General features: G+C 33.7%; 3 protein-coding genes and 8 pseudogenes across 3 annotated transcripts; 4 read left to right on the top strand and 7 right to left on the bottom strand.

The window, feature by feature from the left end:
• Positions 1-15,584: 15,584 nt before the first annotated feature.
• Positions 15,585-16,521, bottom strand: LOC106026572 (olfactory receptor 52J3-like; annotated as a pseudogene).
• An 8,663-nt stretch (positions 16,522-25,184) lies between these two features.
• LOC100725989 (olfactory receptor 52E4-like) lies at positions 25,185-36,460 on the bottom strand (annotated as a pseudogene).
• A 3,593-nt stretch (positions 36,461-40,053) lies between these two features.
• LOC106026573 (olfactory receptor 52E4-like) lies at positions 40,054-43,060 on the bottom strand (annotated as a pseudogene).
• Positions 43,061-46,506: 3,446 nt separating this feature from the next.
• LOC134477577 (olfactory receptor 52E1-like) lies at positions 46,507-47,445 on the bottom strand. Its single transcript, XM_063255676.1, has one exon. It carries the CDS (start codon positions 47,443-47,445, stop codon positions 46,507-46,509), a length of 939 nt encoding a protein of 312 aa, XP_063111746.1.
• Positions 47,446-55,443: 7,998 nt separating this feature from the next.
• LOC111755524 (olfactory receptor 52A5-like) lies at positions 55,444-56,098 on the top strand (annotated as a pseudogene).
• Positions 56,099-75,350: 19,252 nt separating this feature from the next.
• On the bottom strand, positions 75,351-76,286 carry LOC100726818 (olfactory receptor 52J3-like; annotated as a pseudogene).
• An 11,271-nt stretch (positions 76,287-87,557) lies between these two features.
• LOC100721493 (olfactory receptor 52D1-like) lies at positions 87,558-88,995 on the top strand (annotated as a pseudogene).
• Positions 88,996-96,425: 7,430 nt separating this feature from the next.
• On the bottom strand, positions 96,426-97,409 carry LOC134477501 (olfactory receptor 52E2-like). Its single transcript, XM_063255629.1, has one exon. The coding sequence runs from the start codon at positions 97,407-97,409 to the stop codon at positions 96,426-96,428; it is 984 nt and encodes a 327-aa protein (XP_063111699.1).
• A 3,937-nt stretch (positions 97,410-101,346) lies between these two features.
• On the top strand, positions 101,347-107,616 carry LOC106026574 (olfactory receptor 52A1-like; annotated as a pseudogene).
• Positions 107,617-116,860: 9,244 nt separating this feature from the next.
• On the top strand, positions 116,861-117,811 carry LOC100727372 (olfactory receptor 52A5-like). Its single transcript, XM_003465357.4, has one exon. It carries the CDS (start codon positions 116,861-116,863, stop codon positions 117,809-117,811), a length of 951 nt encoding a protein of 316 aa, XP_003465405.3.
• Positions 117,812-125,079: 7,268 nt separating this feature from the next.
• On the bottom strand, positions 125,080-126,008 carry LOC106026575 (olfactory receptor 52B2-like; annotated as a pseudogene).
• Positions 126,009-144,179: the final 18,171 nt, after the last annotated feature.

Here is a 144,179-nt window from a genome sequence, read left to right as displayed (position 1 = left end):
TGAAACTCATTCCTGCATGAAACTTATCTAAGTTGTTTCATGAATGGAACACAAAACAATTCTTGGTCATTTTAGACATTTCTCAACACCTCAATACTACACTTATGAGCCACTTTGAATAAGGCGAATATTATGAAAGAGATGGAGAAATAGAGACATACACCACGGAAGAGACAGTAAAATGGATACTTGTTTTGGAGAGCTGAAAGTGTAAGTCAGAACTTCCTCTTGTTTGACCTCTTCTGGGAACGTGAAAGTTAGGAAGTTCAGATTCCTGGTAGTTTTTGCATGTTGCAAATGCCACTGAATGATCATGAATATTAATCTGAATGTGCAAATAATGTCAGAGATAAAAATTCATAATTTGAAATTATGCAAATCAATTGTATACATGCAGTTTATATAAAACGCATACCTGAAATACATAATTTTGAACACTTAGAATGGAGAATGTAATTATGCATAATTTTAAAATGTGAATTTTTATAATTAAATAAATTGTGTGATTCACACAGAACAGTTATAGAAAACTATTTAAAGACCTAAAGGTGACTAAAATACATTCAAAACTAGCAGTATGCATATCTAGTTAAAAATATTAAATGACTAACAGTAACAATTTTATATGTTAATATTTAGATACAATAAAATTCTCCTCAAAATTCCATCCTTATTGTATCTGAATATTTTTATAAATTTTCTTTTTTATAAACCACGACAGGAATAAGGGATATATAACCAAAAATTTTGATAGGATATAAAATGTAAATTCTGATATGATGTAAATATTCAAAATCATGTAATTTCAAAATATAAAACTAAGCCAAATAACAAGATAACACGAAAGATGTCTGTTTTGATATTTTAATGTTAAACCTAAAAAAGAGTATGTGAAACAATAAGATTATGTGACCAACAAGTGTAAGATATAGTTGTTCTGCTGAAAGGCAGACTGCAGAGATAGCTGAGAACGCACACTCCACCCGATGTGATTTTGAGGTAATAGACGTTGTCTTCTAAATCAAAATCTTAACCTACAAATGCTTCTTTTCCTTACATCACAGGGAATCTATCACAATCCCTGTCAACAGGAAACTGGGGCACCTAGAAACAGTCTTTAACTGGGCTCCTTTGGGCAAGTATATGTCATGAGAGAAAGGAAGACTTGTTTAGGAAAAAGAGATGCTCATTTTGATCCCCACATATCCTACGGAGGTAAAGCAGTACACACTGGTTTTTCTTATGCCAATAACTGTCTGCTCAGCAGTCACATGAAGGATTTCATGGCTCTCCTTAAAGCAGCCGCACTCTGAAATACAGGCCATGGCAACCTTTAGCTACTTTTTACTGGTAGTGAACCTCTCTACTCCTCTATCAAATTATGACATTCTCTTCTGGTTTCATTGAGCTATCACTGACACCTCCCTTTGTTGTCTCTATCCAGAGCTTTCATCAATCTGTCGGGTTGCACTGACAGTTCCTGGGAAAATGTATTTATATTTGCTTAGAAAGAAAAGTTTGAAAGACAGATGGTTACTGTGTATAAGAAATACAAGAATGTAAAAAGATCCACAACTATGGTTAATTGAGGTAAAGATTCATTTTAGGGCAAAATGTGTAAAATATGTAAAATCAGAAGTTCAAATAATATCACCATAAATTTAATTACAGAGCAATATATAAATGTTATAGCTAAAATTCTTAGTTATGTTAAAATTCCTTTTCAGATGTTTTGGGAAATGACTAGTGAGGGAAAGAAAGGCATAGATCTAGAATAAATTCTTTAAGGAATATGAAAAGGGATTTCCATTTCCATTATTAATAATCAACTTATTGAAAGAAACTTTATTTTTGGTTACATACAACACACCCTTTCTACAGTTACCCACATAGACCTTCACATAATTAGGGAAAATGATCACTACAATGAAATGTGAGGCATCTTTAATCAGCATGTGTGCTAAAAACTAAGTCTCTCACTAACCAGTTGTTTAAATTTATGCAGATTACTAAACATTCCTGAGTCAATAGTAAGGATGAAATTTATATGTATTAATATTTGAATTGTTCTGAGGAAATCAACTGATTCATTTCAGGGTGTGTCAGCTTTAGAAATGTTAATTGTTATCTCTTCACACACTTTCTAGTAACCTAGTTTCCTGAAAATCTCTTACTGTCCAATAAGAGTTCTGATTCAGAAATTCTCATTCTTTCCAAAGCTACTTTGATTTATGTAGCCTGTTATTTTTATGCTCAAATGAGAGTATCCATCCCTTGAGACTCTGAAGTTGAAACAGTGAAACTAAGCAGCACTTTTGTGGGTGAACATCAAAGATAAGTTAAGATGTATAAGGCTTTAGACAATTACAACTGAGTACTGAGGTCCAGTGTGCTATACATGGCTCAGTCCTACTTCATTGGACACTGACTTAAGCCTTATTTTTCATGATCATAAAACTGTGTAATCTTTGACTATGTCTGTAACATTAAACAAAGTGTCTCAGAAATTGTGCCTATTCTGTTAAGATAAAAAAGTGAATAAAAAATGAAGACGAAGAAAGGGAACCTGCATGAGTATCAAAATGCTGTTAAAATAATCTTCAAGGGAGGGAGTAAAATGAGCAAATTTCAATATGGCAGTGAGGTTGAGGATCAGGTGATATAAATTTATGAGAAAAAATGGCAAGTTATGAACTGCATTTGAATGAGTAAAGGCTTTATAGGGAAGTCACTCAAAGCCAGTGTTTGACTAATTATAATAAGGTAAGGAAGTGGTGGAGCTTATGTGACAGGTTAGAATGAGATTGTTGAGTCAATGGCTCCAAGACATCCAGAGTAGATGCAAATTCTGTGGCCAAAAGGAAACATCAATGGCCCATTGATTAATTTCCTAACACACTATCCTCAGCACATCTTTGTTGTCATGCTTAAATATGTCCTCCGAAGATGAGAGTAAGGTTTCTGACTTCACAAACATGGAACACTTCTCTGTGTTATTTTTCCTATTTCACAGTCATACCACACTGCATGATATATCTGAAATACTTTGGAGAGCTATTAAAAAATCAATTCTCTATTTAAAACTTGATTCTTTAATTTTTGATTTATATCACTTTTTTCTCAATGCAAGATAATACATTTTTCTTAAGTTTGAATGAATTTGGTATATAAATCTTAACCTCATTAACATCTATACAGTAATGTTATTACACATTAAATTTTCATAAATCAATAACATGTCAATGTTGATATAATGAGAAAATCTATAAAGATTACACGTGAGGAATAAACATGTTCATACATTCCAATGCAGCTCACAAGGAGCAAAATATTTTCGTATCTCTATATTCAGACATTCTGTGTGCTTTTATATGCTGAAATTTTTAAGGCAGAATAATACCTGTCTGCCAAATGAGACAATTTCTATCAGACATTTATATTTATTGTATTTGTCTCATAAGTCACAGTTCATTGAATTTTGAATTTCATTTTGAAAATTTCAAAACTTAGCGATTGTTCTGTGTGCTATAGTGGAAACATCCAGAAAGAGAAACTAAAACACTTGACTCTTGTGATGTGGGTCTGTAGTAAAACCGATGCCCATTCAACAATCTGCATTCTCACTGACATTCTGGAGTGGGAGGCTGCCCACATCTGGATCTCTATCCCCTTTTGTGTGGTCTACCTTTTATACCTACTGGGGAACTGTTCACTTATCGTAAAGACAGACCCCACCCTCCACAAGCCAATGTATCTGTTCCTCTGCATGCTGACAGTGGCTGACCTTGTTGTGTGCACTACAGCTGTCCCCAACCTTCTCAGCCTCTTCTGGTTTCAGGATGGAGAGATTTCTTGGAAGCCTGCCACACTCCAGTGCTCCTGATTCACTCTTGCTCCTCTATGGAGTTTGGTGTCTTCTTGGCCATAGATTTTGACCGTTATTTAGCCATTTATAATCCAATAAGACCCTCAGCTATTCTCACACACCCTGTAGTTGGAGGAATGGGACTTGCTATTGTACTCTGGGACTTTTTAGTCTTCATACTTTCCTGCTGCACTGGCTTTCCTACTGCAGAACCAACATAATTTCCAATACCTACTGCGAGTTCATGGCCCTCATCAAGCTTACCTGTGCGGATACAAAATTCTGCAGAGCCTACAACCTCTTTATTGCCTTGCTTACTGGGTCGGGGTGGACTTTGAACTGATCCTTTGTTCTTATGTGCTTGTTTTCCACACTGTCTTTCACCTCCAACGGAGGATGCCAGGTTCAAGCCTGTGGGCACCTGTGTCTTCCATGTCTGTGTCATCTTAGTGTCCTACACTCCAGCCTTCTTCTCTTTTCCCACACATAGGTTTGGCCGCCAAGTTGCTCCCGCCATGCACATATTTGTGGCCAATATCTATTTTCTTGTCCTACCTATGGTGAAACCATTATTTATGGAGTAAGAACAAAAAGAATAAGTGATAGGTTTGTTAAATTTCTCTCTTTTCCAAAACCTATAATTTAAATAATTTTTGTTGATGAGTAATAATTGACAAAACCATTATGTCATTAATTTCAGAAGATTATTTTGTGTGCTTCTTTAGTGTTTTGTTTTACTGTTAAACTGATTAAGTACTTTATGAAAAGTAACTTTTACAAAGAAAATTGTATATTTAAAACAATATTACAAGATAATATATGCATTTAAAAATATTTCTGCATCAATATTGGAATTAGTGTAAAATTAGAATTATCCTGATCACAAGTTTTCATTTCTAGACATTCATTATAACTGTTTTGTACTTTATTTATGTGTAATAATTTGCATTAATACCTGGTGTTGTCATTGTTGAACAATCTGATATGAATATAATCAGAGGTTATATTTATAATAAAAAGCAATTTAAAAACTAAATAATGTCTAATTTTATTTCCTGAATATTTTAATGCTTATTTTTGTAACTATTAGCACATATAATTTACATACATTATCATGTTCATTATGACATTTCTTTTTGTACATTCAGTGAGTTTTGACCCTAATCTCGCTTTGTATTATTACCCTTTTACTTCTTGGCTACCTGCCCCATGGACACTTTCTCCTTCCCTCCTAATTTTACTTCTACTTTCTTGTCTTTTTTCTCTTTAAATCACATATGACTGAAAATATTCAATCTTCTGTTTCATTTCTGAGTTATTTCACAAACATGATAATCTCCAATTATATTAATTTTAATTTTGTTCTTCTTTATGGCATATGAACATTTACTACCATTTCTCCTTTGGTGTGCACCCAGGCGCTAACAAAAGGTAACCAATTTCAATAGTGCTACACTTATGACTAAATAGGCATTTCAGTGATATGCTGATTGAATCCTTGAGAATATATCCAGGAGTGGTATAGCCAGATATATCATATTCTCACTCTCCTTTCTGTTTTTTGAGGAGCCCATATCATTTTATGTGGTATCTGTGATAAACATTTGTGTTCCAACCAATAGTATACTGAGGTTCATTTTTTACACATGTCCTCATCAGTATTTTTTTTTCCTCTTACAAAACCACTCTGTTTGTGGAGAGAATCTCAACACAGTTTTCATTCATACTTTCCTGGTGGCTAAATACATATTTTTCATATATTTAATGCTGATTTTTACTTTGTAAAAGAAGTTTCTGTTGAGTTCATCTACCATTTATTGACTGGATTATTTGTTATTTTAGTGTTAAATTTGTAGAGCTTTTTATGTTTTGGTTTTTTAATCTTCTGTCAGATGAATATTAAACAATTTCTTTATTCTGTAGCTTCGATTTCATTTTCCTAATCATTTCCTGAAACATGTAAATTTTAAATTTTTGTAAACTCATTTGTCATTTCTTGCTATTATATGCTGAGCTATCATTCATTTGAAGAATCATTGCCTGTGCTGGAATCTTCAAGAGTTTTCCTCTAATACTTTCAAGATTTCAGCTAATATTTAACTCATTGATCCTTTTTAAGTTGATTCATAGTAGTATAAAAAAGATCTAGTTTCAACCTTCTACAGGTAGATACTTGTTTTTCCTGGTACCAGTTGCTATACAGGCTGTCTGTTCTAGGTACATTTTTGTCTTTGTTGTATGTCTGATGGGTATAAATGCATGAGGTTATTCCTTGCTTCTGTTTTCTATTTACTTCATTATGTGTCTATTTTTCTGGCACTACCATGTTACTGTTCTCTTAGAATGGCTCTAAATACATATTTTGAAATTAAACGTCAGGGTTCCCCTAGGATTGTTCTTTTTGCTCCTGGTGGCTTTGTCAGTTTGAGGCTTTATACATGCCCATGTGAATTATGGGGCTTCCTTTCTAGTTCTTTGAAGATTATCACTGGTATTTTGATGATAATTCTATTAAATCTCCAGATAGCTTCCAGTTTGTGGGTATTTTAACAATATTATCTATCCAATCCATAAATATAAAAATATATTCTTTTTTAGTGTCTTTATTTTCTTTCTATAATATGTTATAATTTTCCTTGCAGAAGACTTTAACGTTCTTGGTTAAATTTAGCCCAGGTATTTTATTTCATTTTTTTTTTCAGAATATTATGAATGCATTTTTTTTCGTGATTTCTTTCTTTTGGGTTCCTTCTTGATGCATGCTTTCTTCTGTATATTGATTTTGCATAGTGTTACTTTATTGAATTTGCCAATTAAAAATAACTTTTTAAAGTCTTTTTTGTGTATATGGTATCATAAAATCCACAAACAGAAATAATTTGACTTCCTTCTTTCTTATGTTCTTCTTAGTTTATCTGCTAGTTGATTCCTTAGCCTAAGGTTTCCAGTACTATACTGACCAGGACTCATGAAATCGGACACCACTTTCTCATTGCTGATTGTAGGGAAAATGTGGTTAGTTTTCCTCATTCAGTATGGTATTGGCTGAGTCTGTCATATTTAACCACTGTTAGGTTGAATTGCAATTTTTCTGTCCTTAGATTTTCAGAGTTTTTTAATGAACAGGTTTTGAATTTTATTACAGTTTTATTTCTGGATCCATTGGGATCATTATGAGGGTTTTATCCTTTATTCTATTTATATGATATATTTTATTGATTCATTTGCATGTGTTAAATCATATCTGTGTTCTGATCTGAAATCAACATTTTTTTGGTGTGTGATGCTTTAATACTATAGGGAAGTAAATTTGCAACTGTTTTATTGAGAATTTGTTATTACATGTAAGCACATGTATATGGGCACATGTGCATGATAATTGTGTATATGAATTCTTACTGACTTTTGGCAGCCAGTCAATGCAGAGGAAACAAAGAAATCAGAGAAACTATGATCATATTTAACTAAATAGCTGTATCATAGAGGATTAAAAGTTTATAAACATTAATTACAAATGTAGATTCAAGTTCAATGTACTTAACCATACCAATTCAATTAAATTTCATGTTTTGTTTCAACCAACATTAAACTCTCTAATACACACTTGCTACATTCTATGCTAAGACTGACTAAAAGAGATGAACGGGAACAATTCCTTTCTTAATGAACTTAGTTGTTGAAAGTTAGTATTCGCAGCTCTAATAGCAAGTTAATGAAAATGTATTAAGCATTTTGTCTCATTGCTAGTTTAGATACATGCAAATGTCCTAAAATTAACTCATTATAGAAGACTTGTTTAGTTTAAACTTTAGACTTTATGGACAAAGAATTAGAAACATTTTAAACAGAATAGATATTGTGCTTGTACAAGTATTTCGTAAGTTAGGCAAATAAGAATTCAGTCTTCAAAGAAACTCCTAAGAATCTGAGAAATTTCTAAAACACTGTTGGTTGTTTGTGAGGACCCTGTTGTAAATTCCTCAAACCACTTCCTTTTTAGAATTCTTTGCTGACCTTTCTTTTCCATTAGCATTAACACCAGATAAGCTTGCTACCCTGAGATGCTGCTAATCCCATCACAGTAAAATTCAGCTGAAGAGTCCAGTCAGATTTTGGTCAATTGGAAATAACACCGAGATAAACGAATTTAAGGAGAAAGTATTTTTTTTCAGTTCACAGTTTCATAGTTTTCAAGCCATTCACAGCAGGCTCAGCCTGTGATGAGTCAGAATTCAGTGATGGGTGGGGACAGAGTGGGGCGAAGTCATCCACCTCATGGCAGCCACGAAGGACAGAAGAGGCAAGGTGAAGGGTTTAAGGGCAAAATGTGGCCTTCAACAGTGTGTCCAAGGTCTTGATTCATCCACATGCCACCTCCAGAAGTTTACGCCACCTCCCTTTTGCCCACTAAACTATGAATTGAGCAACAGATTAATCTAATGATATCATTAGCTTTCATGGTACAGCCATCTCTGAAATATTCTGCCTTCGCACACTGATTTATAATATGCAAGCCTTGAATTTGTGAGCTTATAAGAACATCACAATAATAGAAACAATAACACTAGGGCTATACATTTATGTTGTGACTGTTTATTAGGGAATATAAACCACCCACTTCATTACTACCCGATGATAGGCCTTTCCATTTTCCTGTCTTCCTATGGATAAAAGAGAACAAAACACAGATTTATATACATGTACACAAAAAGCATTAATAGTCATGATATCACAGGTGCAAGGTAAAGTGACATAATTTTTAGATACTAGTCTCTTTTCTACTAAAACTATCATTTGACTGTCAGGATATATCTAAAGCCAAGCACACTGTGATGCAGAACTGTTTCTCTTTCACACACATAGAAGCATGTACAGCACATGTTTCTTACATGACTTTGAAGGGTTGATTGCAGCTTATTTCCTGGCCTAATTCCTCGGGAAAAAAAATGTATGCCTGGTGGAGCAATGAGATGACACAACTCAATTACGATAATTAGTCTGTAAAACAAACTACTAGATGGAGAAACTAAAGAGGAATTCCAAAAAGAAATAATTACTTGGCAAACTCTCACTAATTTGAGGGGAACAGCTATATGCAAGCAGTGTGATTGCATTAAAGAGCAGGGGATGCGGTTGTAGTAGATCTATGTCTCTAACAAAATTTCTTCTCTGTGCCAGGTTCACATAACAGAGCTTTGTGCATGTAAATAGTGCTGTTTATAAGCAGGCATTAGTACTGAATCCAAGTTCAGCTGTTCACTGAATAGAATCTTTTTTTAGAGTGGAGTCTTGGATGGAGATGGAAGGACAATGATTTTGTTTCTCTGAACTACAATTCTGCATCTGTGAAGTGAGTTTACAAAGTGTTTACAATGGAGGCACTTTCTTACCAGGCATGTCTGATTGAAAGTAGGTCATAATAGCCTGCAGCTTAGATTTAGATTTAAATATACTTTAGATTTGGGTACTGGCTATCCTGTGCTTTAGAACATAATGAAATAGAAAGCTATGATGAACTTCATTCTGACATATCTCAAATTGTGAAGTTAGTCTTTAATCAGTGTTGTTATTCAATCCTGATCCTTATTTTATGTATAAATATTTTGATATCTTTAGAAAATTGGGTCCAACACTTAGAAACTGGCTCATTTTAAATGATTAATATGGTCTTCTACTTGGTGAAAGTAGCAAGTGGTTTCTTCAGGTTTTACTCTGCTGACTGGTAAAGGATAGTGGTTTAAGCCAAGCTCATGAATGCTCTGCCTCCATATAAACACAGGCTTGGAATGTGACTATTTAATCAGCTTAAATTACTTTAAAATAATGAAACAATTCATAAAGTGATGAATAGTGTTCAAACATGAAAAGTATAAGATGTAAATCAGAGATAAACTACAGTGCATTTCTCACAGTCAGATGATTTTTCCTTTCTCCCTTTCATGTAACTTACTGTTTACTACTTTGTGTTCAGAAAGGCACAGATAAGGGCCTATACCTGCACAATGTTACCTACCAGCTAGAGGAATCAGCATATTTCTAATATTATTCTTTGAATTCCACTTGCTTGAACTAGTGGTGCTTTGTACTGTGAAAACAATCTCCAGAGTGATTGATTCCTTTGGAATACTCTGGGGAAAGTGGTCTAAATGTTCTGAAATCAGAATTAATCTTTTCTTATTAAACAGTACAGCACATGGATAATTTATGTTACACTTTTGGTACTAGATCTTCAACTCTATGATTATCATGTTTCCAAGAGGAAATATGCTGTATTTTTAATGTACAAAGCCCATATACATTGTTCACAACAGAGGCAACTGGGATTTTTTCTGACCATATTCTGAATTTCTCAGGAAGGAATTCTGACTTGATATTCTAAATACCTCAAGGAGGCTTTGGCTAGTCCAGATCCCTTGAAATATAGATTAATGACTATTTTAAATCTTAGTAAATCATCTTACAAGTGTACACATACATCAGCTCAACATTTAGTCTAACTTTACAATTTTGTAGTAAAGAAGACATGAGTCAGTATTTAACATTATCCCAAAGCAGGCAAAATAAAAATAATTGTGCATCACATTGAGATCTATCATGTTATTTCACAGGCAGTGTTTTTTTTTTTTTGTTCAACATTGCAACTAGAGATAAAAATGCAGAGGACAGAAAGTAATCATGTTTTCATAATTTTCCAGCTGACAATTTATGAAAGTGCTTTAGCCTCTTAATTTCATAATTATGAAATGAGAAACTTCATCAAATAATTTTAATCTTCTTTAGTAATAACACCATATGTTTGAGACAGATATTGGGAAAGGAAAATAATATTACATGATGTTATAGGGCTGAGGTTTTAGGTTTCTATCTGAGAGGACTTATCCATGAGGTACCAGGCCTAATACTAGATATTCAAAGATTCAGGATTTTCATAGTTCATTCTCTTACAATTCAACAAATATACAATAATCATTTTTGTGTGAGGCATTGCTTTGCATATGATTTAGTTTTTCACAGAACCAAGGAAACATCTTTTCTATAAAGATATACAACAGACAATAAATAAGTATGTGGATGACAATACAAACTATGTTAAAACATGAAATGCAGAGCAGGGTTGAAGATGATAATGGTATCATCTAGTCTTTCTAATGAAAGACTGTGAAGGGAAATTAAATTAAGAAAATTATGTTTAAGTAAAAACTTTAAGGAGACGAGAAAGTGATACAAAAGAAGGAAACTTCCTAAGTGCTGGCTATCCATTATGAGTCTGTGTTCCCTAAAATCAAAGAATGAATTTTAGGACCAATGGAAGTTAAAAGTAGAATGTATTTATTGAGAGAAAAAAAGGTTCTGTCCAAGACAGAGACAGAATGGGTCCTAAGTGGTTTGGCAAAGACTCTGTGTTCTTTAGGGTCTTTTATAGGGAAAAAACGAGGTAAATAGGATCCAAATCAAAGGAAAATGGGAACTCAGAATGCAGGTGGCCATGAAACCGACAGAATCATTGTCAACCAGTAAGATCACAAGTATAATTGCTCTGATAAGACTGAATAAATCCAATTGAAAGTGAATCATGTAGTAAAGGATAGCAGGCCCTTTCCCTGTAGAGAGTTGGTTAGTGTCTCCTTAGGTTTGGGATTATCAGTATCATCCTCTGGAATTTTCCATTAATTCTTATGAACTGGCCATTCTCTACACCCACTAAGACTGAAATAAAACCACTAAGATTAAAAAATTCCCCAGGGTGAGATCCTTTTTAGTACAAAATCATCCCCATCCTCTGGAGTCATCCCAAGATTACCACTTGCCTGCTGGGTCATCCACCTCTGAAATGTTTTGGCAGTTTTGAACCTTCTGATGGCCCCTCCAGCCATCTCATATGCCCAGTAAATTGTTGCTGCCTTGGAGTACCTTGGTCCCTGCCCAACCTGAGCCACAGGACAACCAGCCCCACTTTGTGTATTACTAAGTTTGTCTGTGTCTTATTTCATCCTTTCGCCACACCTCTCTTACAGGCCATTGGGAATCTAGGCAAAATCCCTGATATCACAAGACAGTACTCACACCTTGCTTGTTATCACAACTCCTTTGCATCCTTTTTCTTCATTTTTTTCGATTTTAGGAATGCTTGTGATTCTATGGGCTATTGCCCAAAACGCAGGATACCTTCCCTATTTTAAAATCAGCTCATTAGCAGCTTTGATTCTACCTGTGACTTTATATCTCTTCATGATGTAACTTGACAAATACACAAATTTTGGAGTAGGATCTACACATCTTTAGGAGCTCATTATTCTGCCTAGTACAAATAAATTTCCTACATCCAAACCTCTATCTCAGAATACAGTTTAGACAAGCTTAAACAAAAGAATTTGTTGATGCAGGGACCTTATGGAGTCCAGAAAGGTATTACAAAAGCAGTTAAATCTCATAGCAAAAATCTCATAAGCAAACATTCCAAAAGTATCAAAACATTTAAAAAATTAACAGTATAACTAAAATTATAGAGAAACTGCTGAAAGTTTATAAATGCATGCATTTCTCCAGCTTCAAGTATGTGTGCATTTTGGAGAGTAACAGAGAGACAGAAAATTATAACTATGAAGGGAGCATGGGTTTTATTAATAGACCTGCACATATGAAACTTCAATATTGGAAAATAATTATGTTGTTTAACTAAGCAATATAATATAATAGGATTACAGTAATACTAATGATATTTAAAAATAACAATTGTTAAAACCACAGTTAATTGGATATAGTGATAGAAACAATTCATAAAAGACCAAAGTTTGATTTATTTTTAAATGTTAACAAAACAATACAAAAATTAGTAAAAACACAAAGTTTGACTATCAACACACAAGAGCAGATTTTAGAACATAAAGACGTACTGAATACTGAACATTATTTAAGCACACATATATTTAAGCTCAATGAAATGAAATTTCTAAAAAACAAAATAGACATTTTCTAAAGACTACAGATAGCTTATTTTAAAACAAGCACAAAACTGTAACTGATAAAATGAGCTTCATTAAGAGCACTGATTGCTAAGGACAAAAGCAGAACAATAATTTCAAAAACTGATGGAGTAGTTCTTTGTTCCAAAATTCAAAAAAAATATGTTTTTTTTCAAATATGATGAGAAATGAAATATTTTGCCAGAAAAATGAGATATTATGAAAGAGAAAGAGATGTTTGGGTCAGAAGTAGGGCCATGGTATGGAATTTTTGGTACTTGCAGTGCATATTGCTTAACCCAGAAGCAAGAAAGTAGTCAGGAAAACAAAGAAGTTTCCACATAACAGCATATTGAGAGGAATGGATGCAAAGTAGCTAAGCTCCGAAAAGAATTTGGACTTCAATCAAAGGATGATTGGATAAAGGTCATGCAATGTATCCACACTGGAGCATTACTCAGCCTTCAGGAAGAATGAATTTACATCATTTTCAGAAAAATGGATGATCTTAGTACCATAATATTAGAAGAAATATGTCAGATACAGAAAATGAAGTATTACATGAAAAACTGGATATATAAAGAAATAAAAAATTAAAATAGAGAATTGGTAGTGAAAAAAAGATAGAAATTTTGATACTAGGAAACTGACTGGGAGATGGAGAAAATGTAGCGTAAAGTTAAAAGTATTAAGAATGATCAAGATGGCTTATATACTTGAATGAGGGCCCTCAAATTACTCTTATATATTCCAGACATACACTAATAGAATAATTTTTAAACCTAAAAATTTATAGCAGCTAACATTTTTGTTTTCTTCAACACAGAGTAATAGGAAATTAGTCTTAATGGAAAAGACAAAGTCTAAAAGGAAAATAAAACACTAATAATACTGTATAGAAGAAGCATAAAATATCCAACAGTAGATGAGAAGACAATTTGGAAAATGGCGCTAAATAAAATAAATGAAATATAAAATGTAATAGAAAAAGTTATCGGGAAATGTAAATTTAAAAAGTGGTTAATTGAAAAATATCGATGAAGAAAATATTTTCATGGATGATAATTCTGTAATATAATAATTATACTTCACAAGATATAGCTTTACTCTATCACTATAAAACATAAAAACATGTTCAAAATATATCAGTAATGATTTAATGTATAAAAATATTAATTATATAAAATACACACTATTTTAATATATATGAATCGTTTACAAATAATGTAACAAAATAAAATGGATTATGGTAAAATTAAACACTTTACTCAAGTATTAAAAAAAACTAAAATTCACATTTAGAGAAATAAAAGAAAAGATATACTGGACAGTATTATAGATGACTTTAACATTAATGTTTTAATTTTCTCCAGAATTAATGAATACTTATGGTTGTTCATTCTTATATTCCAGAATGAAAATATTTGTTATATTATCCATTTCTTTTTTAGATTGAACTATTAACATAGTGAACAATATAAAGTGATATAAGTTTAGTTAAACAAAAAATTTTTGCTTAGTCTTTTGAATTTTATTGATAAATCATTTAAAAGTAATTATTCTGTCTCTTATTAAAAGTGGATACTTATAGCTTAATCTGCATTTTTTAGATTAATCTTTTGGGAGGGAATAAGAGATGTATCATGTGTCAAGAATACAAGGCGCTGAAATTTGCATAAGATATTTTAGAGTCAAATATAGAATTAAAAATATAAGTGGATAAAATGATAGGCAAAGTCCACTATAGACATGTATAGACCTTGATTGAAATATATATATATATATATATATATATATATATATATACATACACATATATATTTTTATCTTTATGTATATAATCTTATACATGTTTTATAGAACGCAGAGGATCAACCTGCATTCCACTGAAACTGTGTTTCAGTGTTAGTGTTTATGAGAAATAATATTGAAAATATGTTGGTTTTGACAATCATTATATGAACTAAAATTCCTGTGTTTCGAAGATGAATCTATCTGAAGTTAAAGATTTGGCAAGATGCTTTGAACTCGGGAACATCATTTAACAGAACAACAAAATGCAACCTATACAGAGCCAGATGCATATGTTAGCTTGGGGTCTTGATCTAGTCTCAAAACTCAGAAATATTCAAGACATATAATGGATAAAAAAAATTAGTATAAATTATGAAGATAATCAAATATTTGTTGGCACTTATAAATAAAGCAAGATATCAAAGAAGAAATGTATAGGTTTAACTTGGCAGTGTTAGCTGGGCTCAGTGGCACACAGCTGTATTCCAGCACTTGGGAGGCAGAAGCAGGAGGATCGTTGCAAGATAGAGACCAGCCTGGGTTACAAAGCGAGCGTAAGGCCAGCCTGAACTGCGTAGCAAAACCCTGTCTCAAAAAGACAAAAAATAAATAAAATAAATTGCCAATGTTGCATGTGTTTGGCAAAAGGGCACAAGAAGCCCAGTATAACATGTTTTTCCACCAGAAAAGCAACAACAGGGGTTCTTTGCATGTCATTAAAGGGGGACTACTTAGTCCCTGTCCAGGATGATAGTCCAAGAGTCTTCAAAATCTAAATACAATGGTATTTCTTTGCAGGTTTCTGAATCTTTTGGTCCACATTACATGTAGTTGTTTAGAAACAACAACTAGAACTGCAGCACAGCAGGAAGAAGGCAAAGGAATAGGATATATTCTTTAAGACAAGCATGTATGAGTCTTCTTTGAAGAATAAAAACCCTTAGAAATAGAACATTAGAGACTTATACTTCATTAAGCACACTGAGCACTCGCTCTCTTAACTGTTTGGTCCTCACTCTATAAATGATGGGGCTCAGTGAAGGTGAAATAACCACATAGAGGTTTGCAATAAGAATATTAATATAGTGTGAATGCTGTGTCCAAATCGGTGAGTGAGGAAGGAGAAGACTGATGGGATATAGAAAACACAGAGAATGGCTACGTGAGAGCCACACGTGCTGAAGGCTTTTCCCCATGTGTCCTGTGATGGGAGGTGGAAGACAGCATGGAGAATGTGCACATAGGAGAAGGCAATAAGGACAAGATTCAGAAGAAATTTTGAGACCACGAAGAGTCCATAGATAGCATTGATACGCATATTTCCGCAGGATAACTTTGCAATGCCCATATGTTCATAGTAGGAATGAGCGATAGTACGAGCATGGCAAAAGGGCAGCCTGTAGATGAGATAGATCATGGGAAGTATGCACAAAACTGGAGGAATTACAATCCAGAACCCAATGCCCACCAGCACCTGAGATGTCAGGATGGCTGTGTACTGTAGTGGAGCACAGATGGCCACATAGCAGTCAAAAGCCATGGCCTTCAGGACTTCAGCCTCCTGCCAGTGAAGGCGTGGATCAAAAACATCTGAGCCACACAACCTCCAAAGGTAATCTCGTGAGCTTCAAACCAGAAGATACCCAACGTGCGGGGCACAAAGGCAGAAGAAAGAGCCAAATCGACTGTTGCAAGGATGGCCAGAAAGTAGAACATGGGCTCTCGGAGGGACTGCTCTGTCTTGAGGACTATCAAAATCGTGGCATTCCCCACTAAGGCCACAAGGTAAATGGAACAGAAAGGCAGGGAGAGCCAGCCATGGATCTTCTCCAGATCTGGGATTACAATGAGGAAAAATGTGGCTGGGTGAAAGATGCTGCTGTTGTTGTTGTATAACATTCTGGGAAGGTTGGACTGAAGAAATGAATTTCTTCTTCCTGTAAACAAACAAACAACAACAACAACAACAACAACGACAACAACAAAAAACAGAGGGGCTTGGGCTTTGGATTCTGTTCTTTTTTACTATGAGAATAGGTAGCAGGTATTCTGTGTTCAGGACTTGGTCACATTCCGAATTTTCATTCTGTGCTTACTGATGGTTTTCTAACCCTAAACATGAACTCTTCAATGTACTCACTGAAGGCTTGTAAAATAATAACTAGCCGCTCTTTTTGGAAGACAACTTAATGGAGTTGAGCTCTGTGGATCCACTCTCTGGCAAGAGACTTTCAAACATTCTACAGCTAACCTAGTTAGAACTATTATAGGCAGGCAAGCAGGGCTAACCCTTCCAAGAAGCCAGTGCAGAGGACCAATTTTCTTGTGACCTTGGAGGCCACGTCTCAAAACAGAAGGCAAAATAAATGCAACCATACGCAAAGTATGAACATTAGGGATTAGGTATGGATTGCCTCGAGAAGCCAAGAGTTACCATCCCAGGACCCTACAGGAAGAGTCACTGAAGCTGTAAGAATGCTTGTTTGCTACATGACTTGCTTCCCCATTCAGCCCTCATCTGGTCAATTCTCCCTGAGCAATTAATCTGATTGTTTGATTGGTTGATCATAGCTCTGTCCCATCTCATGCCAATTGCTTGGTGTTTCGCAGATTTCCCCAACTTAGACCCACACCATCTCATGGTTTTACAACACAAAAATCCTAGGAAAAGTCAGAATTTTTGTCAACCCACCAGGGACCCTCTCTGTCTCTGTCTCTGTCTCTGTCTCTGTCTCTCTCTCTCTCTCTCTCTCTCTCTCTCTCTCTCTCTCTCTCTCTCCCTCTCTTTCTCTTGGACAAGAGCTTTTTTTCTCTCAATAAATGTTTCTGCTCTTAACCTCCATTGTTCCTAAAATCCATTCTTCAATTTTATAGAACACCAACTCCTGTAGGACATATAGTAGGTCCAGAAATTCGCTTCCCTATATCCACATTAATATTTTACATGAAGTAAAAAGAATAAAAAGAATGTAAGAATTGCATTCAGGGAATTCATAATGAAAATAAACTTCAAATCCTAGTTAAATGACACTCTGGCTTTTGAAATCTAAGTTATTCTGGCTCATCATTATTAAATGACACAGAGATTTATGTCAGGTCCAAACCTAGTAATGTCTCATACACATTCAAGCAGACTCTTAGCACCAAAAGTAGATATTCTTAGATAAAATTGCTGTTTTCTTGAGGTACCAGATCAGCACTGAAAATGGCCGTTTGTTCATGATTGACAGACTACAGGCAGGATCATATTTAAAAGAAGAAAAGGTGGCTTCTAATGACTCAGCCACTGTTCTTATCACATCAGAATTTCTCATAATATGCGGTCATTTTATTTTTGTCAGTTTGATCTGTAGTAGGAATTCAACACTCCTGTGATGCCTGCCTTTATCAGTTAAAGACACTACAAATGTGTGTAGAAGAAAACCTCAATAAGCTTGGAGGGTTTTGCTATTACAAGACATATGTCTTTTGCGTGTGTGTGTGTGTGTGTGTGTGTGTGTGTGTGTGTGTGTGTGTTCTTTTTTCAACAATCTCTAAAGGCACTAGGGAAAGATAATGTTTATTTCCTTCAAAATGCTATGAAGTACCAAAATATTAAGGAATTTGTCTTTTAATTTATAATACAGCAGTTATAACACTCTAAATCTTACCAGCTTTTGCTTTTCTCCTTGGCATAATGCATTTTGAAACATTTATTATCTTTTTCTCAATACACAGATCTAATAAGGTGAAAAAAATGAATCCTCCCTCTTTTAAAATTTGTTCCAAAAATTGAGAAGAAGGTACTTAATAGCACACTAAGTATTACTTGTGTTCAATGAAAATATAATTTAAACATTATCATCCACTAGAAAATGCCTAATAACCCCAGTGGTATAGAATTTCTCTTGCTGTCTTTGGAGTTAAACTTAGAACTCTGTCCTGACAGTCGTTCTGTGATAGCCTAAATTCATCATACTGTTGCTGAAATGACTTTATTTAATGCAGTTGAGACGTTATGCCTTTGTAACTTCATGAGAGATTTTATCTGAAAATTTTAACTTAGTATACACTTTTTATTTTAAAAACAAAACAAAAATAAAAACAATACAAAATTTTTAAGCAAAATTATGGGAGATTAACACTTGTTAATATATTACATATTTTTATTTTCAGTAGTACATATTTCTATTATATTCATAATAGTTTTAATATATTAAGATTGAAGGCAAAATTTATGAGGATTTAATACATAGCCTCCTTTCCCATCTGACACAATATGACCACCTAGTCCAGCTCTCAGCTGGCAATGCTCTTGAGGCTGTCTGTGTTCTGCTACCTCTACTCACCAGAAATCACAGCTGATCCACCTTAGCCTTCCAGAAACCTTCAAACAGCCCAGTGTTAGTCTCCTAAAATGTGTAGCACTTTAAGGCAGATTTAACAGGTTTCTTGTACCTCGGGAATATTTGTAAGTCTGCACCCCATTTCATCCTCAATTTTAGGTAGCACTTTGGGGCAGAGGCCTCAGAGACTACTCCACAGACTCCAAGATCTGCTCCAGAAATAGAAAAGCAAAGGAACAAAGAATAAACCAAAGTGAATGTAGGAAAACATTAAAAAACAGTACTAACATATCCAATTAAATTTGAGAAATTTTAAAATAGATGATTGTTTCACCATATAAATATGGCTCAATTCTGTGGACTTTCTACATGTAGAAAATTGGTAAATTTAATCTCATTTATCTTATTAGTATGAAATCCTTTCTGTCTAGCCTTAAATGCCCCATTGCTCCTTAGTGGTTCTGTTCTGTAGCCTGCTAGAGCTGATTTGGGCTTTTGCTAACAAAGATCACAAAGTTATGGTTTTTCATTAAAAAAAATGTTTGTTGTATGCAAATTCTCTATCTTTATCACCAAAATTGTATGTGCATAACTATAATTTTTTCTAATAATAAGTATCTAAAATTTGAATAATGAAGTCAGGCTGTTATTCAGGTAGTGGCTTTGTCACATAATACCGGAGTAATTTTTGGTAACAAATATTTCTATATCTGGATTTCTTTATAAAATAGTAAAACTAGTAGCTCTCCTATTGTTGATGGATATGAGACATACAATTCTCTAAGGCATTTAGAACAATGTCATCTACATAAAATTTGTCAAATATAGTAATGTAAAAAATTATTAGTAGTAATTTATGTTTATGCAAAAACAGATTGAAGAATCAATATATAACAAATTCTGTGGACAATTTCCTTCTCAACTCTTTGGAGTTCATCATATCCACATTGTGTGATTTCTATTAGAATGTAATTACTTGGAGCAAAAGCTACAGATCTCTTTTATGGAGTTGAGAATTCTAAGAACCTACCTAAGACAGCATAAAGTTTAAAACATAAAACATTGCACTTTAGCACAAGAAGCAAGATTCCTTATCTAGTTCCGCCTAATTTCTCCAATATGCCATACAAGTATTAAGAATATCTCTTCCAAAGTCAACACTTTCCTATTTCTGTGTACATACAATGAAATATTCCCTTGGTTCATCCAGGTTCTCACTCCTAACCTGCACATTTAAATAAAATCTTCATCGTTGTGAAAGTCCACAAAGTATTTTTAATTATTAAGACAGTTTGAAGTACCATTTTAAAAACCTGTAAAGCAAACATACACAGATTTTTTTTAAAAAATTTCTATTTAAAGGAGAGAAAAAAACAAAAGAGTATAAGGGTACAAGTAATACAGAATTTCAAAAGAAGTAAGAAATCAGTCGCTAATAGATTACATATTGTCATCTTAGAAATAATTGTTCAAGTTTCAGGGTTAAAGCATACAAAGTGGACTTTCAAACAGTGAAACTGCAAACAGTTGTGTTCAATGATCCAACAAAAACTTAGTAATATGGTCATTTATCTTAACACACCTAAACACACTTGCAGTTGTATCCTTTAGAGCACTTTTTTTCCCTCTTTTTTTTACAACAACATTTACACATTTTGGGTTTTATTACTGCCATAGTTATTATTATTTTTTGGAAAAGAATAAAACCAAATATGACAAAACCATGCTGTTAGTCAAAACAAAGGATAGAGAAAGTACATGATGTAAAAACATAATACAAGTTAATCAACAATGGTTACCATAATGCCTCTTGCTAACATACACAGATTTAATTTCTATTTCTTCTTGACTATTTCCTTCCCAGTGGCTTCAGTGTTACAGCTTTTTCCATTTCTTCATTATATTTTTCATTGGATATTACTTTAAAAGAAAGTAAGTGATCCTTGAAAAAAAGTGGGTTATTTTATTGTGATATAAGTGCCAATCCTGTGGAAAAGTAGAACAATTAAATATAGACATTGATATAGTAACAGATCAGCAAAATGTGTGAAGTAAAATCTCGAATAAATAAAAGAAAATTCAGAAGTAAGTGAAAATGTAAGTGTGCTGCTGTTAGCAGTAGATAGCACTTTTAGGCACAAATAAATGAGGAAACAGAAAGCCCAAGCAACACTTTAAGTCAATATTCTCCAAACTGAAACAATATACATTTTTCAGGTGCACGTAGAATATTCTCTAGAATAGAAAATATGCTATAACACTAAAAAAAACTTAGAACATTAAAATTATATGAATAATAAACATATTTTCTGGACCACAAGGTAATAAGACAATCAAAATACTGAAGAATTCATAGAATATTAAAAAGAAATAACACAATCTTTGATAACACATTAATCGAATATAATTAAAATATCAGGAAATTATTTGACATTGTGTTGTACTGTCATTTAATAAAAATTGCAACAAACACTAAAATTTATGGGATTCATCTAACGTAGTTTTTCACAAGAGGACTTATCACTCTAAATTTGAGCATAGATCTCATACCAACGACCTAAGCTTCAGTGTTGACATTCACAAAATGATTAACTAAACAAGTAAAAGAAGATCATTTATAAATTGCAGGCTGGTAATTAATAAAATAGAGAATGTAAAAACAAAACAGGGAAATACTTCCAGTGTACTCTAAGTTATAGAAATATTTCAAGAATGAAACAAATGCAGAATTTGAATATGAGTGTATTCTCTAAGGACAGTCACATCTTAGATGAACAATAAGAACAGCTGCTCATCATGATGTACAGTTCCAGAGTATAGTTAATGTGAGTGACAGCTCTTACGGATTGCCTCTGTGCAGCTGCCAATAATGTGAACCTGCAGTGCACATTTTCAAATGTCAGACGTTCCTGTAAGTTTCCCATTTCCTTATTTTACAGTTTTTCATGCTAAATTGTCAACCTATTTTAAACAACTTACTATGGTATCCATTTCATCTTTATATAATGTCCAGTATGGGAGGTGGAAGTTTTAGTTCTCAACACTTTATTTTATTTTTGCAACTTTGATTCCACAAAACAGTACTATCACACACTGACTTAGTGCATTAGCTCTATGTACTTAATTTGATTCCACAAAAGGGTATTGTCACACACTGACTTAGTGTATTAGCCCTATGCATATACCTAAAAACATGGAGACATCCTTCATAAATAAAGAGTTGTCCTTTTCTGCACATCTATGTTGTCAAAGTTAAAATCTGTCAGATGTCAGCTGTTTAGGAAACTGCATATGCAGTAATGACCTATCCCAGTTTTTTATTAATCCTATAAAACTCTACGTTGTCCATCATATAATGTGTGATGATTTCAATTATAAAGCAATATGCATTTAAATGTGTTTATACAATTTCATTTTCTAATCTACTTAATTATGAATGTGGTTCATTTTCTCATAACTGCTATCCTAGTATATGTCAGTAATATACTTCAGTGTTTATGCTTGCAAAAATGTATGTTATTGTTACCTATTTTCTCTGGGAAATGAAGCATGAGATTTTAAAATCATATTTTTTGTTTTTCAAATAAATCTCTACTTAAGTATCATATAGGTCTTTCAAATATAACAATTGTAATTTAAGGATTTTTATGCTTCAGAATTTCAATATTCACAATTACGGTGCTCATTACATAACCCAGAATACAGCCCAAATTCTAACGTAAATAACAGATTATTTATACATTGTGGGTACAACAGACAAAGGGATGATTCACATCCCAGGTTGGATGAAGTTAGAAAGTACACGTGGCTCATAATTTAATAATTATGAAGTATTCACTTCTGAAATTTTCCACTTAAAATACTTTTACCAATATTTTTTTTGGTCTTTTTCATTTTTATCCATACCAGGGATGGAACTCACGACTGCCTGCTTGCAAGGCAGCCGCTTATTCCACTGAGCTAAATCCCCAGCCCCTCTTTTACCAATATTGATGGTAGGTAAATGAAACCATGGAAAACAAAATGACAGATGTTATAGAATAAAAGTGTGGCTTTACAGTTGAATGTCTATTAATGTATTTCTGTACATAATTAGGTTAAAGAGCCAAGAACATGACTGCATCAATTGACATACAAAACATCATATAATTTCCACTAACCTTTCATAAAAAAAAAAAATACTTCGAAGATAGGAATACTCAACTTGGGAAAAAACTGGAGCAAAAGTAAACATGCAGCTGTCATCACATATGAAGGCAGGCAACCCTACACTCTCAAACCAAGACCATGAACAAAACATATGTTCACTCCTACTACTCCTATTCAGTATCATGCTGGAATCATAGCTAGTACAACCATACTAAAAAATTAAAAGATATTAATAATAGAAAAGAAGAAATATCTTTTTATTTGCAGATGACATAATTACCATCACAGAAAATTCCAACAAAACAAGAAGTCTGAAGCAGTAACCAATTATACTCATGATGCAGGATACAAAAATGACATAAAGTTAATCCCTTTTCCTCATACCAAAGGACAATCAAAGTATGCACTAAAACCTTACACTATTTACAATAGCACCGAAACAAATACAGTAATTCTGCTGCAGAGTCCGAGTGGGCATAGAGCCAGGATCCCTGAGGATGGAGGGCAACCCCGCCCTGCCAGGCTCTGCTTCTTGCACCAGCAAGGCGAGCATTGTGTAGTCCATCTAGAGTTTCTGCACAAGGCCTGCCACCATCACGGATTGAATGGATTATTCAAACCATTTATTAAGTTTTTAATAGAGTTACAGGGAAAAATACACTATGGCTGACAAAATTTTCCACACAAATTTGACATATATGAAGAGTCCAAAAGTTGGCAAAAGAACTGCTCTCCAAGATAAGCTGATAAGTGCAATCATAGCCCACTCGGCCAGACAGAGTTCAGAGTACACAGATAGCTTCTAATGGGATATTCTTTCCTTAGGCGAATTTTCTGACATCTCTGTAGATGAAAATTCACTCAAAAAATAAATTATTTTCATGTATCTGATGAAGAAAAGAGTTCTCCACAAGTATCTTTTTTGAAAACCAAGAAATTAAATAGGGAAAGAAGAAGGGGCAAGCCATAAATTGCCATCAAGAACCATGAAGGATAAGCATCTGATGTAGGTGAAGATACAGTTGCAAATTTCTTCTCTGAATCTCAACATAAAAATGAAGAAGTTGATAAAAGAGAACTAAAATAAAACTGAAACCCAGAATTCTTCAAATAAAAAGCACCTTTTCAGAAAATAGCAGCAGTCTTAAAGCAGATGAATGTTTTAGGCTTTCACCTCAGCCAAGGAGCTTGTTAAAAAGAGTAGCCATGTGGAGGAGAAGGAAGAACAAAGGGAAGAGAAGGGAAACTCCTTGCGAGGGCGTGGATTCTGCGGCTCCCTTACCCTCCTTCCATCATCATCTTTACTTGCTATTTGGTTTTACTAGCTATGAATGTTAGTTTTATGAAATAATTTTTTCTCATTTCATTTTTGCTTTTTCTTTGAGTTTCCTTAAGCCAGTCCATGTGGCAAGATGCTATCATAAAATAAACTGGAAATAAATAAACAAGAAATATAGGTCATGTCTCTACAACTTTTCTTAAACTTTACATGTATTGGTTTCAAGTAATATTTTTCTGTGGTAAAAAAGGGGGGTTGCGTGCTGTTTATTTCTCAGCATGACCTTGAATAAAGCATATATCTCTGCAAAATGAAGTGTTCTAATGTCTTCTCCTCATTTTTCACCTGTTAACTCATGGCTGCCCCCTCCTTTCCACACTGTATCATTGCCTAAGTTTCATCAGCAATTTGATGGGCAGTTGAATATTGCATATTTCTGACTGCAAATGAAATAACTGAGCAGTTTAACCCAGTTATTGAAACTGGCTTGTAAAATGTATGCTATTAATTCTCTCCATTATCATTGTGCTGTCAATGATTAACTTATTGAGCTTTTCCATGTCATCCTATTTTAGATACAATCTAATTGTGATATATGTTTTGTGGTTGAAACTGTTCTTGCATTGAATATGTATTGTTTTTTATTTGCATTAATATTCTCAACATTATAAATGTAACACATTTACAAAACCACACACAGGATGCCTTGTCCCCAGGTATAACAATGTTGCAATTTTGGGAGTAAAGATTAAGACACAGTTTGTTCTGTGTTTGTTTGTGTTGGCTTTGCAATCTCTGCAACCCATATTTCATAATTTATCCTTATATACTTTAATTATGCTCTCCCTGATCCGCCTAGTTCTGACCCCATAAATAACAGGGTTGAGAGCAGGTGGGATGACAACGTAAAAGTTTTCAAGAAGAATATGGATGTATTGAGGAACATTTTGGCCAAATCAGTGGGTCATAAAGGAGAAAAATGCTGGCATGTAGAAAGAGAGCATGACACACACATGAGAGCCACAGGTGCTGAGTGCCTTTAACCGGGCATCTCTAGAAGGTAGGCGAAAGACAGTTCAACACAGTTCAAAATAACCGCTCTTTGGTAGCAGCCTGTCTGCCTAAAAGCAGATGAAAGACTAAAGGAATAGATAGACAATCAGACAGATAGATAGATAGATAAATAGATAGATAGATAGATAGACAGACAGATATTCAAAGACAGAATACCAATCATAAAGAAGTATAAACTTGAGTCATTAATAGAAAAATTGATGCAAGTTGAGATCATATAGCTCTATTAAATAAGAAAGTTGATAATTAAGTGTTTTTTTCTTAAGTGAGAATCACAAAATATAAGTAATTTAAACAGAAAAATAAAAAAGAGATAACAGGAAACATGAAGTAGATCTTAAGGTGATTGGAAAAGGGAACCAGGGATGGGAGCAGGAGTGCCTCCTACTCCCTAGAGGGGAGGTAGAATCACAAATGATTAAATCCATTACTTCTTCTAAATGAGCATAGTTATTATGCATCACAATCCTATGCAGTAAAAGTTTAAATATTAAAACACAAGTGACTTGACTCAGAGAGCAGCAACATGTCCCTGTTACTAGATAACAATGAGTAGTACAAATTTCATTTTATGGCATGTTGGAAGAAATAGAACATTTTATGAAAGCAACACAAAAATAGCATTTATAAAAAGCAACAAAAATTATGAATTCTATTTCACAAGATATCTTTATACCAGTGAAGTTTTGTCAAAACCGATATAACATTTGAATTTCTATCATTATTTGTTAAGGTTTGTAACTAACGGTCCCTCAAACCCTATGTAGTGTGGGGACAGGCTTAGAGAGTTTGTGATTGATTCATGGTCCAGTGCTGGGATTATGGATCTGAGTGCTATCCTCACTCTAGGATGGGTGGCCTACATACAGAATAAGAGTTAAAGAGTCTTCTCTGACACCCCTTTTATTCTTGCTGCTTTTTTTTGTCTTCCTATCGCCATGAACTGTTGCCCCTCTGTCATGGCAACTTGCCTGGAACCAGCTGATTATGGAATAAAACCACTTCAAACTGTGAGCTAAATATACCATTCCATACCTAATTATGGGTGTCAGGTATCTTGTTTGACAACGAGAAAAGTAACCATGACACCATCCTTCAGTTAATTATGTTTGCCACTATAATACATTTCTAGCATTAGACAATTAGGTTTGGCAATATTGGAAACCTGGCAATGTGTTTCAGGTGTAATAGTCTTAAATTTGGAAACAAGGGTGCAAATTAGGTGGTTTATCTGAAAAATAATTTAGGAAATACCGTGAGAATTAACACAATATAAGAATCATTAATGTGACACTATTTTCTGAAGTTAAGTTGTGATGGTGGTTACAAAACTCTGTAGGTTTAGCAAATGTGAAGAAAAATGTTTTTAATCTGACTGAGGTAGTTTCTCCCACTCATACTGGACAGTTTAGTAGATTTGATAACTAAATTTTATCATATGTGAACATTTCATTTGATACTGTGAGAAAATATTTGATCAATTTTCAAATGCCACAAATAAGCACTTATTTGTGATCTTAAACACTTCTTGTGATCATATTAAATAGTTTATATGACATTAAATTTCTCTCAATCTTTATGAAGAAAAATAATATCCAATTTTCATTTAATACAACACATGCTTCTGGTTTTGGTGTAAGAATCGAGCTCACAAAAAGGAGTAAGTTTGAAATTTTGGAAGACATAAATGAGGAATTAAAAACATGTGGAACCTATGAATCTTTACGAAGGCATGGACTATCATATAATAAAAGGAATGTTGGCTAATAACTGCATATCAGCATTAGAAAATACAGACTCACAAATGAGAGATTGAAAAATTATGTCACCAAATTATACTTGTTTACCCAATAAATATTGTTTACTACTACTGTCAAACAAAAATTAAATTACGGAACATGAAGTACGAATATATAGGTATGAATATATTGTTTAATAATCTCTAAAATAATTTTATATGCACACTTACCAAGGTCACTTCAGGCCATCAGAGAAGTTTGTAAGTTGAAGATGAGTCTCAAGTAATTTGGATATATTTGAATGAATTCGAGTTACTCTTTCTTTACAAATATTTTCACAACTTCTTGACAAATTTGCTTTGTCCTGACCCCATAAATAATGAGATTTAAACAGGAGGAACAAACACATAAAGACTGGCCAGAAGAATGTGAATATAACGAGGATCATTTCTACCAAACCTATGTGCCATGAAGGAGAAAACTGCTGGGGTGTAAAATGCTAGGATGACACAGACATGTGAAATGCATGCCCTGAGTGCTTTGTCTCCGGTGTCCCTGGAAGGAAGGAGGAAAACAGCTTGGAGGATCCGAACATAAGAGAGTGTAATAAGGATTAAGTCCAACATGACAGCTGTGATGGAGTACAAACTATAGATGATGTTGACCCTTATGCTGGCACAAGCCAGACGAGTGATGTCCATGTGTTCACAGTAGGTGTGAGGGATAATGTAATTTCTACAAAAGGGCAGTCGTTTCAGAAGAGGACAGAAGGGCATCACGAGGAGGACTGATCTGCCCACTACAACAGAGGCCATAATGGCCACCATCTTATTGGTAAGAATACTAGTATATCTCAGGGAGTAAGAGATGGCTACAGAGCAGTCAATTGCCATGGCCACAAGCACTACTGATTCCATACCAGTGTAGGTGTGGATAAAGAACATCTGGATGGGACAACCTTCAAAGCTGATCTCCCTGATGTTGAACCAGAAGATGCCTAACATCTTGGGGATGGTAAAAGTGGAGAGGCCCAGATCAATAAAGACAGAAGAACAAGAAAGTAAAACATGGGCTGATGAAGACTCTGCTCAGTCTTGATCACATGTAAGATTGTGAAATTTCCCACAAGTGGTATCAGATAGACAACAAAGAAAGGGAAGGCATTCCAAATATGGAAAGCTTCTAGAACTGAAACACCCTGAAGAAGGAAGACAAGGGATACAATGCTGAGAACGTGTCATTTTAAGAGGCCACGATTCTGCTGTGAAGTCTTTGATGATACTCTATTGTTTTCTTCAGTATTTCTGAGGAGACATAAGCAAATGTATGATAGAGGGATATCACTATGTCTAATCATATGTCAGTTAAATTCAAGGTACAATAAAAGAAGAAAGTTGGTGAACATTACCTGAGATGCTCAAAGTATTGATTATTTAATTGTGAAAGAAAACTGTGAAAGTTTGAAACCATATTTTCCAGTGATACTGATTCACGGTTGTCTTTAGATCATTTTTTGTTAATATCCTTTAGGTAAATGAAACCTCTTTAGTAACTAGACTCACCTTACCTTGGGTATTGAGTTGAGGAGATATTTAAAGAATACCTCTTGAGTGTTACTCAATTAAAAAGGATTAGGAATGGAAACAGGAAAAATTTGGGGAATTTATGGTCCAAAAATGTGCAATGCTAATGCTGTACTTCTTTCATGTCCCTCCTCCCATGAGTCACTGCTCCTTCTCTGCCCAGCTAACATTGGGTTCATATCTTTCTACTGATGATAATTTTTCATGCTTTGGTTGATGAATCAATTGTCAGTATTTTTTTGACAATAAAAAATTTGCTTTTTCAATACAATCAAACAAAGCAAAACAATTTCAATAGAGGCAGGAAAATGTTTAATAAAATTAAGGATTCAAGTATGATATCTTGAAAATGACTTTAAGTAACAAAGATAAAAATAAAATTTCTAGGTTTGATAAACACAAATGCAGCTAATAGAATATTGAATGGTCAAACACTGATATTTTCCCCCACACAAGGGAGAATGAGGTGGCAATACCAATTAGTATTAACTGTATTTGACATTTTTTGGAAATTTCTAACAAGTTGGTATACCAAGAAAAAAGAAATAAGAGGTCAGATCAGAATAAAAAGTAAAATTTTCTATTTATGAGTAGCATGAACTTTTGCAAATATTGAGAACTAACCACTTAGCATATCATTTGGGTAGCCAAAAGAAACAATATTGACACATATTATTATTAAAAAATTAAAATTCAATGAAACTTAACAACATAATTTATGATATCATAAAATTTAAAGTGCTTAACAGCATGTATTTAGATTATGGAATCTCATAAATTAAAAACTGCTAATATAGGTATACTCATCCAATATATACATGTGTATACATATATACTTACATGCACAAACCATATTTATTTGAAAGACTGAAATATATTAGGATGTTAATTACTCCCAGTTTGATTAATATATTTATAATAATGTCAGCAGATAGCAATAAAGTTGGACATATTTTGAAATAGTCACAAGTGCATCATAAATTCATTAGAAGACTTTAAAAGTAGAGATTAGATACTAAATTATTTCAAATTTGTATAACTGAAGTACAAAATCAAGTTATTTCTACACAATTCTGAAAAGATAGTAAACAGAGCGATAAATATACATAGTTAATTTCATTTTTTCACGTTTAGATATTTAACTTAATGTTTTTTATAATTTGACTTCTGTAGTGACACAAATGATAGGACAGTCAGTGCTAAATGTCAGACAGTGAATCTATGTAAATTTCAAAAATAAACCTAATTTTAACTTAACATTACACACAAAATAATAATGAAACCATGATGTGGATCAAGAGTTTAAAACATTAAACTCAGTATTTTTATAATTTTGGTAACACTGGAAAAAAGTGATCTTTAAGGCATAAGGTTAAATAAACATAAAAATAATTTATTATGTCTTACAAATTTTAAAAATCAGTATTAAGAAGGGAAATTAGAAGATACACATGGGAGAAAATAGTCAAAATCACTATTTATAAAAATAGAATTCGCATCACAAATACCTGTGTATATATACATATATGTATACTTATAACCAAAATATAAGACAACCATACAAATAGGGAAATAATAAGAGTCCTAAAAGAGTCTTCGCTGGGTAAATGAAATATATAAATTATGTTAAAATTTGTAAAATCATCAAGTATAAGTAAGGTACATTACACAATTCATGACATAGCATTACACAGACACTACAGTGACTAAAATTAAAAAGCCTATAGTCCCAAACTTTGGCAAGGTTATTAAGCACAGAATCCTGTTCCAAACAATGTGAAATAAAAATATTGACATTTTGGCCAAATTTAATGTTTTTTTTTTACATTTATTAATACACCAAGCCAATCCTTGGGTCAATTGAATGCTAGTGGCTTGCTCAAGGGAAAGAAAAACTCAGGCCCACCAAAAGATTTATGCAGCTATGTTCGTAACAGGTTTATTCATAATTACTTCAAAGAAGCAACTGCACAGCCATCAGTAAGTGAACATATTTTAAATTCAGAATGTTTATGTAACATATATTTATTCATTAAAAGAGATGTCTTAATTGGTTAAAATATAAATACACAAATGAATCCCAAATCATTGTTCTAAGTTAATGATTGCTACTACTTAACAAAACATAGTTACTACATAATTATATTTATATTAAGTTCTAGAGGATAAAACATAATTATGAATTCAACGTGCCAGGTGAATGGCTGCCACAGATTAATTCAAGGTTTGCTAGGTAGGAACATAAGCGAGTGTGGTAAGGTAGAGGAAAGATTCCATGTCGGCATAGTGTTGTAGAATATATAGGTGCACATTTCTCAACTGTGTAAAGATCAGATTTATACTTTAAATACATGGAAATTTTCCCTTAAAAGCAAATTGAAACATGGGAAAAGGCAAGAAAGTTTGTAGTTGTTGACACTGTATGATGACAGTTCATGATATTCCATTTAATTTGTGTGTTTCAAATGCTCCATGATAAAAGGGTATAAAGCACAAATTAAACCAAAAGAAGTGAAATTACATAATATAAAATATAATTTCATAAACTACTCAATTTTAGAGCTTTTTATACAGAATATTTTATTTGAATAGAATACACATATTTTATTCAATTGAAAAAATAAGATTGAATTTCAAACTTTTATACTTGTGTTAAAAGCACAGAAAGCAAGGAACTCTAGTTAACAATAAATATATGTTTGATAAAAATACAGTAAATATTTAAATTAAAATTAAGTTATGATACAGGACATATTTCCATTAATTCTCTTCAAAATATTCCTCTTCACGTGGAACATATTAATGCTACTGTTATTGCAACTTTCTGAAGCAGTTCTGACATCTTTCCTGAGTGTCTTTGTTTATGTTCTCCTGGTTGCCTAGCAGTCCTAAAGTAAGTAAAAAATCCTAGCTCTTCATGGCCATTTTGACTTTGGAGAAGAGCCGGGAGTTAAACAGGGTCATCCAGAGAATAAGGTGTGTGAGAACACGCCACCTTTCATAAGACTGTTTTCCATTGAGTAGCGCTTGGAAGCAGCAGTGTTCACCACATTTGGCTCATATTCCATAAAGAGACTCATTCAGTGGCTTCAAAAACTGCTTCAGAAAGTTATCAGAGTGATGAGGTAAGTGTCCAAACGGTGAGGGAAGATATTTGGAGATTTAATAACATTGTGTCTTTTACTCTACTACATTTTTGCAATTTTTAATATTCCTGTATTTTGAATACATCTCATTCTACAGTGAATTAAATAAAATACATTTTTACCTTTACTCTTGATATTTTCCTTCTTATTTGTATCTCTGAACATTGTTTTACCCTACATCTATGATACTTCCATCACCAGGAAGCAACTACCGGTATTGATATTTCTATTCTGGTGAGGGTAATACTGAGCTTACACATATCTGGCATCTTTAGACATCAAAAACTGTTAGATCTATGCTTCAAAGCCAACACCTATAGTGCATAATTATATTCATTCTTGTTCAGCCTAAATAGATTCAGAAGTACAGGATCTCAGCTTAGCAATCCTGGGAGTTCTCTCCATGGGTAGATGAGGAACTAACCAATGAACTTGCCTCCATTTCCAGTATCATTTCACTGGCTTTTTCAGTAGTTTTAGAACTTTGAACTTGTGTGAAGCCTTCATGATTAATATAGTTTCAAACACACTGCAGTAGCATACTACCATGATTAACGCAATGCTCTTAGCAGTATGTGCAGTATTTGCTAAATGATATCCACTCACTGAAAAATAGATGTACCTTTCCTTTGTTAAATTGCATCTTTTTTCTAATATTATTGATTAGAAATTAGCCCACTTAAAGTTTAGGGCATTTAGAACCAGGAAATCCTGAATTCATGTCTTCATGATTCCCCTAAAATGACCTTAGATAAACGGTTCCCTGAGCTTTATTTTATTTTTCTGTAGAGGTTAAGATAGTAATAAAATCAAACTCACATGGATCTATCAAATCCAAAGAATGTGCTGCTATTATGAGGTGTCTAGTAAAATGTGTTGACAATACTGTCCCCTTGAATAATTTCTCATTTTTTTTTCTTGGCTTCTCTTTGTATTATACTTTTTGAAAAAACCCAATGTGTTATTAATATATAGAAAATATATATATTTTACTCTAGAAGCAAACACATGGACTGGCTACAATCCAATCAGTCTGAGGCTAATGGAACACTGTATCTCAAATTTTAGTCACTAAAATTAAAACAAAACAAACAAACAAAAAAAAAAACCCAATGTGTTATTAGTCTATAGAAAATATATATTTTACTCTAGAAGCAAACACATGGACTGGCTACAATCCATTCAGTCTGAGGCTAATAGAACACTGTATCTTAAATTTTAGTCACTCAAATTAAAACAAAACAAAACAAAAATCGCTCTGATTATTGAAAGCAGACCAATACATAAGTATGACAAATACCGCTATCCCTACTCACCAGCCTAGACAGCAAGGGGCATTCTTAGGCCTCTAAGCTTACAGTTAGCAGCTCTTTTCAATAACTCATTAAGGAGTCTGGAAGAACATGGCAGATAGATAGCAGCAGCCTCGGAGGCTCTCTGAGAAACCGCACTTGAAATCTAGGAATGGTGCCAGGCAGGAATCCCAGGCAAGGGGGGATATTCTTTGCTGACCCAGGAACAAACTAAATTAAGAGAAGCAAGCTGGAAATGCAATCCCAGTGATATAGCAGGCACAGATAAGGTCTCAACACAGAAGCCAGCCCCACGCCACTGGAAACTGCGACTTGAATTACCTGCAGCCGCTGTTGCATCTGGTCGGCACAGTGGGGAGAGAGGTGAGAAATCTTGGAGAGTGGGAAGCATTAAAAGGAGTTGGGAGCAGGACTGGTCAGGTGCCCTGCATCAACCCACAGTGAGTGAGCGGATCGGGACCCTTCCATAGAGAAGAAGGCTTCAGCGGAGGACATACTTGGACTGGGAACGATATGCTGCAGTCTCAAGCGGGATTTGTGGGGAGTTCCTGGCCTGCGAGATGCCACTGGCTGAGACCCAACAGGCTAGCCCAGCTCAGGTCCCAGCACCTGGAGGTGCACCCTAGCGGTGAAGCCTTTGGTAGGTTGACCTGGCTGGGTGGGCTAGGCATAGACTGCCCAGGTCTCCCTGGTGCCACTGTGGTGGGGGGAACACCTAGCAGGTGCAATTCAAACAGACTGTGGCCGACAGGGAAGGAAGTTGGGCCTCTTATACATGCTTAAATATAAGGAACAAAGAATATGGGAAGAGGGAGCAACAAGAAAGGGTCCTCGGCCCCCAGTCCTGAGAAACATGCAATAGCAGAAACGGCACCAGTAGACATAAAGCACTATCTCCAGAGCCTCATAGACAAGTTCAGGAATGAAGTTATTAATGACCTGAAGCTAGACACAAGCAGAATAGTTAGAGAAATGCTAAGCATCACCCAAGAAAAAGCAGGTGGTGGAATGCAAGAACAGAAAAAAAGGGGAGAATTGTTTGATGGAGAAGATAGAGAAAACATAGAATATATAAAGCAGGTTCAAAGAGATTACCAGGAAATTAAAAACTCTATTGAAAACTGGCATAACAGCTTGAAGGAAACTAAGGACAGATTATCTGAACTGGAAGGCAGATTTGTAATATGGGAGCATAAAATGAAAAACTTCTAAAAATAACAAAAAAAGCAGCAACAGTACAAAAACTAGAAGATGATAAGAGGATCTATAACTTAAGAATTAAGAACATAAGAGAAGAAGTGGGGACACAAAAAAATGGACTACAAAAGCTATTCACAGAAATTATCAAAAAGAATTTCCCTAATTTGGCAAATGGTAAAGATATTCAGATGTATGAGGCATACAGGACCCTAGCCACCTACAACCCAAACATACTACACGCAGGCATATAATAATCAAAATTCCACAAATCCAATATAAAAACAGAATATTAAAAGGTGTCAGAGACAAGAAACAGATCACTTACAAGGGGACACCCATCAGAATTACAGCAGACTTCTCGGCACAAACCATCAAATCACGAAGAGTGTGGGGGGAAATAATTCAAGCTTTGAAAGATAACAACCTCCAGCCAAGATTGATATATCCTGCACAACTGTCCCTAGAAATTGATGGAAAAACAAGGTGCTTCCAGGATAAGGAGGAACTAAGGGAATTTGCAACTAGCAACTCAACCCTATAGAGAATACTGCAGGATATTCTAAAAAAGGAAAATATCAAGACTTCAGAAACAGTGGCAGACAGGCCACAATGAATGGAGCAGAAAGCAAAATGAAGAAGACAAATTGACAACAAACAACAGAAAAAGAGCTCACCAGAAATGAGGAAGAAAAGATTGGATGGAAGGAATAGCTATTTTGGAGAAAACATGACATCATAATAGCTAGTGATGATTTAATATCATCTTACTTTGAAGTCCCATCAATCTTTTATTCTTCTGTCTCCATTGGTCTTAACAGGTTGTATCTTATTGGATTTTATTATATATGATAATATGAGCAAAAACTTTTATAGACAAGGAGATTACACAGAAACCATTGTTCATTTTCTGTTAATTGATTCTAAATACCTTGTAATACTGTCATTCCCTTGAACAGTTTTACATTGTTTTGATATGTTTGATGCTACAGTATATGAAGTTATACTCAAAGATTTCAAGGAAAGAGACACTATGGTAACTACTTTTATGTCGGGATTATCTTGGGGTGAGACACTATTTTGCTTAAATGGTTATTTTTTGACCTGCGCTGTTCTGTGTTATGCCCTCTTTTATCTCAATCCCCCTTTTTAAAATTATTTACTGTTTTTCTTTTTTTAATTAAGGGAAAATAAATAAAAAATAACAGATACATTATAGTAACCTACTTTGATTTCCTATTAACTTGATTTGAAATCCTGTATTGCCCTCACCATCTTGTTTTGACTGATTTTCCTCTATTCTGCTTTGCTTGATAATACCAGTTGGAAAGTATAGGCATAACTGTGAAGACAATAAGAATCATTATGACTCCCATTTTGGTTGACTATTATTTTCTTTTAAAACCTATAATGTCTCCAATGCTTTGGTTTTATTCTTTACTTAGTTCATTTTATTATAACTGCCAATTCTTCTTAAAATAGTAGGAGGCGGTATGGTAACCATTGCTGATCACCTTACACTTTGTTTTTACATTATCTAGTATGTCCATCCTTCTGATTTGACTGACTCTGTTCTGATGTGTTGCATTTGGTTTTACTCTCTTCAAAAAAAGTAATAAGAACTGTGGGAGTAATAAACCCAAAATGTGTAATTGTCATTGTACAAAAGAAAAGAAAAGAAAGGGCTCTAAAGGTTATAACTGCATATATGTTTAAGTGTATAAAATAGATAACCATATTACTGAGTGTTTTTTGGATCATTGAACAAAACTGTTTGCACTCTCACTGTTTGAAAGTCCACTTTATATGCTTCAATTTTGTAACTTGAAAAACCTATTTCTAAGATGAGAATATGTAATCTATTAACTAGTGATTTCTTACTGTTTATTTTTTTTAAATTTTGTATTACTTGTACCCTTTTTCTGTTTTTTTTCCTTTCTCTCCTTTAAAAAAAAAAAAAAAAAGAAAAGAAAAAGAAAAAGAACTCACCAAGGACGACAAATGGTTCTCAAAAGAGGGTTATTCATGCCCATATCTGTAAGGACGCTGCCAACTCAGTGGCGACTTGGGTGCTCCCTCCTGTGATGGTAGCTGAAACACAGGGAGCCTAGCATTTTCACCTAAGTTGTGTCTTTAAGAATACCTGATGAGGCTTCCGGAAAGTTTTCTCTAGGTTGGCTGCTCTGATTTGCCCCACCTCTCTGAGTCTTTATGGCAAAAAAAAAAAAAAAAAAAAAAAAAAAAAAAAAAAAAAAATCAAAGTTATGAAATATGACCTGGGCTTCCTTTCACTGAGCAGTGTCCTACCTTGTCTTGCAGTGTCAGGCTGGCCTGCCTGCTGAACATCCATGCATATGTGCGTCTCCTAAAAAATTCCTTTATGAAGAGGAGGCAGCTCCCCAGAGAAGGGTATCCCAGGTTCCTCTGCTCAGGGACTGAGATTCACTGAGTATTTAAGTAACACATTTGAAGCCTGCTGGTTGAAACCTACATCTAGTCTTCCTGAAACCCTTGAATATTTTATCTCATGAGTACACAAATTGTTTATGGGATTCATCTTTATTATCAGATTTTATACCATTTTATTATTTAAACAGAAACCTCCTTTATAAGATGAGGGAGTCAAGGGGCTAGAAGAAGTCAAATGTTAGTGCATTTAAGGTGCAAGAGAGTTTTCCTGATGTTAGACAAGTTCCCTGGTAACACATATACAGTGACCTCTGTTGTTTGAAATGATCTATTATGCACACATTCTCTATGTTACAGTAGACCCTCTATCATGGATCAGGTATTTGAAGTACTTGCTTTTTCATTTATTTTCTCTATAGAGTAGGAAAGAGCCTAGTCAAAAAAAAATGTGCATTGGACACATACACACACACGCATACACACACACACACACACACACACACACACAGAGAGAGAGAGAGAGAGAGAGAGAGAGAGAGAGATACAGACAGACAGAGAGGCAGACAAAGACAGAGAAACAGAGCAAAACAGAGACAGAAAGGTGATTTTTCTCTCATTCATATTGTTATTATTTCTCTTTAATTTTCACATTTGTTGTAAGTCATTAAACATTTTGTTTCACAGTTGGAATGAAATTTGTCCTCACTAAATATCTGCAGTAGAAGAGGTTAGCAGAAATTGTGTTAGGGATGAAAACTTTCATTACAATGAAAACAAATGTGTTTTAAGCCTCTGGCAACATCCCATCATCATGAAAACCAGACTGAAATTGTATCTTATTTCATACAGAATGGCTGTAGTCAGGAATTCAGACAATGAGGAAATGTTTGTGAGGCTGAGGGGTAGGAGAAAACACTTCTATATTGTTGATGTGAGTGTAAACTTGTACCACCACTTGGAAATCTATATAGAAAAAGCTATAAAATAGAAATTTCATTTGACCAGGTTGCATCTCTGCTGGGTGTCTCTCCAACGAATTAGTTAACATATCACACCGACACTTACATGCTCCTCTTTATAGCTGTGAATTCAAAATAACTACTATATGGAAGCAAATTATTCTGCCTGTCAGCAGACAGATGAATAAAGAAATTGATAGCAAGACAGATAGAGATAGATACTGAGAGAGTAACTAGTAAGACATAAAGAAGTATAATTGAGTCATTTTTAAGAAAGTGGAATCAATTTGAGACTGCATTGCTAAACTATGTAAATCAGAAAGTTAAAAATTAAGTGTTTTTTTCTTATGTGAGAAACACAATATACAAATAATTCAAATAGCAAAATACAAGAGAAACAGCAAAATACAAGAGAAATAACAGGAAATATGAGATAGACCTTGCGATTAGAAGGGAATTTATGGATGGTAGTAAGGGGGCCTAGACGGGGAAGGGGAAGAATAAATGATTAAGATGTTGTATGTAAATCCATGAATTCATCAACATGACCATAATTATTATGTATCACAGTCATATTCCAATAAAATTTTAAATATGAAAATCTAGATGACTTAACTCGGAAAACAGCAGCATGGTCCTGTTACAAGTTATCAATGAGTAGTACATTTTTTCATGTTATAGAATGCGGCAAGAAACAGAAAATTATATGAATGCAAGATTTAAAAAATGGTATTTATAAAGAGCATGAAAAAATTTAAAAACTGTATTTTAGAAGATTTTTTAACAGAGAAGCTCTTTCACAACAATTCATAACATTTGAATATATATATATATATATATATATATATATATATATATATATATCTCATAGTTTGAACCTCAATGTACCCAAACGTCTCATGCAGTCATGGGGCGCAAGCTTCTAAACTTTGTGATTGATTCTTGGTCCAATTAGGCTGGGATTATGGGTCTGATTGCTACACTCACCCTAGGATTGGTGGACTATACACAATGCAAAACTCAAAAAGAGTCTTCTCTGACTCCCTCCCTTTTGTCTCTTGCTGCTTTTCATGTCTTCCTACTATTATGAATTGTTTCCCTGTGGCACGGCAGCCTGTCTTGGAGCCAGCCAATTATGGACTGAAACCACTACAGGCCGTGAGCTAAATAAACTTTTCCTTTCCTAATTTTGGGTGTCAAATATTTTGTCTAAGCAATCAGAGAAAAGTAACCATCCTTCAGTTAATTATGTATGCCACTATGATAGGTTTCCAGTATTAGACAAATATTTAAAGAGTATTGGAAACTTTGCAATATGTTTCAGGTATAATACTCTTGAATCTGGATACAAGAATATGGTGGATATGGTGGCTCATCAAAAAGAAAATCTCAGGGAATTGGTAATGAGAAATTGAAAAATTGGTAATGAAAGATAGAAGAAAGACAATGAAAGATTCATTAATGTGACACTGTATTCTGAAATTAATTTTTATGATGGTTACAAAATTCTGTAAGTACAGCAAGTGTGAAGAAAAATGTTTTTAACCTGGCTTAGGTAGTTGCCCCCTCTCTTCCTCAAAATTTTAGTAGATTTGATAACTAATTTTATCATATGTGAAAATCTGATTCTGATAGTGTGAGAAAATATTTGATTGATTTTCAAATGCCATAACTAACCATATATTTGTGTCCTCAACACTTCTACTGATCATATTATCTAACTAATGTATTCAATTTTCATAGGCTCTCTCAATCTTTTAAAGAAATTAAATATCTAACTTTCTTTTCATACTATATCTGCCTCTGGGTCTGGTGCCAGTGTAGATCTGGCAGCAAGGAAAGAGTTTGAAAGTTTGAAAGACAAAAACGAGGAAGGAATAGCATGTGGTACCTACAAAACTTTATGAAAGGATGGATTATCACATAATAGAAGTGATGTTGGCTAACAGATAGTTGAATATCAGAATTAGAAAATACTATCTCACAGTTCAAAGCTGGAAGAATTATATGTCACAAAAATTTTCCTATATATGCAACAAATAGAAAAATTTACTACTGCTATCTAGAAATCATTGTCAAAATAAAAATTACATTAAGAAATTCTGGGTATGAATTTATAGATATAAACATACATTTTAAAAACGTATAAAGTAATGTTTGTGTGGTCCCTTACCAAGATCATTTCAAGTCACCAAAAATGAGTATAAATTGAAGCATAGCCATAAACAACTTGTATATTTTTTAATAAATTTGAGTTACTATTTCTTTACAAATATTTTCACAATTCCTCCATGAATTTGTTTTGTCCTGACCCCATAAATAACTGGATTTTAAAAAAGAGGGATAACCACATACTGATTGTCCAGAAGGATATGAATGTGACCAGGAACATTTCTAGCAAACCTGTGTGTCATGAAAGAGAAAAGCGAAGGTGTGTAAAATGCTAGGGTGACACAGACATGTGAAATGCATGTGCTGAGTGCTTTGCTTCTGGCGTCCCTGGAAGGGAGGCAGAAAGCAGCTTGGAGGATCTGAACATAAGAGAGTGCAATAAGCATTAAGTCAGACATGATTGCTACAATGGCGAATAAACCATACATGGTGTTGACCATTATGCTGGCACAGGCCAGACGAGCGATACCCATGTGTTAACAGTAGGTGTGAGGGATAAGGTAGTGTCCACAAAAGAGCAGTTATTTCCAAAGAGGACAGAAGGACATCACCAAGAGGGCTGTTCTGCCCACTATAACAGAGGTCATCACGGCCACCATCTTATTGGTAAGAATACTGGTATATCTCAGTGGGTAACAGATGGTCACAAAGCAATCAATTGCCATGGACAAGAGCACATCTGATTCCATACCAGTGTAGGTGTGGATAAAGAACATTTGGATGAGGCAGCCTTCAAAGCTGATCTCCCTGAGGTTGAACCCGAATATGTCTAGCATCTTGCGGATGGTAGAAGTGGAGAGGTCCAGAACAATAAAAGAGAGAAGAGCAAGAAAGTAAAACATGGGCTGATGGTCTCTGCTCAGTCTTGATCACATGTAAGATTGTGAAATTCCCCACAAGTGCTACCAGATAGACAATAAAGAAAGGGAGCGCAATCCAGATATGGAAAGCTTCTAGACCTTCTAGATCTTCTAGACCTTATGTCTTATAAGTTTAAAAATTATTATTAAGAAGGGAAATTTAAAAATAAATAATAAATGTCGAGGAAAGTATTATATTTTGCCAAAATATTGGTTTTTATTTCACATGTTTGGAATAGAATGCTGTGCTTAATAGCCTTGTCAAAATTTGGCACTATAGGCTTTATATTTTAGTCATTGCAGGTAATGGGTAGTGGTATGTCACTCAATGTTTAATATAACTTACTTATACCTAATAATGCTACAAATTTTAACATAATTTATATAACTCATTTTCCCAGTATCATTTAATCCTTTTTCTTTTACTCTGTTTCTATTCTTGTCTTATATTTTAGTTATAAGTATATATATATGTATATATATATATACATATATATACATATATATATATATGCATATATATATGTATACACACATTCTTGATTAAAAATCTATTTTTATAAAAAGTGATTTTTAAAAATTTTCCCATATCATACATGAATTGAATGCCAGTGGCTTACTCAAGAGAAAGGAAAACAAGAATCCACCTAAAGATTTGGACACTATATTGATAAGTGATTTACTCATAATTACTCCAATATAGTGAACACACCAATAGTCATTAATAAGTGAACAGACTTTCAAATTCAGAATCTTTATGTAATATATTTTTATTCATTAAAAATGTTAATTAAAATATAATACACAAATGAAACTAAAATGATTCATATGAGTTAATGATTGCTACTAGTTAATAAAATAGTAACTCTTATTCTATTTATATTAAGTTCAAGAACATAAAATGTAATCATGAATTCAACATGACACGTGGATGGCTGCCAGAGATTAATTCAGATTTTTCCTAGGAAGGAACATAAGTGAGTGTGGTAAGGTTGAGAAAAGATTCGATATTGTTATAGTGGTGTAGAATGTATCGCTGTACACACTTCCCAACTGTGTAATGATCAGATTTATACATTAAACATATATAAATTTTAATATTAAAATTCAAATTGAAACATGGGAAAAGTCAAGAAAGTTTTTGTTTGTTCAAACTGGAGGATGATAGTTCATGATATTTCATTTACTTTGTGTGTTTCAAATGCTCCATTATAAAATGGTTCAAGTATAAGCCAGGTGTGGCGGTTCATGGCTGTAATCCTAGCACTCAGGAGGCAAAGGCAGAAGGATCACTGTGAGTTTGAGAAAAGCCTGGGCTACAAAGTGAGCTCAAGGCCAGCGTGAACTGCATAGGGAGTCCCTGTCTCAAAAAGATAAAACAAAACAAAAAAATGGTTAAAGTATAAATTTAACCTAAAGAAGTGTAATTACATCATGCAAAATAAAATGCAGTTTAATAAAATATTTAAATTTAGAGCTTATTTTATACAGACTACTTTATTTGATAGGATATGGATATTTCATTCAATTGAAATAATTTTAATATTAAATTTCAAAGTTTTATAGGTGCATTAAAAGCACATGAAACAGGAAATTCTCGTTAACACTGAATAGTGTGTTTGATTTAAAAAACAGGAAATATTTAAATTTTTAAAAAGTTACCTTAAAGGACATATTTCCATTAATCCTCCTCAAAATATTCCCCTTCACTTGAAACACATTGCTTCTACTGTTCTTGCCACTTTCTGAAGTAGTTCTGGCCCCTTTGCTGGGCGTCTGTTTATGCTCTCCTGACTGCCTAGAGGTCCTAAATTAATTTACAAGTTTTTAATCTGCATGGTCATTTTTACTTTGGAGAAGAGCCAGAAGTTAACAGTCTGAGATTTGTAGAATAATGTGGGTGAGAACACACCACAATGTTTAATTAGATTGTTTTTCTTTGAGTAGTACTTTGAAGCAGCCAGTACTCACCCTATTTGTCTCAAAATTCATAACAAGATTTATTAGGCATCAAAAACTGATTCAGAAAGTCATGAGAGTAATCAGGTAAGTATACAAGAAGTGAGGAAAATATTTAGGGGGGATTTAATAACACTGTGCCTTTTATTCTAATACTTTTTATAATTTTTAATATTCTTCATATTTTGATCACATCTCATTGTATAGTCATTTATATAAAATAAATTTTTGCCTTTGCTCTTGATATTTTCCTTTTATTTGTACCTCTGAACATTGTTTTACCCTACAGTTATGATTCTTCCATCACCAGGAAACAATTCCATTATGGTGACTGTAATTTTGAGCTTACATATATTTTGCATCTTTAGCCATCATAAACTTTTAGATCTATGGTTCAAAGCAAACACCAACAATATATAATTATATTCATTCTTATTCAGCCTCAACAGATTCAGAAACAGAGCATCTCAGCAAAGCAATCCTGTGATTACTCTCCACTGGTAGATGTGGAACTGATTAATGAACTAGTCTCCATTCCCTGTATAATTTCACTGTCTTTTTCAATAGTTTAAAAGCTTGAACTTATGTGAAAGCTGCATGAATAATGTGGTTTAAAATACATTATATTAGCATATTGCTATGATAAAAGCTATGTTCTTAACAGTATGTATTTGTCAAATGATATCTGCTCGATTTGCAAAATAAATTGACTCTCCCTTTGTCAAAGTCAATCTTTAATTCTGTGATTGACTGAAATTAGTTCACTTGAGGTTTAATGATTTTAGAACCTGGAATCCTGAGTTTATGTCTCCATGGTCCCACTTACTAATGATCTTAGACAAATGGTTCCCTGAGCTTTATTTATCTGTACAGGTTGAGATAGTAATAAAATCAAACTTGCATGGATCTATCAAATAGAAATGTGTGGTGCATATACGAGGTGCCTAGTAAAATGAGTTGATGAAACTGTCACCTTAAATGATTTCTCATTACAATTATCCATAGGTAGCTTATTGTGCTTTGTAAAAACTCAACATTTTATTAATAGTATAGTATAGTATAATTAGTATAGTATAGTATAATAGTATAGTATAGTATAATTAGTATATATATATATATATTATATATATATATTATATATATAATATATATATATAAAACTCCAGAAAGGAACACATGAACTAGATACAATCCACTGAATATGTGGTGAATAGAACTTTACCTCAAATTTTATTCACTCAAATTAGAAACAAAACAAAAATCTCTCTGATTCTTGATTGCAGATCAATACACAGGTACTACAAATACTGGTGTCCCTACTCACCAGCCCAGACAGCAAGGAGCGTTTCTAGGCCTCCCAGAACACAAGAGTCAGCAGCTCTTTCCAAGAATTCACTAAGAACTGTACATGGTTCTCAAAGGATGGTTATTCATGCCCATATCTGCAGACACGCTGCCAACTCAGTGGAGACTTGGGTGCTCCCTCTCTATGATGGTAAGTGAATCACGGGGTGCATAGCATTTTCATCTAGGGTATGTCTTGAAGATTGCCTGATGTGACTTCTGGAAAGTCTCCTCCATGTTGGCTGCTCTGATTTGCTCCACCTCTCTGAACCTTTATAGGAAAAAAAATAAACCCCAAAATATGAAATGTGGCCTGGGCTTCCTACGGTGGGCAGTATCCTACCTCATCTTGCAGTGTCAGGCTTGCCTACCTGCTGAACATCCCTGCATATGTGCCTCTCCAAGAAAACTCCTCTATGAAGAAGGAGGAAGCTCCCCAGAGGTGTCCCAGGTCCCTCTGTTCAGGGACTGGTTTCAGTCACACGTTTCAAGCCTGTTGGTTGAAACCTACATTTGACAAACCAGGAACCCTTGAGTATTTTATCTCATGAATATATAAATTCTTTATCGGATTCATTTTCATTTCCAGTTTTTGCATCCATCAACTTTCCATAATGTTCTTAATTGCGGTACCTTCAAATGTGGAATATACTTTGTTTTTTCAAATATATGTTTATTCACATTTCTTTCATTTTTCTGACCAAATTGCTATATTCACTAGCTTATATAATATGGTTTTGAAGTATATAATATGAGAGCAACCAAAGTTTTCATAATATTTGACTATTTCATAGTTTTTTTTTTCTAAATTAAATCTTAACTGGTAAGTTAAGGGACTGAACTGAAACTAAATTACTAACATTTTGAGTAACACATTTAAGGGATATGACCGTGTATCCTGACTTATTATGAAGTATGAAGCCCATGAAAGTCAAACATAGTTACTAAAACATACGTGGTCAAGATATATCAAATACAATTTTGGTAGTAATAATACTATTTATTCTGTTATCATATGCTTGTTAAATGACATTATGAGATGCTTCTTATTTTTACCCTCTTTAAGTGGCCAATTTTCTTACTGATCGTACATGTATACCTATTATATATAAAGCAAAGTTTCTTCCTATAATTTTTCCATAGATATTAAATATTTTCAAATTATATATTTTATTTACTCCTGGAGAATAAGTCACTGCATTCTACTTTACAACTTATATTAATATTAATATTAACATTGCATTAAAGTTATATTATCCTTTTTTTCTGAAAAGTTTGAACCTCTTGTTCTAAAACTAATTGTATCTTTATATGTAAATAAGTGTATGCTTTTTCTCATTTGCAAGTTTATTAAATATTTTGTAACAACAGTGCTAAAGAAATATATGAGTGGGGTTGGGGATTTAGCTCAGTGCCATAAGCACCTGCCTTGCAAGCAGGCAGTCATGAGTTCGATCCCTGGTACCGATAAAAAAGAAAAAGAAAAAAAAAAAAAAAGAAAGAAAGAAAAAAGAAAAGAAATATATGAGTTTAGGTGCTTTGTTTCCCTGGAATTTTTGTTGTTGTTTTTAGTTTACTCAACATCATCATCTTTACTTGCTATTTGGTTTCATTAGCTATTAATGTTAGTTTTATGAAATAATTTTTCCTTTATTATTTTTGCTTTTTCTTTGAGACTTTAAGCCAATCCACATGGCAAGATGCTATCGTAAAATAAATTGCAAATAAATAAACAAGAAATTCAGGTCATGTCTCGACAGTTTTCTTAAAATTTACACCTATTAATTTGAAGAAATATTTTTCTCTGGTAAAAAAAAAAGGAGGGGGGTTATATGCTGTTTATGAATCAGCATGGGCCTGAATAAAGCATATGTCTCTTCAAAATGAAGTGTTATAATGTCTTCTCCTCATTTTTCACCTGTTACCTGATGGCTGTCCCCTCCATTCCACACCGTATCATTGCCTTAGTTTCCTCAGCAATTTGATGGGCAGCTGAGTAGTGCATATTACTGACTGTAAATGTAAGAACTGAGCAATTTAATGCAGTTATCGAAACGGTAACTGGCTGTAAAATGTATGCTATTAATGCTTTCCATTATCATTGTGCTGTCAATCATTAACTTCATGTGCTTTTCTATGTCATCCTATTTTAGTTATCAACTAATTGTTATATATGTTTTGTAGTTGGAACTGTACTTGCATTCAATATGTATTTTTTTATTTGCATTACTTTTCTCAATATTATAAATGTAAAACATTTACGAAACCACACACAGGATGCCTTCTTCCCCAGGTAAAACAATATTGCAGTTTGGGGAGTAAGGAGTAAGACACAGTTTGTTCTGTGTTGGCTTTGCAATCTCTGCAACCTGTATTTCATAATTTATTCTTGAACACTTTAATTACAGTCTCTCTAATCTGTTTAGTTCTGACCCCATAAATAACAGGGTTGAGAGCAGGTGGGATGACAACGTAAAAGTTGGCAAGAAGAATATGGATGTATTGAGGAACATTTTGGCCAAATCGATGGGTCATAAAGGAGAAAAATGCTGGCGTGTAGAAGGAGAGCATGACACACACATGGGAGCCACAGGTGCTGAGTGCCTTTAACCGGGCATCTCTAGAAGGTAGGCGAAATACAGCACGTAGGATCTGGACATAGGAGAGAATGATTGCTATGATATCAAATACCAGCACTGAAATGGCACATAAGCCATAGATGATGTTGACCTTGATGCTGGCACAAGACAGGCGGGCAATACCCATGTGCTCACAGTATGTGTGGGGAATGATTTGATGTCCACAGAAGGGCAGTCTCAGAATGAGCACCACAAATGGAACTGCGATGGCTAAGGGTCTCAGGAGGATGATCAAAGCTATGGCTGACACCACCTTGTTTGTCAGGACCAATGTGTAGTGCAGAGGGTTACAAATGGCCACATAGCGATCATAGGCCATGGCCACAAGTGCAGCTGATTCCATGCCAGTGCACAAGTGGATAAAGAACATCTGGGTGAGGCAACCCTCAAAGGAGATTGTTCTAGATTTGAACCAGAAGATGCCAAGCATCTTGGGGACAGTGGAAGTGGACAGACCCAAGTCAATAGAAGACAAAGTGGCCAGGAAATAGAACATGGGCTGATGGAGGCTGGGTTCAGTGTGAATCACAAAAATAATGGCAATATTTCCCAGAAGGGCAGTCAAATACACAACACAAAATGGAAATCCAATCCACATATTCAGTTCTTCAAGGCCAGGAATTCCCAGGAGAAGAAACATGTAGGGATGGAACTGTGTGTTATTAGAAAGCACCATTCTTCTATGTCTGTTGGATAGCTAGAGAGATAACAGACCCAAATCTCATTTATTAAGAGTCTTCAGCTCTTCTTTTGCAACACAGTTGATTTCCTACAAAATTATATGAAAACATACTTTTTTCATTTCTAATAACCAAGCCCATCAGAACATAATTGTATGACTTTTAAGAAAGCTATTGTTTTACTTCAAAAAAACTAATTAGATTTTTCACTTTTTTTAGGTATTAACATAGGTTAATCAAATTTTAACACCAACCAATAGAATATCAGATGAAAGATATTATGTGTTATGCAGAGAAGAATCACAGTTAACTTTATTAAACAAGTTGTATATGGGTTCAATGTTTTAAAAATCACAAACAAGATCTTGATAGGATACTAATACATATATTTTGCTTTGCATTAGGCAATAATCTCATACTGAACTGAACCACCTTGGAAGCAGAATTTACACACAATCACATGAAAAGTTTCAAGCACTTTTGGATATGTCTCTTAGTCATTAATGACATATTCCTTTTTCAGTAGATTCTATATCATAGATAACATATAATATTTTTGTATAAAATTTACACATTATACATAATATTAATATTAGTTTTTATAGTTATGAATTGAAAACAGCATAGAACAAAAAGATGCAATTATAATAAAATGTTTCATGGTACCACTAGAAATTTTGAATTCCAGATCAACTCTGGGCTATTAGAAGAAGAAATTATATGTGGTGTTAAGTATATTATGTGGTGCTAAGTATATATGGCTTAAGTTTATGTGAAAGTAGTGGAAGATTGTAAAGCATATTAAAGTTCAAAACAATTATGCTAATCATTGTCATCCTGCATTTACAAATGTGGAAAATAATATATATTCATAATCAATGTTGTATTATTACATATTTCCTAACAAAATATATGACTGTAAAATACTAACTGGCTTCAAATTTTGTTCAGGGTTACTCCTCTTCTGCATTTTTATCACAGGTTTTTACTTTTGAAGTCAGCAGATACTCCTGTTCTAGTTTTAAATAACTGAGTTCTAAGTTTCTCTCAAAGCACTCATTGCGTTTTTTCCAACCCTCTCAAGTCTTTTTGCTTTCACATCTGTTATAAGCTCCTGTCAATTCTATAACCTGCTGCACACTTTTTGGCCAAAATAATTTATTCTTTATGAGCTTTAATTTCTTCCCCTCTACATCTTTGTTTTCTACTGACTACTGTCCCATATTCTTCAATCACTCTGTCTCCACAAAACACAGTGTAGAACTTCCACATTCATTTTTCTTTCAGACTTCTGGTTTCTGAATAACAGTTATAAAATTACAGGAGTGAAATCTCTCTCAGGAAGACCATCTACATATGAACCTACTTTCCTGTGTCCTTGTAGCCTTTAACAGATATGCTAAACTTGCACTTTTTATCACACTGAAATATGTGCAAACATATCCTTTTAAACATTCAACACATTTTCATCTTGTTTCCTAAAATATGAATACAGAACAAGCAATATTTCAATTCTTTTATTTTGCAGGATTGTAAAATTTTAATTTAATACTTTACCTTTCATTCTTGTCTCCTTTTAAATCTTCAGATATTTCTATTTAATATGTCTCTCCATAGACTGATAAAGTTAGTAGATAGATACATAAATACATAGATTCTTAAATGTATTATATTTACATATACACATTCTTAAGCTTCTTTTAATCAAAAATTTTTAATACAGGTATACAATTATATACATATATTTTAACTTAATTCCGTAATTAAGAATCATAAATATTATGCACTTTTTAAATTATAAACTTTTTAAAAATTGAACATCTTTTGTCAAGAATATTAATTATGGGCTGGGGATTTAGCTCAGCAGCATTAGCGCCTGCCTTGCAAACAGGCAGTCATGAGTTTGTTCCCTGGTACCGATAAAAAGACAAAAAAAAAAAGAATATTAATTATTCTTGGTTATTCACATGGATGGGATATGTAAGTACGCCTAACAGAGATTTATCCCCTGAAAAGAAGTGAAGTGTACAATATCATGCTGTTGCTATGTGTTGTCACAGTATTTCACATTAGATCCTTAGGATTTATTCACCTTTCCTTGCTGAAACTGTTCACATTGATTTTTAATTTCTCATTTCCTTCTCTCAAGCCATTGACAATGATCATTCTATTTTTGGATCTGTTAGTCTACTTTAGACACCTTATAAAAGCAGTATCACATTCCATTTGTCTTTCTGGGACTGCTTTTTTACAACATAGTAAAGATTCACTCACATTGTTACACACTGGACAATTCTCTTCCTTTATAGTGTTGAAAAATGTGCCAATGCACGCATATGTCATGTTTCATCAGTTCACCTGCTGGTGAACTTTCAGATTGTTGATACATCTTGAATATCTTTAATGGTCCTGAAAGATTGCTAGGATTTCAATTATGTATTCTCTAACAATCGTGTTTTCAGTGTTTTTAGATAAACACCTACAAACAGAATTGCTGGATCATATGAGAACACCTTACAATTTTTCATAATTTGCTATGCCACATTCATTCTGACCATTAGGACACAGGGATTTCCCTTTCTTCACATTTTGAATCCCATTGTTATAATTTATTAAAAACAGTCCTCCAAAAGTTTGATGTATTTGAGATCACTGGCATTTTCCTGATAAATAGTAATATAATGGGATATTTCATATACCCATTGGCTTTATGTGTATCTTATATAGTAATTGTTTTGGCCCATTTTAAACCTAAATATTAGAGTTTTCTTTTACTATAGATTATAAGAAATCACTATATACTTTAGAAGTTACTGCTTCTCAAATAAATAATTCCTTCTCAATTTTTCTTGTCATATAGGATGCCTTTTCCCTTCTTTCACTCTTTTGCTTTGTGAATAGTTTTTTCAATTTGATGTGGACCCATGCCCAGTTTTTTGTATCTTTCATGTGATTTTCATATTACCTTCAATATGTCTATATATTTTTAAGTAATTTTGAGTGAATGAATTATTCTTTCTTAAGTGTTAAATCAGCTTTTTATTTTTATTATTTTCATAAAATTTATTTAGCTTAGAATTTTTTGTTTAGTGTATACTTTGAAAATGCCATTTAGTCCTTTTGCTCATGTTAAGACACTCATGAAGAATATTGTAAAATGTAGCCCATGAAGCACCATGCATTATGGGAAGATAATGAGCTGCATGCCCTTACATTGCTCCAATATGTGCACACTCATGACCAAGTAGAATTTAAAATTTCTCACATATTTTCATTTTTAAATCTGTTGTCTCACTTAAAATATATACATTGAACAACCACATACTAAAGTAAGTTTAACTGGTCATTTTGCAAATATATATGATCCTCAGAAACTTTTGATGTGACATTTATAAAAGTATTTGGGAATAGTCTCATGCCAGCTAACTTTGAAAAGCATCAGATGTAATTAATGAAAAGCTTTTATGTATTATCTTCAGAAAAACATTAATTAGTTTATTGTTTCCTAATGGCAAATTGTACAAGGCATAGATATTTTAATAGAAAAACTGAGGAGATAAATGGCATATGTAGATTTTGGTAGTGGCATAGTGTCAGATAATTTTGGAACTTAATTCATTTTTTAACTTTTTTCTAATTTTTATTAAAACTGAATGGTACCAGAAAACTTGCATATATAATATGCTGTAAAGATAGTTTCTTTTTTAATTATTACAAAGATAGACCAAGGTTAGTTGAATTACAAAGCCACTCACTAGCTTATTTAATGTGTACCACAATGAGGAAGAGAAATTCAATATTCATGTGTGTTATAACCTGTTGTGTTGATTTCTAAGCCCTGAACAAATTTATTCAAATATAGTAATGACAAAAACATGGAAATATCATTAGGGTATGATGTATTAAAGTCAGCTTGCAGAAAAGGATTCAAGACAGTAGAAATTTGAGTATGGGTATAGAAAAGTTCACATAAAAAAAGGAATACTAACTACATTTTCCAGATCACATTGAAATATGCTTTTCTTTCACTGTGTTGCTTCTATTGTGTGTTCCGCATCTGTGCTTGCACTCCAGTTCGTGTGTTTCTGTCAGGTCCTAAACACCCTGGAAAAATTGTTGTTAATCTCCAATAATTTATATCCTTGCCCTTTTTTCATATTTTCCAGCCAATGTTTGCTTAGCTCTGTAGTTGGAACTTGGGGATCAGAAGTGAAACAAGCCCTTCTCATTGCAGTGTTTGGAGCATTGCATGTTTGGAATAAACTACCAGGCTTTGATAGACACAACTGAGCTACTCTGCAAACCTGCCATGAAATAAGCTCAGTGTCACCACACTGTTCTTAGAAGAAAGCTTGGGAGAGTAGCATCCTACCTGAGGGTTTCAAACTCAGACTTTACATAATAGATGAGACAGTGTGCAGAAAATGCATGTTCTCAGTCCTGACCTGGTGATTCTGGATCTTTAAGTAGAAAAGAGTAAATAACACACATCTACAAAGCAACTGAGTTAACTTGATTCAACAATTTAATCAATTTGAACCTATAGCGTACATGAACAATTATTAATTGAAATATGTTAAATAATACAACCATGGACAATGAAGCAAAGCAGAGTTCAATAGCTCCTAATCCTGAATGTTAAGTAGAGCTCCTCTATTTAACCCTCAAGCAGATTCCCATTTGTCACATTCTGAGCTATGCTAGGAAGAGCTCGGTGTTTGCAGTGTTTACCCAAGAGTTACACGTGGGAAAAACTTGCTTCACTATCTTTTAGTCTCTACTTACTTAAAAAAATGTAGTCAGTTGTAGCTCTCAAATGTAATACATTAAAATATCATGACTTGTATATAGCAAATATAAAAATAACAGTTGGCCAATATAGTTTTCCTCAGGATTTTCTCCTGAAATTACATAATCTTAGAATGGAAAATATATGAAAAAGTTCAATAGTGTTGAATTCAGCAAAATTTACCTTTTCCTTTGTAGGCTATAGATGTTCAGAAATTCTTAGAATCCTAGTTATTCTCCATTTTACAAACTAAAGATTTCTTTGAATTTTTAACTGCTGTGGGAAACTATGAAATGATCTTTCAAAACTTAATTTTGACCCTTTCATAGCAAGAAGAGTAAGTAAAGTGACCAAAGTCTTTTTAGTTGACTAAATTATGATGGTATGGGATGAAGGCAAGCAAAAAATAAATTAATAACATCAGAAGAGGTAATATATTGTGGTAGTCATACATTCTCAGAATCGGTAATTCAGAGGCAAGATTAGATGAGGAAATTTTTTCTTCATATAATTGATTGAAAATTTATTTTGTGATTGTGATAAAGAATGACATCTAGACTTTGGATGCAAGACAGGTGCTGTGAAAATGGAAATTTCGTTTCTTCGAAGCCGACACTATTTTATAAACTTCACTAACTTAAAAAATGACTTTTTCATAAATACCATTAAATAATGCAATACACAGTTTTAATTCAGAATTATATGTGAATATGGGCAATATATTAGAAGGGCAGCATAAAACAAGAAATTTTTGTGAAATAATTGCTGAATTATTATACACACTTTCTATATTGTTATTGCACTATATGTATTCTTTTCAAAATAAGAGATAAAGAGCTTTATGAAATGATATTTAGATAAAATATTGCTTAAATGCTTCAGTTAGAAAATTCGTAATTTTTTTTAAAGATGTGTTTGTGATTACAACAAAAATTAGGGAATTTAAGGATTCTCAATCTGGTACCTAGTATCACTGTGTTCGGGGAAGGCTGTGTTATAAAACACTCATCTTGAGAGTGAACTTGAAAAAAGAAGAATACTAAGAGTTAAAGTTCTGCATGAAAGATGTGATTTGATGACATTTAAGAAAAGGCAGGGGAGTCTGGATGAAATTTAAGCTATGACTAGTGTGTAACAGAGGCAGAGAGATGACATATTAGTGAAGGGGGCCTAAAGCTCCTGCATGAGGATGGGTGGAAGGACTAACTTCCTTGATGGACAGCACAGTCGGTCTGTGCTTCTGTTACTGCGTCCATTATTATTGATAGCAATTAAGTGCATATTTCAAAATAGCTACTGTCTATAATTTGAATGGAGCCAACACAAAGAAAGAATCAGCATTCGAGGAGATGTGATGGATAATTTCATTGGCCTGATATAACCATTATAGACATATTACATATGTTGACATGCCAAACTTTATCCAGTAAGTACATGTAATTTTATGTTAATTAATGTTACATATACACATGCATATATATTTAATTAGCATAACTATGCATATGTATATATGTATATATACATACATTCTAGTGAAATGAGCAAAGGGAACTGGATGACAAGTAAATACTTTGACAAAAACAATTCAACATTACAAAGGTATTCACACACACACACACACACGCACACACACACATGCTGCACTTATCCATGTATTTAAGAATATAATTGACTAAAAGTTACTGTAGTACACACCTGAGTCTGAGTAAACTGCTACCTTGACTCACCGTGCTGTCCATGTCTATTTAGCTTTCCTTTCTTCTCTTTTCTTGTCCTTATCGCTCCTTCACTTTAATCCTCGATTAAATGGCCACAATATAAGTGACTTAAGACTGTCCTAGAGCCAAGACTACCTAGCACTAGACTGGCACCTTGTGTACCTCTTCAAAAAATTTCCACTTTCACCTCCTCTGTCTTAAGTGGGAGGTGTGCAATACAACACTGCCCCTGGGGTTTACTCACAGAGGTGCTCCCTGGGGAACAGATGGTCACAGGCACTGATCTTATGCTTCACAAATACGGAGAGCAAGGTCGTTGGTGACAAAAGTAAATGCCCTAATTCTTTACATTGATTTCCAACCTTGTGCTAATTGTGCACTGGATTAATGAGGAATGCTGGCCTCCAGTGTCTAACTTCAAGAAAACTCTACAATTAGTTTCCTTTTCTTGGGCCCGTGTAGAAGTGCAAGTGACAAAGAATCTGGGATGATTCTTACACTATAGTAATGCTCGATTTTCTTCCGCTCTAATTTCTGTCTCTGTCTTTGTTTCTGTCATTCTCTTGTTGCTCTCTGTCTCTCTCTATTGCTCTCTTTTTGTCTCTTTCTCTTCTTCTCTTTCTTCCTTTGTTTCATCCCTCCCTCTCCTTCATTCTGTCTTTTCCTATCTCCCTTTCTTCTTCCCTTCCTTCTTTCTTTCTGATATTTATTTAGCTTCTTTTTGCTTGATCAAAATTTTCAAACCTTAACTGTTATCTCTCACCTGCTCCAACCATAAAAATGTCAAACTTAATAAACCCAATTAAAAAGTTAAAGTTCTAGCCATGATCATAGCTCAAAGGCACAGTACCTGCCTGATAAGTATGAGGTCAAAAATTCAATTCCATGCAAAAAAAAAAAAAAAAAAAAAGAAAGAAAGAAAAGAAAAAGAAAAATTTAAATTCAAATATTTCATGGACTACACATTAGAGAAATCTGGTTGATATAGATTATGTATTCAAACATCAGTCTGTTACAAAACACAAATACTGTTTTGTACTGGTTCTAATTAATAATAAAACATACTGCTTTATAAATACCAAAAAATACAAAGTTCTAGAGAAAGAAATATGAGTTGCAGAAAAATGGCTAAATGGCTGAATGAGTAAACTTCAGAAAGAATACATGGCTTGGAATCTCAGCTCCCATAATTAATGAATATAGGCCTTAAGGCAAGAAATAAAGTTTCCATACATTCACTTAAAAATTTAGCATTATAAAACCTAGAATAAAACAGTTTCATGGAGATTCTAAAGGTTAACTCCTATTCAGCCCTCAATGAATTTTATGATAAATGCTAAGAATTGTATGTATTTTGTTGATAATAATCCAAACTAATATACTTTGTGGAAATTCATGTAGATTACAGTGACCATTGTGCTTTCTTCTAGAATCCAGTGTTTAAAGTAAGCTCGATCAGTTACATCCTGTGTGCTCTTTATATGGACATGGTGACAGTAGATTCCCAAGTTATTCACTTGGACTCCTGCCTTATCCAGATGTATTTTACTCACACTTTCCAGTGCATGGAGTTGGGCCTCCTCCTGGCCAGGGCCTTTGATCAATATGTTGCTACTTGTGAGCCCTTGAGGCATTCTGCTATTCTCACTAGAAAGGTGCTAATCAGCATTATCACAGTGACTGTCAGGGCATCTGTTATCATCATCATGTGTCCACTTCTATTTAAACTGTGCCTACAGCATTATAGACCATACTCATAGCTCATTCCTACTGCGAGCACGTGGCTGTGGTGAAGCTGGCTGCCAAAAACTTCAGAACAACAAAGCTTATGGACTCTTTGTGGCCTTCTCAGTCCTTGGATTTGATGTAATCTTCATTTTCTTGTCCTATGCCTTTATCTTCCAGGCTGTCTTTAAATTGCCCCAGAAGGAGGCACGCTTTAAAACACTGAACACTTGCACAGCCCATATCTTTGTGTTTCTTCAGTTTTACATCCTCACATTTTTCACATCCTTCATACACAAATTTGGCTTCAATGTTGCTCCATATGTGCACATTCTCCTGTCCAACCTTTACCTCCTAGTTCCACCCTGCTTAATCATATCGTCTGGAGTGAAAACCAAACAGATGCGAGAGGAGTAAGCAAGGTCATTTGCAAGGGCTAAATTGAATGACGTTCCTTAATAACATACCTTGAAATTCTAGTTACGCAGAATGGTAGTATAATAATTTTGAGGTTATTACTTTTTTAAATGCAACTAAATTGGTACAGTTCCATTCCCAGTTCCATAAAAAGAAAAGGTACAAAATTTCAAAATACTATTGTAGGAGAGTATCAATGATTAATGCATTGCATATTGCTATCTTCAAACTAGTTACTCATATTACAAAATATAGGCGTAGAAAATTGATCAAATAGTATAGGCACAAAACTTTCTTTTTAGTGAAGTACTAGCATTTACTTGTGTATCTATCTTAATTACTTTGTGTGCAAATATATATACATACACACACACACACACACACACATATATATATATATATATATATATATATATATAATCCACAGGATAGATAAAATTTCATTAATAAAATTGCAAGTATTTATTATCAAATTTTCATATGAAATTTTAGTTACTTTTTTCAAAGCAGATAACTTCTATTAAAATATCATTTAATTTTTATTTTATATTTACTGATATTTTCCCCCTAGGATCAGATCTATTTTATAAAATATCAGTCAAATATCTATGCTTTTTCTAGTTATTACTAGTTCAATATATTCTGTTTTTTGTTTTTTTGTTTTTTTGTTTTTTTTTTTTTTTTACAACAAGACTAATAGAAGCGTGGAAGAATGTTTATATTTTCATTATTATAAATTCTTTTCTTTCTTTCTTTCTTTCTTTCTTTCTTTCTTTCTTTCTTTCTTTCTTTATTTTTTTGTCTTTTTCATTTTTACCGGTACCGGGGATCGAACTCATGACTGCCTACTTTTAAGGCAAGCGCTTATGCTGCTGAGGTAAATTCCCAGCCCCCTATTATAAATTCTTAATTCTCTAAGTACCCATTAAATATTAAAATTCATATGTAATGTGATAAAATATGGGTTAAATTTTCCCCTCTTTGCTTCTCTTTTTTCTCCCTATCTCTCTTGTTCCTCTCTCTCTCTCTCTCTCTCTCTCTCTCTCTCTCTCTCTCTCTCTTTCTCTCTCTGTCTCTCTCTTTCTCTCTCTCTCTGTCTCTCTCTCTCTCTCTCTCTCTCTCTCTCTCTCTCTCTCTCTCTCTCTCTCTCTCTCTCTGGTTCACTGTGTGTCCCGTATCTGATTATCTTACTTGAATTAAACGGAGACACAAACTGTCATTAAATACCATTTCATCAACCTTACATTTTCTACCAGTTACTTCTTGTAGGCTTCATGAGCTTTAAAGCTAATTAAATCTTATATAATGTTTACCTATTTTTTCCTTAGTGAACTTCTGAAGAAACAAAAAACCATTTTGTGAAATAATCAGAAGAAGCAGTTGTGTACCTTCCTTGTATTTTGTCTACTAAATCGCCGAATATAAAAGGAGACTGCTTTGTCTATAAAACACTGAAGTTATGTTTCTAAATTGCTCAAAAAGCTAATCATTCTATTAGTGTGTATATTTCACAGCACCTTCAAAGATGATAACTATAAGACAATATGTTCACATTATAATGAATTGCAATAACATTTCTAAAAATCTCATCCTTGCCTATATTTACTAAACACAGTAAGCAAGTTTTTAGCAGAATTGTGACTGAGAATCACCAAACTGCAATCTCAAAATGCACATTTTGTATGTAACAAAGTTTATATGGACCCTATTTTAGTGTTGTTATTCAACTTTTCTTTTTTTTTTTTTTTTTTTTTTTTTTCTTTGTTCTGGTACCGGGGATCGAACTCACGACTGCCTGCCTGCAAGGCAGGTGCTTATGCCACTGAGCTAAATTCCCAGCCCCAATTTTTCTCTTTTCTAATTTCTTTTTGTATTTGGCACCTTATGTTACACATGAGTCTTTTCCTATTTTATGAAATAGTTTGAGGAGCATTGCAGTCTTTGAAAGATGTAATAAAACTCTAACTGGAGCTCATCTGGTCCTAGAATTCTTCTAGTTGGGAAACTTTTATAACTTCCTTTATCCTATTGCTTATTAGTGGGTTTTATATATCTTCTCAGTTTGATGTTGGTGCTTCATGTGTGTCTAGAATTTCCATTTCTCCTAGATTCTCTGATTGGTCTCCAGTAATCCTCAGAACGTCAATGTTAATCATTGTAATGTTTCTTTTTATCTTGAATTGTACCTTCTTGGTTTGAATAGTACATCTTTATTTGATTTGTTTCACTACAGTTTTATCAATTATTGTTTATGTTTTCAGAGAACAAACTTTGTCTTATTCATTGTGCATTATTCTTTTATTCTCTATTTCATTAGTTTCAACTCTGTTCTTTATTGTTTCTTTATTTGAGGTTTGGTTTCAATTGGTTCTTGTTTTTCGACAGTCCTGAAAAATATGATTAGGTCATTTATTGTGATATGTATTATTTTCATTGATGTAGGCCCTCATAGTGATAATCTTTCCTCTTACTACTGCCTTTGATATATACCAGAATTTCTGTTTTGCTTTTGTTTTCATTTTCACTAGATTATAAGAATATATTAAATTTTTATCTGATTTTTCAATGACCTACTGATTCTCCAAAATTAATTTTTTTAGTCATGTGTTTGTAGAGTTTCATTGGTTTTTTTCCCATTTTTTCATTCAGTTATGATCTGATAACAGTAATTTTTGACGTTTTGTATTTGTTGCTTTATAAACTAAAATATGATTTATTTTGCAGAATGTTAGGGAAGCTTTGTTTTGCTGCTGAATAGATTAAATACAGTTACCCTATGTGGTATTTGACTTACAAATACTTTCTTCCACTCACAGAGTTGTATTTTTCCCTTTTTGGATCATACAATCTCCAAAAGTTTACATTTACATGTATCTCATTTTCAGTATTTTATAGCATTGTTTGTGCTCTATTATATCTACCATCTTCATCTGTGGTGTCGCCTAAGGAGCCTGGCCCCTCATAGTCTGTGATAACATCAGCCCCGGCATGGGAACAGAGACTGGGTAGGAAAGCCAGCCCAAGAGAAGAAAATGTTCTTCCCTCTTGTCTCATGATGTGTGACTAGCTGTGTTTACAGAGCTAGATGGAAGTGGCCGACCCTCAGGTGCCTAGAAAGAACAAACATAATTAAAAACATTCTTGGGTTAATGGTGTTCCTCCTGGGTTAGTGGGGCAAGAAGACCTGATTTTGCTTGTTTGCTTAACTTATATAGTTTAGATAAACATTGTAGTTTGTCACAAAGCTTGTCACAAAGTGTGCTATTTCAAGATAATCATCTGTGCACTGTGAGTTGATCCGGTTCACTATATAAGAACCTAAAAATAAAGCACAGCATGCAGTTGCAATTGCTGTTTTCTCTGCTCTGCATCCCCCGTGTCCTGATTTGGTGTGTGCCTCTTCCCGGGGTCCCGAGTGCACTAGACACTCGTGACAAGTGGCGCCCCAAACAGGGACCCCGACGGTCACTCAGGAGAGGTGAATGTATATTTTTTATTATGGGGAAATGGGACAATCTTCTTCTTCGCCTTTCTTAAAAATTCTTAAGCATTCACTCTCTATGTATGGTATATCGTTAAAGTCTGTCTTTGCTTTCCCTATTATTAGGCCACAACATGCGGATGGAGTGGCACTTCCCCCTAGATGGGAAGGACTTAATATAGATGATTTAGCAAAATTAAAAAAGGCTGTGACACTCTATGGCCCTCAAGCCATTATACTAGAGAGATGTTATTAGCGGTGTCAGATCATTATAGAAATTTTGCTCCTCATGACTGGAAAACATTGGCTAAAACTCTTTTGAGAGAACCAGAATATTTACAGTGGCATATGTGGTTTACGGAAGGATGTACTGAAAAGGCACGACTTAATGTGTTAGATCAAAATCCTAACGTTAGGCTTATTACATATCCTATGCTTTCTGGCACAGGCTTTTATAAAAATGTTGATCATCAAGCCGCAGCTCCTATTGAAATTCATAATCACTTACAAAATATTGCTCTGGAGGCCTGGGATAAAATACGGCCTCAAGGATCATCTTATGTGTCTTGGGCTAAAGTTCTACAAAAGGCCAATGAGCCTTATGTTAAATTCATTGCACGCCTCCAAAATGTAATTGAAAAGACTGTTGTTGGCAAGGATTTGCAACAACATCTTTTAAGGTTGCTGGCCTTTGAAAACGCAAATGAAAAATGTAAAAAGGCTTTGCTCCCAATAAAAGATACCGGAACCATAGACAATTTTATTAAACAATGTAAGGATTTAACTTCTGAAACTAGAAAGATGCAACTTTTTGCTAAAACTATGGTAACTACATGGAATAATTTACAATCCAAAAAAGAACAATCTATCAAGTGTTTTGGCTATGGCCAGACTGGGCATGTGAAACGAGCCTGATTTTAAAGACACATGCAAGGTTATAAACAGATGCTAATGAGTCAATCAATGGGGAACGTTGTACTCTAAGAAAATAGCTTCATTATATGTGTATTATAGCAAACCTGTAAAGTGGCTTACTAAATGTGTTTGTTTTACCCTTTTTCCCTAACTGATATGTTAAGTGACCTAATTGATATGTTAAACAACACTCTCCTCTGTAAAAAATTACAAAAATCTCACCTAATTGATATGTTAACCATTGTTGTCCTCTACAAACTACAAAAGCTGTGCTAAAACAAGCTAACAAGGGCTGTTAATCACTGCTAGGCGCCTCTATTCTCCGCTAAAGAGCTAAAAACAAACAAACAAACAAACAAAAAACAAAAACAAAAACCAAAAGAAAAAAAAAAAAAAACCAAAATGACAATTAATTTACATTTGTTTAAAACAACCTGGTTGTGTACAGAGAGATTTGCGTGTGAGTTTGGCCTATCAACTTGGAATGCATTGCCATCTTAATCATAATTATCTTCCATAATTATGGATGTTTTCCACTTTTGTAGATCTTTTAAATATATTTAATAATGGTCATCACATTAAATTATTTATTGAAGTTTTTAGGGAAGTTTTGGACTAAAATATCTGATCTTTAGTGACATTTATACCATAAAATTTTAGTGCTATTTTAAATGAAATCATTTTAATATATTTAAGTTTATTCATTTTTAGAGAATTAAATATTGCTTTTAGTTATGTTCCCCCAATTTTCAAATATAATATTATTGTAAGCGTACAAAAAACATATGTCACTTTTGTTAGTTTTAAGTGTAAAATTCAGTCAATGCATTTTTCATTTCCTGAAACAGAACCAGTAAGCACTAAATCATAATTCACTCTTTGCACCTGTTCTCAAGTTCCTTTATTTCTATATTGTCTCATACAGATTTCGTTATCCCAGTTATTACATAGAAATAAGGAATTTTTATCTTTAAGTTGTGGCTTAGTTCATTAACCTGAAAGTTCAAGGTTTCCCCATGTTGTAACATATCAGAGATTTATAATTTAAATGGGTCTTGTTTCCTACTGAGTTGTGTGAATTTCTTACATAATTCATAAACTAACTTTTTATCCTATGTTGTTTCAATACTCAGAATTTTCACTTTGTTGATTGTCAAATTTCTGAAGATTTTAAATTTGATATAATTTCATTTATCTATGGTTCTATTGTGACCTTTCTTTCTAATGTCTTTTTGATGACTGTGTCAAAATTTATTTGACAATTCTGGGATTGCTATTCTGTTAAAGTGGTTCAGATTTATTTTTGCCAGTATTATTTTATTTTATCACTATAACCTTGTAATGTAGTTTGAAATCAGGAGGTATGATGCTTCCAGTTTGTGGTTGGTGGTCATTTAAAATATTTAAGAACCTTTTTAGCTATATGTCACTGCTGTTTCTTTGAAATTTGCTATTAGAATTTTAATTGAGATTTTATTAAAGCTTTAGGATATTTGGTGTAATACGGATATCTTAACAATGTGAATGCCACTTATGAATGAACCAGCTGTGATGAAACTAGAAACATTATGAAGCCAGATAGCAAGATCTGCCTTAGTACTCTCCTTTCTGTGACTTTTCACATGCAGACTATGTTCCAGATGACTAACGCTTGTTCAGCTAGAACTGCAAAATTAAACTTATGGACAACTCAACCTTATTTTCCACATCAAACAATTTCTATCACTGCACTGTACAAGAATTGAGCTACTTTTGTTTTAAACTACTCTGTGGCAAATTGTCAAAAGTCTTAGTTCAGAAAATACTAGCCAAGACAATATTCAACTACTTATGAATTATAACAAGGTAATGATATAGTGAGTATGAGGAAAGTATGCAGAAGAGTAACAATAATTACGAAAATGTTTCTAAATGCCAGTTATCAAAACTTGTACTTATTAGAAGTTTTAATACAGTTTTAATATGTTAACTTAGTGCATGTATGTGCTTGTGAGTATGCATAACAAAAAGAACAATATGATACAAAATGATCACTAACTTCTATGAACACATCAATTAAGGTTGTGATGTGCATTCACTTATGAATTATTTGTACAATAGTTAGTTGCTGCAAGTTCCCAAAAGTTACAATTCAATGATTTCACAATGATAGCTTTTAAGTAAAACAATGTTTATTGCTATACACCACAAGATCAAATAAGGACTTGTAACAGCAAATTTCACAAATATTTAACATTCATTTTAATACTGTTTAAGTTCTTCACAATTACATGTAATGCATATATTTTCTGTGGAAATCTATTCTTCAGTTCAAAGTATTTTTAGTTGATATATATGGGGAAATTGGTAGAATTTATAATAATTTTCATTGTTGCAAAATTAATGACATACATTTCTGCTCAAAATGCAATATGACTCATAGAAAGTAATAAAGGTAGTAATTCTTAGGAGTTATAAAAGATTATAGAAATTAAAATAAATGGAATATACATTTAAAGGCAGTAATTTACAAAATGTCAGAATGGCTCTGCTAAATTCATCAAAACATTGTCTCATCTATCACTGGAGTATATAAGTGAAAGTAAAAATCAATTTCAGGCTATAACAAAATGAATATTTCTAATAAAAAGAAAAATTGCTTCAGAATCTACTTGCTCATATTTTACTGGACTTACAAATCTAATCCTCTTTTTCTACATAGTCAACATAATTATGACTTGCATTAATAGAAGGGCAGAAGCTTTAAGTTGTTTTTAATGGAGCTTTACCTTTTCAGTTATTATTAAGTTTCCAATTTTTTAAGACATGTTAGGACAAGAAAATCATTGGCCTCCTTGATACTTTCAATTAACAATATTTCACTTGAGGTATGTTTTCAGAAACATTAAGCAGTATTTTCTAGAATAAAAATACCAACGTTTTCTACTTACTTTGAGAATGTATTGTGCTCTTATGTACTATAGTATACAATAATGTATTTTATTTCACTGGACAGTTTTATGTTTGTTTGTTTTTGTTTTGTTTTGTTTTGCTTTGGTACTGGGAACTGAACTCACAACCTCGCATTTCCCAGGCTGGTTCTTACACCACTGAACTAAACCCCAAGCCATGGACAATTTATTTTAAACAAATTTATCCTGTGAATTTCGCTGTTGTTTTTCAGTCATTAACTGTTTTGGTGATTAGAAATGTGTCCTTCAGAAATCAAACTTTATTTTAATTATTAAAATTATAAACATCCTTGTGGGACTTTAATAATTATTAATACCTGGGATAATTAGATATAGAAAAGTATTTCTATTATTTCTGTCAATGAAATTTACTTATCTTTTTAATATACCTATGGAAACACAAAGGAGAATTGATGCTTGAAGGAAATGAATAGGTTGAATACAAAAGACATTGGTACACAGTGAGAGTAAGACTGAATAGTTTTAGCAGTGAAAAAATCTTTGAAGACAAAAATATTTGAGTCCTGTCATACCAATGAAAAAGACACATAAATTTATCTCTAAAGATAAGGCACTGCGAATTTAGTTTCTTTGAGTCATGTGATATTAGGAGTGGGATGTTACATACTGGAGAAATATTTAAGATGAATTTAATAAAACTAAATAAATAATCAAAATTTCATTTTATTTGTTATTTCTAAAATATTAGAAAATGTACAGCGTACTTAACATGAGATACAGTATCCTGCTAAATAGCAACACTGTTTAAATTAAGTTAGATTTACGTTTTTTCAAAGAATAGCAAGAAGTCATTAAACACACCATGCAAATAGGAGAAATTAACACTGCCATAAAACTATAGTAAAATATTCTTCAGATAAACATGATTAGATGCCTATGTTATTATCCATTAATTCTTTCCAGAAAATTTTTACTGAAGTCTCAATTTCATGATGATTGCTGAAAAGAGAACATATTTTCTACATTACTGAACCCTGAAGATCAACTTACTGCAGGACTTAATCATGATACAAAATTCTAAAGTCATAGTACACCATCACATGAAGAACATAGTAGTGAAAAATAAACTGTTAGCCTACTGAGCAACCATTCTTTGTCTAGAATTTCATCATTTTTCTAATGTACATCACTTTTCACAATAGCAAATTGATAAACAGTACTCAAAAACTTGCCTTTGGTTCAAGATTTTTAGGGAACTTTTCAGTGGAGTTCTCCTTTATGGAGTGCCACAAAATAAAGAAAGATAAAACAGAAAATTTTGTTAAAGATTTCAAAATTTACCATGTAACAAATATTTATTCATAATCCAAAGTATCAGCCACAAATTGAGATTTTGTATATTCATCTATTTCAAAATAAAGAAGCATGATGTGTTCACATCATCTCCTTCATTAAAATTGAAAGGGCTACCGGAGCGATTATTTCCCTGCTGTAGGGACCACAGCATTAAAAACCAGTATAAGAGGAGACAAAAATATTTAAGACATGAGAGTGTTGTGTAATTTGGGATCTACAAAGTTTTGTGGTCTGAGGAATTTTAAAAGTTAATTATCTGGAAAAAAATTAAAATTGGCTACTTCAAATATGTTAAGCAACCCATTGGCGAGAAACCAGACCCCTTACTTTGACTCGAAAGCACGGACCACAAAGTCACGAATCTGCTTGGTTTTCACTCCATAGATGATAGGGTTGAGAGCAGGTGGAATGACCACATAGAGACTGGCAACAAGAATGTGGACATAATGAGGGACTTTTTTTTTCCAAATCGGTGAGTGAGGAAGGAGAAAAGTGACGATGTATAGAAAAGATCCCTGGTACTGATAAAAACGAAAACTAAAAAGATAAAAAAAAAAAAAAAAAATACACATAACCTCCACATGCGACCCATATGTGCTCAGGGCTTTATGAGGAGCATCTTGAGATGGGAGGCGGAACACTGCATGGAGAATGTAAACATAGGAGATTCCAACCAGGGACACATCCATAATGAGAAAGGAGGCCACAAAGAGGCCATATATAGCATTCATGCGAATGCTGCCACAGGCTAATTTGGCAATGCCCATGTGCTCACAGTAGGAGAGGGCAATAATTCGAGCATCACAGAAAGGCAGAGGATGAGTTAAGTACACAATGAGTAACAGCAGCAGGACTGGGCGCATTACAATACCCGCACCGATTCCAACACTCTGGGTGTCAGAATGGGTGTATAATGCAGTGGCACACAGAAGGCCACATAGCGGTCGAAGGCCATTGCCAATAGAACTGCGGACTCCATTCCTGTGAAGGTGTGTATCAGAAACATCTGAGCAATGCAGCTTTCAAAACTGATTTCAGGTGCATCAACCAGAAGATACCTCACATTCGAGGCACTGAGGATGTGGAAAGTGCTAGATCTGTAGCTGATAAGATGGCGAGAAAGCAGAACATAGGCTCCCTCAGCACAGGGTCAGAGCAGATGACCAGGAGAATTGCCCAGCAGAGCCATTATGTACACGGAGCAAAAAGGCAGGGAAATTCATCCATGGGAAGTCTCCAGCCCAGGAATGCCTACCGGGAAAAAAGTTTCTGCTGGAAAAGTGATAGGGTTGGTGTGAATCATCGTGACACTGATCAAAAGAGGAGTGGCTGACCAGCTCTAGAAGGAAAATAAAGACATAGAAATGCTTAAGTCAAAACTTCTCTGGTAAACCATACTTACCTGAAGTGCCTATAAAATCACCAAAATGTGGATACTGGTACTACACAAGGAGCTGAACAATGTACAGAGACTTAGCTTTTTTTTTTTTTTCTAGAAGTACAGAATAATGAAAAAAGCAGCAAATATGTTAAAGTTCAGTATTGAACTTAAATATTTTAGTGAAACTTTATAATTTCAGCCACAAAAAATTATTTTTTGTGTTGATCATTTTTTTCTTTTTAACTTTGTACCATTGTAGACATCCTGTATTAAACTTCAGAAATGAAAAGTCACACAAAGTTATGAAACATCACACAAAGAAAACTCCACCAATAGAAAATACATATTTTGCACCTATAATGTTGAAATTTATTAATATTGAAGTTTAACTGTTATAGCTATCCAATTCCGAGAAAAATTCCAGGATATGCAATAATTGTACCCTTCTTGAAAGGATGGGATCTGAGAGAAACATAAGCCTATATTGACAGTGAGAACTAGATTAAGCTGAAGAAATCCTTGCCCTAAATTCATATCATTTCAACTTTTTATTTTTTGCATTCACTCTTCTCCCTCTCTAGATACCTTCCTCTTAGCTTTGTTTCTATTCTTCTTCTTCTTTCCTTTCCTTCTTCCCTCCTCATCTTCAAATTTTTCAAAAAGTAAAAGAAAGACAAAGACATAGCCACAAAATAATGAGAGAGAACTGTAAAAAGATAAGGATGGATGAAAGAAAGTGAATAAAGAAAGGGAAAGAGAGAAATTAGAAGGATGAAGAGGCTTAGAGAATTGAATCAAAATCCCAAGTTTTAAAATTATTTTATTAATATAATTTTACTTTTCTATTTATTCGATGAAAAATATTTTATAACCAAACAAAGAGGATACCTACGTTGACTATAAAGTCTATCACTATCATCCAAATATTTAAAAATAACATATATTGACAAGAATATAGCAAAAGGGTTCCACTACACTGATTCTGGGAATATTGTCTAGGAAACACATCATGGAACTCATACGGAATTCCTTAAAAATTCTAACTGTAGAAGTTCCATCATATCCCCCTCTCGCCCTCTGAGGTATCTTCAGCAAAATCTTAAAATAACTGTATTACAGGAATATATGCATTAGAGCGTATGTTTATATGACCACTCCTTATAATAGACATTTTAAAAGAGATTTTCCCTGCCAATAAACTCTCCAAGTTTGTACACAGAAGTCCAACAATAATCTCCTGTTTTACCCCTCTCCATTTGTAATCAGCTTCATAGGTCTGCACTTATTTTTAGTCTTCTGATAGCCTCACCTGTTATTGTTTTTATTGAAAATTATAGACCTTTCATGCACATCTTTTTCCTTGTAGTGGAGATAACCATTTATACAACAGCTTTAATTTCCTCCTACAAATGAGTATTTTCAGAACTGAATTGTGACAACCTAACACAATAAAAATTTTGTGTAAGGATATCTTTCTGTGGTAGTGAAATAGAATATACCACCTTATTAAATACCATTGTAGCCTGTTACTAAGTGTTAGATGAATGTCTCTGTTCACGGTCCATTGCCCCACACATTTAATGGGAAATATCTCCTCCGACAGGGGCAGAGAAGACCCCTTGTCTGCCTCTGAAAGAAAAGAGTTTTATAATGTGAGGACACAAGTCAGAGCCCTTGGGGATTATTTTACACTGAAGGTAGTTCAGATGTGTTGTTTGGCCCAGGCATAACATCTCAGAGTGTCTGGAGAAAGCTCCCATTTTCAGAACTGGGTAGCGAGGTCCTGACATTGTGGCCAACACCTGTTGCCTTCCACTGTCCTCTAGAAACACATGTTGTCAATTAAAATTCAGAAATACAAAACTATTACTAACCAAATAAGACCCACATTGATAGTGCTGGCATATTGGGTGAATGAAGCAAGAAAACTACAAGTTCTAGTCCTTCCTGGGAAATGTAGCAAGACATTCTCTTAAAACAACAAACAAAAGAGTGCTGGGGACACAGTCAGCATGAAGGGTCTGGATTCAGTCCTCTGTGCCAAAATGATAATATTATTATAATAATAACAATAACAAAAAACACACATAAGGTAAACAAATCTCTTTATAGGTATATTTTATATTGTGCTTTTCTGGGATGTTATAATAATTCAAATTTAGAATATTTATTATCAATGTGCATATCTCTCTTCCTTCGCTTTGTTATATAGTAACCCAAACTGTACTAAATCATCACAAGTACCACGTAGAATATAACCTCTCTTCTGTGAAGTGTTTATCATAGTGGCCTTCAGGAAATAATAGTTAAATTTAAAAATCTAATAAAATAACATGATTTCCATTTGTGAAGAAATAAAAATGTGCTAATGCCAAAAAGTAAAGTAATAAATATTCCAATATAATGTTTTAAAATTAAAATAAACTGACACTATTTCATTGTAGAAAATAGAAATTGGTGTATGTATTTAAAATATATTCACATGCATTTATATTTAGAAAAGGAAACAAGAATGAGTAAATCTGGGTCAATATCATTAACATAAATCTTCAGTATGTAGTAAAATACCAATGTATCAAATTTAAAAATACTGAAACTGCCAAAATGCAATTAAAATAAAGTGCAAAATAAAAAAAATAGGTGATAGAGAATAGGGAGATAGATCTTTTGCAAATGGTAAGAGATGAAGTGATTTAGAGAAGAAGCGTGGGAAAAGTGGAAAGCAAAAGAACAAGATGTGTCACTCATGCGGAACAACTGTCCATAATGAATGTGCATCCAAATATGTATTCATAAAAATAAAAATAAAAAAAATGAATCACCAGAATTTTAAATTAACTCACTTGAAGTGTTGTGACATTGAATGCAATAATATATACCTAGAAGCTATGTAAGCAGGTGCCTCAAGAAAATAGCAAGTGAAGTTAATTGAGATTAAAAACGATGAACATCCATTGTCCTCCTCAGAGGGAGACTGTTAATAAAGATGGACACTCACTGTACTCCATCAGAGTGATACCATTAAATATTATTTATGAAGTGCTGCTATCAAAATCTTGAAGCATAAAAAGCTTTCTGAAGCAATTCAAAAATATGTATTCCTAGAAGAAAGGAAAATTTGTTGGAAATGTATTTTTTATGTTTCACAAGAAAAACTAGCTGCCCTTCTTTATTTTTACTGATAAACAGAATGCATATATTAATGGTGTAACCTGATGCTTCAACACATGGACACATTGGTAATGTTCATATGGGAATAAATCTGTCTCTTCAATATTTGTCACTCATGATGAAGTCAGATCAAGTTATTATCTATGTATGTTCAAGAAAATTCCAAAAAGACTTCCTCCCAACCAGCTATAGCTTAGTAGCTTTGTAGCCATCAGTCATCCTCTCCTCAATTCTCTTTAACTCCAACTTTTCTCAGCCTGTGACAACTATCATTCTACATTTATCTGTCATGAGATCTTCCAAGCAGTAATATCATGCAGAACTTCACATTTCAAGTCTCCAGTCCACCAGTGCAACAGAAACACTATTGGTCACTTTAGATTCTCATCTATTTCTTGACATTTCCTCTTAACCCCCTCTGTAAGTTTGACAGTTATGAAAATTTCCCTTAACTACTTCATTTTGCAAACCCTGATCCTGTGGAGTTGCTGTTTATCGTTTTCTTATTCTGCTTAGTGATGTCTTCAGTGCTTCAGTGCACTGATGCTTCTTCCCTCTTCTCCCATACTGAGCACACTCACCTTTTACTGGTCTATGTTACTCTGAGACTCTCAAAAGACTAAGACTTCAATTAATGTTTCAAAACCTCATAATTCTTTTGTACTTTTCTGGCACTAATTTGTACAATATGTTGTTGTGTGTTGTTGTAATTGTAACATATCAATTAACAGAAGCAATTCTGCATGGCTAATTCAGACTCTGTTCACACGAATGCCAATGACCAGATTTTACAATTTATCAAAGTATGATTTGAATGGAAATCTGGTTGTCTCACTTCCTAAAGTCTCATAGTAAAATTCAGACTTACTGCCACCTAACAACATATCTTGAAACAAGGAGCATATAATTAAGCAGATTACATTATCATTTAAATTATCTCATACTCCTTCTAAGTCTCTATTCTCACCTCATCAGTCTATTCAGCGGTACCACTGGTAGTAGCAAGTTTGAAAGGAAAATTTACTTAATGTTGGAGAATTACTCAAGAATGCTCGCTTGCGCTAGGATTTAGAATAATCTAAATTTTCTATTGTGCTATCTGTTTTGTCCTTATTGTGTCATGTAACTATATGCATATAGTCACGTAATATTTCTGTGCTGAAAATTGCATATAGCACATTTATATGTATTATACATACGTAACACCTAAATATGAAATTCAGAGTGCTAAGTTTTAATTTCAGTGTATTTAACAAAGTTATGCAACCATCACCATATCTAAGACTTTCCCTTCACCCAAGCAGAAGTTCTATAATATAATTTGCCATTTCTCTCTTCTCCCAACTCCTTATGACTCTATTTTGTCTTCCATAATGTGCCTTTTCTAGATTTTCATACGAATGGAATCATACACTATTTATCCTTTTGTGTCTGGATTACTTTGTGCATAGTATTCTCAAGATTATCCAATTACATTGCAGCATGTTAAAGAAACTCACTTTTAAAAGTGTTTTTATATTAAGTTGAATGAATTCCTTACATACTTGGATATGAACCTCTTATCAGATATATTTTTCATTTATGCAATTTTTTATTTTGTTGAACGCTATGCAAAAGCTTTGGGGTTTATTGTAGTCTCATTTCTTCACTTATAGTTTTGTTACAGTGCTTTTCCCCTTTCATTCAAGAAATTATTTTCAAGATGTTTCAAGCAAGTGTATTTTGTGCTTATCTACAAGTTTCATTCATAATTTTAAGACTTATGTGATTCTTTAATACATTTTGAGGTAATTCTCTTTTAGTAATATTAATTCAGAATCCTATTTCATAATGGTCTTTTGTGGATATACAAGTTTCCTAACACAGTTTATTGAAATGATTGTGAATTTAACCAAGTGTTTCTTTTTGGTTGCTTCATCAAACTTAGTTAATTATTTCTGGGGATCTACTGTGTTAGAGTGGTCTAGGTATCAGTTTTTACAGAGACCATTTTGTGTGTGTGTGTGTGTGTGTGTGTGTGTGTGTGTGTGTGTGTGTGTGAGGAATTGAAATCAGAATCTTCACAAAGAACTACACATTAGAACTTTTTATTCCTTTAACTTTTTAATTTTCAAAATTTTGAGACATTAAACAGATAGATGAGGCTCAAACTTGGGATCTTCCTGCCCCAGCTAAGATTCATATGTTTGGATATGCCATTCTATTTTGATTAATACAGTTTTGTAGCAATTGAAATAAGGAAGTGTGACACCTAGAACACTGTGACTTTCTAGTTTGCTTTAGCTACTAGGGTTCATTCATAGTTTTATATGCCTGTTGGCATTGTTTTCACTATTTCTACAAAAACTGCCATTAGAAGTTTGTTCAGGATTGCACTGAATCTATACATCATTTTAGCAAATCTGGAGATGTTAAAGATGTTTATTCCCTTTATCAATAGAATTCCTGTTGGCTTTTTATCACTGGGATGCAATACCTGACATCCACAATTTAAAGGCAGAGTGACTTAGTGTGGCTCACGTTTTCATGGCCATCAGTGTGAACTAGCCTAGCTCCAATGAAGGAAAATCATGGAAGAGGGGTTTGGCAGAGGAAAGCTGTTTCCTTCACGTTACCCTTGAAGGACAGTGGGGCATCAGTAGCCAGGGATCAGATATAGCACCCAAGGTCATACTCCCATTACTCACCCAGAAACACTCTGAAGTCTGCTGCAATTGTCCTGTCAGCAGTTGCTCAGCCAATCAACCTAAAGCAATTAAGCTTAATCTCTATTCAGTCTTAGTAGATGTGGAAGATAAAGATGTACATAGGTCTGATAGTGAATTTCCTGAGTGTCCTTTTCGCTATGGATTTTCAGGTGAAGACTGTATCCTATGTAGCAATTGTTACTTCAGCCAAGCCCCATAAAGAATTACATGGACATTTGAGTCTGACCTACTTTCTCCAGCACAACGGCTCGTAGTACTTCACTGCACAAGATGCCATTCGCTTTTTTTTCCCCCTCAGGCACTCTGCTGGGAATGGTTAACTAACATCTTTTTCCCAGAAATTATTTGTGAAAACAGCATTTACTCACTTATGAGATGGTGATGATGCAGTGAGCATAAACAAAATCCTCAGCAATTTAACAAGACAATAGAAAATATTTCCAAGTAGCAACTATGAAAATCTTTATACTTCAGAAACTGTAATATTATTTCTATTTGAATTTATTGTTTGTGTGTTATAAGGAGGCCAGGGTGGAAGTACATGCATGACAAGACAATGAGTCCATAAGAAAGGTCACGTTCTTCACAACTGATCGAAATGAACTTTGGTAGAATCTGGTAATGAGAGCATAATCAGACTGTCAAAAGTCAGCACCTGTTATCAGGATATTATCAATGCACTTTTTGAAATTGTATGTTCCCTGGTATGAAAAACTGAGATAGTAAATAAGTTCTAATATCTACAATAGATATTGTGAAATGGGAAGAAATTTTTCAAAGGGAGAAAGGAGTTAGAATTGGGAAAGGGGGAAAGAAGGAAGGCAAAAGGAAAAACATCAAATTATAGTATCTCTTAGTTCATTAAAAAGAAGATTTTGTGCTAATATCATTTGAAGAATTTTTTATGCCCATGTCTCATACTCTGTGTAAGTACTTTAAAGATAATAAACAAGGAATTAACTATTGCTATTGTCCTTTTATTCTGTTATGAATTCTTTTTACATTTTTCCCATAAAATAAAAAATATAAAATTGTTAAAATTATATCTCAAATCTTCAGAAATAAAACCAATGTTATTCATTTCACTTGTCCTCAAGTTCCATGGTTACATTATATCATTACCCTAGTAAATGAATTTGGTTTTTATTGAACCAATGAAGCCTTCTATGAAGATTTACTGCAACATCTTTCATAAAGTCTTCCCAGAAATCATACAAAGAAACTTTCACCTGCATAAATAAATGATTTTAAGATTGTGGCTTTCTTGGAAGGAATTATTTCCTTGGCAGTTGGTTTCAAAATCTTCAAAATGTTATAATACAGTGATTTCACAATGATAATGTTTATGAAAACTGAAATGTACTTTGGTGTTCTTCAAACCAATTCAACGTGGATAATTTAGAAAATCTGAAAGACACCTCTCAGTGTTCTTTAATAGTGCTCTAAAATCTCATAGTTACTGGGAATCATCGTGGAGTTTGTGCCAATTTAATATCCAGTCAAAATGTTGGTTAATAGGTTACACAGTGCGGCAGATATCAATATACACTTTGGTACACTTAATTGAAATAATTTTCATTATACTAAAAAAGATGTCATGATTTTCTCCCCCAAAACTTCTAAACAAACAAGACTTTTAAAAAATTATAAATGTAATTATGTATCTCCTAGCAACTGGAATGCATCTAATACACACGTACTAACTACAATACTTATGAAATGTTATATAGAGTCTGTAAGGTTTATTAACACATTATCTTGCTAATACTGCAGCATGTAACATAAGTAAAAGTAAGAAACTATTTCAAAGGTAATGTACTGTAAAATGTGTATTTCATATAACTCAAATCATACTGCTCATTCTTCCATTTCTGAAGTCGTGATATATGAGTTTTTTTCATAATAAGAGAAGGAGCTTTGAGTTGTCACTGACAGAATTATAAGTTTTCAACAGTTGAGCTTTAACAGGTTATCAGGACAAGAGAGCTATTCTCCAGTCTCATGCACTCTAGCTCCCAAAGCAGGATTTCTACATGAGAATGTATGTGTTTCCTAAAACACTATAGAACAACTTTTTGGGTTATTATAACCAAATTTCTACATTTAACTTACAATTTCTCTATGAGATACTATATTGGACTACTTCATTTTTATATTAAACAACTATCTATTTTATTGCCTGAATGTCAAAAGTTCAATTCCAAAAAGACAATTTTATCATGTGAATGAAAATAGTTTGTATAAATGTTTTGGTTTAGAAATCTATCATTATCTTTATTATTAAAAGTCTAAATTTTCTTTTGAAGGTTTTATACATGTTAAAAGTTGGGGGAAAACTGGACTTGGAAAGGTATTGTCAATGTTTTTGCCACTGAATCTTATTTTTCTTTTTATTGCAACCTATGGAAATGTGGTACTTGGAGACGATGGGGAGTTTTGCTGCACAAGACATTGTTAGACCACTTAAACTTGGATGGAAAACTTTAGTAGGAAACATTAGTATTAAAAAATGATTGCTTAGTGTCTGGTCAAATCAGTTGGAATAATTAAACACCATTTCAAATCATACTATTAAAGCTCTATGCATTTAAACTTACAAATCACATTTTCAGTACTTTACACAAGCATTGATTTCATGCTTTTACATAAAGGGAGTGCATGGCACAGTGGGAGCACCTGGTGCCTACAGATTTTTATGAAACGTAGAGAAAAGGAAGCTAGGGGCTGGGGATTTAGCTCAGCGGCATAAACGTCTGCCTTGCAAGCAGGCAGTCATGAGTTCTATTCCAGGTACCGATAAAAAAAGAAAAAGGACAAAAAAAAAGAAAGAAAAGAAAAAGAAAAAAGAAAAGGAAGCTAAAATGGGAGAGAAAGACTATACAATTGTAGAAGTATCACATCTCAGTGATATCAACAGATAACAAAATGTTTTCAATCATATTGGAGAAATCTCTCAGAACCTTTCCCATTTTTCATTTAAATTTGGGATATTACTGTTAACAAAAAGCAAAGCAGTTGAAGTAAGAAGCTCCTGGTGAAATATGTGATTTTTAATCAGATTTATGAAGTTTGGAATTCATTGCCACAGTTAAAACAGAAGGAATTCAATGGGCAAGATTTTACACTCTGCAAAAGACTCTAACTCTCAATACTAACATGAGAGGAGATGAACAGCTTTAAGACTTGAGAGCATTCTTCAAAGCTTGTTAATTCAGAATCTATAAAATTTTTTGACCTGAGGAATATTTAAAAGATAATCTTGCAAAGATAGTTAAAATTGTTTGTATCAGATCTATTGATGCCCTTCAGAGCCAGACAAACAAGACCTTTACTTAAATGTGAAAGCACGTAGCACATAGTCACGAATCTGTTTGGTTCTCACTCCATAGATGATAGGGTTGAGGGCAGGTGGGATGACCACGTAGAGATTGGCAACAAGAATGTGGACATAATGGGGGAACTTTTTGCCAAATCGATGAGTGAGGAAGGAGAAAAGTGACGGTGTATAGAAAATACACATAACCCCCACGTGTGACCCACATGTGTTCAGAGCTTTATGATGAGCATCTTGAAATGGGAAGCGGAACACTGCATGGAGAATGTATGCATAGGAGATTCCAACCAGGGCAACATCCACAACCAGAAAACAAATGACAAACAGACATTATATAGCATTCATGCAAATGCTGGCATAGGCTAATTTGGCAATGTCCATGTGCTCACAATAGGAGTGTGCAATAACCTGAGCATCACAGAAAGGCAGAGGACAAGTTAAGTACAGAATGGGTAACATGAGCAGGACCGGGTGCTTTATAATACCCGCAGCATTCTCTGCCAGAACCCTGGGTGTCAGAATGGTTTTATAATGCAGTGGCACACAGATGGCCACATAGTGGTCGTGAGCCATGGCCAACAGGACTGTAATCTCCATTCCTGTAAAGGTATGTATCAGAAACATCTGAGCAATGAACCTTCCAAAACTGATTCCATGTGCATCAAACCAGAAGATACCTCACATTCGAGGCACTGAGGATGTAGAAAGTGCTAGATCTATAGCTGATAAAATGGTGAGAAAGCAGAACATAGGCTCCCTCAGCGCAGGGTCAGACTAGATGACCAGGACAACTGTAGCATTGCCCAGCAGAGCCATTATGTACACGGAGCAAAAAGGCAGGGAAATCCATCCATGGAAAGCCTCCATCCCAGGAATGCCTACAAGGAAAAAGGTGTCTGGGTGGAAAGTAGTAGTGTTGGTATGGATCATCCTGAAACTGATGAGAAGAGAAGTAGCTGATGAACTCTAGAAGAAATATTCAGATTTAGAAGTGTTTAGGCTCAAATTTCTACAGTTTAAACTGTAACTGAAATGTAAAACTCAATTCCAAATAAGAAATAGACAGAAATTGAACACTTCAAATGGAATGGAAATTGATTTAATAGTAGACTTTGAACACTAATATATGCATTTTCTCAATTCTCATATTGAAACTAGGATATTAAATAGCATGTCAAACATTTAAATCATATTTTCTAATGGTGTTTGATGACACTACATGCATCACTTTAGCCCTGCAGCACATAACATTACATTACAGATAAGAATGGCTACATAGAAAGCATGACCCAAGATACGTCACTCTCAGTACCCTAGATAAACAGAATGAAAGAAACAGGAACAGTTTCTTGTTTTAGTTTGGTCTGTATTCTTGTTTTTGTGTGTATTTAGGAAACCTGTCCAACAATTTAGTCTGCTGCACTAATTTCTGTTTCATATGCCCACTTTCATTCTCTTACAGATCCACTATACTAAACCTCTGATATGAAAACATTTGTTGAAAAATGTGAAATGTTGCTCACAGAAATCATCTCCAAAAGAAAGATGCACTTTTTGCTTCTGGGATTTTAACTGGAATTTAATTAATAAAGAAGTCCAAAAGTCATACTGATTAACAAATACTCAGAAGTAGCTAAGGGATAAACATGCAACAATTATACTCCTACCACAATGGGGAAAATAAGGTTTGTTAGAAGTTGGCGTCGTAAAGAAATAAAGAAAAGATCATCATGGCAGTCAACAGGCACTGGAAGAAATTCATGTTTCTGATTTATTTCATTTTATTTGTGATGCTCCTTGCATCCTTCCTGCAGTCCTTCCTTCCTTCCTCTAACTTATTCTTTCATAATTAAAAAAAGTAAAGGACTAAATGAAAAAGAAGAGCAATATATAGTGGTATAGAGTAAAATAGAATGAGGAATGAAGCGATGAGAAAGAGACAATGAGAAGATGAAGAATGATCACTGTTAACATGGCCCAAGTACTGAAGACAAATTCCAAACACTGAAAATCATGTTATTCGCGACTATTTTAAAGAAAGGATTTCTGTATCCAATATACCCCAGAGGACTGTGCATAGTGTCCATCTCCAATGTTTTCATTTCTCTTTCTTTCATTTTTGTAACCAACTTTATAAGTCTGGACTGACCATTCATCTTCTGCTCGCCTTGTTTTATGTTATCACAGAGGACATCAATATAAATTATTGCTGTGACTACACATTAATTTTTATACCGCAACCTTAAATTACCACCAAAAATGGTTATTTCAAGTATTTAGGTGCCCTAGTCTGTAATAGTAAAGACTTTTTTGTGTGAAGAAATCTTTCTTCATTAGTGGATGAAGAATAATGGTTAATTACTAATTCAACTGCAGCACATCCCTTAACTGTCCTACAGGAATCTATATCCACTGACTGTTTTTACAAGGTTCATGGGATGGTTACCTCCAGGAGGATATTTTGAATATATTTTACAAAGGAAATGGACCTTTAAAGTCTCATCAAATGGTTGAAGTACATATGTTTACAGAGAAAGTGAAAAGTACATAGGAAAAGATTGAATGCCAGGAACAGAGTGGCAAGAACAATAAAAGCCATGATTTATTGCTGGCAGAAATAAAAACACCTCTGATGCACATTTATTCAAATATATAATCTCTTTAATATTCACATCTATCTGAATTAGATATGTCAATATGTAACACAAATTCATCATGAATTTAATAGTTCAGTAGCAAGGAATATAAATTACAAAATGTGAAAAAATAGCTAGATAAAAGGGCAATATATTCTGCATTCCAGGATATTAGAAGCAAAGAAACTTTGTCGTTTTTAAAGATACCTAAATTTATACTTTCTTAAATATTTCCATGTACTTTACTTATGACACTGTAATGGGTGCATTCTCAAGGTAATCTGTGTTTTATTGCCTATAACTGTTTCGTGGTTAAAAGTCTCCTTTGATTGTTTGTATCATTAGAGGCGTAATAGTGATTATGTATCATTAGAGGCGTAATAGTGATTACAACACTTTGAGTAAAACTGTCAAGCTATTATCTAAATATTGGTGTGCAAGAGGAACAAGGCCAAAACAAAGAAGTTTACGAGATATACTGACAGTGAACAGAGAAGTTTAAACTGGCTAAGGAAACAGGGAACTCTGAAGAGGAAATAGCAAACATTACAAAGAAAGAAAGCCAAAAACGAGAGATGTTATTTTTTAGGAGATGCGCTGTGGCGGGCTCATGATAACATTTTCTTCTTCTGTGATATCTTAGCTTAGATTAATGAATAATTTTAAAAAGATAGGACACAAGAATCTTTGGAATGAAAGTAGGATACTTTCATTCATGGAAGTAATTTCACATGATTCGTCAATGTAAATGACAATGTCAGACCTTGTATTAAACAAAATTTTCTATATTTCCAAATGACATCTGTGAAAAATCAGGAATCTTGTCAAATAGTGATATAAATAACAATAAAAATATTTTGTATTTTTGAATAAACTCAAAAGGTCTAGTCTAGGAGAAAAGAAATTGTTTAGCTTATAGCTGCATGGTTAGCAATTTTAAATTCATTTTAATTGATATATACAAACAAAAGTATACACATAAATGTAGAACTCACATTTGAGAGAAAAATGAACTGCATTTCACTTTTTATATAGAGTATATATTTTTAATTACAAATAAATTAATGGAAAAATGCATAGCTTAGATCATACAATTTTACACCAGAATAGGGCAATGTGTGCCTGGTTAGTTAAGTATATCAACAAGTATTTAGACACTGGGTAGTAATGAAAGGGACATATAAAATAATGAAATTTTGTACTTGTCAGTCAAACATAAATACCACTCTGTGACAGACTATATCAGAAATCATAACAGCATCACTGTTTTCTAGCCACAAAATTTTCAAAATATGATTAATCTTAGTTTTTAAAATCATTACACTTATCCTCACAATGAAACCCATTCAAACCATTATTAATTATTTGACTGATTTCAACCCATGTCTATGCGTTGGAGCACCACTGGCCTTATAAAGGAATGAATTTTGTCATTAAAGTTTGTAGTTTGTTAAAATGTGGCTTTGCTTAGTGATATCAAGATAAACTATCTTACCACTGAAAGACAAATACTCTACGATCTTACTTGTGCAATTTTTGAAAATGCAAATGTTCAATTCGAGATAGAAGGTCAAGAGTACTGGAGAAAAAATGACTAAGAACACAAAATTTTATTTGCCAGAGGAATGAGTTCAATTCTACATTTTGGGTGTGTGGATGCATTTTAGTGGTGCAGTGCCTGTCTGGGAAGTTCAAAGTCTTGAGTTCAATTCTAAGTACAAGAACAAACAAACAAAAAACACCAAAAACCCCTATGTTCCATAATCCCGACTGTACTTGATTCCACTCCATGATATACTTTAAAATTACTTTAGAAATAGTGTTAATTTTTTTTCTACTAATATGCAAGACCTATTTCAGTCACTGGAAAGACACTTGTAACAAGTTTTGAAAAAGTGAGCCAGAGAGTTGGACATTTTCCTTATGCTGGTCAACGTGTATGTAAATTGCTTTGGTTTCTCCTCTTTCAAATGCTCTACACTGGATTCTAATTGCATTTTATTGTCGAACATGTCATGAATACATCAATTTAGACATTTTTCATCGGCAAAACCTTTCTGAACAAATGCATTTTAATGATCTAATCAGTTTTTGTTAGTACTTCAGGAATCAAGGATAATGCTTACTGAGAACACAAGATTCTACCTTGGAGAGGACAGAACAAATGGTTCATGCACAGTAGATTAAACTTGAGCAGGGATACAGAATATCACAAAAATCATTGGCCAATTCAAGTTACTGTTCTCATGAAGTTTAAATTGAACAGGCCTTCTTACACTCATTGGCTGAGGTTAACCTCGTTCTTTCTCAATGATTGCTGATACTTTCCTAATTCTAGAGTAAATCGTTCTATCTGAAGATTTCCTATCTCTTACATGTTGATTAAACTACACTTTGCCCAAGTGTTCTGGTTTGTTAACTCCTAAGGCGGGAACTCAGTCCAAAACAAGCCACAGTCATGAATTTTAATTAGCACTTCTTTTCTATAACTATATGGAACATTACAGATAATACTGTAGCATTTTTCCTGTAAGCCTCCTGTAGAAATAGACACACTTCCTTTTCTTTCTTTCTTTTATTTATTTATTTATTTTTTGGTGGGTGCACTGTATTTACTCATTGACATTGAAGTCGTCACCAAAAGCACTAGCAAACTTGTCTGCCTGAATTTTACCAAACAGTTATTTTCCCCATAAAGCATATAACACTTGTTGGTCACTTTGAACACAGCCCTCAACACTACAGTTGAGAGCAACATTCAACAGGGATGCTGTAGGTAGGGGTTGCAAGATGAACAATTACATACAGGTGCAAAATTTATATTATTTGTAATGGTCACCCAAGGAGTCAACTGCATAGAGAGTACAGGATATGGGTCCACAACAGTGAAGACCTAGTAAATATAGCCGAGGACCTGGATCCGGTGGCAATAACTTGCATGAGTTCTGCTGAAAACCCAGAACCTGCCACAATGAGCCATGCAAGTCAGTTTCATGCATCTGTGCTGGGAAAGCTCAAAGGTCAGCGGTGGAACTACAAAGTACATGCCAGAGGGGTGAAGGATCTGTGCCAGGTGGCTGAGGGATGTCTAATGGAGCCAAGAAGGGAATTTGAAAATAAGGACCAGTGCTCCACTAAAAAGTACCACAGCCATTCTCAGCAACACTGAATTCCTGAGCAACTTTGAGTATAAAAACAGCCAAGTACATATCACCAAGCCCGCATGGCAAATTTCTCATGAAGAGTAAACTTCACACATCATCCTCTTTGGGGCCAGGAAGCAATGTTCAAAGTAAGGATCAGAGCTCTCCCAAAGTGGACAGCAGACATTCCCAGTGACAAGCTCCCAAGCTGCTCTCATGATAACAGCTGATTTCATATCAGGGAAGCCAGCAGGACAGGCTCCTCTAGAAAAAAGGAATCCAAATAACAACATTTAGGAGAACCCAGAATGCTGCTTTTTCCCATCCAGGTCTCCTTTTTATACTCCCAACAGTCCTCAGGTGGCCCATCCACACTCAGCACCATACTGATTCAGTTCAGGTGGTTTTTACGTTTACCACCAGTTACAAATCCAGTGTCCATGGGATCATTATGAAAGACAGAAAAGACAGACAGAGAGAGAGAGAGAGAGAGAGAGAGAGAGAGAGAGAGACATAGAGAGAGAGAGACAGAGAGACAGAGAGAGACAGAGACAGGGAGAGACAGAGAGACAGAGACAGGGAGAGACAGAGAGACAGAGGTGCAAAGATACAGAGACACAGGACTTAATAGAAAGCAAAATCAATATTTGTTTCTGAGAGCTGAAATGGTACCTCACAAGTTTCCTTTATCCTCTGACAACATCTAAGAAGAGCAGGTCAAGTTTTTGACAATTATTTGCATATTGCAGATGACATTAATGACCATGAATATTGATCTGGAGTTGCAAATACATTTTAAAGGTTAGCCACAGTCGCAGTTCAGAATCATGAGAATCAATTATACTTTTGCAGTTTATATTAAATATATACCTGTGATATGCAATTGTGCATAATTGAATTGAGAATGTCAATGAGAATCATTTTAAAGCTCAATGTTTTATAATTAAACTAATTTGCATTATTAACACAGAATGATTTCAAAAATAGTTAAAAGTTTTAATGGTCAGTGTGATACATTTGAAATTAACAAGCATATCTAGCTAAAAACATTGAATTATTAACATTGAATAATACTCTCTTTTAAAGGTTAGCTACAAGAAAATACTCATCGGAAGTTATAACTGGTTGTAACTAAATTTTTTTATGAATTTTTTCTGTAAATTATGACAGGAATAAAGGATATATAATAGCATAAAATAGAAGATATATTATTTAAAGTCTGATAAAATGCAAAGATTTCAAATCCCATAAATATAAGACCCATTACTAAGCCCAATAATAAGATAATATAAATTATGTTAATGCTTTAACGATATTTTAATATTAAACATAAAAGGGATTATGTGAAGCACAATCGTAAATTCCAGCAAATGTGAGACATAGTAGTTGTGCTGAAAGGCAGATTCCAGACACAGCTGGGGAACATGCACTATAGTTACCCCATCCTCCAGATTCTTTCATTAAGTGGTTGATTTTAAAATTGTACAAGTTGTGTTCTAAACCTAAATCTGAACTCCCTCATTTTTTTTTTTTCCTTACACCATGGGGATTCTATCACAATTCCTGCCCATGGGAATCTGGGATACCTGAAACTGTTTAATTGAGCTCACTTGGAAAAGCTATAAGCCATGAGAAGAAAAAATTGCTCAGGACAAGGAGGTGCTCATTTTGATCCACACAATCCTGGTCAGGTAAACAAGTACAAACTGATTGTCTCTGTGTCAAAGTCTGCCTGCTCCACAGTCACATGACAGGTTTCACGGCTCAGCGCATTTCAGCCTGGCTGTGAAAAACAGATCTGTGGAAGATTCCTTGAGACAACTGATCACATTTGGGTTTATGGCTCCTGAATACATTGCCTGCATCTTGCAAACAGTGGCATCTCTACTGCTATAGGCTAAGACTGGGCAGCAGTTTTCCTTAGGAGTAAGTTGGCACATCGTTTTGTCTTCATAACTCAGTATATCTGAGGCAGATGGATGAAGGAAAGTTTGCAATGAGGTAGACGTGCTAGTTTATAGACTAAGAAAACTTTAAAATGAATGATGTTTAAGTAATGTTTCATTGTGCTCAAAGTAGTCCATATTATAAAATTTTTACATAAGAATGGATTGTAAGACCGCGAGTCGCTAAGGAGACCCCAAGGACACGACTGAACACGACTCTCATGCAAAAGCAAAGGGGATTTTATTGTCCGTGCGCACGGGGTCCTCAGTACACGCAGGAACCGAGAACCCCGAGTAGGGGAAGGGCTGGTATTTTTAAGGGGAAAAAACCGCGAAGCAAGCGTTTATTACAAAAACCAATCATTACAGTTAGTGCGGAGTGGTTGGCATCTTATCTATCTGCTATTGGTCAGTTCATAAGGGGTGACCAGCAGGTCAGAGTTAATTAACTGTCTTTGTTCTGTACAACTTATCTTTAAGACACCTGGTTTTCGGAGTCTGACATACTTTACGACCCTGATTAGTGTAATGACAGGCCCTATCTCTGAGTTCCCTGGCACAGCACATCCCAGGGACATCACAGCCACAGATGTTTATTCTATCCTTATTCCCTAATTGATATGTTAAGTGACCTAATTGATATGTTGAGCAATACTCTCCTCTGTAAAGAATTGCAAGAATCTCACCTAATTGATTTGTTAATCATTGTTGCCCTCTCTAAACTACTTAGTTGTGTTAAAACAAGCTAACAAGGATTGTTAATCACTGTTAGGCGTCTCTATTCTCTGCTAAAAAGCCAAAGAGAACTAGAATGGCCCATCAATTTATACTTGTTTAAAGCAACCTGCCTGTGTGCAGAGAGATTTGCGTATGATTTTAACCCTTTACCCTGACCTTGACACACACATAACCGCCGTTTTCTGTTCTGTATGGCGCCTTATTGTCTCCTGGACTAAGTCATGAGGCCCAGTGCTGCTTCTAGCTGAGAAACAGCATCTTGTTCTTAACCTTTTATTCCCTGGTCTTACAGGATGGTATGTTTTGTTATAAATTTTTTATAAGAAAGGATGGTATGTTAATCCATAATTTTAAGGTACAAATGTATGATATGGTAATGTTTTGTATAAGAATGGATGGTATGTTTCATGTAACTGTTACAAATTCATATTAATTGGCTTCAATTCCTACGCCCCAGATTCACACTAGGGTAGGACTGGGCAAACTAACTGAGTATTTTAAGTTTGATTTTTCTCTGTCTCATAAACATCAGCTGCCTCAGGACTCATGAAAGGACAAAGTGGGATAATGCCCACAATGTAAACAACAGAAGAGAAGCTCAATTCTGATTGGCTTAAATTATTTAATTTTAAATGAGGGATTGCAGATGTAAAAGTCATTGAAAAGGCATTATAAACTGTTTATTTTATTGCCCAAAATGGTATGTAAAATTTTTCTTCTTGCCTCGCTTTGTCTATTACACACACAGAAAAGTAATGAGTAGAATAGAACTCATTTTTGTTGAAGACAAAACTTAAATAAAGCTAAAAATTTAACATTATTATCATGAAACTTACTGCAGTTTACATGGAAATAATTTACCAGAAAATAATCATATTACTTCTACTTGAAACATAGGAAATACATGAAAAGGAATCATTTCTATGTGGGATGAATGAGCAATAGAATAAAGAAGAAAGATAAAGAAATACAAAGTTCAAAGCACTGATGATAGGTAAGTTTTCGATAATACATAGGCACCAAAAAAGTGCCAGTGACAGTTTAATTTCACTAGCAGGAAAATGCCATAAAATTTGACAGATAAGAGATTCAGTAACAGTAAAAGTTTTTCAAAGATTGATGGGTTTTTGAAAATACCGTGAAGAATGAAGACAGCTTTCATAGATTGAGAAAGCAACCAACTTGCTAGAGCAAGAAGTGTGTAAAACATATTTCAAATGATTATAAAAGTTACTTAGTATGTATTGCATTAGAGAGCAGGATTTGCTTGTAATTTCCTAGGTTTTTCTTTTCATAGAGCTGCAACTCTGTATCATTTACTTACCTTGAATACTACAGGGAATCCATTATCATTGAATAGATCACTAATGTTAGTACAAAGTGAAGTCATAGAAATAAAGCTAAACCATATGCTGTCTGTACTCCTTCCCATCTATCCCGCACTTGGAGCTCTCTGAACCTGGTTATGTACTCTTAGTATCCTATGCATCTTAATTTTAAATTTCCACATTATAAGTAACAGAAAATTCTTTTTAGTGATTCTATATCTTCATCCACTTTAATCTTAATTTTTCTACATGTGACCTGTTCTAATAGTTTGTATTAGAGTAATATATTCATAGTTGCTGAGATAAAACGTAAACAGAAAAACAGGTGGGTAAAGTGTGAAGAATACGAGAGTGTTAAAAAGAACCATGACTTATTTAAATGATGCAAAGATTTATTTTACGAAAAGCAAGGGAAGGTTTATAAAAGACAGGAGCTCAGAGTGCTAACATAACCTTGATTACACAGAAGGGTGAGCCTGACTGAGCATTGTTATATTAATTTTCCTTCTCTGGGGCTTTTGGAATGGCTAATTATGAAGAGAAAAGCTTACATTTAAAGTAAATTTTTTTGAGATTTGAAATGGGACATTCATTCACTGATAATAATCAAACATTGGAAAAAGCATTTTTTTCCACTCTATATTAAACATACTATTATGGTCACCCACACAGACCATCACACAATTAGGGGACTTCATCACTTTAATTAATTGTGAGGGATCATCAATCAGCATCTGTGCTAAAAACTAAGTCTAACACTGGCATTTGTTTAACATTATGCAGATTACCAAACATTCCTGAATCAAAAGTAAGGGTAAAATTTATATGTGTTAGTATATAAAATGTTCATAGGAAATCAGCCAATTTAGTGAGTGTCAACTTTAGAAATATTAACTGTTATCACACAACTTTCCAGTAATCTAGTTTACCTAAATTCTCATACTGTCTGGTAAGTGTCCTGATTCATAAATGACATTCCCCAGGCCTTCAAAAGCTACTTTGATGAATATATTCAGCTATTTTCATGCTCAAGAGAGAATATCCATCCCTTGGGACTCTGTATTGAAACAATGAAACTAAGCAGAAATTTAGGTGTGAATATAAAATTAGTTTAAGAGGCTACAATGTTTTAAATAGTCACAACTTTTTCAAGGGCCAGTGTGCAATACATAGTTCAGTCCTTTCTCATTGGGCACTGACTTAAGCCTTATTATTCTTGCTCGTAAAGTTGTATAATGTACACATATTTTTCACAGTAAATAAAGTGTTTTAGAAGCAGTTTATACAATGTACTAAACGTGAAGAAAAGGTGAATAAGAAACTTTTAAGCAACCTATATGACAATCAAAATAATACTAAAGAGAGCCAGTATAACGAATAAATCGCAATAGTGGAATGAGTACAGAAATAAAACAACAGGAAATTTGAGGAACAGAGGAAAAACTATGAATTGCATTGGAAAGAGTAAATGTGTTTATAGTGAGTCAAACTAAAACCAGTGTTTTGAATAATTATAATAATTAAAAGAGGTGATGAAGCTTATATGACAACATAAAATGAGAAGGTGAAATAATGCTTGATGATATCAGGGGAAATGCAAAATTGGGGCCGCAGATATCTTTAAAAGTAAAGTGCTTTATTTATTTATTTATTTATTTATTTATTTATTTATTTTTTGTCTTTTTTCCTTTTTATTGGTACCAGGGATCGAACTCACGACTGCCTGCTTGCAAGGCAGGTGCTTATGCCGCTGAGCTTCTTAAAACACTATGCTAAGCACATCCTTGTTACCATATTAAATATGTCTTATGAAAATGTGAATAAGCCTTATGAATCCACAAACATTGAAAACTGTTATTTTCCTTGGTGAAAACCACATTCTGTTTTATAGTATATGCAAAATATATAGGCCAACCTCTAAATACATCAGTTCTCTGTGGAAAACCTGCTTCTTTAAATTCCAATTGGTATGAAAGTCTTCTCAGTGAACAATAATACATTTTTCATACCTGTGACTCTGGATGTGGTATATAAATCTTAACCTTATTTAGCAGCTATACTTTAGTGAAACTGCATATTAAAAACTCATAATCAATAAAACCTGTGAATGTTAATAAAATGAGAACACTTACTAAGAATACATTTACAGGGTTAGGAGGTTCATATAGTCCAATGCACCTAAAAAAGAACAAAATATTTTGTATCGCTTCGTTTAGACATCCTTTGTGTTTTTACATGCTGACATTTTAAAAATAGAATAACCATGTTTAAATGCTTGATGGTGAAATGATGAGACATTTTCTAAGTAGGTGTTTATATTTATTGTATTTGTCCCATGACTCACAGTTAATTATATTTTTTCTTTCATTGCTATAGAGGAAGCATCAAGAAGAGAAAACCACAACTTGTGATGTAAGTCTATAATAAAACAGATGTCCATTCAATAACCTTCATTCTCACTGGCATTCCGGGGTTGGAGGCTGCCCACATCAAGATCTGCATTCCATTTGGTGTGGTCTATCTTTTAGACTTACTGGGGAACTCTTCCCTTCTCTTTATCATCAAGACAGACTCCAACCTCCACGAGCCAATGTATCTGTTCCTCTGCATGCTGACAGTGGCTGACCTTCTTGTGTGCACTACAGCTGTCCCCAAACTACTCAGCCTCTTCTGGTTTCAGGATGGAAATATTTGCTTGGAAGCCTGCCTCACCCAAGTGTTCCTGATTCACTCTTGCTCCACCATGGAGTCTGGCTTCCTCCTGGCTATGACTTTTGACCGTTATGTAGCCATATGCAATCCATTAAGACACACAGCTATTCTCACACACCCTGTAGTTGGAGGAATGGGACTTGCTATAGTACTCCAAGGCACAGAGCTTCTCAGTCCTCATCCTTTCCTGCTGTGCTGGCTTTCCTACTGCAGAACCAACATAATTTCCCACACCTACTGCGAGTTCATGGCCCTGATCAAGCTTGCCTGTGCTGATACAAAATTCCGCAGAGCCTACAGCCTCATTGTTGCCTTCATCCCTGGCGGGGTGGACTTCATACTGATCCTTTGTTCCTATGTCCTCATTCTCCACACTGTCTTCCACCTCCCGTCCAAGGATGCTAGGCTCAAGACCTTGGGCACCTGTGTCTCCCATTTCTGTGTCATGTTAGTGTTCTACACTCCGGCCTCTTTTTCTTTTCTCACACACAGATTTGGACACCAAGTATTGGACTCCCTGTGTCCATATATTTGTGGCCAATATCTACCTTCTTGTTAAACCCATGGTGAATTCCATCAGTTATGGAATAAGGGCAAAGAGAATAAGAGACAGATTTGTTTGATTTTTGTCTTTTTCAAGTGGCTTAAGGCAAGTAAGTCAAAACCTTAGAGACATGGGGTAGGCAAAGAGATCCTTAACAAAATGCACAAAATGTACACTTCTGAGAAGTACTTCAAAAAATCAACAACTTCATCTCATCTAATTAAAAAATGTTGTGCACCAAAATAAATCACCAAGCAAGTGAAAAGAAAACCCACAGCCTGGGAAAATTTTTTCAACAACTATCCTCAGAACAAGGATTTTTGTCTGTAACATATAAAGTTATGAAAAAAAAAGATATCCCCAAAATTCAAAGTTCCAATCCAATTATGAGCATCAGAAATGAATACACACTTCTCAGTGAAGAAAACAAATGGCAAATGAATACATGAAAAATGTTCAGCATCACTGGTAATTCAATAAATGCAAAATAAAACAACACTGAGATTCTATCTCACATTAAAGAATGGCTCTTATCTAGAAATGAACCAATAACAAATGCTGATGCACTGTGGGGAAAGGGAAACCCTTTCTCCCCTGTTGTTGGAAGTGTAGACCAGTACATCCATTGTGGAAATTTGTGTGTGGGTTCCTCAAACAACTAGGATTGGAAGTCCTATTCAATCTCACTGTTCTCTTGGGTATTTTCCCAGAAGTGAAAGCATAATACCACAGCAATATTTTGCACCCATGTTTGTAGCAACAGAATTTGAAATAGCTAAATCTTGGAAACAACCCAAATGCCCATCAATCATGGCATGGATATTTTATATATGTGATATCTTTATATTATGGAGTATTACTCAACTAAAACGAAGGATAGGCTTGAGGCTTTTATAGACAAATTTATGCAACTTGAGACCGTACTCTTAAGTCAAATAAATCAGACTAGCATGTGTAAAAATCATGTTGTTTCTCTAGTGTAACTTGAGACTATACTCCTAAATGAAATAAATCAGACTAGCATGTGTAAAAATTGTATTATCTCCCTTGTGTAAATAAGTGGAAGAATAAATAAGATCCAAGAAATACATTAGATAATGTGAAAGGGAAAGGGGAAAAAAAGCTTCTGAAATGTAGAAATGTAGACAGCAACTCTAGACAGCAAATGAGAAAAGATAACACATATATACTCATAGAAGATACATAGCAACTATATATTCATACATATGCATATATATAAGAGATGGTGACTGTACTGCTAATCTCAGTTCATCAAAAAGAACAGTTTATGCTTTCATTATTCAATTAAATTCAGTATCCAAAAGGAACCTCTCATCTTTCACTGTGAGGACTCTCCACATTGAAGAAGGGTAGTTACACTAGTCTACACTCCCAACACTAGTAGAGAATTGTACTTTTTCCCCTACAGCTCCAACTAGGTTTTTCTTTTCTTTTCTTTTCTTTTCTTTTCTTTTCTTTTTTTTGGTAGATTTCTTGATAGTAGCTACTTTTCCTGGTGAAATGGAATCTCTGTGGTTTTTATGTGTATTCTTTTTTCTTTATTTTTGTACCAGAAATCAAAATCAGGACCTCTCACACTGGGATGCTGAGCTACACCACCGGCACTTCTCAGTGTTGTTTTAATTTGTGTCTCTGCAGTGACCTGTGATGTTATTTGCCATTTGTGCTTCTTCATCTGAAAAGTGTCTATTCATTTCACATGCTCATTTTTAGATCGTGTTGGATTGTCTAAGGCCTGTATAACACTTTTGGAAGGATGTCCTTTATACTGTGCTGGATCTTCCTACCTAAGAACAAGAAATACCTTTCCATTTTCTTATATTTACTTCTATTTCCTTTTTCAGAGACCTATGGTGTTCAATACTGGCATCTTTTGCTTCTTTTGTTAGATTTATTCCTACGTATTTCATACTGCACGTATTTGTGCATTTCTTTAGTTTTTTTTTAAAACAAGGTTGTCTAAGTGTTTATCAACTTATCAATTTTATTTAATCTTTCAAAAAAGCAATACTTCATTTCATTGATTTTGATTTTTGTTTTGTTTCTTTAGTCTCAATAGCATTGATTTCTGCTCTGGTATTCCTAATTTAATACCTCATTCAATTTTCCAGCTTGATTTATATTTCTAGAAGTTTTAGACTCTACATTAGGCTGTTTACTTGAACTCATATTTTATATGAGAAATCACTACCAAAAATTTTCTTCTTCTGACTGCTTTCATTGTATGTCATCAGTTCTGGTAAGTTGTATCAGCATTATAATTTAATTGTAGATACTATTTAATTTTTCCCATAATTCTATCTATGTCACATTGTTTATACAAAATGGTATTATTCAGTTTATTTGGATTTACGGGGTTTGTGGTTTCTTTGGATTGCTTTTTAATTTCTTTGCACTATCATCAAATAAAATACATGGAATAATTTAAATAGCCTTATAATTACTTAAGCACATTATATGGAATTTATATGGTCTCTTTTGGAAAACATCCCATCTGCTACTGAGAATTTGTGTTCTGATGTTGTGAGTGGAACTCTGCAGACATCTACTAAATCAATGTGTTCACAGATTTGGTTCAGTTGTGAAATTTCTTTGTTGAGGTTTTTGTGGTGTTGATCCATCTATTTGTGACAATGGGGGAATAGTTTCCCCCATTACAACAGTGTTACTGCTTGTTTTCCATGTCCATTAATATTTGAGTTATACAATGGGCATAAATCTATTTGGTGAATGTATATGTTTATCATTGTTATAACTTTTCAGAATTTTCTTAACTAATATTAAGTGACTTTCTTTATGTTTTTTGATATGTCTTGGCTCAATTTCATATTATCTGAAAATAGAGTACCTACCCCAGCATTTTATGGATTCCTGTCACGTCTAGTATTGTTTTCCATGCTTTGAATTTCAGTCTATGAATTCCTTTTGAGTTAAATGTGCATCTTGTTTTAAATGTGCAGCATAATGTTTCATCTTGTTTCTTGACCAAATCTACCAGTTTGTTTCTTCAACTGGTGACTGACATCATTTGATTTGATGGTTATAACTGACATGTATTCACTCGTCCTTCTCATATTATCCTCTTAGTGATTCCTTGCATGTCTCTTTTAAAAAAAAAATACTTACAATTCTTGGTGGTTTGCTTCTAATGCTACTCTTGGAATTATGTTTCTTACATCCTTCTATAATATCTTTCAGAGCATTTTGTGTAGCTGGTTTCGTCGTCATGAATTTGTTCAGCTCTTCCTTACTGAAATATTTTATTTCTCATTCGTCCTGAAAGATAAATTTTCAGGATGCCAGTCTGGCTTGGATGTTGTTTTCATTTAGGTTTCGAAATACTTTACTCCATGCTCTCCCTGACTTAATGTGTGTCTTAAGAAGTAGGCTGTAGGTGATTTGTTTCTTCTCAACAAGATGTTTTAATATTCTATTTGATGTTTAGTTACTGTAATCTTGATTATTAAATGATTTGTTGTAGATTTATTGGGGTCATAACTAATACAAGTGCTATATATCTCACTTATCTGGGTGTCAAATTCTTTATTCCTTTCAGGAAAGTTTTCTGCTATTGTTTCCGTGAAGAAATTTTTTTATTTCATTGATGCTAACTCTTGTTTTTTCATTGACTCCAATTTTTCTTATGTTGCTCTTTGAATCATTTCAGTTGTTTTTCATGGTCATTCAATATTTTTAAGAGCTCTTTTTTTTGTGTGACTGCTAGTTAATCCTGTCTTCTAGGTCTCATATTCTAACTTCACTTTCTTTCATTTTATTTAGCAAACTATTATTGGAATTTTAACTTTCTAATATTTCATAGATAAATCCATGAATCTATTCCGTGGATTCCACATCTTTTATATGTTGGGCACACATATTTTGCATTATTTTCCTATGAATATCTATTTTTCTCTTAGTTTACACTTATTTTGCTAATCATGTACTTAATTATGATTGGTATTCCTGTATTTCACCTAGAAAATTATTTCCTATCTGATTTCCTCAATAGCCTTATATTTATGCTTTTTTAAAATTTCTGCTGCAGTGTCCCAGAAAACTTTGATGGGTAGGTTCTGGTTTCCTGTCTCATTGTCCCCTGGATTTGTCCTGCATGGCCTGGAAGTATAGGGATGCATTTTGCTTCTATTTTTGTCATTTTATATTTTTCATTGTATTTTTTTCTACTTTGTTCATTGTATTTTCTTATGAAATCTTTGGCTTTAGTATCGAGCCATCCCTAGGAATGACTGATTCCTCTGAGATCTCTTCTCGGCCTTAACTCACTGCTGTTATTTGTGTCTGTGCCAAGATCTTATTTTTCCACTATATTAGGGATGAGGAGTTGGTTCTGTTTGGTTCAGCACATAGTTCTTTGGTGCTAGATGAGGTAGATAATTATGACCCTGGATTATCACAATGTTGTCACACAAGGATGAAAAGTTAATTACAAGGAATTGTATCCTCGTGAAGGTAGTAGTTAACAGAACAATACCCCAAAGCACAGGCTAAAACCTGACATGTGATAATGGCTAATCTGATTTCTCTAATTATAGGAACAAGATCTATATCTGTACCACAACATCCAACATAAACCAGGAACTTGTGCATAGTGAGTTTCCCCTTGGTAAAGAGGGGGAAGGGGGATTTAACAGGGACAGCGGATAAAACAGAGCAATAATTGAAGAGAAACATATAAAAGCAAGGCTGAAGGACACAGGATGTTTACCCAAACTTTGGGAAATTTCATAAGAGGCCAGGAGACAAAAGATTGAAAGAGAAAGTAAAAGGATATTAAAGTAAACCAGAAGGACTGAGAGGATGTCCATTCACATGAAAATATCAGAGAATGAAGAAAATTCACTGAGGAAAGAGAGAGAGAAAAGACCCTGAAAACAAGCCAAACAATAAAAGTCAAAGCCTAAAAAAACACCCTACATAAAACAAATGAAATTTTTAAAAAATGAATGCAAATTTCAAAAAAGAAAGAAATAATAAAAAACACATTTCCAGTTCTATATTAATTCCCTAATAAGAGCTGGCATCTGGACCAAGTAACTCTATCAACTCTGCAGTAAGGTTACTGTTGGGCAAAATGCTGATTTTGGCCACACCACTGAATATTGTCATGAATTGTTTCCAGGACAAGGGCAATGCTTTTGGCCCAAGGCCAACTGAGGGTTTTTGATCTCTTGTCCAACAGCAGAGGTCTACTTACAATTCTTTTTAGCTGGGGCCAATAACGGCTTTTGGTGGCCACCAGAACCCCATCTGCATGGTAGCAGCTTCTAATCATCAGCAAAATTCCCCTGAGTCTTCTGTCCAAACTCATCCCCCCCCCTTTATTTTTTTTTTCAGTACTGGGGATCAAACTCATGACCTTGTGCTTGCCATGCAGGCACGTATACCACTACGCTAAATCCCTAGCCCTACTGTTCAAGTCCTGACAATCTACTAGGATGACAAAAAAAAAAAAAAAATAGCTATGTAAATAAATATGCATCAATTTAAAATTTATGTTTTTTTTCGGTTGTCATTATTTTTAAATTTATTTTACAGTTATTAAGAAAAAAAAACAGACATAGCAGAGCAGATCAGAACATAACAATGTAAGCAACACAGTATTTTACCTGAAGGCAAACCCATAATTAACAGTAACTACCATGATATCTCTTTCTTTGAAACAGTTGAGAATAAATTCATACACAATTGTATCAAACATAACAAAATAGTATAAAAACATTCAAGAGCATGAAAGTATTACAGGGCTTTCAGAACCAAATAACAGAAAACAAACAATGACTACTGTATTATCTCATTTTCCATAGGAAATTTGTTTACAATTTTACACGTAATACAATCCAATAAGGAACAACATGATAGAGCCAATGGAAACAGAAGAGCAAGAGCATGGTAGGAATTCAGAGAAAGATGATATTAAATCAATACTGCCTATTATAATTACTAGTTTCCTTCAAATTAGCTGTTCATACCAACACAGATAATTTAATTAAAAAAAAAGCCAGGACAAACACATTACAACTGTGATCATTATAAGGCTTCAAAACAATGTAATGAGGAAACATGATTACTTTAAATCTATTATCTACTATTACTAAATAGTAAGTGTACATGAAATTTATGTTTTAAAGAATAAAGATAACATTGTACAACATTATATATAGTTAGAATATATATATATATGTGTGTGTGTGTGTGTGTGTGTAAGTACACATATCTACATATGTATTTTTATATATATATTTGTGTGTGTGTAAGTACACATATCTACATATGTATTTATATATATATATGTGTGTGTGTGTGTGTGTGTGTGTGTATGTGAGTGCATATGTGTGTGTGTGTGTGTGTGTGTGTGTGTGTGTGTGTGTGCATGCGTGTGTTTGGAAAAGATAACTATCAGTGAAACAGGATGCTGATAAAAAGTAAGACTACTTTCCATTTCCTATGAGTAATGACTTCAAGTCAGTCACATTACTTTCCTAAAATTGTAAAGAATTTGTTGTACATCAGCATCTTGTTCATGAATACAATTATTTGTCATAAATACAATATACATAGTATGAATATATTATAAACATTTAACACTTATAATTTACTTGTGTCACAAATTAAGAGGAAATTTATATGAAAATAATGAGAAACTGATAACTCATGTACATTTACTTATAAGAGTACCAATATTGACAAGCCTGTGAACAAAAACAAAACATTTCAATACAAGTAATAATACTGGTAACACCTACCTTGTCTTCATTATAAATAATGACAGAGAGAAAATGCTAGTAATTACTTTTGAAACACTACATTATCAAGTATTCTACCTCATTCCTAATCTATGCAATAATAACTGACTATATTTATCAAATGAAGAAACTAAGGATAAACAACACATATAACATTAAAGACAGAATTAAGATTGAACCTTAATTTTTTAACCATTGAAATCATATGAAGAAAGACAAGAAAATGGAGAAAATAATGACAAAATAACACTTGAAACAAGTCAGAAAACACACAGAACTATAAAAGGAAAAATAAAAGCAACTATTCTACCCACAAGTTTAAGTATAGAAATAATTTACATAATGTTATAACATTACCTCCTAGTTGTTAAAGTAGGATTTTTAATTTGGGTCATATTTATTTACATAGCTCATTTTTTCCTTTATTTAAATTTATTTTCACAATTTTTTATCTCAGCTCACATTTTTATACTCCTAATTATGTATTAACCTTTTTAAGATTATGTGTGTTCATTTCTTGTATTTTATCAGATAAAAGGGTTATTCAAAACAAAGTTTTGTTCTTCAAATGCAAACCACAATGGTGACATCACTACATGAAAGCTTATAATAAAGCATTTGTTTTCCATTCATTGATCTCCTCACTCCATATCCTTACATAGTTGTAAGTCCTTAGTCAATTGTATACTTGTATATTGAAAATTTTTATGATGAAATCACAAAATATCATATATTCTCTGAGGAAGAGTGAAAATACCAGAAATTACTAGAAATGAAAAAATGGAGATAACAATGGAAAAACAAAAGGTATTGATACTGGCAGAGTTGGTGATCAAAGGAGAAATATAGAAACCAACATTAGAATGACATTTGGTTGGACTGTGTACAAAATATGGCTGATATTCTAAGAACTATTTTGAATGTGCAACCAGTCATCAAAAATAACATAGAATAGGGGCTGGGGATTTAGTTCAGCGGCATAAGCACCTGCCTTGCAAGCAGGCAGTGGTGAGTTCGATTCCAGGTACTGATAAAAAATAAATAAATATTAAAAAAATAACATAGAAGGATCCTGGTAGGCTATTATTTGCCATACCAAAATTTAGATCACTTTCTGTACAAAAAGCTTACCTAAAGGAAACCAAAGTAAATAAACATTTCAGCCAAGCATTTTTAACATTTATAATATTATAAGGCATTTCTCTGCTGAAAAGATCAATTTAGTATGCATTAGATGCTATTGCTTTTGATTACTTACGAACAAAATTCTCGTCACACCATCATAGATCTGCTTGGTTCTTACTCCATAGATGATAGGATTAAGCACTGGGGGGACTACTACATAGAGATTGGCCAGGAGTATGTGGATATAACGGGGGACATTCCTGCCAAAGCGATGGGTCATGAAGGAAAAGAGGGCAGATGTATAGAAGGCAAGGATGACACACACATGAGACCCACACGTGCTGAGGGATTTGAATCGGGCTTCCTGAGATGGGAGACGGAAAGCAGCACAGAGTATCTGAATATAAGACAAGACGATTGCTGTAATGTCAAAAACCAAAGTTGAAATTGCACACAAGCCATAAATGATATTGATCTTGATACTGGCATAAGACAGGCAAGCAAGACCGATGTGCTCACAGTAAGTGTGGGAAATGACATAATTTCCACAGAAGGGCAGCTGTAGTATGAGAAAAACAAATGGGATTACAGAAAGAAATGACCTCGCTAAAACACCAAAACCAATCACAGAAACAATTCTGTTGGTGAGAATGGTGCTATAGTGGAGTAGGTTGCAGATGGCCACATAACGGTCATAAGCCATTGCCAGGAGGACTACTGACTCCATAGCAATGAAGTTGTGGCTGAAAAACATGTGGACAAGACAGACCTCAAAAAGTATCCCTGTGAAGTTAAACCAGAAGATTCCAAGCATCTTTGGGATGGTAGCTGTTGAGAGGCCCAAGTCTATTGTAGCTAACATGGCCATAAAGTAGAACATAGGCTGATGTAAGCTGGTCTCAGCCTTGATCACTGACAGGACTGTGAAGTTCCCTATGAGTGCAATCAAGTACACGGCACAAAAGGGAAAGCTGATCCAGAGTTGAAGAGTTTCAAGTCCTCGAATCCCCAGCAGTAAGAATGAGGCGGGTTGAAATCGGGTGCATTGGGAAAGATCATCCTGCTTGATAACACATAAACTGGTGTTCTTACTCATGTATGTTCATCTATCTGTAGGCCCTCAGGTAAAAGAGTAAGTAGAGTTGGAATCTAAAAGAAAATGAAGACTGTTATTCCACCGTCCATATCTATTCTTGAATACATTCACACAACTAGAAATACATACAAAGAACACTATGAAAAATCACATTCTGAATGGCAAGGTCCTAGAGGAAGTTATGTTGTTTAATTTTTTCAAAAATAACAACTACTTAAGGTCTTAGAGGCACACACCCATAAACCAAGCTCTCTGGGAAACAAAGACAAAGTCAAATTAGATAAACCCTAACATGGACAATTTCGTAATTCAGCAAGAACCTTTCTCTAACCAAAGCATACGCACACACCACACACACACACACACACACACACACACACACACACACACACTCACACACAACATAATAAGTGAATGATATGGATGCAGACGTAGATGAGTAGACCCTGGCTAGGACACCACACAAAGACACACACACACGCACACACACACACACACACACACACATACACACACATGTGGCAACACACAAACTTTTACATAATGTACTCATCTTTGTTATGTCATTTTTCTTTGTTAATTTGTAATAATTTTATATTTGAAACCATACATTTGTTGCCTCAATATCTACTCCATTAGTGATATGCTCTTATCATCACCTATACAGTTTACTTTCACTTAGCCACAGGGATTCGCCAGGACACCCAGGAAGTCATTTCTGTTCATTCTACTTTGTTAGATAGTAACACAAATGGAATATACAAAAAGGGTATTAAATTATTAATGAGCATTATTTTAAAATTTTAATTGAAAACATTTAACATTAACTAAGTGATGAAACATAATCCATTCATTAATACAAATTTATTATAAAAAATAAAGTAGCATTTACTGATATACCTCATACTATTTAAAATCAGTGACAGAAATTGTGCCATATCATAAGTAATCTCTATAAACACCTTCAGATGAACATTTTGAATATATTTGAAAAAGAAAATGGGCCTGAAACACCTTAAAGTGTTATCTAATGGGTGAAATACATATGTTTACAAAGCAAGGAGATAGTGCATCACAAAAGATTGGATGCCAGGAAAAGTTTCAGTAAAAAAACAAAAGCCATACTTTACCCAAGGCATACATAAAAACACACCAAGTCAACATATATTTACAGATATAATCTGTTTAAACTTCATATTTGTTTGAATTACATAATCAACATCCATAAGCACAAAGGAAACATGACTTCGGTAGTTTAAGAAACAATAATAAACTGGAAAAACTACTGAATGTAAAGACAGTATAGTCAGAATTTCTTGATATTAGAAGCAAGGAAACTTTATAATCTTAAAGTTACCAAAAACTACACTTTCTTCAATACTTTTATATCTTTAATATAACATTAAAATGGTTGCATTTTCAAAGATTTGATCTTTTATTGTCTGTAAATATTTCATGGTAAAGGTAATTTTATCATATGTATCACTAGAAAAGTGACAGTGATTACAACAGCCATTTCAGTCAAACACTCAGGCTATTATATAGATATTGATATGATAGAGAAACAAAACCCAAAGAAGAGGTTCCATGTTACACAGATAGTGGACAGGGGTATTTAAAATGGTCAAAGAAATGGCATAAAATGGTCTAAAACAGAAATGGCAAATATTTCAAAAGAAACAAAGCCAAGAATAAGAGAGGTTATTTGGAGGATACACAATGTGGAGCACTCATCAGAACAGATTTATTTTTGTTTTATGTATCATTTTTAGAGTAATAAACACTTTTTTAAAAAGTGTGACACAGTAACCTAAGAGTGAGTATAGGATACTTTCACATGTAGAAATATTTTGTGTGCTATATCAATGTAAGTAACAATGGCAGACTTTATATTAAGCAAAACTTTCTATTTTTCAAATAGACATCTATGAAAAACAGGTTACTAGTCAAACAGTGTTAGAAGTAAAAATATTTTTTTCAGTCTGAGCACAAATTCAATACAAATTATAGCAGAAAAGGAAACTGTTTTAGCTAACAGTGACTGATAATTTTAACTGATATACACAAACAAAAGTATATTCATCAATGGAGATCTCAATTAAAGCAAAAATAAACTATTTCATTTTATTACAAATATGTGAGATAGCATTATAGTCTGAATTAGAAATAAAACAGTGGAAAATTGCATACCTTAAATCAGATATTTTTATGCTAGGGTGAGGCCCTACGTGAGTAGCTAGTTAGATATACTAGCAGTGACTTGGACAATATGTGGAAATAACTGGAGGTCGTATATCAAATAATGAAATTTTGTACTTGTCCGTTATACATCAATACAAGTATGAGACTGACTGTATCAGAAATCATAACAGTGTCATCATTTTCTGGTGCCAAAATTACAAAAATATGATTAATCTGATTTTTTAAAATCAATACACTTGTCTCTCACAATGGAACTTGTTCAAACCATTATTATCTATTTAAATGATTGCAATGCAATGTGCTGCATTAAAGGAATCATGAATTCTGGGGTCACTCTAATACCTACTTTATGACTGTAGTCAAAAGAAAGTAAATAAGCATTGTTTGTTGGCTGTGTCACATTGCACAACTGTTTTAACATTGTTGGGCCCCAATTTCATCTACAATGAGATGGTAAAGATAAACCTTCCCACAATATCACTAAATTTAAATAGGTCACAATTTTAAGATACTTTAAGCTATATTCCAAAGATATCATGGTATGCATTATCTTGTAGATATCAGCAGACCGAATTTCATAAAATTTACACCAAATAGGTTCAGGCTTTTATCCAAGTGGTTTAAGTAGTATTACACGACTATTCCTAGCCATAAATATTCTTCATTTTCTAAGCTTCATCTTTAGACTTCTTTTCCCAAAGTTTTATATCTGCTCTTTTTCCCTTCTGCTGTGCCTCAGCCTTTCTGTTTTTCCCTACATTTCATGGAGCACTTGTGAAAAGTGAGACAGGAAGACTCACCAGACTGAGCCTAGGATAGAATCGTGTTTCTGTTTCTTTTCTTTTCTTTTTTTTTTTTTTTTTTTTTTTTTTTTTTTTTTTTTTTCAGCCCACCATGTTCACTTTTTATGTGATTACTTCTCTTTGCCTCACAGGCACTTGAAATAGAAAATGTCCTAGAGATGATTTGTAAAGCAAAAAAAAAAAAAAAAATCTCTGAGGATCCATTTGGTAATTTTCTCTTGACTCCTAAGTCAAGAGAAAGATGAAAGATTAAAGCACCTACATTGTTAAGAAAACAAAGGGTCAGCAAGATGGCAAAATAGAGGCACTCAGCATTCATTATCCCTCGCAATCACTGATTATTAACCATTCATGGAAATTAATTTTGTGGTGGCTCTGCCAATCAAAGGAGTTGTTTTAGTAACCTGGTGGTGCAAGAATGAGAAAAGGCACTTTGAAAATTATAAAAAGGAAAGTTTCATTTACTCATATGACACAGTGGATCTTTCTGCCCACTGACAGGGAAAACTGCTTGGCCGCAGGGTCCCTTCTGTAGAAAGAAGGTTCACTGTGGCATGTCTCTGTAGTGGAGCATCAGCCTCAGAAAGGAACGAATTTTGTAATTTAATTTTGTCATTTATAACAACATGGATGTGCTTAACTGATATCAAGATAAACTATCTTATCACAGAAAGACAAACACTACATGATCTTACCCATGCAGTTTTTAAAAACGCAAGTGTTCCACTCAAGACAAAGTTGGGCAGGATACTGGAAAAAAATGTTTAAGGTCATAAAATTTTATCTAAGCAGAGGGATAATTTCAAGACTTCTAGGTTCAATTTTGGCAACTATACTTCATAATATTTTATCATGTACTTGAAAATTACTTTAAAAGTAGTGTTAACATTTGTTGTTTCTGCTGGTTTGAAAGACCTACATCAGTCACAAGAATGACGTTTGTCTTGAGCTTTGGAAAAGGGATCCAGAGAGCTGGAAGCTTTCCTGACTCTGGCTAACATGAATGTAAATGTGTTTAGATTTCAGCCCCATTCAAATGTTCTACACTGGATTTTATTGTCTCACATCCCATGAATATACCAATGTTGACATTTTCCTCTGTAAAATGCATTTTCCAAAAATTTAAGTATCCAATAAGTGTATATTAATAATCCATGGAAGAAGGATAAACCTATCTGAAAATACAGAGTTATACATTACAAAGTCCAGGGGAAAAAAGGTTCTTGTAGACTAGGCAAGTACAAAGACTCAGAATAACAGAATCTAATGGGTTAATTTCAGGAAACTATTCCTTTGATCATTTAATCAAAGAGACTTTCTTTCACTTGCTGGCTGACGTTGAGCTGGTACTTTCTGAATGATTACTGTGAATAGCCTACATTTAGGAGAACTTGGTCTGTTTGAGCATTTCCTTTATTCACTTTAAATACACACTACTTACCCCAAGTGATTCAGTTCTGCATTTTCCTTACCTGTTAGCTCTTAATGCAGAAGCTCACTCCAAAGCAATCTGCTCTCATGAATTTTAATTAACATGTTTTCAATAACTATATTGCACATCATGTATGTTATTTTACCATTTTCTATATAAACATCCTATATACAGAGCAAAACTTCGTCTTTTTGAAAAGGATGGGGAGTTGCTATGTTTATTCAATATCATTGGACTCAATATCAAAACATTGAAACTCATTCCTGCATGAAACTTATCTAAGTTGTTTCATGAATGGAGCAAAAAACAATCTTTGGTCATTTTAGACATTGCTCAGCACCTCAATACTAATAAGCCACTTTGAATACTGCAATTATTATGAAAAAGATGGAGAAATAGAGACTTAACGCACTGAAGAGACAGTAAAATGGATACTTGTTTTGGAGAGCTGAAAGTGTAAATCAGAACTTCCTCTTGTTTGACCTCTTCTGGGAACGTGAAAGTTAGGGATTTCAGATTCGTGATAGTTTTTGCATGTTGCAAATGACATTGAATGACCATTAATATTAATTTGAATGTGCAAATGCATGTCAGAGATAAAAATTTATAATTTGAAATTATGCAAATCAATTGTATACATGCAGTTTATATAAAATGCATACTTGAGATACCTAATTCTGAACAATTAAAATGGAGAATGTAATTATGCATAATTTTAAAATGTGAATTTTATAATTTTTATAATTAAATAAATTGTGTGATTCACACAGAACAGTGTCAAAAAACTATTTAAAGACCTAAAGGTGACTAAAATACATTTAAAACTAGCAGTAAGCATAATAGTTAAAATTATTATTAAATGATGAACAATATCAATTATTACATATTAATGTTGAGATACAATAAAATTCTCACCAAAATTCCATTTTATTGTATCTAAATATTTTTATAAATCATGACAGGAATAAGGGATATATAACAAAAATGTTGATAGGGTATAAAATGTAAATTCTGATATGATGTAAATATTCAAAATCATGTAATTTCAAAATATAAAATTAAGCCAAATAACAAGATAATATGAAAGATGTCTGTGTTTTTATATTTTAGTTTTAAACATAAAAAAGAGTATGTGAAACAATAAGATTATGTGACCAACAAGTGTCAGATATAGTTGTTCTGCTGAAAGGCAGACTGCAGAGATAACTGAGACACACACTCCACCCGATGTGATTTTACAGTTACAGAAGTTGTGTTCTGAATCAAAATCTTAACGCCCAAATGCTTCTTTTCCTTACATCACAGGGAATCTATCACAATCCCTGTCAACAGGAAACTGGGGCACCTAGAAACAATCTTTTACTGGGTTCCTTTGGGCAAGTACAAGTCATGAAAGAAAGGAAGACTTGCTTAGGACAAGGAGGTGCTTATTCTGATCCCCACAATTCCTGGGGAGGTAAAGCAGTGCACACTGATTCTCCTTATGACAAGAACTGTCTGCTCAGCTGCACATGAAGAATTTCATGGCTCTCCTTTGAGCAGCCGCACTCTGAAATATAGGCCATGGCAACCTTTAGTAACTTTTTACTGGTATTGAACCTCTACTCCTCTATCAAATTTTATGACATTCTCTTCTAGATTCTTTCAGCTATCACTGACACCTCCCTTTGTTGTCTCTATCCTGACTTTTGATCGTTGCCTAGCCCAGCTGTTCTTTATCCACACTTTGCAGTGCATGAGTCTGGCATTCTGTTGGCAATGGCCTTTGATCACTATCTTGCCATCTATGACCCTCTGAGACACACGTCCATCCTCACACCTTCCATCCTGGGGCATATGATGGGAGTGGTGGTGATCCGAGCAGTCTTTCTTGTTGGTCTGCTTCCCATTCTCATCAAAAGGCTACATGTGTTCCACTGTGCACATCACCCACTGCTACTGTGAGCACATGGCTGTGGTCAAGCTGGCTGCAGAAGATATGTGAATCAACAAGATATGTGGTCAAAAAGTAGGATTCAGTATTCTGGGGTTTGACAGAATTTTACCTTGTATCTTATGCCCTGATTTTTCAGGCTGTTTTTCGTCTCCACCAGAAGGAAGCACAGCTCAGAGCATTTAACACAGGCACAACTCATGTTTTTGTTTTACTTGAATTTTACATTCTGACCTTATTTTCCTCCATTAGCCACCATTTTTGACATGTTGCTCCCTCAAAGCAGATTCTTCTGTCTACCATCTACTTCCTGCTACCACCTGCTCTCAACCCTATTGTCTATGGGTTAAAAAATATGATAATTTGTAAGTGTGTGGCCCAGGTTTTCTTTTGGGTCATGGATCCCTGCAGTGATCTATTGAATTTTCTTTTTTTTTTTTTTTTTTCTTGTCTTTTTCATTTTTTATCAGTACCAGGAATCGAACCCATGACCGCCTGCTTGCAAGGCAGGTGCTTATGCCGCTGAGCTAAATCCCCAGCCCTGATCTATTGAATATTCTTGATCATAAAGAAAACCATATTATCTTTAAGGACTGTAACATTATGGAGGGTATGTGCTATGTTACTTTGTGTCATCATTCTGGAATATAAGAATATTTATTTACAAATTTGTCCCTCCATGGCTATAAAGAGACTAGCAGCAATACCTAATGAGTCAGAATTTTTAATTTTTTTTTTACTTTTTTGTTAATTGATTTATTATATTTCTACACGTTGATTTAAAATATTTTTTATTAATTTTTAAACCAATTTTGGACTATCCATATTTTCATTTATGGATTAAATTTAATGACTGATTTCGTCGCATCTCATTTTTTGCTACAATTTCATTCTTGTTTAATTAAAACTGAGGTCAGGGGGCTGGGGGTTTAGCTCAGCGGCATAAGCGCCTGCCTTGCAAGCAGGCAGTCGTGAATTCAGTCCCTGGTACCGATAAAAATGAAAAGAACAAAAAAAAAAAAAAAAAAACAAAAACAAAAAAAAAAAAAAAAACCTGAGATCAGTGTTCCTTATGAAATCTGATCAATCTCATGAAGTACCAAGATATGTGGTACCATATTTGAAAATGCTTAAGGTTTTTGGTAAATATTATTATTATTATTAATTTAAATTTAAGTTCATTGGTTGAAGGGAATACTTTCAGGTATATTTATTTATGTTAGGATCTGCCTTTTGCTGAATTATAACATTTCCCTTACATGTATTTGAAATAACTATGTATGATTTACAATTGTATTTTGCTGCTTTCTATGTAAGTGTATGTAAATCAGTGAGCTGTTTATTTATACCTTAAGAAATAAAGGAATGAATAGCAAAGGTAATTCATAAGTGTGTGGCCCAGATTTTTCTTCTGAATTGTGAATCCCAGCAGTGATCTGTCAAATATTCATGTTCATGAAGAGAATCATATTATTTTCTAGAGTTGTGATAATTTGGATTCTGCATGGTTTATGGTTGGAGTTTCAAATCATCATGATGGAACTTAAAAGCATTTCTAAAATGATGTTTACATAAATAGTATTTGGATGAAGACTGGCATTTTTTCTAATAAAATTCACTTCTAAACTACATTCTTTTTTAATTTCTTTCCATTTAATTTGTAATTCATTTTTCTTAAAGGAAGTTGAGTTACTGATTATCAAACTATTTCTCAACTTATTGAGTTATGTGATACTGTATTTCTAAAGATTTAAGGATTTTTGTAAACTTCCTATTATTAATTTTGAATTTATTTTTGTTGCTATTAAGTCATAATTTTAGAAGTTTAAATGTTTCAATAAAATTATGGCTTTTGACCAATCATAGCATCATTTCTTCATGTTCTTAAAATTAATGTGCATTATTTATTGGTATATTCTGGTATATACGCACATATATATGACAGAGAGGTCTTGTTTATACCTGAAAAAGAGCAAATTATAAATAAATCAATTGTAATATACAAATAAATAGAAATCTTATACAGGTAGTTACTATATAGGAGTCAATTAATATATGACAACTTATCAGCTGAAGGAAAAAGCAAATGAGAGAGAATAGCATAAACAATTGACATAAAATTGTTATTTATAGAAGCAAAAGTGTTTAGTATTGTGCATAAATGAAACCAATAGAATCAAAAGTGTAAATGAAATGATCACAGTGCTCAAAGGACATTAATTTCAAGCATTGAAAAATGCAAATATAAAATAAGAATCACTGTATTACAAAAAGGCAAGTGAATTTCTTAAAACTTACACACAACTTCAAGTTCCTTTCCTGAGAATTACACCTAACACTAAGGAAAAGCAATACTCACTATCAAAACCACTCTTTCAGAAAATGTAGGCAGTACAGTAGCTCCCAGCTAATTTTGTTGCAGGCAGATGAGTTAGTTAAAGTATTATAGACAGTGGCACAGAGCTAAGTCCTCAATGGAGTCAGTGCAGGTACCTGGCAACTGAGGGGGAGACTGATGTCTCTAAAGACCTACATCACAGGACAGAGGTGAGGGTTGGCTTTTGCTTTAAAAACTCTGGACTGGGACTCATTTAGGTAACAATATTTTATGCTTCAAATTTTGCTTTGTCTTTGCCAGTTGTTTATAACTTATTGTGACAATTGCTTGTTATTTGCCCATTGTTTTTAATTGCTTTGTCTTGTAATTTTATTAAAGTAATGTGAATCTAAATTAACACATGAAATTTATAATGCTATTTATTTAATGGCATATTATTATTATTATTATTTTGTTATAGAAGTTGAATTCAAATTGTTGCTAAAGTTACTGGTGCTCCTTGCTTGACTGTATTTAGACAATAACACTAAAGAAAAATAATAGAACATCTCTGATAGACTTTAATGTAAACTTCTATCAAATGGTTCTCCTACATGGAAATTAGCTCAGATTTAGAAAATACACATAAAAACCAGGTCTCCTTCTTCCATTTAAGCAGCACTAGGCTGGTGGCTGGACTCCAAGACTTAGAGGGCAGGTTTCACTGAGACAGAATGGGTCTGATCCTTCTTTGTACTCTAAAGGAAATGTCAAGCCTGTTCTGCTTCAGTTTTCCATCTTTGACTTGACTTCTACTCATTTTCCACTTTCTACTTTCCATAAGGAGAGGCAGGTGAAGTCAGAAAGAACTTTAGACTATTCAAACCCTTTCCTTCTTAGTAAATTCCATAGAAAATGAGTATTTGTTAATGCCAAGGACAGGGAAGTCATCTTAGAAAGGACACATAACCCATCTCTGGGTCAGATGAGACATTGATCAGAATTGTGCCTGTCTAGGAGAACACACATAAGAGCCATATTGTGGCTCTGTTCTGGGAAAATCTCCTTTGGAGATTAAACCTGAGAAACAGTGGGGAAAACCAGCCCCCTGTGACAGCGGAATAAGCAATCCTCAAAAGCAGCACACGTAGGGGACCTAAACACACTTAGAAAAAGGAGGCTCTCCAGTCTCTCAAGTTGTGGACTTTAAACCCTGTATTGTAAATTCAAAGAGCAGTAGGTAATGTGTAGATCAGTCTTCTGAATATTTCTTTTGACAAACAGAATTCCGACAAACAGAATTTTGACAAACAGTGTGGTTACTCTGCCAGCTAATTAATTGTTCTTATAGCAACTGCCACCCTCAAAAACAGGACAGGTCTCCCCAGCATCTCTTTGGTAAATCCCCACTGAAGCCAGTGGCCAATGGAGTTGATGAAATGTTGACCAGACAGATGGCAGGATTCCTTTCTGGAGACTATCTCTGGTTATTATCTGAGCTGATAGAAACTAAGAATTGAGAGTTGGAGCAACTCTCTGGTGGACACTCAAAAGCTCCTCAGTAGACATTTGCTCATGACCAATGAACATCTCCACTCTTCTATCCTTATTTCTAAAATTTTCAATGGAATTCCAGATCACTTAGACTACCTTCCCCCACCTTCAGAGATTAGACTGAGATAGTTTAGAACAGTTTTTCACACTTCACAGCAGGTCTTAGCAAAGGATTTACATTTATGCCTTACATATGTTAATTAACAGTAAATAGCTTTTAAGTTTTCTGTGCCTTTACCAGCTGATAAAGTTTGATTGCTAGATGATTTACAGATTTAACCTGTGAGCTTCAAACATATAGAAATTGAAATGAATATAGCCATATCCTGTTACTAGGAAAGGTTACCTAGATAATTAAGTGAGAGACTGAAGCCTGGAGACTTCTTTGCCCAGTGCACAGGACTAAGCTCCTCCACTCAATTGTTCTACCTGTATCTAGAGAAGAAGAGAAAAAAAAGCATCCTATTTTCAAATGGCCTTTTAATGTATGCTCTCTTCCAATAAGCAAGGTCATTTATTACAAAGTTATGCTTCCTTCTTTAAGCATTCCTTATGGAAACAAAGTTCATGAGCTATCTGGGAAGACAGGATTGTGCATCAGGCCAAGGATGGATAGGCTGGTCAAATATATCTTCCATTCTCTCCAGAAGACTTTAACTGGCTCTGAGTAGCATCAACCCAGGGGCACCTAGTGAATATTTAGCAAATAGTATAAAAGGATGCTTGTTTACCTTCTTTATTTGCATAATTAGATAGCTCAATATCATTCATAGCTCAGCAATAGTTCCTGAGTTCAATGCCTGACTATAGAATAGGTTTCATATTTATGACTTGCTGCTATATTACAAAAATGGGAAACACAATGCCAACCCCCTTACTCCTTCCATGTTGAATAAGTCACTTGGTATTTCTCTGCAAGACTGCATGGCCTATCTACCCCCTACAGCCAAAGTGGAACACAGAAGAAAATATTAATTATGATGCTCTTTTACAACCAGAGGCATATTGTAAAAAGGAGGAAAAAATGGTCATAGTTGTCTTACATTCATATTTTATTTCTTTTTTTAAAATTTTATTTAAGGAGAAAAAAGAAAAACAGAAAAAGGGTAGAAGTTACACAGAAATTTAGAAAAAAATAAACAGTAGGAAATCACTAGTTAATAGATTACATATTGGCGTCTTAGAAATAGTTGTTCAAGTTACAAAATTAAAGCATATAAAGTGGACATTCAAACAGTGAGGCTAGAAACAGTTCTGTTCAATGATCCAACAAAACTAAGTAATATGGTTATCTACCTTATACACTTAAATATACAAGCAGTTATATCCTTTAGAGCACTTTTCCCCTATATTTTTTACAGTGACAATTACACACTTTGGGTTTTATTACTCCCACAGCTCTTGTTACTTTTTTTTTTGAAGGGAATAAAACCAAATGTGACATAATAAAACAGTCAGTCAAATCAAAAGGATGGAAATAATACATAATGTAAAAACAGAATACAAGGTGATCAACAATGGTTACCATAATGCCTTTTGCTATCTTAAAAAGAATTGCCTATATCATCAGTTACAATAAAAGTGAACAAAACAGTAAAGAAAAAAAAAATAAAACCAAAACATTGGAGACATTACAGGACTTCAAAAGAAGATAATAGTCAAATCAGAATGGGTGTCACAATGAATTTTATTGCCTTCAAAGTAGTTGCCTATCCTTCAAACTTGATACTATCAAACAGAACAGAACAGAGTAAAATCAATCCAAACAAGATGGTGAGAGCAACGCAGGGCTTCAAATCAAGTTAATGGGAAATCAAAAAAGTTACTAAAATATATCCTGCTAATTTTTTATATTTTCCCTTAATCAAAAAATAATAATAAAAAATAAATAATTTTTTTAAAAGGGGGAGATTGGGATAAAGAGAACATAACAAAAACAATACAGGTCAAAGCATAACAATTTCACTAACCTAGTGCTTCACCACAAGATAACCCGACTTAATAGTAGTTACCATAGTGTCTCTTTCCTTGAAATATTTGAATACAACTCCGTATACTATGGCTTCAAACATATCAAGGCAGTGTGAAACCATTCAAGAAAATGAAAGTATTATAGGGTATTTAGAACCAGCTAACAGAAAATGAACAATGGTTTCTATATTATTTCTTTGCCTATAAAAATTTTTGTTTATACTATCACATATAATAAAATCCAGTAAGATACAACATGATGAAACCAATGAAGACAGAAGAACAACAGTTTGGTGGGACTTCAAAACAAGATGATATTAAATTAGCACTAGGTATTATGATGTCTTGTTTTCTTCAAAATAGCTGTTCATATCATCAAAAGCAATAATATCAAACAGCCCAGAACAAAGCCATTCCAATTAATCAGTGAAAACTTTGTAAGGCTCCAAAGCCACATAATGGCGGATCATGATTACTACATACTTTTATATATTTGAATCATTTCTTACAATAGGGAAACTACTCGGTATTCATACATGTGAGTTTGATTTATTTCACTTATGAGTATGGTCTCAAGTTGCATCCATTTATTTATAAATATCTCAATGTGATCCTTCTTTATATCTGAGTAGAGTTCCATTGTATAAAAATACCACAAGTTTTTTTTTTTAATTTAAAGAGAAAAAAGAAAGGAAAAGAAACAAACCAGTAAAATGGTACAAGTAATACAGAATTTCAAGAAAAAATATACAGTAAGAAATTACTCATTAATAGATAACATACTGTCATATTAGAAACAGTTGTCCAAATTAAAAAATTAAAGCATACAAAGTGGAAATTCATACAGTGAGATTGCAGACAGTTCTGTTCAATGATCCAACAAAAGCTCAGTAATATGGTTTTCTATCCTACACACTTAAATATGCATGCAGTTATATCACTTAGATCACTTTATTTTCCTCTCTTTTTCTACAATAACAATTACACTTTTTGGGTTTTATTACTCCCACGGTTCTTTTTTTTTTTTTTTTAAGAGAATAAAACCAAATGTGACAAAACAAAAAAGAGCCAGTTAGAACAGGATAGGCATAGTACATGATGCAAAAATAGAATGCCAAGTGATTAAAAATGGTTACCATTATGCCTCTTACTATTTTAAAAAGAGTTGCCTATATCATAAGGTATAATAGAATTGACCAAAACAGTACAGAACAAGACCAATAAAACCTACACTGGAGACCTTACAGGACTTCAAAAGAAGATAATAGTCAAACCATAATGGGCATCATAATAAATCTTATTGCCTTCAAAGTGGTTGGCTATACCCTCAACCTTGATACTATCAAAAAAAATATAGTAAAATTAGACAGAACAAGATGGGAGAGCAATACTGGGGTTCAAATCAGATTAATAGGAAAATAAAAAAGTTACTATAATATATCTCGCTATTTTTAATTTAGTTTTCCCTTAATTAAAAAGATAAGAAAAAATAAATTAATTTTAAAAAGGTGGGAGGTTGAGATAAAAGAGGACATGCAGAACAACACTTGTTAGAACTGAAGAATTTAAGCATCATTGTGTTTCACCACCAGATAACCTGACATAATAGTAGTCACCCTAGTGTCTCTTTCCTTGAATTATTTCCTTGAATTATTGAGTATAACTTTGATTACTATAGCATAAAACATATCAAGACAATGTGAAGCCATTCAAGAGAATGAAATAATTCCAGGGTATTTAGAACCAGCTAACAGAAAATGAACAGCAGTTTCTATATTATCACTTTGCCTATAAAAATTTTGTTTATACTATCACATATAGTAAAATATAATAAGATACAGGTTAAAACCAATGGAAACAGACGAACAACAACTTGATGGGACTTCAAAACAAGATGATATTAAATCAGCACTAGCTATTATGATGTCTTGTTTTCTTCAAGACAGCTATTCGTACTATCACAGATACTAAAATCAACAACCCAGGTTAACCATTGCAATTAATGAGTGAAAACATTATATGGCTTCAAACCAATATGACTGGGAATGATGATTACCACATACTTTTATGTATTCTTATCATTTCTTACACTAGGAAACTATTTGGGAATATCACAACTTTTTTATCCATTCCTCAGTTGATGGACACTTAGGTTGTTTCCAAGATCTGGCGATTACAAATTGTTCTGTTATAAACGTGGGTGCACATATATCACTGTGGTATGATGCTTTCACTTCTTCTGGGAATACGCCTAGAAGTGGGATAGTTGGAACAAATGGGACTTCCAATCCCAGTTTTTTGAGAAATTTCCAGACTGACCTCCATAATGGTTGCACCAGTCTATATTCCCACCAACAGTGCAGGAGAGTTCCTTTTCCCCAGAGCCTCTCCAGCATTTTTGTTGATGGTTTTCTTGATTCTGGCCATTCTGTTATTCTAGTATGTAAAATATTAACAAATTCAAGATGACTTAAATTAAAGTCAATCAGAGTCTATGACATATCTTTTCCTGGACATTTCAGTTAATGCTGAATGTTAAACACTTATTCATAAGTTAAGAGACAAGTATTTTCAAGCCATTTTTATGCATATTGTGTTTGAGATCTTAAACAATGCACTAAGACATATAGGTAAGTAGTCAAAAGGAAGGAAGAAATAAACCTTTTCTGACTGCACATAACAATTTTCTACATCACACTGGAAGATTCAAAGGGTGTAGAAGGAGGCAATTGTATATTCTGTATTTGACCTAACCCACAGTGGTCATAAAGAATAAATGGATGTCAGTTTTAGTAAGAAGGGTGTATCTTGGGACTATAATGCTAAGCCAAGTAAATCAGACACAGAATGTTAAATGCTACAAGGTTTCTCATCTGTGAGAAACTCCAACTATAAATTATTTAAAGAGAAAAATAAAAGATAAGTGATAGGAAACAGGGGGTATATTCTACAGATTTGGAAGAAGAACTAGAGTTAACAGGGAGGAGTGGGGAAATGAAGGAGAAATAAAAATGGTTAACATGAGGTGTGTATATGTACTAGTTAGCAAAGATAAATATAATTAGTATTAATTGCAAATATGTTTTTTATTTTATGAAAAAAAAAACCCCACAAAGTTCATAACAAAGAAATGACAGAATAATAATGGCTGTATACTACGTAGCATTCTTTTACAAAGTAATTACTCAAAGGACAATAAACAGCCCAAAATTTTTTCTTACAAAACAGAAACTGATAATTACATAAAACTTCCTTTACAGTGAAGTAAGGAAGCTGCTAGTATAGGTGAAAGAATTACCACATGCATTAAAATATTTTTGAAATTAATGGCATAGTACATTAAGGAATTATTGAGCTTCTGCTTATTTCCCAATTATCTCTTTTCTATTTTCTTTTTATTTGTGTATGTATTGATACACACATGTCTCAAGAGAAACCATATGACATTTAAATGTGTGTGTCGGACTTGTTTCATTTAACAATAGATTCTCAAATTGCATCCGTTCACTTGCAAATGTCACAGGATTATTTTCTATGGCAAAGTATGTGTGAATACCATATTTTTAAAAAGGACCAGAGTGGCGAGAATATTGCCACTAAGAAGATGGAACTGTATCTTTTTTAACGTTTATTTTGAAATTTCAAAATATTTAATAATTTCAAAGTTTAGTTATAGTGATCACAGTAGTGATAGTAGTAATTACAGCTTCATGAGATAGGAAAATTATAAGTACAAAATGTATTGTATTTTGTTTATTTCAACTGTAAATTGTCCAGTGGCCTGAAAGTTACAGATATGAATGACTGTCCTTTGTTTCTAAAGTAAACAAGTATTTTTATGTCTGATTTTTTTTCACACAGTTCAAAAACGATTTCAGATGATCATGCTCTGATAATGATGCATGACTTGATATATCCCTGTTCTCATTAATTCTGAAAAAGTAACAATATTATCTGCCTTGGAACCTTCAAACAGGGAGTACTTTTCTTCTGCAGAGGCTGGTCTCAGAACTGTGATGGCCACTCCAGGGACCAGGTCAGTAACATCCTCCTGAGATTACCTCAGATTCTATGAAGAGTAAATGAAAAGAAGAGCTCCAGGCAGATGATGAGAGATGCTTAGCTGTTAATGTCTTTTGGATTCTAAATCTATTAGCAAAGATACTTTGCTTTCATTGCTCTTATATTCCTCCCATATTTGTTTATCTGGGTGAGTTTCTTCTCCGTGTTTTGGTAGTGCAAATAGCTAAGAATTCTTAATAGTGTAACATTTTAAAAGACAGTACAAATGGAAGCTAATTGAATGATCTTAATGCTGTATTTCTCAGTAACACAGCCTGATCAGTTTCTTTTTAAGATCAAAGATGTCTGTTTGGTTGATTTATGAACAATTTGTGAGACAGATCCACATCACTTGTAGATGGAAGAGAAACAAATATTATCAAATCTATCACTCTAATTACTATGAAGAAAATATAATAGACATGGCTGTTGATTAGTAGCAAGAGCAAGATGAGAACAAGAAATCTTTTCCAATGTAATTCCTATGACACATGATTGTAACATAGCTTGGTTTATTAAATTTTTAAATAAGATTTACTCTGGGGTTACAGAGGTTGTGTGTGTGTGTGTGTGTGTGTGTGTGTGTGTGTGCATTTGCGTGTGCATGTGTGTGTATTCAAACAGGAAGGCTTGAAAGATATGGACAGATGATAAAAATTAAATATTCTACTCTGTGACAACATTGTTAATGTGTAGCAGTAGCTAGAGTACTCTAAGCTAATTTTGCATTCCCAGAAATCTGACTTTGTCTGTATCAGAGACATGAAAACTTCAATTTTTTATTCACTTTCTGTGCTTTATACAGTCTTCATTCACCTATACCGATGTCATTTTCCACTGTGAGACTAGGAAAACACTTTTTGACTGGATTATCATGTAACTCTAAATTGCACAAAATAACAATAAATTTGCCATCACAGAAGCAGTTTTTAGATTAGTCTTTCCATTCATTATATTCCTACTACCTTACTAAAGCTTTAAGATGGGACACAATTTATTTTTCAGGTGTATTGGCCAAATTAGTTCAATAATTCAATGTATTCACTCAACCAAGATATGCAGAGGACTGAGACATTATGTGTCAGCTTCAATAGTGATCACTGTTTCTGCTTACATAAGTGTCAGATCTTACAGATCTGACGGGCCAATGGCATTCAGCTCCAGAGAATCCATCTAATCATGAAATTTTTAACCAATTCTTTGTTCAGAAATGTTTTGCCCTTTGTGTTTTTATTTGATATTTCTGCCAAAAAGCAGTAGTGTTTCTATTTTCAGAGACTTCTTGGTATTTCTGACAAGCATTTGCTACCAGGTATTGATTGCTTATGATTTCTAGAACTTCATATATAGATTTAAGTAGTCCTACCCATCATCTAATGAATTAATTGGTACTATAATCTCATTATAGTGAGAAAAACAGTAAATACAATAGTAGATGACATTTTATATTTCTAAATTTATATCCCATGATTCTGTATACTACACTGTATAAAATGAAATTAATGTAATTATTGAAATAGTAGTTATTATGATGGTACTAGAGCTGATTTTTCCTTTTATTCTTTGTTGGATTACCAAAAATTGCAAATAAATAGTCTCAGGACTATTTTCCTTCTTCAGCTGTACTAGGTTTTGCATTTAACAGTTTGGGTCACTAACAAGATGCATTGATCTATAGAAGCCATCACTTTTAGGGAATTTATCAATTCTTCTACCTAACCTCACTTCATACTGATATAAAAGGAATTTATTAATGTGAAGGTTTTTTTTAATTTTAATGTCTATTTCATTGACTTTAACTTACTGATGTTTGTCAGTACAGTGTCTCATAAAGCAAGGTTCCGCATTTTCTATTAAGTATGAAAACAATCTATATTTTACATCAAATTTTATACACGTGTTAGGACTTTAACACTGACTAGTAACATTGACTGTCCATCAGTTCAATTTTTCTGTAATTTTACAAAATTTTCCCTTCAGTTTCCATCAAAGAAAAAAAAATATCATTCAAAGAAATATTCCTTAGTCAGTTGATGTCTTCAGTTAATGGTATGGTACAAAAATATGAATGGTTTTAAGCTTATAGAATTGTCCAGGAATAACCTTATTTAAATGTAATTATAGATATTGTTGTTTTTAAGTTTTATTTGGTGGTTTCCCAAAGAAAGAGTTGAAGTAAATTATAAAAATGACCAGAAATTTGGGGTAGATGTGATGTGAGGCAGCATATCCAAAAGGTCAGGAGTTATTTTCACGGCCAATTAAAATTACAACGGAAAAAGGCACCTACGTCGCACTGAGATGCATAATAGCCCATAGCTTGGCATTTATGACCTAAATGTGACTGATTCATAGAGGTTATCTACTAGGCTAGGTATTTTGGTCTGCAGGTTAATCCAGTTTACTGCCACTTATTTATTTTCAACTTTCTTTTCTTTTCAGATCTCTCAGTATTTAGATAACTTTTCATTCCATTCAGCTAATACTCTTAATACAATAATAACTGTGAATCCAAAATAGTACTACTGAAAAAAGAATCAACCACAACATTCCTACAGGAACCTAAAAAATTGACCAGCCATAAATAATTCAATCAATGTCACCTAAAGAAGAAAACTCTTCAATTGATTTGGCAGTCATTTCTTAAGCTGAGAAAAGGAGAATTTTACAGCTTGACCATAAGAATATGAGCAGATTGAGCAAGACTGCACAGTCTGAACATTCTGAACTTTGTGTTGATGGAAAGTGTTTGTGGGATTGAGGACCTGTACTATGAATTTGGTTATCACAGAGGAATTTACTCTAATCATCATTATGACTGGAGTCCCAGAAGGACAAAGATGAATGTTCAGATTGCCATCTCTGACAGCTAATTGGAAGACTAGCAGAATTATTGCTTTCAAAACCATAGTGTCCATTTAAACAGCATCTTAGAAATGAACTTTGGATTGCATAACCCATCCACAAATAGTAAATTTGGCTTTTTAAATAGATAATAAGAGCTCTATTCTGATGTTGAATTAAGTTGGTACATAAAGATTTAAAGTCATAGGGTCAAATTCCCATATATGTGTTCTGAGAGAAAGTATAAGGGCTGAGCCATTCTCCTTCCCATTTGTAAGTTTTCTCTGACTAGATCATAGGCCATGTAATGATTAGAAAGTACAACCAGCCACCATGGGAGCCACCAATACATCAAACTTGAACTCAAGGATGGTGACTCTGATTGGTATCCCTGGACTAGAGAATGTGCAGTTTTGGATTGGATTTCCTTTCTTTGGCCTGTGCCTGCTGGCTCTGCTAGGGAACATTTTATTGCTAGTTGTTATCTCTGTAGAACGCAGTTTACACCAACCCATGTATATTTTCCTAGCAGTATTGGCAGCTACTGACCTAGGTCTTTGTGTAGCCATCGCTCCTAAGATGTTGGCCATTTTCTGGTTTGGTTCTGGCTCCATGGCTTTTGATGCTTGCCTGACCCAGCTCTTCTTTGTTCATGCCTTACAGGGCATGGAATCTGGCATCCTCCTGGCCATGGCCTTTGACCGCTACATTGCCATCTGTGATCCTTTGAGGCACACAGCCATCCTCACGCCTTTGTTTCTAGTTCAAATGGTGCTGATAGTGGCAGTCCGGTCCACAGTACTGGTTGGGATTGTACCCATTTTGTTGAAACAACTGAAACATTTCCGCTCTTTGGTTATCGCCCATTCTTACTGTGAGCACATGGCTGTAGTCAAGATGGCTGAAGAAGATGTTCATATTAACAAGTCATATGGGCTCTTTGTGGCTTTTGCAATTCTCGGGTTTGACATGGTCTTTGTCTTTTTCTCCTACCTTCTCATTCTGAAGGCTGTTTTTCGTCTTCCTCAGAAAGAGGCCCGAATCAAAGCATTCAACACATGCACAGCCCATATTGTTGTCTTCTTGGAATTTTATATCCTTGCTTTTTTTTCTTTCTTCAGTCACCGTTTTGGCAATGTGCCACCTTTCGTCCACATCCTCCTGTCTACCCTCTACTTGCTTGTGCCCCCTGCCCTTAACCCTATTGTCTATGGTGTGAAGACCAAGGAGATTCGTATATGGGTTGCTCACATTTTTATTCGAAAACTTAATACCCAAACATGACCTCACAAGCAGTAAGAAGGAGGAAAAATACACATCTGCCTGCTCAATGTGAACACCTCTTGTATTGTTGTAGTGAGATTTATGGATCACAGTGATCTTTCTCTACAAAACTGATGTTCCCAAGGCAAGAACACTCAAAATAAATTTGCATGTAAGCTATGTGTGCAACTTATAAATCCTTAAAGTAACTAATTCTATTCCTCTTTAATTGATTCAACCTTTTCTGCTTTTTATTCTTCTGTCCTCATTTCCTTTTCTGCCTTCCCTACCATTCACATATTTCTTTTGTCTTTTTTTCTTTTCTTTTTTTTTTCCTTTTGGTACTGGGGATTGGACTGACGACCTTGCACTTACCAGGCAGGTGCTAATGCCACTGAGTTAAATTCCCAGCTCTTTTCTTGTGTCACTTGATAGCAGACAAAATGAATTTATTATTTGGATATCTAAAAATGACAACGAAATACATTATATTTCTATGGAGATGATTCAGAAGTAATAAGTAAATATATTCCTGTAGTCTATTGTAAAAACAATAGAATTAGTTTCATATGTAAGAAGAAATATTTAGTATTTTAGAAGAAATTATTTAAAAAATTGCATCAGAGGAAATGAAAGTCCCTTGAGTGAGAGAAAATGAAAGATTTGAATAAGAATTTTATAACAAATGAAGAAATTGTACCATAATTTCAATCCAGATTTCAAATCACTGTCATCACTCATATGTATGTGTACGTGTGAGTGAATTTAGCTTCCTTGAGTGTGGAAATCATGAAAAGAAGACTCGTCTCTGCCTTCATTGGTGACCAAAGTATATAAATTCTCCTTTGATGAGGGATAGTATAATAATTTCCTAGTCTTTTAATGCATGTGCTTCTGTAACTTTAAGAATGTAGTCCTCTTATTGGGTAAGGAAAAATTCAATTTTCAGACTAGCATTGCTTCTGATGTCATTGGAAGGGGATTGTTATCCATAATTTAAACTCATCATATATAAATTATTTCTCTCTCTCTTTTTGCCTAAGTTCATTGAAAGAAACTATGAAGAGATTTAGATATAACTTATTAGATTGATCAGGTTCTGTGATGAGGATCATGCAACACTGTTTATTTTTTTTTCTATTCTTGGTTACTATAAATCAAAAGAATTTATAAACTAGAGCAGAAAAGCCGGGATACTGACATTTACTTGTATTCTTCTGAGTTTCCATGTCAGGTTATACCTTCTCTGTTAGAGGGCAAAACAACTTCACAGCAACCATCACATGCACACCGATATTGTTAGTCCAGTTAGCTTTTCACCCACAGCAGTGATTTCATTCTCTTGCAGGTAAGAAATTCACATTTTTATTAAGAATTAGAAAAGGAAATTAAAGTTTACCTTATGATGGTCTCATAAACAGCAGATCAATATTGTAAATGTATTCCATCAGGAATTTTTACAAAAGTGAACACTCCTGTGAATAACATACTTGTAAATCATCTAAAAAAAGACTTAATGAGCAAGAGTGTGAAGGGAAGAAAACCAACAACATGGAGTCTACTGAGCTAATTACTGTGTATTCAGGGTTTTCTCTTTCTAGGTATAGTTAGAAGAACTGAAAAGAACAGAACTCCAAGTTACCTCTGTGAGGGTGTAGGAATATGAAGTAAGTGGTAAGTCCTACACTACCACATTCCCAGTTACTGGCAAATGGCAACTCCTACACCACCATATACTTAATTGGTCACACAAAATATGCTCATGAGTAGATCTAACCGGAAACCAGGGACAGAATTAACAAGAGTTATGGAAGGCTCTGGTATCAGTAAAAACTCTACACTTACTTCTGGGGCCCTCTTAAGATAATTTAGCTATCTCTAATTATCCTGAGTTGAAACTCTGTTTCCTTTATATGTATAGTCTTCTCTTTAAAGTGTATTGGAAAAGTGAATCAAAAAAGAAATAACAAATGATTTGTTAAGAAAATGTGTAAAGATTGAAAGGCAAGAGAAGGCAAATTTGTGTATCTTTATGCACTGTCTCACACAGAAGATGAGGGAATACAAGAAAATGATGTATTTATCAAGACTGTGTTCTGGAAAAGAACTCCCATTCCTTCTGCAACCATCTTTTTAAAGAATTACTATTTTAGCTTCATATACTGAGATGTCTATGATTTGTCTAAAGCAATCTGATGGTAGAATTGTTTAGAAGAGTGATAAGAAACACAGTCCTTCATTATGTGGAGATGATACAGTTCACCTGGCTTAAGGGAAAGTGATATTTGATTTTATATATAAAATACAGATATATATATATATATATATATATATATATATATATAATACAGAGTCAAATATTTTTTCTCCTAGACTAAAATGTTTTTATTAAAATTGTTCTGTTGATTTCCTAGGAACACAAGTTCATTTATATTTTTGAAAGAAAAGTACATCAAGAATAGGTAAGGGGGCTGGGGATTTAGCTGAGCAGCATAAGTGCCTGCCTTGGAAGCAGGCAGTCATGAGTTCTATACCTGGTACTGATGGGGAAAAAAAAAAGAATAGGTAAAAGACTTGAGATTTCCAAGCAATATGAAATAGTTCTCTTCAATCAAAATAATAGAATACAATAGGAAAAATATCAGTCCTCTTTCTATTGTTTAATATATATTAACTAACCTATATATTTGTCTACTAATTGTTCTTTAAATCTGTACTTAAATCTGTACTTCAAATATTTAAATTTCTATTATACCATTTACAAAGTACATGAGTTGGTGTAGCCAGAGAGAAGGCACAGAAAAAGGATTTTCAAAGATGATCTAGTACTATCATCCAACCTACATTTCCAATGCACCTGTTGAGATATGTGCTTATTTCCTAACCACTGAATTTCAGATGATTCTTCAGTTATTATGAGGAGAATACTGTGGGAGTGCTACTGTGAGTTTTGGATATAGAACATATCTGGCTTAGCAATTTCTGCCTTTTACCACTTGAAGCCTTTCATCACAATGGAATAAAATCATCCTAATATGGTACAGAGAGACCAAGAGGGAGAAGTTCTACAGAAACAGGCTTGTCAGTGAACAAACCACAAAGACTGTGCATCTTTGTGAACTTTGAGGTCATTCCAGCTTTCAACATTTTTGTAATGAAGCCCTGTGCAGGACTATAAGTGGAACAGTAAGGCAAGTTCAGCCAATCAAAGAGCTATATTCTGCAGGTGTCTGGAATTTCCAAAAGATAAATTTAATAATTGAGAAATAAAATTCAGACAACCCATTGGACCACTGGTGCTGAGAAAGAGTATCATAAATAATATTCAAAAACAGTTGAATAATACTCCTTTGTACAAAAATATCACATTATTTTTACCATTTCATCGTTGATGGGCATGTAGGTTGTTTCCAGGAACTACTTATTACAAATTGTGCTGCTATAAACATGGGTACACATGTATTGCTGTGGCATGATGTTTTCAATTCTTCTGGTAAAATAGTCAGAAGGGGAATAGCTGGATGGAACGGGACCTCCAATTCTAATTTTTTCAGGAATCTCCACCTGACTTGCACTTTGGCTGTACCAATCTACACTGACATACACGGTGGAAAAGTGTTCATTTTCCCCTAAAGCTTTTCCAGCATTTGATGTTGATTGATTTCTTGATGACAGTCATGTTTTCTGAAGTGAGACAAAATCTCAGTGTTTTACTTTGCACTTCTTGAATAACCAGTGAGGCTGAACATTTCTTCATACAGTGGTGTATTACTGAGCTATAATGAAGGATAAACTTGAGGCTTTTATGTAGGTAGCTTGAGACCATACTCATAAGTGAAACCAAACTCATGTGTGAAAACATCATATCGTCTCCCTAATGTAAAAAACTGAAAGAGTAAATAAGATCCAAAATATGCTACAGATATTATGAAAATGGAAAGGAAATAAACTAACTGAAAAGAAAGAACATCTGGGATGGGGAAAATGAGAAAACAAAGAAGGGAAGATTCCATGCTTGTATATATATATATATATATATATATATATATATATATATATATATAGGAGATAGATAACTATATTACTAACGTATGTGTATGTATACATATACAAGAACAATAACTATGCTACTAATCTCTGTTCCTCAAAAAGAACAGTTTGTGCTTTTATTGTTCAATTGATCTTTCTCTTCACACCTGTGTCTTGTAATCTGAACAACTTTGATAACAATACACAATATATTTATCAGTATTAAACTGCTATTTTGTTTTGAAGTTCTGTATTACTGTTTTTATACTTTTTTTGTTTTTAAAGTTAAATATATATTTAAAAAAATAAAAGAGGTAGACTTGAAGGACCTCACTCTGAAACCACTGTAATATGGAGAGGAAAGTGAGCTGGGAAGACAAAACTCTAGCCTCTCCTCAGCCTCCTCCATTTCACTCAGTTCCTATTTTTTTCCTTTATGGCTTTATTCTCTTGTTCCATTATTTTGTGGACTAAATGTTTAAGTGTATGCATTATCTTATCATCTTTTTCTAAGGACATTAGCTATTTGAAAATAAGTGATCTATTAATAAGATACTTATTAAATTTCTGATATGGAAATTCTTGATTCTACTCTAAAAATAGACATACTACTCATTTTAGTGAATGAATAAATTGGTTTCATATTGTTTTATTTGAATCATGTCTGAGGAACAAAAAGAGTATTTAAAAACCACTAACAAAAAGCTGGGCATGGTGGCACATGCTTGTAACCCTAGCACTTGGAAGCCGGAGACAGGAGACTCATTGTGAATTAAAAGCCAGTCTGGGCTACAGAATGAGTTCAAGATCAGCCTGAACCATTTAATGAAACCCTGACTCAAAAAAGATTAAAAGAAAGAAAGAAAGAAAAAAAAAGACAGAAAGAAAGAGAAAAAGAAAAAAAAACTAAAAAGCAAAAAAAAAAAAATGTTTAGTAAAGGAAATAAGAAAGGTAAGAGCAAGGAAGGCCAAAAGAAGAAAGCAGGCCTGTGCTTGAGGTCCAAGAAGCTGACTAAGAGCGTGTGATGGAAACATGATGAGCCAGGCTGCCCATTTATTCGAGCAAATATGTTACTCTGAAAATTGGTGCATGAAAAGTATAAGAACCTTAACTGTTATTTAACAAATCCATTGATATGATTTAATATTTATGTTACATATGCATATGTATTCTTATGTATATATGCATATCACAGGGGATGTGTATGAGTACACATACATGTAAGTATGAAATCATGAGAGAGTTGGAAAGACAGAGTCAGAGAATTGTTTATATAAACAAAAGGATTGGAAGTATGTACATTTAAAAGTATATATTTGTGCACGTTTCTGACTGTGAATATCACCTGTGCTTACGTTTCTTCTACATTACCTAGGGATGTTTATCTATAATAATTAGAGATGCAGGGTAGGGCCGAGTTCCTTATCTATACTCCTTGGATTACTATTGCCTAATAACATTTTTAACACTGAGATATTAGTGTAAAGCCTGTGAACAACTGAACTACCTGGCTTGGCCCCTGCTGTAAACTAAAGGTCAGTGTAGCAGGAATGGCAAAGTTTGTGATGAAACAGCTGTGATACAGAATAGATCACAGGCAAAGACATCTGGCAGGAGCCAGAATGAAAGGAAAGGTCAGAGTGATACTATTTAAAAATAATCCTTAAGGACAATAGTTCAGAGATGTGTCTCAAGGTGTGGGAAAAATTTTGACTAAGAATGATTGAGCTGAAATGCCTTCTGTTGGGAAAAAGAGCTAAAGTGGTGAGGAGCACCTCGGGCCTTACAATAAAGCAGTCAGGTTTGGCTGCAGTGATGCCTAGTCTATGATTTATTGAGAACAGATCATCTGGCAAGATGGGTTGGCAGCCAGTCATGTTAAGACTTTAAAAATGCACAATGGTGTTCAGTTTTGCACTTGAGAAACAATGTTACAAGTTTTAAGTGAATAAAATGAGATATTTGTTTGAAAAAGACTACTCCAGTTGCAGTGTTACCACTTTTCAATAAAAGAGAAATAGAGGTACAAAGATTAATCTGAAAAATTTTATCTTTCTGAAATGCAGGCAAGTAACAAAAGTATAAGGTAGAAAAGAAGTTAGTACAAATGTACAAAGCAATTGTGATCAGTTGTATTTAGACAGAAAAACTAGGTAATTTTGAGTTGCTAAAATGAATTTAAGACCCAGAAACAACACTCAGTGGAATAAGCACCTGCCTCGTAAGGGCAAGGCCCTATGTTCAATTCCTGTCACTAAAATTAAATTTTAAATTAAATTAAATAAAGTCAAATGAACAAAAGTGGGAAATACAGAGAAAAATTATAGCTGCCCAGAAAATCAAAAGTTTATTAATAGTACAATATTTTTCAATGTAAGTTCAATACAGCAGATCTATGTTTTTAGGGCCTCTTTCATATTAAGCAATTTTTGTCACAATAAATTAAAAATTTGCAAACCTTTAGTTTTGAAAACATTAAGTTCAAGGTCTATCTGGAAGGTGGTTAATGACGCATTTGCAATTTGTTTTCTGGGGCACAGACGATTTGTGGGCTGTGATATATAATAAATATTTAAATCATAAAAATGATGAAATCAGCTAGGTAGAAAGTTGAATTGAAGTTAGAAGAAAAAAATAACTTTAAAGATATTTTCTTCATTTGTAAACTGTTTACCTTTTAGGTTCAATGTATTATTATTATCAAAGAGGATTTTGTTTTTCTTTTGTTTAGTTTTTCTAAAGCCTTTAGTCAAATGTAGGCAGCTCATTATTCATTTGTATACTTACAGTTATTGTTATTTATGTATATTTATTTTATGGGATTAAGCTCCACATTATATTATTTTGTGCTGCTTAATTAAAACACAAATATAAAAACAAAATAAATTAACACACATTTTAATATTTATTTTTAAACCATAAATGTGAATAACGTGTGTCCAAATTGCATTTTAACCTCATTTGCAAAGTGTTTCGAATTTATATGACATGGTATGATCAACAATAAATTTCAAAGCAAAATGTTATTTTAGTTTACTATTTACATAAATATTTAAGAATATTCTGGTTGTAAGAATTTAATCACAATTCCACTCTGATAGGATCATTCTCCAGTTACAGTCCCAAGAAGATTCCCTCTTACACTGGTGATTGATTTTTCTGTGAAACTGTAAGACTGGAAAGAATTATCTCTACCTGTAACCTGGTCTGAAGTCCAGTTCCACATCACCGGATCTCCTGTCCATCAAAAGTGCCAACCTCAGTCTGTTTGACATTGGAAGACACGTAAAACCCTCTGCCTCATTTGTTTGGTCCGTGCCCCATAAATCAAAGGATTGACCATGGGAGGAACCAGGAAGTAAGGGTTGTCAATGATGATCTGTAGATGGGGAGCCATATGGTAGCCTAAAATCTGGGCCAGGACAGAAAAGACAATGGGAGAATAAAAGAGGCCAATAACACAAAGATGAGAGCCACATGTGCTGAAAGATTTTCACTGAGCTTCCCAAGATGATATCTGAAAGACACATGTGAAGGATAAGTCCATAGGACGGCATGATAAAAAACAAATCAAATCCCACTGACACTACTATAACCATGAAGCCATAGACAATTTGGTCAGCTATCATCACTACAGCCATGTAGGCACAGTAGGAGTATGCAATTATATGAGTTTGGAAAATTTCTAGTCATTTTGCCAAGATGGGTGCTGGGGTTAGCACTGCTATTGCTCTTGCCAGGATGGCTAGTGCCATCTTTACAAACACCTTCATATCAAGTATGGTTATATATCTCAGTGGGTACCAGATAGCCTCAAATCTATCAAAAGCCTGGCCAAGAGGATCCCAGACTCCATGACATAGAAGGAAGGGATGAAAAACATCGGTGTGAGGCAGGCATCGAAGCTGATTTCCTTTGCATTCGTGCAGAATATGCCCAGCATGCGGGGCACAGTGACACTGACCAAGCACATGTCAACCCTGATAGCATGGCTAGGAGGAGGAACATGGGCTTGTTGAGACTCTTCTCCATCCGGATCATACACACAATGGTGGCATTGCCCATGATCGCAATGACAAATATCAAGAAAAAAGGCACAGAAAACCAACCATGGGCAGTTTCCAGGCCAGGTAATCCACCCAGAACAAATATCAAAGGCTGAGGAATAGAGTAGTTGCAAGTGGACATACTTAGCCTGAGTTCCTCAAGGTCTGATTGCTAGGGAGAAAGACACAAAAGCATTTTGAAATCACTGCACCATTTTTTTCTACACAATGTTGGTTATAACAGTATTTTACAGTGTGATTGGGATTGTACTACATAAAATAAGCATGAAATAAAGTTTCTTTTATTTGATGCACAGGAGAATAATCCTCGGCAAATTTCTTTATATTAAAGTCATTTTTATTTGATACATAAGAGGATAAGCCTTGATAAATTTCTCTGCAGAAGGGAGAAGACCTCTCAGAAATAAATTTCCCATAAATACGTAACAAGTCTATAATTCAGAATTTCCTACAGCCAGCCTAGCTTCTGCTTAACAGTCAACATTTGTGACCTGCCAGTATTATTTCTTAGACATTGAACATGTTTCCCACATTATATGCAGGGAGTTGTAGTATGAAAGATCCAGAAAGCAGAGCTTTGACTTCAAAGAAAGCCAATTTAAAGATACAGTACCTGGATCCTCAGTTTCTGGAGTGGATGTGGTGTATTGAGGTTCTTCCCTGAAATACTTAGCCAGTCAATGCTGATTTCATCAAAGGATTTGGGAAATCTGTAGGTATATTATGTGGAGAGTATGATGGGTTGGAGGAATAATGACTGTTCTTAATGACAAATGCGAAATCAGAAAATGTTTCAAGAAATAGTAATTTCATGTTAGTTTTCCAGATATAGATAATAAAGTTCAGTTAAGGAGTAGAGATAGAGCACATTGAATGAATGGTTTTCTATGCCTTATTTCTGTAGGGGGAGCACAGCTAGAAAATTACTTTCCAAAATCATTTCTACAGAAATGAGGTTTTCTTCCATATGTTAAATATTTTAACCACCCTATTTAGGGTGAAAAATACATTTAAAAATTTATATATACAGTGTAAGCAATAGACCAATATATTGTCAATATACTTCATGAATATATTAAAAATTGAACTCACAAAATTTAAATAATTAAAAATTAGATTTAAAAAGCAACACTTTTACAAGTCACATAATTGATTAACTTTCATTATTTATAGACTTATTTAAAAAATATATCACCTGCATCATGTTTTATAAAACTATCACAAAAAATGAATATTAATGAAAGCTTAAGTAAATTATACCACAGTTACTCAAACATTGAATATAGTAGTATTAATATAACATAATATTAGTTTTACTTATCGATTAATTTGTATTATTTTCATTTTATTTAAATATTTGCTAATTTAATCTCAAGTCTTAATTCAGTGTGTTCTCAATTTATTTTTAAAGTCAATGCATAATTATTAAGTTTGTCCTAAATTATGTTTTTATGTTAGCCACAAGTTATAGTTTTAAAATAAAAAAAAATGTTAGACCTACATTGTCTACCCTGTGAATGCAGCTTTTGCTATATATGTAGTAACACAAATAGGATGACATACCTATTGAACTACTATTGTAGCATATGTATGTCATAAATATTCATCCAAATGAAAGCATTTCATATTTCAACTGCATTAGGTGAAAAGCACACTGCAACTTATTGCTAAGTAGTTATCCTGAAAGATACCTTGCTACATTAAAAATCAGAGTATCATTGGAATAGTGCATGGAACCCTAATACTTACTCTATGCAATTTAAGTAAATATCTTAAGATGTTAAGCCTCATTTCCTCTCACAAACATTGGAAGAGGCATAGATTGTAAAGGTTATAAATCTGCCTTTTATTACCGGTAGTTTTCATGGCACAGTTCTTTAAATGTTTTGGTGTTTCCAAACCCAAGTTTCCTTGATTTTCTGTGAAATTCAAATTTTAATAAGATAAAATGTAAGTTTAATTTGTTGATTTCTGAAATGAATTCTGATTAGTATAGTGAGTAGAATCAATGGCTTAAGAAACAATATTTAATTATTCTGATATTATTTTACTTAATAGTTTTGATTCATTACATGCTTTAGGAAAAGATATACTGTCAACAAGGAAAGGGTGCTAAAACATAATATGTATGTTGTAGTTGAACAGATGAAAGGAACCTATTACAAAGACCTGTTTCCAAACTGAAAAATCTGCCTGGGAAAACAGAATTTCATGTCTAGTATTTTCGCATAGAGATCAAATGATCACATATTGATAGTAAATCACTATCCTACAGATGAAAATATTACATGTGATAATTAAATTCACATATTATTGAAATGTCAAACAATAAATAAATCAAGATTTCCTTTTCCAAGCTATCAGGAGAAATTACCAAATGAAATATATCAACCTTAACTATAAGCAAAAACAAAATCAACTCAGGCATTAAGATTAGAAATATACTTACTGTTTTCTAAAGAATGCCACTGGTAATTTAATAATTGCAGAACCCTAATCACAACTATAAAAGTCTTTGTGGGTGTGGTATTTGGTTGAAAATATTTTAGAATTGCTTTTATTTTTCAGTCCCAAGAATTTCTAGTGCTTTTCCTTTCTTTATTTTTCCACTTTCTTTGGGTCGTACCTACTGACAGGTCACACTGAGTCTGAGACTAGCAGAGTCCACTTGAAGATCTTTCTCTCTCCAGAATTGCCTGGTGTTTAATCTTGAGACAGATTAAATGGCTGGCTGGTCTATGCCCTCCTGAGTCTCAAGTTATCTCTCTTCTGTTGGGAAAGTGCTATTCTTAACTTTCATTTTGTGAGGAACAAATCCCAAATCAATCTTTGATGATAGCATTATTAATGAGACCGCAGCTATACTCAATATAGGGATGCTGTGGGAGGCTTGATGGTATAGTTTAAGAACTCCAGAGGGAGAAGCAGAGAACAGTGAATCGTTGAGAATAAAATCTGAGTTCTGGAGCAGAAGGTGGATTAAACTCAACACTGTGGCTTATGACCACAATTACGGAGACACTGTATTAACTTGTTTCAAAATCAACCCACCCAGTCATTTTGATTTTTAATGAACTGGAGGCTTCCATAAGAAAAATCACAAAAGCATCTTGAGTTCTTTGCTGTTATTTAAAAACACATGTTAAAGGTGGAAATATATACTATGTAGAATAATCACTGATTAAATTAACAACATTTTGGGGTAAGAGCTATACAAATACAAAGAAAATGAACTTAAGAGCAAAGAGGAACTAGCGACAATAAAACCATCCAAGTCAAGGTTTCACTGAGACTAAATTTTAGAAATGCTTTTGTCTTAAAAAAAAAAAAAGGTAAAATTTTACAAGATTTAATGGAGGCAGAAAAAATGTTGATAATGTTTTTTTATAGAAATTGGTGGTATGTAAACATCTTGAAGATATTGATTGGGCCTCTGTTTATTAACCCTAATGCATCAAAACCTTGATCAATGCTAGAGTTTCAAATATTTATCTACAAGCAAATGGGCCTGTACACAGTACCACTTAGAGTGTTTTTTCATCAGTCTTCTGTTCTGAACTCTAGGCCTAAAATGCCATTGCCAAGGATAATAATTAGTGACCATTATTTGATATGGGGGTGTATTAGAGTCTCCAGTAAGCCAGTAACCCTAAAATATGTTCAGAGCACTCAAAACTATTGAGTTATTTCTACTGCGATTGTGACTACCTGAATCCAATGCTTATCATATTGTTCCAACAAAATGCCTTCTAAAAGATCTATTTTAATCATCCTGCCCAGTTTCCAGCACCATATGACAGAAGTTGACTTTTCTTTTTGGACATATCATATATTTGTATTATACATAGTTATAGTGTGTCCGAATACTTAAAATGTGTAGTGAGATGCTATCCCCGGAGCCCAGTCTGTTTAGGACTCCTGCACCTTGCCATCTGTGTGCAGAGGAGGGGCTGGGCGGATCTGGGGTACCTGCATCAACCTCCCCGTGTGTCTGGAGGACTGTGGATATCTCAGCAAGCAGGGGAGGATGGCAGGTTCCAGAGGCACCGTGGCCTGTGGTGAGTGCTCAGCGCACTCTGCCCAAAGCCCAGACTGTTCAGGACCCTCCAGGCTTCTAGGTGCAGTGAAGTGGAGAAGTGGGTTTGAGGCCTCTACATCTGCCTCCCAATCCCGGCTGCACTTGGAGAACTGTGGGTCTTCCAACTGGCAGGTGGGTGCAGAGTGTCCCTGAGGCCCAGCTTATCTGGAACTGCAGAGTTCTGAACAGCAGAGGAGGGCCATTGGTTCTGCAGGCCCAGTGGCTTGGGGTAACAGGGTGCCAGAGTCTCAGGAGCTGCAAACATAGGAGGGGATTTCCAACAGACCCTGAGGATCATTTCCTGGTGATGGAAGAATCATTTATGTAGGGTAAAACAATGTTTAGAGGTAAAAAATTAGAATGAAAACATCAAGAGTAAAGTAAAGAGTAAAGCAAAGATGTATTTTATATAAATCACTATAGAATGAGATGTCATAAAATTCTATGATGAATATTAAAAATTTTAAAAATGTACTAGAGTAAAAGGCACAGTGTTATTAAATCCCCTCCAAATAGTTTCCCTCACTTCTTGCACACTTACCTGATCACTCTTACTACATTCTGAAGCAGTTGTTGAATAAGTCTTTTTATGTATGTCTCTTTATGAATTATATCCCCTTTTGAATAAGTCTCTTTATGAATTATAAAAGAAATATGGTGAACGCTGCTGCTTCCAAGTGCTGCTCAATGGAAAGCAATCTTATGAAACATTGTGATGTGTTCTCATCATCCTTTTCTCTGATCTCACCCTGGTTACCTTCTGGTTCTTTTCCAAAGTCAAAATGACCATGAAGAGTAAAGATTTTTTTAATTAATTTAGGAATGCTAGGCATCCAGGAAAACATAAGCAAAGACACTCAGGAAAGAAGCCAGAATGGCTTCAAAAAGTTGCAAGAACCATCGGATTAATGTGGAGAATTGGTGGAAATATGCCTTTACTATAATTTATTTTTAATTTAGATATTTACTTATTTTATTATCAAACTAACTATTCAGTGTTAACAGGACCTTTCTTTTTTATTTGCTTTTAATGCAACTGTAAAACTTTGAATTTCAATCTTAAAATTTTTCTTCAATTGAATAAGATATCTGTATTCTACTTATAAAAAATAATCTGCATGAAATAAGCACTAAAATTGAGTATTGTATTAAATTATATTGTGTATTTTGGTGTAGTTATACTTCTTTTAGTTAAATTTATACATGCCAGTTTATTATGGAGCATTTGAAACACCTAAAGTAAATGGAGAATCGTAAATTGTCACCACCCAGTTTGAACAACTATAAAATTTATTTTATCTGATATTTAAATTTGCTTTTTAAGAGAAAATTTACATATGTTTAGTGTATAAATCTGATTTATACCCACTGAAAACGTGGACACCTATATATGCCACACCATTATGCCGATACGGAATCTTTACCTTACCACACTCAATTATGTTCCTTCCTAGGAAAACCTTGAATTAGTCTATGGTAGCCATTCACCTGTCACACTGAATTCATAATTACATTTTACGTTCTAGAACTTAATATAAATATAATAATGTAGTAACTATGTTTCGTTAACTGGTAACAATCATTAACTCTGAACGATGATTTGGATTCATTTTTGTATTTATATTTTAGTCAATTAAGCCATCTCTTTTAATGAATTAATATGTTACATAAACATTCTGAATTTGAAAATCTGTTCACTTATTGATGATGATTTGTGTGGTTGCTACATTGGAGTAATTATGAGTAAACCAGTTATGAATATAGCTGTAAAAATCTTTAGGTTGACGTGTGTTTTTCTTTCCGTTGAGTAAGCAATTGGCATTCAGTTGATGTAAGGATTGACTTGATGTATTAATAAATGCCGAAGAAATCATCATATTTGTTGATTTTTTATTTCACATTGCTTGGAAGAGAATCCTATGCTCAATCACTTTGCCAAAATTTGGCATTACAGGCTTCATGTTTTAGTCATTGCATGGGCTGGGTAATGATATGTTACAAATTGTTTAATGTAACTTACTTATAACTAATAACATTACAAATTTAACATAATTCATATCTTTCATTTCCCCAGTGTCATTTAAGCCTTTTTCTTTTACTTTTGTATTCTTGTCTTATATTTTGGTTATAATTAATTATATATACATATATGATATATATGTGTGAATACACATTCTTGATGAAAATTCTATTTTTATAAAAAAGTGATTTTTAAAATTTCCTCCCATATGTGACTTCTAATTTCCCTTCTTAATAATTTTTAAAACTTATAAGACATAATAAATTATTTTATTTAGTAAATCTCATGTTTTTCAAAAGATGCCAAAAATTTTGAAAGTATTAAAAGTTTAATGTTTCAAAATCTTGTTCTATATCAGTGATGTCATTATTATTTTGTATATACTGAATGTTAAAATTAGGTTTCTCTTTGAAGTATGCATTGTTTCACTGTCTCACTTTTAGAACTGACTGCCGTATCTTTACTTGATCACTATACTGGCAACTTTATAAATCTTATTAAGTTAATATCTAGAGGTGAAAAAAATGAAATTAAGTATGTGTTTATATACATCTATTTTTAAAATCTATTTTTCTGGAATTGTATAAAACAGACTGTTTTTGTACTTTAGTTTTAAGAGTATGTAATAATGTAATATATAACCCCTTATATTTCAATTCTTCTAAATTATTTATAGTAAATTTATCACTATTTCAAAATATGTTTAAATTTATTGGTATTGGTAGACATTTTACAAATATATATCCCAACTTGGAAATAGCTAACATCCTAAAATATTTCAGTCTTTAAAATGGATATGATATATATATATATATATATATATATATATATATACATGTGTGTGTACACAAGTATATATCAGATGAGTATATATAAACTACCACACTTTGTACTTTCTCTATGACGTCCTATAATTTAGATGTGTGCTATTAACCACTTTCAAGTTTTATTGCATCATAAATTACATCATTTAATTTCATCAATTTTTGATTTATGATAAAACTATATGAAAATTATTTTTTTTACTTTACATACCTAATTAATATGCTAAATGGTTCATTTTGAATGTTTGCATCAGTTCATGTAACTCATAAATAGCCAAGATTATTTTTATTATAAACTGATGTCTTTTTTTTTCTTATATGTCAAACTTGTGAGAAATTTCAGTGAAATATCCAACAAAATAAATACTAGTTGATATTATTGTGTCCTTCTCATACTATGGGGGAAAATATCAGTGTTGAACAATTCAATATTTTTCTACTTTTTCTTTATTTATCTATCTATCCCTTTAATCATTCATCTGATTTTAGGTAGACAGGCTGATTCCAAAAAGCAGTATTTTGAATTCTGCTTCTATCAACCTGAGCATGGAGGTGTCGGTGTGATACATTAAGATACATCTCTCTCTTTGGGGAGACACCCTTAAGAAATGCATCTGGGTCAAATGAAATTTCTATTTTTAGGTTTTTTCCCATATTTCCAATTTCCAAGTGGTTGTACTAGTTTACAATCACAGCAAAAATTATAGAAATCTCCTCTCCCAATCCACAGCCTCATAAAAGTTTCTTATAGTCTGAATTTGTGATAACAGGCATTGTACATGGGATAAGAAAAATCTTAGCTTTGTTTTCAAATTTGGGGTTTTGTGAGAGGATTGAACCTCATTTGTTTCCATTGCAATCAAAGTTTTCTTCCCTAGTGTACAAATTAATCTCTGCTAATTTCTTCTAGTGCATACTCATTTAGTGAGGACAAATTTCATTCCAACTGGAAAAACAGAAAGAGAAATGACTTACATACAACAAATATCTAAATTAAAATAATAATTGCATGAATGAGAGAAAAACACTTCTCTATTTCTCTGGGTGTGAGTGTCCATGCGCATGTGCACATGTGCGTGTGCATATGTCAGAAACATAATTTTTAAATTTGGCTCATTCCAACTTTATAGGGAAAAGAAATGAAAAACGTATATTTCAAATACCTAAACCATAATAGAGTGTCTACTGTCATATATAGAATGTATTCATGAAAGATCCTTTCAAACAAAACAGACCATTCTGTAGGTGTGACCAAGGAACTTGTCTGACATCAGGAAACTTCACTTGCTACTAAAGCTCACTATCAAGCATTTGGCTTCTTCCTGCCCTCATGGCTCCCTCACCGTTTATAGGAGGTTGCTGTTTAAATGATATCAACCCAGACTCAGATAATGCCTTTAGTCAAAGCAATGTATGGCTTTATATGTAGTCACAGAATTTGTGGAGATCACTAAATGGACTCTGTACATGGCTTATAACTAGAAAATACAGAAAAGTTTCAAAGTGATAAAGGAAAAAGGAATGAATTCTAATATATCTTTAATCCAAGGACATAGGCACAATGTCTCTTGCTTAAGTAATTATAATTACTGTTAAATCAGCTTCCTTTTTACAACATTTTCCTATTAAACCCATACATCAAAAAAGTACACACCAATTTTAACAAAATGAAACAGAAACATGACTACATTGAATCTCTGTTAATGGTCAATAGCCTTGCAAAGGTTGTCTCTTCTATAGAATAAAGTTAATGACATTAAAATAGCAACAATGCTAATATATATATATATATATATATATATATATATATATATATATAATCTCGGGTCATGAACTTAAATTGTTCATTCGTTCCATGATTCTAGAGCAGATGGTGCTGTCTTGTTCATTGCCCAATGTGGAGTTTGTAAAGGGAAGCAAAACTTTTCTGGATGCTTAAGACAGTGATCCAAATTTTTGATGAAAAGAATCATTTGTGAACCAAGTTATTTTATATATTTATCATGTACACATACATGTTTACATATATATATATATATACAAATAGTATATTTATATATATATATAAAATGCATACATAAATATAATTCCATTTTACTGTTAGTTTTCAAAAACTGCTCTACACTTACCATACACATCTTTTTGCAGACTCACAAGCTTGTTTAGCTTGAGCAAATAGCAAACAGCAGAGCCACTGGCCATAAAATAGCTATATGGGATTTTTGTATGAAAAATTTGAGTGGAGAGAAAGATGAAAACATATTAGTATAATATGTGAGAAATAATATTGATCTAAAAGTTACCACTGGAATTTAATTATACAATAGGTTAAATGGAAAGCCTCTAGAATGTTCTGAGAAAGAGAGACAATATTTTATTAATCACACTTGTGTATACATATGACATAAATGAGGGAAATGAGTAGTTCCCAGAAAGTGTAGGTGACTGACGAGACTTGAGTTTGAGGGACTAAGTGAAATGGATTAAAAAAATCTCTAATACTAATAAATTTCTGACGAATTTGAGAAGAAAAAAGAAAATGCAATCAAAAAGACCATAGATAATACTTGAAAATATGTTATTCTCTTCTTTCTGAGTCAAGTACATTTTAGTAACCTAAGAACTAGTGGTAGTGATCTAAAAAATACCTGATGAGTTTAAGAAAACTTGTCCCAGTTTACTGCCTGGACCAGCGAGTCTAGTCTGGTAGGCACAGAATCCCGCCCAAATCTGGGGGAACTCTCTTTGTCACCTGGGGACCAGCCTGCAGTTTCCTGGCAGGACCAGAGAGTTGGGTAGTCACGGAATCCAGCCCCAGTCTGGAGGAGCTCTCTTCCTCCCTTGGGGGCCAGGTCACGGTTCCATGCCAGGCCCAGCAAATTGGGTCACAGAGCAGAACCCGGTACCAGTCTGGGGGAACGTTCTCCCTCACTTGGAACAACACTTGAAGCTCAAAAATATAGAAAAATGACAAAACAAAAAACCAAAATGCCACATCAAACATCCAGCCCATCCCAAAGAAAGCCTAGGAACCACGTACATAGAAGAAAATACATGCCATGTACCTGAAATACCTGGAATAATAGTAACTGAAATAAAGAAGCAACTCTGGGAAGCCTTAAAGGAATTCAAACTAGAAATAATCTCTCAGATAAAAGAAGAAATGATAAAAGAAATGAAGGAGCTGCTGAACATATCTAAAGAAGATACAGTTAAAAAATTGGAGGGCCTAAAGAAAAATATAGAATCCCTGGATGAACGATATAAGAAACAAACAGAATACATAAATCAGATGCAAAGAGATATACAGGGAAACAAAAACTCCATTGAAAGTTGTAAAATCCGCCTCAATGAATGTGAAGATAGAATCTCAGAACTCGAAGACAAGATTGCAGCCAGTGAACAGGAAGGGAAATATCTTTAAAATAAAAAACAAGAAATCAGGAAATAACAATTCAACACCTGCAAGATGAGGCAAAGCAGAACAACAAAATGTTGATAGGGATAAATGAAAAACAAGGGGACAACATAAAGGATATCAAGAGGATGTTTAGAGAAGTAATAGCTGAAAATTTGCCAAACATGAGATTGAAAACTGATATCAAGATCAATGAAGCATACAGAACTCCAATTAGCCATAACCAAAATAAATCTAAACCCAGAAATATAATAATGACAATCCCAGAAATCGAACAAAAGAATAGAATATTAAAAGCTGTCAGAGAGAAAAGACAGATCACCTATAAAGGAAAACTTATCAGAATCACAGCAGACTTCTCAGCACAAACAATAATATCAAGAAGAGCATGGAGTGAAGCATTTCAGATCTAAAGGAAAATGATTTCAAATCTAGGCTGATGTACCCTGCAAAACTGTCCTTCAAAATCTATGGAGAAATAAGATACTTCCATGACAAATAACAGCTGAAATACTACATGATCACCAGGCCAACCATGGAAAGAATACTGAAAGACAGCCTGATACATTTATGAAAAAACCACTAAACAAAGCAGACAATTAAACAGAACAGAAAAATAAAGATGTGACAGCAGAAAGATAATATGTCAACAATAAACCAGTATATAAAAGTTATAACCATTAATGTAAATGGTCTCAATGCACCAATTAAAAGAAACAGACTGGCAGAATGGATCAATAAACAAAATCCAACCTTATGTTGTCTACAAGAAACCCATCTAACCCAAAAGCATACTCACAGATTAAAAGTCAAAGGATGGAAAACAATACTTGATACAACAGAAATGCAAAGAAAAGCAGGGGTAGCTATTCTGTTTGCAGACAATCTGAATTTCAAGCCAATAATGATCAGAAAGGATAAAGAATGTCACTACATACTGGTTAGGGGAAAACTTCAAGAGGAAGAGATAACTATCTTAAATATTTATGCACCAAACTTCAGAGGACCCAGTTATATAAAACAAGTACTAACAGAAATGAAAAACCAAATTAGCAGTAACACAATTCTAATGGGAGATCTTAACACACCATTGACACCAATAGACAGATCAACCAGACAGAAAGACAGCAAAGAAATAAAAGAACTGAATCTCACCTGTGAACAAATGGACTTAATAGACATATACAGAGTATTCCACCCTACAACAACAGAATGCACATTCTACTCAGCACTACATGGGTCATTCTCTAAAATAAACCATATACTACTTCACAGAACATATTTAAATAAGTTCAAAAGGGTCGAGATTACCCCTTGCATGCTATCGGGCCACAGCACTATGAAATTAGAAATTAATGATAAAAGATACTGCAAAATCCCATGAACACATGGAAACTGAAAAACATACTCTAGAGTAATCAGTGAGTCACAGAGGAAATTAAAGAAGAAATTAAACAATGCCTACGAACAAATGAAAACACAAATACAACTTACCGGAATCTGTGAGATGCAATGAAAGCTTTCCTCAAAGGAAAATTTATTGCACTGAGTTCCCACATTAGGAAAACAGAACGAATACAAATAAATAACCTGATGTTATACCTCAAACTTCTAGAAAAACAGAGCAAATCAAGCCCAAAGCCAAAAGAAGAGAAGAAATTATAAAAATCAGAGCAGAAATAAATGCAATAGAGAACAAACAAAAAAAAAATCCAAAAAAAAAAAAATGAATCAAAGAGTAGTTCTTTGAAAGAATAAATAAAATCAACAAGCTCATAACCAACCTTATTAAAAAAGGGGAAGAAAAAGCTCAAATTCATGCAATAAGGAATGAAAGATTGAGAAATTACTACATACCCTATAGAAATACAGAAGATCATCAACATCTATTTCGAAAACCTATACTCTCAAAGGTTTGATAACACAGAAGAAATAGACAGATTCCTAGAAGCATACAAAGTACCAAAGATAGGTCATAAAGATGTAAAACTACTAAATAACCCAATTTCTATTAATGAAATTGAAAATGTAATTAAATCTTTACCTACAAAGAAGAGCCCAGGCCCAGACGGATTCACTGCAAAATTCTACAAGAAATAAAATAGAGACTTAAAGCCAACATTCCTGAAACTCTTCAATGAAATTTAAAGGGAAGCAATCCTTCCTAAATCATTCCTAGAAGCAAACATTACTCTAGTACCAAAACCAGAGAAAGACCCAACTGAAAAAGAGAACTACAGACCAATCTAACTAATGAGCACAGATGCAAAAATCCTCAACAAAATATTGGCAAATAGGATGCAGCGAATCATTAAGAAGTTCATACACCCCGACCAAGTGGGATTCATCCCAGGCATGCAGGGATGTTTGAACATATGTAAATCAATAAATGTAATCTACCATATCAATAAAGCCAAAAATACAAGTCACATGATCATTTCTATAGATGCAGAAAAAGCCTTCCATAAGGTGGAACATTCATCCATGATAAGAACCTTACAGAAAATTGGAATAGATGGTCTTTACCTCAATATAATTAAGGCCATCTATGACAAACCAACAGCCAATATCATACTAAATGGCCAAAAATTGAAGGCCTTTACTTTAAAATCTGGCACAAACAAGGATGTCCCTTATCACCCCACCTATTTAATATAGTACTGGAAATACTGGCCAGAGCAATTAGACAAGAGAGAGAGAAATAAAAGGCATAAAGATAGGAAAAGAAGAAGTTAAATTATCATTATCTTCAAATGACATGATACTCTATATAGAAGATCTCCAAAACTCCATTGAAAGACTCCTAGATATAATAAATAAATTCAGTAATGTAGCTGGATGCAGAATCAATACTCAAAAATCAATAGCATTCCTATACACTAACAACAAATTCACAGAGAAAGAAATAAGAGAGGCCACACCCTTCACACTAGCAAAAGAAAAATGAAATATTTAGGAATTACTCTCACGAAACAAGTGAAAGACCTATACAGGGAAAATTATAACACACTGAAGTTTGAAAATGAAGATGATCTAAGAAAATGGAAAGACATCCCTTGCTCATGGATAGGAAGAATGAAGATTGTGAAAATGGCCATTCTCCCAAAACTTTTATACAGATTCAATGTAATCCTGATAAAATACCATCAACATACCTCATAGAATTTGAGAAATCACCCCTAAAATTCATCTGGAGTGAGAAGAGACCTAGAATAGCAAGGACAGTTCTAAGTGGCAAAGGCACGGCAGGAAGTATCACAATCCCTGACTTGAAGTTATACTGCAAGGCAACTGTAGTAAAATCAACATAGTACTGGAACCAAAACAGAGCCGAATATCAGTGGAATAGATTAGAAGATACAACCACAATTACAAACACGCTCAACCATCTTATCTTTGATAAAGGGACCAAACATGTTCACTGGAAGAACGACAGCCCCTTTAATAAGTGATGTTGGAAAAACTGGCTCGCATATGCCAAAAACTAAAACTAGATCCATGCCTATCACCATGTATTAAAATAAAATCTAAATGGATCAAAGATCTAAATATTAAAACAGAAACACTAAATCTATTGGAAGACAAATTGGGTAAAAACCTTGAAGACATAGGAATATGTAAAGAATTCATGAACAGGACTCAAACCACACAGGGAAGACTTCCCAGAGTCAATAACTAGGATCACCTCTTATGAAAAACTTTCTGCATGTCAAAAGAAATCTCTAGCATAGTGAAAAGAAAACCCACAAACTGGGAAAAAATCTTAGTGAACTGCACCTCAGGCAAAGGACTTCTGTCTAAAACATATAAAGAATTAAAAAAAAAAAAGCAAGCCCCCAAAATTCAAAGACCCAATCCAAAAATGGGCATCTGAGAGGAATAAACAATTTTCAAATGAAGAAATACAAATGACAAATAAATACATGAAAGTATGTTCGCCATTACTGGTCATTAGAGAAATGCAAATTAAACCTCACTGAGATTTCATCTCACTCCTGAAAGAATGACCAAGATCAAGAAAATCAACAACAACAAATGCTGGAGAGGCTGTGGGGAAAAAGTAACTCTCCTGCATTGTTGGTGGGAGTGTAGACTAGTGCAACCATTGTGGAGGTCAGTCTGGAGATTTCTCAGAAAGCTGGGACTGGAAACACATTTTGACCCAGCTATTCCACTTCTAGGCATATTCCCAGAAGAACTGAAAGCATCATACCATAGTGATATATGTGCACCCATGTTTATAGCAGCATAGTTTGTAACAGCCAGACCTTGGAAACAACTTATGTGCCCATTAACTGAGGAATGGATAAAAATTTTTGTTATTTTTATACAATGGAATACTACTCAGCTATAAAGAATGATCACATTGAGATATTTATAAATAAGTGGACACAACTTGAGACCATACACATAAGTGAAATATATCAAACCCACATGTATAAATACTGAATAGTTTCCCTAGTGTAAGAAATAATAAGAACACATAAAATATGTGGTGATCATAATTCTCAATCATATTGGTTTGAATCCGTATAATATTATCACTCATTAATTGCAATTGTTTTAACCTAGGTTGTTCGATTTTAGTATCGGTGATAGTACAAATAGCTATTCTGAAGAAAACAACACATCATAAAAGCTAGTGCTGATTTAATATCATCTTGTTTTGAAGTCCCGTCAAACTATTGTGCATCTGTTTCCACTATTTTTAACATGGAGTATCCTACCATATTTTACTATATGCAATAGTATAAACAAAAATTTTTATAGGCAAAATATAATATAGAAATCCTTGTTCATTTTCTATTAACTGTTTCTAAATAACCTGTAACTTCTTCATTCTCTTGAATAGCTTCAGACTGTCTTGATATGCTGGATGCTATAGTATATGAAGTTATACTCAAATAATATAAGGAAGGAGGCACTATGGTGACTACTGCTATGTTAGATTATCTAGGGGTGAAACACAGTGGTGCTTTAATTGTTTGGTTCGGACGTGTATTGTTCAAATACAATGTCCTCTTTTATCTCAATCTCCATCCTTTTTAAAATTAATCTATTTTTCTCACTTTTTTCAATTAATGGAAAACTAAATTAAAAAATAGTGAGATATAGTTACATTTTTGTTTTCCTATTAACCTGATTTGAACCCGAGTATTATTCTCCCCATCTTGTTCTGTCAGATTTTACTATATTCTATTTTGTTTGATAGTATCAAGTTTGAGGGTATAGGCAACCACTTTGAAGGCAATAAGATTCACTATGATGCCCATTATGGTTTGACTATTATCTTCTCTTGAAATCCTGTAAGGTCTCCAGTGTAGGTTTTGTTGGTCTTGTTCTGTACTGTTTTGATAAATTCTATTATACCTGATGATATAGGCACCTCTTTTTAAAAATAGCAAGAGGCACAATGGTACACATTTTTGATCACCTGATATTCTATGCATCATGTACTATGCCCATCCTTCTGTTCTAACTGACTCTGTTTTGGTTAGTCACGTTAGGTTTTATTCTTTTCAAAAAAGTAGTAAGAACTGTGGGAGTAAAAAAAAAACCCAAAAAGTGTAATTGTTATTAAAAAGAGAGGAAAGGAAGGTGGTCTAAGAGATATAACTGCATGTATTTTTGAGTGTGTAGGATGGAAATCCATATTACTGAGCTTTTGTTGAGTCACTGAATGGCACTGTCTGAAATCTCCTTGCATGAATGTCCACTTAACATGCTTTAATTTTATAATATGGACAACTGTTTCTAAAATTACAATATGTAACCTATTAACTAGTGATATCTTACTGTATTATTTCTTGAAATTCTGTATTATTTGTACATTTTACTGCTATGTCTTTTTTTATTTCCTATCTTTTTTTCTCTTTAAATAAAAAAAAGAAAACTTGTCCCTGAAAACAATGCATTTAAATTTTATTCAGAAGTAAAATTGAGAGATGTATTCCTTCTCAGTGGAAGCAAGATTGTCTACTAGGTGGAAAGCACTTGTGGTTCATGTCATGGTGTCATAAAAAATAAATAAACCTAAAATTTTTGGAAACAGGGTAACATTTATTATGTAACAGCAAAACTATTAACCAATTTAGTATTTATAAGAATCTCTCTCTTGTCATTCATGCTTTTACATATGACAATTTTCAGAAGTATTTATTTTCAATGCTCTATTACAAAAAATCAAACATGTTAAAATAAAAAATATAACAGAGCTTCAAAACAGGTTACTAGGGGAGCTACAATAACACTTTATATATTGTTCTTGGTATCACTGTTTCAGAGTACAAAATATAGGCATGATATCTTGTCCAAACAATATTAGTGCAAACCTTTATGTTCAGTGAACTAAGAAAAACTGGCCATATGACTATTGTAAGTATCTTTTGTATAAATACATTTTTTCTTTTTCCTCTTCTTACTTTCTCCTTTAAATTAATTCATTCCCACTTTTAGTAACATTCAGAAAGGGCTTGCTCTGAGTATGACTGAATACCAGGTATTGCCTAATTCTTAACATGGGACACTCCTTTCTTGTGAAAATTGGAAACCTTCTTCTCTGTTTTACAGGGCACAGATTTCCCAGTATAAAAGCCTGTGTTCAGGAGGGTCAGACACTAGGGACATTGAAAAGATACTGAGGCTACAGGATCAGCCAAAACTTTATATACAGTAGGGATATTGATATATGCATGCACTGAGAATTTTGGGTGAAAACAAATTGAAACAACTAATCTTTTCATGCCCGGGTCAGTGCTCAGTTCCTCAGGTAACTTTCTGCTTCTAAACTGTATAACTGCATTGATAGCAGGTTATTTTTTTTTGAAAAATTAATAGAAAAGGGATTTTAAATCTAGCTTTGCTCAATGAATTATTTAATAATACATTTTTCTATGTTTATAGTTGTATTTTTTTATCAAAGAAGAAGTAACCAGTCATGGTGGTACATGTCTGTAATCCCAGCACACTGGGAAAGTTACAAATTCAAACTTCACCAGGGCTGGTCAGCAACATAAAAGAAAGACTATGTCTCCAAATAGAAATAGATATAGTCACTGGAAAGGCCATGGGTTCCATCCCCAGTACTGAAAAACAAAATTATGAGGGGATAATTTATGGAGAATAAAATTCCACTATTTTATAGGTATTTAGTTAATATCTTCCTGTATCTCAGATTGCCAAATAGTTGATGGCACAGGCAAGTTTCTACTCGAGCTCTCTAGCTGCTAATTAATTGAATTATGATTAATATCCTTGATTTTTTGAAAGTAAAAAGATGTTATATAGGGACAACTTTTTTGCTTTCTATGTAAATTCAGGGGATGTTAGAGTTGTGTAGATAATAGGGAAATAAAAAGGAAGTGATATTTCTTGAAGGACTTAGTGTCTGATCTATTTGTCCAGCAGAGCATCCTTTTCTGCTCCAGGAAAAATGTGCATCAGGCTCCTCGTTGCTTCTTGTTTCTTTTTTAAAAAATCATAGTTGTTTTTTTCTTTTTCTATCTACCAGTAGGAATGAGACAACTCATTCTGTGATATCAGATTATTTTTAAAAACCAAGATTATCAAGCTTATAGCTTCTTTCTCCTTAAAAGAAATGACTTTAAGGAAACACTTTTTCAATTAAACCATTAAATTTCAATAAGCACTAAACCAAAAAAAAAAAAGACAGCTAATTATTGCAAAACTTTTTCTTAAGCAATTCAACTATTTTTATTTGCAAAAATTCTTGAAACCATTATGTCACATTCTTAATTCAACTTTAATCTTTTCATGAGTGCTTGGGAAAATTGGCAATCTTAGATGTAAAAATGCTGGAGGAAAGCTCTTTGCCCTGGAATTTACCCACTCACATGGAGCTCTTCATTTCTATCATCAGGTTTTCATTTTTCAGTGGTTATTTTTTTTTCATTACCCTAAAATTCCACAGCCTGTTTCTGTTTGGAGGAAAT

The sequence above is a fragment of the Cavia porcellus genome, unplaced genomic scaffold (assembly GCF_034190915.1).
Source record: "Cavia porcellus strain 051 isolate PalLab524CR breed Dunkin Hartley unplaced genomic scaffold, mCavPor4.1 scaffold_9, whole genome shotgun sequence".
Taxonomy (NCBI): Eukaryota; Metazoa; Chordata; class Mammalia; order Rodentia; family Caviidae; genus Cavia; species Cavia porcellus.
Note: the sequence above shows the minus strand (reverse complement) of the source record. Positions and strands in the feature narration are given on the sequence as shown.

Excerpts from the sequence above, each read along its gene's own strand:
- LOC134477501 (XM_063255629.1), bottom strand. The coding sequence starts at position 97,409 with ATGAGTAAGAACACCAGTTTATGTGTTATCAAGCAGGATGATCTTTCC.
- LOC100727372 (XM_003465357.4), top strand. The coding sequence starts at position 116,861 with ATGGGAGCCACCAATACATCAAACTTGAACTCAAGGATGGTGACTCTG.
- LOC134477577 (XM_063255676.1), bottom strand. The coding sequence starts at position 47,445 with ATGGTGCTTTCTAATAACACACAGTTCCATCCCTACATGTTTCTTCTC.